The sequence below is a fragment of the Coregonus clupeaformis genome, chromosome 14, assembly GCF_020615455.1.
Source record: "Coregonus clupeaformis isolate EN_2021a chromosome 14, ASM2061545v1, whole genome shotgun sequence".
Classification (NCBI taxonomy): Eukaryota; Metazoa; Chordata; class Actinopteri; order Salmoniformes; family Salmonidae; genus Coregonus; species Coregonus clupeaformis.
In genome coordinates, this window is record NC_059205.1 from 39,289,948 (window position 1) to 39,411,843 (window position 121,896).

General features: G+C 41.9%; 4 protein-coding genes across 7 annotated transcripts; 1 reads left to right on the plus strand and 3 right to left on the minus strand.

The window, feature by feature from the left end:
- Positions 1 to 36,148: 36,148 nt before the first annotated feature.
- Positions 36,149 to 43,062, minus strand: plk3 (polo-like kinase 3 (Drosophila)). Its single transcript, XM_041896108.2, has 15 exons — positions 42,732 to 43,062; positions 41,695 to 41,802; positions 41,460 to 41,576; positions 41,229 to 41,358; positions 40,930 to 41,017; positions 40,727 to 40,822; positions 40,247 to 40,445; positions 39,765 to 39,891; positions 39,553 to 39,662; positions 38,947 to 39,064; positions 38,585 to 38,668; positions 38,308 to 38,470; positions 38,023 to 38,152; positions 37,791 to 37,901; positions 36,149 to 37,621 (listed from the first exon to the last, which is right to left on the minus strand). The coding sequence occupies exons 1-15, from the start codon at positions 42,942 to 42,944 to the stop codon at positions 37,427 to 37,429; spliced, it is 1,989 nt and encodes a 662-aa protein (XP_041752042.1). The 5' UTR covers positions 42,945 to 43,062; the 3' UTR covers positions 36,149 to 37,426.
- Positions 43,063 to 44,449: 1,387 nt separating this feature from the next.
- On the minus strand, positions 44,450 to 47,762 carry LOC121581501 (calcyclin binding protein). The gene is made up of 7 exons (XM_041896999.1): positions 47,673 to 47,762; positions 47,102 to 47,302; positions 46,489 to 46,696; positions 46,265 to 46,361; positions 45,627 to 45,726; positions 45,431 to 45,525; positions 44,450 to 45,258 (listed from the first exon to the last, which is right to left on the minus strand). Exons 2-7 carry the CDS (start codon positions 47,117 to 47,119, stop codon positions 45,078 to 45,080), a joined length of 699 nt encoding a protein of 232 aa, XP_041752933.1. The 5' UTR covers positions 47,120 to 47,302; positions 47,673 to 47,762; the 3' UTR covers positions 44,450 to 45,077.
- Positions 47,763 to 52,445: 4,683 nt separating this feature from the next.
- Positions 52,446 to 56,204, minus strand: mrps14 (mitochondrial ribosomal protein S14). Its single transcript, XM_041896998.1, has 3 exons — positions 56,098 to 56,204; positions 53,773 to 53,937; positions 52,446 to 52,960 (listed from the first exon to the last, which is right to left on the minus strand). Exons 1-3 carry the CDS (start codon positions 56,167 to 56,169, stop codon positions 52,778 to 52,780), a joined length of 420 nt encoding a protein of 139 aa, XP_041752932.1. The 5' UTR covers positions 56,170 to 56,204; the 3' UTR covers positions 52,446 to 52,777.
- Positions 56,205 to 70,307: 14,103 nt separating this feature from the next.
- LOC121580915 (tenascin-N) lies at positions 70,308 to 121,586 on the plus strand. Of its 4 annotated transcripts, XM_041896104.2 has the most exons (21): positions 70,308 to 70,365; positions 73,959 to 74,187; positions 87,114 to 87,539; positions 89,285 to 89,656; positions 96,936 to 97,199; positions 98,027 to 98,209; positions 98,495 to 98,584; positions 104,492 to 104,755; positions 106,305 to 106,568; positions 108,118 to 108,381; positions 109,931 to 110,194; positions 111,743 to 112,006; positions 112,918 to 113,181; positions 115,725 to 115,988; positions 116,356 to 116,486; positions 117,144 to 117,282; positions 117,574 to 117,725; positions 117,992 to 118,088; positions 118,322 to 118,486; positions 118,746 to 118,909; positions 119,992 to 121,586. In XM_041896104.2, the coding sequence occupies exons 3-21, from the start codon at positions 87,116 to 87,118 to the stop codon at positions 120,115 to 120,117; spliced, it is 4,155 nt and encodes a 1,384-aa protein (XP_041752038.2). In that variant the 5' UTR covers positions 70,308 to 70,365; positions 73,959 to 74,187; positions 87,114 to 87,115; the 3' UTR covers positions 120,118 to 121,586. The 4 variants fall into 4 exon arrangements, with proteins under 4 accessions (XP_041752038.2, XP_041752040.2, XP_041752039.2 ...); XM_041896106.2 differs by lacking the exon at positions 115,725 to 115,988; XM_041896105.2 differs by lacking the exon at positions 104,492 to 104,755.
- The last annotated feature ends 310 nt before the right edge of the window (positions 121,587 to 121,896 follow it).

Below are 121,896 nucleotides of genomic sequence, written 5' to 3' on the forward strand. Positions count from 1 at the left end.
TTCTGCTGTGTCACAACACTGCACGGTATGCTGCTGCTGCGGCAGAGAGAGGGATAGAGAGGGAGAGATAGAGAGGGAGAGAGAGGGAGAGATAGAGAGGGAGAGATAGAGAGGGAGAGAGATAGAGAGGGAGAGATATAGAGGGATAGAGAGGGAGGGATAAAGAGGGAGAAAGAGAGAGAGAGAGAGGGATAGATAGAGAGGGAGAGAGACAGAAAGAGACCAAATTGAGTGCATGCAGAATTCTGCAAAAAAATCCTATGTGTACAAACTTAAAACACCAAATAACGCACGCAGAGCAGAATTACGACGAACCCGCTAATTATCAAAATCCAGAAAAGAGTAGTTAAATACAACCACCTAAAAGGAAGCGATTCCCAAACCTTCCATAACAAAGCCATCGCCTACAGAGACAGTAACCTAGAGAAGAGTCCCCTAAGCAAGCGCTGTCCTGGGGCTCTGTTCACAAACACAAACAGACCCCACAGAGCCCCAGGACAGCAACACAATTAGACCCAACCAAATCATGAGAAAACAAAAAGATAATTACTTGACACATTGGAAAGAATTAACCAATAAACAGAGCAAACTGGAATGCTATTTGGCCCTAAACAGAGAGGACACTGTGGCAGAATACCTGACCACTGTGACTCACCAAAAATTAAGGACAGCTTTGACTATGTACAGACTCAGTGAGCATAGTCTTGCTATTGAGAGAGGCCGCCGTAGGCAGACCCGGCTCCCATGAGAAGACAGGCTATGCGTCCACTGCCCACAAAATGAGGTGGAAACTGAGCTGCACTTCCTAACCTCCTGCCAAATGTATGACCATATTAGAGACACATATTTCCCTCAGATTACACAGACCCACAAAGAATTTGAAAACAAATCAAATGTTTATAAACTCCCATATCTATTAGGTGAAATACCACAGTGTGCCATCACAGCAGCAAGATTTGTGACCTGTTGCAACAAGAAAAGGGCAACCAGTGAAGATCAAACACCATTGTAAATACAACCCATATTTAGGTTTATTTATTTTCCCTTTTGTACTTGAACTCTTTGCACATCATTACAACACTGTGTATATCCATAATATGACATTTGAAATGTCTCTATTCCTTTGAAACTTTTGTGAGTGTAATGTTGACTGTTCATTTTTTATTGTTTATTTGACTTTTGTTTATTATCAATTTCACTTGCTTTGGCAATGTAAACATATGTTTCCCATGCCAATAAAGCCCTTTGAATTGAGTTGAGAGAGAGTGAGACCAAAGGAGAAAGACAGAAGGGGAGAGAGAGAAACGGAAGGAGAGAGACTGTTCTGTTCCCTGCAGCCACAGCTCTAGTTTACATTCACCACATGAACTCTCCCTAGGGAAACCGCCTAGTTGGCTGACTGGAGGGAAATAGAACTTGTCACGTGATGTTTCCTTTCCTTTCTCCCTCTCTCTTTCTCTGTATCTTCTCTCTCTCTCTCTCTCTCTCTCTCTCTGCCTCTCCCCTTCTTTCTCTCTGCCTCTCCCCTTCTTTCTCTCTCTCTCTCTCTCTCTCTCTCTCTCTCTCTCTCTCTCTCTCTCTCTCTCTCTGTCTCTCCCCTTCTTTCTCTGTCTCTCTCCTATCTCTCGGTCTCTTTTGCATACTACTCAGAGACAAAGGCTTCTGCCACCATTCATATGGATTTGTTCATCACGATCCCTCCTGCTGCACTGCTTTTACAGTTTTTCTCAATTGCTAAAACACTAAACCCTATTGTCTGAACCAAATGCTCAGTTGCCTGAACCCACTGATTGAATCAATCACTCTTTTGGCAAAACCATAAGCACTTTTCACCTGTTTAGACATAACTTGCCAACACATTTTCATTGTGATGCACCCGTGCTGCATAATGGTGAGCACAGGTGACAAAAGTCAAACACAATTAGAGCACAGGTGTCACCACTTGAACACAACAACTCAAAATTGATCACACTTGTGGCTAATTATGTGAGGGAACATATACAGTAAGCCAGTTCAGAGAGCACTGGTTTGTGAGGCCCTACAATGGATAGAAATCTGAGAGGAAGAGTTCGTGTGAGAGGAGGTCGAGGTGGTCGAGGTGGTCAGCGAAGACAAAGAACAGTAATATCTGATGAAATCAGAGCTACTGTGATTGACCATGTTCTTGTCCATGGTATGAGCATGAGGGAGGCTGGACAAAGGGTACAACCAAACATCAGTAGATTCACTGTGTCCACCATAATCCGAAGATTTAGAGAAGAGAACAGGTAATTACCTTTTTTTGACATTATAGTACAGTATGTAAATGTTGACAGCAATTACTGTATGACATACTATATACTGTACCACAGTATACTGTAAGTAAATATATGTTTCAGTACATCACTGTACCAATGTACTGTAGTATTGTAATGGAGGGTTGGTCTAACTGTTTGTAGGCCTAGTATTCCATGTATATTTTTTGTAACTCCATGTTCTCTTTTTGTAGAATTGAAAGACTGCCACATGGGGGTGGGAGGACAGGTATGTTCTCCCCACACCAAGAGACCCTAATTGTTGATATGGTCCGTGAGAACAATGCCATTAAACTGAGCGAAATTCAGCAGAAGATCATTGAGGACCATTTAAATTTTGAGGGTATCAACAGTGTCAGCCTCTCTACTGTTGATCGTGTCCTCAAGCGCAACAGACTGCGCATGAAACAGCTATACAGAGTGCCCTTTGATCGCAACTCAGACAGAGTCAAAGAGCAAAGATTCCAATATGTACAGGTTGGCATATATCCAGACACATTCAATGTTGATTACTCTAAGTAGTGATTTACTGTAGTGGCCTAAATCACTTTTTCCGTATCACTTACAAAACTATATCTATTTCTACAGAGGGTTTTTCAACTGGATGCAATGGAAAGACCCCATCAATACATCTACATGGATGAAGCTGGGTTTAATCTCACCAAAAGGAGAAGGAGAGGCCGTAATGTGATTGGCCATCGGGCCATTGTTGGTGTTCCTGGGCAGCGTGGTGGCAATGTCACATTATGTGCTGCCATCAGCAATCATGGGGTTGTCCACCATCATGCCAACCTGGGGCCCTACAACACTCACCAGCTCCTCATTTTCCTCAATCACATGCGAGATGCTTTGTTAGGGCAGCAGGATGAGCATCCCATCTATGTTGTTGTTTGGGACAATGTGAGTTTTCACAGAGCCCTCCAGGTTAGAGAGTGGTACAATATGAACCAAGGTTTTATCAATCTTTGCCTTCCACCGTACTCCCCTTTCCTAAACCCCATTGAGGAATTCTTCTCCTCATGGCGGTGGAAGGTATATGAACGCCAACCTTACACCAGGGTAAATCTCCTGCAAGCCATGGGACTTGCCTGTGGTGACATAGGTGTGGAGGCATGCCAAGCCTGGATACGGCATGCCAGGGGTTTTTTCCCCCGTTGCCTGGCCAGACAAAATGTGGCCTGTGATGTGGATGAAGTCCTGTGGCCTGACCCAGTACGGAGACATGATGGGCTTACTGTTTTACATGGGCTTACTGTACACAAGTGGCAAACGCATAAGATTTCTGTTTGTTTTTACAAGTGCTACATGTAAATGCACAAGATTTCTGTTTTGTCTTTTTGTACAAGTGCTAAATGCACAGTTTTTTTTTTTTTTGCAACATGCATTTAGCCTACAGTGAACAATAAACATTTATTTCTCTAGCTTCATGTCCTGAGCATTGTGTTTTCTATTTTTCTACGTAGTGTTTAGTGACTGTTCAGTAGTGTTTTTTATTTTGATTGACTTGGGGCACGATTTGACAACATAGTTCAGTTTTGAGCACAGATTGAACTGTTTTGAGGTGAAAGTTTGGTTTTGCAAGAAGAGTCTGAGGTTTTGTGAATGTAGCTTGAAAATTGGGTTTTGTGTTCACAGTTAAGAGAAAAGGAGAGCAGCTTTCAAGAAATGTGTCTTAGCAATCGAGAAAAACTGTAGTCAGCTCTCTACTATTGAAAACTCTAGTGGCTATCATGTGAAGCCAAATTAGGGAGGTCATTAGTACTCTAGTCTATGGAGGTGTGAGGCTTCTTCTGTGTGCTGTTATTTACAGTTATCCCCAATGTAACATAAGAAGTATTTTAGAAGTTAATATACTATTTTTACCCCCTACCCTGTTCAAGTATATATATAAAAATAATGTTAATAGAAGGTACAGCCCTCTGGGTAAAGGGGGCTATAGGCTCAGTCTAATTGAATTATTTAATTTTAGTGATCAGTAAGAAAAGGGTCTATCAAATCAAATCAAATCAAATTGTATTGGTCACATGCGCCGAATACAACAGGTGCAGACATTACAGTGAAATGCTTACTTACAGCCCTTAACCAACAGTGCATTTATTTTAAACAAAAAAAAAGTAAAATAAAACAACAACAAAAAAAGTGTTGAGAAAAAAAAGAGCAGAAGTAAAATAAAGTGACAGTAGGGAGGCTATATATACAGGGGGGTACCGTTGCAGAGTCAATGTGCGGGGGCACCGGCTAGTTGAGGTAGTTGAGGTAATATGTACATGTGGGTAGAGTTAAAGTGACTATGCATAAATAATTAACAGAGTAGCAGCAGCGTAAAAAGGATGGGTGCAAATAGTTTGCAGTGCAAATAGTCCGGGTAGCCATGATTAGCTGTTCAGGAGTCTTATGGCTTGGGGGTAGAAGCTGTTGAGAAGTCTTTTGGACCTAGACTTGGCACTCCGGTACCGCTTGCCGTGCGGTAGCAGAGAGAACAGTCTATGACTAGGGTGGCTGGAGTCTTTGACAATTTTGAGGGCCTTCCTCTGACACCGCCTGATATAGAGGTCCTGGATGGCAGGAAGCTTTGCCCCAGTGATGTACTGGGCCGTACGCACTACCCTCTGTAGTGCCTTGCGGTCGGAGGCCAAGCAGTTGCCATACCAGGCGGTGATGCAACCAGTCAGGATGCTCTCGATGGTGCAGCTGGATAATTTTTTGAGGATCTGAGGACCCATGCCAAATCTTTGATGTGATGTGCGCTGTAACCTAATTCTAGTCCTGCTAGGGTGGTAGATCCCTAGTGTAAACAGTGATATGATGTGCAGGTCCAGAGGCAGCATTGATCGCCTGTCAGAGACATATTGATTGGATGGTTGCTCTGAGGGCGAAGGTACTTTCCTCCCTCCTCCAGGCTTGGGGCTTTGATTTACAGTACTGTAAGGTACACAGTGGGTCTCCCTCTCTCTCTATTTCTCGTTATCTCTCTATCTCGCTCGATTGCTGGCACATTCTTAACAAATAAGACAGAGGCTGTTTCAAGGCTATCCAATTGTTGTGAACTTTAGTAAGCTATCAGACACATGACAACAAGCCTGTTATGGTCTTAGGTAAACATTCCCCAAATGCCACTTCTATGATATGTACTCTTGAATTCCCAGTAGGGTGTCAGTATTGGGCGATGCACACAATGCAATTGGGAGTTGTAGCATTTGGAATTCGCATGGGATGATATGCCTTCCCGTCTATTTGAAATGTTATGGTTATTTTGCTCACTGGTCCCTGCTATTTGCCTGTGTAAACTGTCTCCCTAAATCATTCAAACCTGATTTAAAAGACTGTTCAAGGGGAAGAGAAACAGACATTTTCAGTGGCTTCAACTGTTATCTACTAAAATGTAGACTATTTACATTAGTCCACCCGGACTAATGTAAATAGTCTGGGTGGCCATTTGATTAATTGTTCAGCAGTCTTATGGCTTGGGGGTAGAAGTTGTTAAGGAGCCTTTTGGACCTAGACTTGGCACTCCGGTACCGCTTGCCTTGCGGTAGCAGAGAGAACAGTCTATGACTTGGGTGACTGGAGTCTTTGACCATTTTCTGGGCCTTCCTCTGACACTGCCTAGTATATAGGTCCTGGATGGCAGGAAGCTTGGCCCCAGTGATGTACTGGGCCGTACGCACTACCCTCTGTAGCGCCTTATGGCCAGATGCCGAAAAGTTGCCATAGCAGGCAGTGATGCAACTTGTCAGGATGCTCTCGACAAGTTGGGGACCCATGCCAAATCTTTTCAGTCTCCTGAGGGGGAAAAGGTGTTGTCGTGCCCTCTTCACAACTGTCTTGGTGTGTTTGGACCATGATAGTTTGTTGGTGATGTGGACACCAACGAACTTGACACTCTCGACCCGCTCCACTACAGCCACGTCGATGTGAATGGGGCCGTGTTCGGCCCTCCTTTTCCTGTAGTCCACGATCATCTCCTTTGTCTTGCTCACGTTGAGGGAGAGGTTGTTGTGCCGGCACCACACTGTCAGGTCTCTGACCTACTCCCTATAGGCTGTCTCATCGTTGTCGGTGATCAGGCCTACCACTGTTGTGTCGTCAGCAAACTTAATGATGGTGTTGGAGTCGTGCTTGGCCACGCAGTCATGGGTGAACAGGGAGTACAGGAGGGGACTAAGCACGCACCCCTGAGGGGCCCCCGTGTTGAGGATCAGCGTGACATATGTGTTGTTGCCTACCCTTACCACATTTTACATTACATTTTAATAATTTAGCAGACGCTCTTATCCAGAGCGACTTACAGTTAGACCTGGGGGCGCCCTGTCAGGAAGTCCAGGATCCAGTTGCAGAGGGAGGTGTTTAGTCCCAGGGTCCTTAGCTTAGTGATGAGCTTTGTGGGCACTATGGTGTTGAACGCTGAGCTGTAGTCAATGAACAGCATTCTCACATAGATGTTCCTTTTGTCCAGGTGGGAAAAGGCAGTGTGGAGTGAGATTGCGATTGCATCATCTGTGGATCTGTTGGGTCTCTTTGGGGCTGTATGCGAATTGGAGTGGGTCTAGGGTTTCCGGGATGATGGTGTTGATGTGAGCCATGACCAGCCTTTCAAAGCACTTCATGGCTACCGACGTGAGTGCTACGGGGCGGTAGTCATTTAGGCAGGTTACCTTTGCTTTCTTGGGCACAGGGACTATGGTGGTCTGCTTGAAACATGTAGGTATTACAGACTCGGTCAGGGAGAGGTTGCTTTATGACTTTGCTGCTTTATGAGTGTTTAGTAAGTCAGTGGTAGCTAGGTTATGGACAAGTCCATTAGTTCTACATTAGTAGTTCTACAGACTAAGACTATGTGCCCCCATACTGACGTCATTACTGCAGTACATTGCTTATACTTACTGGCAGTTGCTTACGTACAGTATGTATATGCGTCACTTGTAGACTCTGTTGCTTATAGATCTGTGTTGCTGTGTATTAGAGGAACATACAGCTGGTGACCAGGCTACTGTTGTCAAGGCAACCACATCCGAATTTCTTCCCTGCAAGTTTTCATTATCAAATTAAGAAAAAAATACCAAATGGGCACTAGGCCCACATGTGTACCTTGTTTCCCAAAAAAGGCCAGTGACTCGTCAATACTCACACCTCTAATTTGATTACTTGCAAAACACCTATCATGGCACATTTTGGATTCATTTGCATAATTTAGTAGACGCTCTTATCCCGAGCGACTTACAAGAGCAATTAGGGTTAAGTGCCTTGCTCAAGGGCACATCAACAGATTGTTTTTATATTTTGTATATTCTTTGTTCATTTTTAAAAAACATTTTTTCCTTCCCAATTGGTAGTTACAGTCTTGTCCCATCGCTGCAACTCCCGTATGGACTCGGGAGAGGCGAAGGTCGAGAGCCATGCGTCCTCAGAAACACAACCCTGCCAAGCTGCACTGCTTCTTGACACACTGCTCGCTTAACCCGGAAGCCAGCCGCACCAATGTATCAGAGAAAACACGTACATCTGCCGACCGTGTCAGCGTGCATGCGCCCGGCCCGCCACGGGAGTCACTAGAGCGCGATGGGACAAGGACATTCCGGCCGGCCAAACACTCCCCTAACCCGGACGACGCTGGAAGGTCTCCCAGTCACAGCCGGCTGCAACACAGCCCGGGATCAAACCCGGATCTGTAGTGATGCCTCAAGCACTGCGATGCAGTGCCTTAGACTGCTGCGCCACTCGGGAGTCCCCGTCAACCGATTTTTTACCTAGTCGGCTCTGGGATTCGAACCAACAACCTTTCGGTTACTGGCCCAACGCTCTTAACCGCTAGGCTACCTGCCTCCCTCTAGAATCCACAAACAGTTTGCAAAAACAGAAAAAGAGAAAAGAAGGAAAGTGAAAGACATATCACCCCTTACCGTGTGATAACTATTGTGTGGGTGTTTGCACTTCAAGGAGTGGAGTCGAGGCAGCTGTGAGTCATCATAACCTTGGTTATTACAGAACATTCCAACCGCCGCACTAAAACTCACTTTACCAGTAACGGTACACTGACAATATGACCAAATAATAATACCTATAATAATACCACAAACAAAGTTATTTTCCCACCTATATCTCATAAATCACAAAGCCTCTGTGCTGCTCCATTGGCCAAGCCCCACCTGCTCGTAGTGGCCTGAGACTGTAGCTGTGAGATCTTCACACCAGGGTGAGAGAGGTCAGCAGCCGTGGGAGAGACTGGGAGCGCCTCAGAATGTCTTATTTCACTTGGGAAGTGGCCCTGAATCTTAAGCACCTCACACTTCCAGCCTGTAAACCCAGTATGGAGTGGCTCAGGGGGGTCTCTGGGGAAAACATTATCTCCCTCCGATGGTAAACACCTAGGTGATTACATTCCCACTATTCTCCTTCTCCTACTCTGGAACAGCATGGGAGACCAGTCTGTTTGTATGTGTTTCTGTACATGTTTCATACTCAGCCTTTTGCTTGTACTTGTAATTCTCCTTTTTTATTGATTTAAAAAATGGCTTTATCATCAACACTTACCGTATAGCTCTGTTATACAACAATAGTATGTATACTGGTGTGTATACTGGCATTTCAACAGGAGAAATCCAGGTTGATTCCAGGAGCCTCGGCCTGGCCCTATTTGTCATCTTCACTAGACATTATCCTTTTACCTCAGGGGGTGGGAATCTGATTGCTCACATACATCACTGTACAAACATCACAAGGAGCCAAGTGAGGGCAGATGACAACTCAGAGAGGAGAGACTTATTTTTTCTATATTTACAACTTGGGTCAGCTATGCAGGCCTATGGAGTCCCTTGGGAAACCCAACCATCCATTTTACATTTTAGTCATTTAGCAGACACTCTTATCCAGAGCAACTTACAGATAGTGAGTGCATACATTTTCATACTGGCCCCCCGTGGGAATCGAACCCACAACCCTGGCGTTGCAAGCGCCATGCTCTACCAACTGAGCTACACGGGGCCACATCCAATGATGGGATTTATAAATAAATCATCTGGGCTCCCGAAAGGACTGATCTCTATAATATATTTTAAAAAACTTTTGGAATGCTCATATTCTGAGCTAGCAATTAAAAAAGTATGGTCCACAGATCAAAGTGAATATGAATAACCCTTTAACTGGAACATTAAATGGAAAAATATCACCTTGGCATCCCGTAAGCCGAAACATCAACTTATATTTTACATTTTAAGTTTGTTCACAGACTGGATTTAACACTAAGGAAAAGTTTTATGATGAAATTGGGCCCAACTCCCAATTGTTCACTGTGTCCCGAAATCACGTAGGCAGATTCCTTCATATTATGTGGGAGTGCCGTGCAGTTAAATGCTTCTGGGACAAAGTTACAAAATTCATTTAGAAGTGCATGAATGTAAATATTCAATGCATTGCATCTACTATGTTACTTAACAATGATAGCTTCTTGAATCTCTCAATCAATCAGAGACAATTACTGCTGGCAGGCAGAACTGCCACAAAGAAGATGTTGGCTCTTAGATGGCAATCACCCCACTCCCTCCCGATTCGCCCGTGGATACAGATACTATTAGAAGTTATAACATCAGAATTATTGACAGCGAGAATGAATGGTGCTAGTCAAGGAACAATTGAGGCCTGGACAAATATACTTGACTCTGTAAAGAATAATCTCAGCTAAAGCCCCACACATACAAATAAACAATCTATAAAGCCCAACACATGCATACAATAATAATAATAATAATAATAATAATAATAATAATATATACACTACCAGTCAAAAGTTTGGACACACCTACTCATTCAAGTATTTGTCTTTATTTTTTACTATTTTTTACATTGTAGAATAATAGTGAAGACATAAAAACTATGAAATAACAGATATGGAGTAACCAAAAAAGTGTTAAACAAATCCAAATATATGTTATATTCTTCAAACAGCCACACTTTGCCTTGATGACAGCTTTGCACACTCTTGGCATTCTCTCAACCAGCTTCATGAGGAATGCTTTTCCAACAGTCTTGAAGGAGTTCCCACATATGCTGAGCACTTGTTGGCTGCTTTTCCTTCACTCTGGAATGCATTTAAATTAACAGGTGTGCCTTCTTAAAAGTTAATTTGTGGAATTTATTTCCTTCTTAACGCGTTTGAGCCAATCAGTTGTGTTGTGACAAGGTAGGGGGGTATACAGAAGATGGCCCTATTTGGTAAAAGACCAAGTCCATATTATGGCAAGAACAGCTGAAATAAGCAAAGAGAAACGACAGCCTATCATTACTTTGACATGAAGGGCAGTCAATCCGGAAAATGTCAAGAACTTTGAAAGTTTCTTGAAGTGCAGTTGCAGAAACCATCAAGTGCTATGATGTGGTTCTCTGTAGCTCAATTGGTAGAGCACAGCACTTGTAACACCAAGGTAGTGGGTTCGATCCCCAGGACCACACATACACAAAAAATATATATAATAATAATAATGTATACACGCATGACTGTAAGTCACTTTGGATAAAAGTGTCTGCTAAATGGCATATTATATTATGAAACTGGCTCTCATGAGGACCGCCACAGGAATGGAAGACCCAGAGTTACCTCTGCTGCTGAGGATAAGTTAATTAGAGTTACTAGCCTCAGAAATTGCAGCCCAAATAAATGCTTTACAGACACATCTCAACATCAACTATTCAGAGGGGACTGTGTGAATCAGGCCTTCATGATCAAATTGCTGCAAAGAAACCATTACTAAAGGACACCAATAAGAAGAAGTGAACTGCTTGGGTCAAGAAACACACGCAATGGACATTAGACTGGTGGAAATATGTTCTTTGGACTGGAGTCCAAAGTGGAGATTTTTGGTTCCAACCGCCGTGTCTGTGAGACGCGGTGTGGGTGAACGGATGATCTCCGCATGTGTAGTTCCCACCGTAAAGCATGGAGGAGGAGGTGTTATGGTGTGGGGGTGCTTTGCTGATGTCTATGATTTATTTAGAATTCAAGGCACACTTAACCAGCATGGCTACCACAGCATTCTGCAGCGATACGCCATCCCATCTGGTTTGTGCTTAGTGTGACTATCATTTGTTTTTCAACAGGACAATGACCCAACACACCTCCAGGCTGTGTAAGGGCTATTTGACCAAGAAGGAGAGTGATGGAGTGCTGCATCAGATGACCTGGCCTCCACAATGAAGGAAAAGCAGCCAACAAGTGCTCAGCATATGTGGGATCTCCTTCAAGACTGTTGGAAAAGCATTCCAGGTGAAGCTGGTTGAGAGAATGCCAAGAGTGCGCAAAGCTGTCATCAAGGCAAAGCGTGGCTATTTGAAGAATCTCAAATATAAAATATATTTTGATTTTTGTAACACTTTTTTGGTTACTACATGATTCCATATGTATCGCAGTGCTAGCTGTGCCACTAGAGATCCTGGTTCGAATCCAGGCTCTGTCGTAGCTGGCCGCGACCGGGAGACACATGGGGCAGCGCACAATTGGCCCAGCGTCGTCCAGGGTAGGGGAGGGAATGTCCGGCAGGGATGTAGCTCAGTTGGTAGAGCATGGCGTTTGCAACGCCAGGGTTGTGGGTTTGATTCCCACGGGGGGGCCAGTATGAAAAAAAAATAATGTATGCACTCACTAACTGTAAGTCGCTCTGGATAAGAGCGTCTGCTAAATAATGTAAATATGTGTTATTTCATAGTTTTGATGTCTTCACTATTATTCTACAATGTACAAAATAGTAAAAATAAAGAAAAACCCTTGAATGAGTAGGTGTGTCCAAACTTTTGACTGGTCCTGTATATATATATATATATATATATATATATATATATATATATATATATATACTGAACAAAAATATAAACGCAACATGTAGTGTTGGTCCCATGTTTCATGAGCTGAAATAAAAGATCCCAGAAATGTTCCATACGCACAAAAAGCTTATTTCTCAAAAGATTTGTGCACACATTTATTTACGTCCCTTTTAGTGAGCATTTCTCCTTTGCCACGATAATCCATCCACCTGACAGGTGTGGCATATCAAGATGCTGATTAAACAGCATTATTATTACACAGGTGCACCTTGTGCTGGGGACAATAAAAGGCCACTAAAGAATTGTAACACAACACAATGCCAAAGATGTCTAAAGTTTGGAGGGAGTGTGCAATTGGCATGCTCACTGCAGGAATGTCCACCAGAGCTGTTGCCAGAGAATTGAATCTTCATTTCTTTACCATAAGACGCCTCCACGTCGTTTTCGAGAATTTGGCAGTACGTCCAACCGGCCTCACAAGCGCAGACCACGTGTAACCACGCTTAGGTGATAAGTGATGGGGAGGGATGGGCAGATAGAGATATGGGGAGGTGGGGATTGATAACCAACCTGTGTTGCTAGGCGGGGTGGGAAGGGGTGGAAAACATGGTTTCCGGGTGGGGGGATGCAGGGGGTTGGACGGAGACATGTCGGGGGAATGGGATGAGGAGTTGGGGGTGTAGGCCCACCTCTTTTTGTTTCTTTTACTTTACATACTGATTTTACTATTACAAAATCCTTTTTGATCATATGTATGGAAAAATGTATGGAGAAAAAAAAGTATGAAAATGTATGCACTCACTACTGTAGTCGCTCTGGATAAGAGCGTCTGCTAAATGACATAAAAAAACAAAATGTTAATGTAAATGATCAATAGGATCATTTCTCTGTATGTATTTCTTACTTTAGTTTTTATTTTCAGTGGCAGCCCATGGGTACATGTTATATAAACTGAATATATCCATTTAAATTGATATTGTACCTGTAACAAAACAAATGGTGGAAAAAAATAATAAAAAATGGAAGAAAATGACAAAAAGAGAGGAGAGATGGATATAAATGGATTTACTGATGCTCAGTGACGTTGACTCACAAGGCCCCGGACCTGATTATAGGGCCTGAATGTTTCCCATAGCAACACATCCTGTTCAATGCAGAGGCTTTATTCAAGTGTGTGGGAGACTGAATAGATTGTCACACTTGTTCCTAATTGCACAATGTGTGCAGCCAGCCCAGCTACGCATGTGAGTAGGTTGTAGTTTATTGTGGTTTATTCAGGAATGGTTCTATCTTCAATTAGGGTCAAGTTTGTCAAGTAAATATCTGGTGAATGTTCCAAGATTTCTCATATGATTCACTTACCCACATGGATATCTCTCCGATTGACATTCAAAATACCTGTAACATCCTCTAAGTTACAGTTTAGGCCAACAAGCATTTCTTCTGACAAGTCTATTGATTGAATGTCATGGCGAAAGGTTTATCTGCAGGCCTACCATCACCATCTAACAAAACCAACATGTGACAGCCTCTCTACATAGTCTTTCCATATAATTCACCTATGACCAACGCATTCCCACTTGATATCTCAGCCCAAAGCCCAAGTGATTGAACGTGTGGTGGAATGATTTCAGCACACAGGTTCACGTTCAACAGCTTGGGCTGAGTAGAGCTGCCTGAGGAGTGTTGGTGGCTCAGGGCTGAGATGTCAGTTGTACAGCTGTGTAGGAGGATAATGTGGCGAGCATGTCTATAGCAGGGTTCTCCAACCCTTTTCCTGGAGAGCTACTGTCCTGTAGGTTTTCACTCCAACGCTAATCAAGTGCACCTGATTCTAATAATTAGCTGGTTGATAAGCTGACTCATGTTAGTTACAACTGGGGTTGGAGCGAAAACCTACACGAGGGTAGCTCTCCAGGAACAGGTTTGGAGAGCCCTGGTCTATAGGGTACATCCGAAATGGCACCCTATTCCCTAAGTAGTGCACTACACAAGAAATAGGGTGCTATTTGGGACATAGACATAGTGTAATGAGGATTTTCCTCCACAGGAATGACTTCCAACAACCTTGGGTGAGAGGGAGCTCTCTGACTAATCACTAGCTTGTGCTGGCACTGTGCAGTACTAGGACGCAGCCTATAGACCAGGGGCGTCAAACTCATTCCATGTAGGGCCTATAGTGTCTGCAGGTTTTTGTTTTTTCCTTTCAATGAATCCCTAGACAACCAGTTGTGGGGAGTTCCTTACTAATTAGTGATCTTAATTCATCAATCAAGTACAAGGGTGGAGCGAATACCCGCAGACACTCGGCCCTCCGTGGAATGAGTTTGAAACATATGCTATAGACGCTCTGTCCATATTATCCCACTATCCCCCCTATGTACAGCTGGCATCTCAGCCATAAGCCACCAACACTCCTCAGCCAACTCTACTCAGCCCAAGCTGTCAAACGTGAACCTGTGTGCTGGAATCATTCCACCCAGAGCTCTTAATTAAAAAAAAAAATTGGTAACACTGGTGCTCCCAACTTGAAAAAGTTAGAAGCACTACATTAAATTTAGGAGCACCAGAATTATATATATTTTGGGGGGGGATTGACACACAGGAGGTTGGTGGCAACTTAATTGAGGAGGCCGGCCTCGTGGTAATGGATGGAGATGAATGAGTGGAATGGTATTAAATACATCAAACACATGGTTTTCATGTGTTTGATGCCATTCCATTTGCGCCATTCCGGCCATTATTATGAGCCGTGCTCCACTCAGCAGCCTCCTGTGATTTACAACCTATATTGAGCCTAAATGAATTCTAGTTACTTTTGAAGTAGATGTTGTGTTCTAGAAACTAATATGTAACACTGTAAAGACATTTGTTTATTATAAAAGCTAAAATGTTGATAAAAAAGCACTATTTTCCGGTTGAGATGCATTACATTGAAAATGGTACACTGTCTCTTTAAAAATGTCAAGATAGGTAAAAGATCTGTCACTCATTCATTGCTATGATCATTGAGCTCCTGAAGAAGCTATCACAGAGTTTCTAAACCCAGAGGCGCAACATCGCGAGACTTCCGGGAACGCTTGCGAAACAGACCATGAAACAAGATTCAACTCTTTGGCCTGAATGCCAAGCGTCACGTCTGGAGGAAACCTGGCACCATCCCTGCAGTGAAGCATGGTGGTGGCAGCATCATGCTGTGGGGGTGTTTTTCAGCGGCAGGGACTGGGAGACTAGTCAGGATCGAGGCAAAGATGAACAGAGCAAAGTACAGAGAGAACCTTGATGAAAACCTGCTCCAGAGCGCTCAGGACCTCAGACTGGTGGCGAACGCTCACCTTCCAACAGGACAACGACCCTAAACACACAGCCAAGACAACGCAGGAGTGGCTTCAGGACAAGTCTCTGAATGTCCTTGAGTGGCCCAGCCAGAGCCCGGACTTGAACCCGATCGAACATCTCCCGATCGAACGCTCCCCATCCAACATGACAGAGCTTGAGAGGATCTGCAGAGAAGAATGAGAGAAAATCCCCAAATACAGATATGCCAAGCTTGTAGCGTCATACCCAAGAAGACTCGAGGCTGTAATTGCTGCCAAAGGTGCTTCAACAAAGTATTGAGTAAAGAGTCTGAATACTTATGTAAATGTATTATTTCCATTTTCTTTTCTTTTTTTTGTATGTGAGAAAATCACGAAAAACCAGTTTTCGCTTTGTCATTATGGGTTATTGTGTGTAGATTGATGAGGAAAAAAAATAAAAATCAATTTTAGAATACGGCTGTAACATAACAAAATGTGGAAAAAGTCAAGGGGTCTGAATACTTTCCGAAGGCACTGCATTCAGAAAGTATTCAGACCCCTTCCCTTTTTCCACATTTTGTTACGTTACAGCCTTATTCTAAAATTTATTAAATAAAATGTTTTCCTCATTTCCACACAATACCCCATAATGACAAAGCAAAAACAGTTTTTTAGAAATATTTACATAAGTCTTCAGACCCTTTGCTATGAGACTCGAAATTGAGCTCAGGTGCATCCTGTTTCCATTGATCATCCTTGAGATGTTTCTACAACTTGACTGGAGTCCACATGTGGTAAATTCAATTGATTGGATATGATTTGGAAAGGCACGCACTTGTCTATACAAGGTCCCATAGTTGACAGTGCATGTCAGAGAAAAAACCAAGCCATGAGGTTGAAGGAATTGAAGGGCTCCGAGACAGGATTGTGTCAAGGCACTGATCATGGGAAGGGTACCAAAACATTTCTGCAGCATTAAATGTCCCCAAGAACACAGTGGCCTCTTAAATGGAAGAAATTTGGAACCACCAAGATCTTCTTAGAGCTGGCTGCCCAGCCAAACTGAGCAATCGGGGGAGAAGGGCCTTGGTCAGGGAGGGAGGTGACCAAGAACCCGATGGTCACTCTGACAGAGCTCCAGAGTTCCTCTGTGGAGATGGGAGAACCTTCTCCATCTCTGCAGCACTCCACCAATCAGGCCTTTATGGTAGAGTGGCCAGACGGAAGCCACTCCTCAGTAAAAGGCACATGACAGCCCGCTTGGAGTTTGCCAAAAGGCACCTAAAGGACTTTCAGACCATGATAAAAAAGATTATCTGGTCTGATGAAACCAAGATTGAACTCTTTGGCCTGAATGCCAAGCATCTCGTCTGGAGGAAACCTGGCACCATCCCTACGGTGAAAAATGGTGGTGGCAGCATCATGCTGTGGGGATGTTTTTCAGCGGCAGGGACTGGAAGACTAGTCAGGATCGAGGGAAAGATGAACGGAGCAAAGTACAGAGAGATGCTTGATGAAAACCTCCTCCAGAGCGCTCAGGACCTCAGACTGGGGCGAAGGTTCACCTTCCAACATTTACATTACATTTACGTCTTACAAATTGGTGCATTCACCTTATAGCCATATTTTTTTGGGGGGGAGGGGGGAGGGGGGGGTAGTAGAAGGATTACTTTATCCTATCCCAGGTATTCCTTAAAGAGGTGGGGTTTCAAGTGTCTCCGGAAGGTGGTGAGTGACTCCGCTGTCCTGGTGTCGTGAGGGAGCTTGTTCCACCATTGGGGTGCCAGAGCAGCGAACAGTTTTGACTGGGCTGAGCGGGAACTGTGCTTCCGCAGAGGTAGGGGGGCCAGCAGGCCAGAGGTGGATGAACGCAATGCCCTCATTTGGGTGTAGGGACTGATCAGAACCTGAAGGTACGGAGATACCGTTTCCCTCACAGTTCCGTATGCAAGCACCATGGTCTTGTAGCAGATGCGAGCTTCAACTGGAAGCCAGTGGAGTGTGCGGAGGAGTGGGTGACGTGAGAGAACTTGGGAAGGTTGAACACCAGACGGGCTGCGACATTCTGGATGAGTTGTAGGGGTTTAATGGCACAGGCAGAGAGCCCAGCCAACAGCGAATTGCAGTAATCTAGACGGGAGATGACAAGTGCCTGAATTAGGACCTGTGCCGCTTCCTGTGTAAGGCAGGGTCGTACTCTCCGAATGTTGTAGATCATGAACCTACAGGATCGGGTCACCGCCTTGATGTTAGCGGAGAACGACCCTGCCTTACACAGGGTGTTGTCCAGGGTCACGCCAAGGCTCTTCGCACTCTGGGAGGAGGACACAACGGAGTTGTCAACCGTGATGGCGAGATCATGGAACGGGCAGTCCTTCCCCGGGAGGAAGAGCAGCTCCGTCTTGCCAAGGTTCAGCTTGAGGTGGTGATCCGTCATCCACACTGATATGTCTGCCAGACATGCAGAGATGCGATTCGCCACCTGGTTATCAGAAGGGGGAAAGGAGAAGATTAGTTGTGTGTCGTCTGCGTAGCAATGATAGGAGAGGCCATGTGAGGATATGACAGAGCCAAGTGACTTGGTGTATAGCGAGAATAGGAGAGGGCCTAGAACTGAGCCCTGGGGGACACCAGTGTTGAGAGCACGTGGTGCGGAGACAGCTTCTCGCCACGCCACTTGGTAGGAGCGACCGGTCAGGTAGGACGCAATCCAAGAGTGAGCCGCGCCGGAGATGCCCAGCTCGGAGAGGGTGGAGAGGAGGATCTGATGGTTCACAGTATCAAAGGCAGCAGACAGGTCTAGAAGGACAAGAGCAGAGGAGAGAGAGTTAGCTTTAGCAGTGCGGAGAGCCTCCGTGACACAGAGAAGAGCAGTCTCAGTTGAATGACCAGCCTTGAAACCTGACTGGTTTGGATCAAGAAGGTCATTCTGAGAGAGATAGCAAGAGAGTTGGCTAAAGACGGCACGCTCAAGAGTTTTGGAGAGAAAAGAAAGAAGGTATACTGGTCTGTAGTTGTTGACATCAGAGGGATCGAGTGTTGGTTTTTTGAGAAGGGGTGCAACTCTCGCTCTCTTGAAGACGGAAGGGACATAGCCAGCGGTCAAGGATGAGTTGATGAGCGAGGTGAGGTAAGGGAGAAGGTCACCGGAGATGGTCTGGAGAAGAGAGGGGGGGATAGGGTCAAGCGGGCAGGTTGTTGGGCGGCCGGCCGTCACAAGTCGCAAGATTTTATCTGGAGAGAGAGGGGAGAAAGAAGTCAAAGCATAGGGTACGGCAGTGTGAGCAGGACCAGCAGTGTCATTTGACTTAACAAACGAGGATCGGATGTCGTCAACCTTCTTTTCAAAATGGTTGACGAAGTCATCCACAGAGAGGGAGTGGGGGGGGAGGATTCAGCAGGGAGGAGAAGGTGGCAAAGAGCGTCCTAGGGTTAGAGGCAGATGCTTGGAATTTAGAGTGGTAGAAAGTGGCTTTAGCAGCAGAAACAGATGAAGAAAATGTAGAGAGGATGGAGTGAAAAGATTCCAGGTCCGCAGGGAGTCTAGTTTTCCTCCATTTCCGCTCGGCTGCCCGGAGCCCTGTTCTTTGAGCTCGCAATGAGTCATCGAGACACGGAGCTGGAGGGGAGGACCGAGCCGGCCGGGAGGATAGGGGACATACAGAGTCAAAGGATGCAGAAAGGGAGGAGAGGAGGGTTGAGGAGGCAGAATCAGGAGATTGGAGGGAGAAGGATTGAGCAGAGGGAAGAGATGATAGGATGGAAGAGGAGAGAGTAGCGGGAGAGAGAGAGCGAAGGTTGCGACGGCGCATTACCATCTGAGTAGGGGCAGAGTGAGTAGTGTTGGAGGAGAGCGAGAGAGAAAAGGATACAAAGTAGTGGTCGGAGACATGGAGGGGAGTTGCAGTGAGATTAGTAGAAGAACAGCATCTAGTAAAGATGAGGTCAAGCGTATTGCCTGCCTTGTGAGTAGGGGGGGGACGGTGAGAGGGTGAGGTCAAAAGAGGAGAGGAGTGGAAAGGAGGCAGAGAAATTAGTCAAAGGTAGACGTAGGGAGGTTGAAGTCCCCCAGAACTGTGAGGGGTGAGCCATCCTCAGGAAAGGAACTTATCAAGGCGTCAAGCTCATTGATGAACTCTCCAAGGGAACCTGGAGGGCGATAAATGACAAGGATGTTAAGCTTAAATGGGCTAGTGACTGTGACAGCATGGAATTCAAATGAGGAGATAGACAGATGGGTCAGGGGAAAAATAGAGAATGTCCACTTGGGAGAGATGAGGATTCCTGTGCCACCACCCCGCTGACCAGATGCTCTCGGGGTATGCGAGAACACATGGTCAGACGAGGAGAGAGCAGTAGGAGTAGCAGTGTTTTCAGTGGTAATCCATGTTTCCGTCAACGCCAAGAAGTCGAGGGACTGGAGGGTAGCATAGGCTGAGATGAACTCTGCCTTGTTGGCAGCAGAACGGCAGTTCCAGAGGCTGCCTGAGACCTGGAACTCCACGTGGGTGGTGCGTGCAGGGACCACCAGGTTAGAGAGGCAGCAGCCATGCGGTGTGAGGCGTTTGTATAGCCTGTGCGGAGAGAACAGGGATAGACAGAGGCATAGTTGACAGGCTACAGAAAATGGCTACAATAATGCAAAGGAGATCGGAATGAAATGAACTAAACATCTGGGAAAGGAGAGAGCGGGGCCTCCCTCACCACAACACCCAAATATAACTCTCCCAACTTCCACCTCAGAAACTATAATTGTTGTAAACTACAGCGGTTCAATGTTTTCTAGGAATAGACTAACTTAGTTTATTCAGCTAGCTGAATAACAGGACAATGATCCTAAGCACACAGCCAAGACAATGCAGGAGTGGCTTCGGGACAAGTCTCTGAATGTCCTTGAGTGGCCCAGCCAGAGCCCGGACTTGAAACCGATCGAACAGCTCTGGAAAGATCTGAAACTGAAAATAGCTGTGCTGCAACACTCCCCATCCAACCTCACAGATCTTGAGAGGATCTGCAGAGAAGAATGGGAGAAACTCCCCAAATACAGGTGTGCCAAGCTTGTAGCGTCATACCCAAGAAGATTCTAGGCTGTAATCGCTGCCAAAGGTTCTTCAACAAGGTACTGAGTAAAGGGTCTGAATACTTATGTAAATGTGATATTTAAGTTTTGTATTTTTTATAAATGTGCAAACATTTCTAAAAACCTGTTTTTGCTTTGTCATTATGAGGTATTGTGTATAGATTGATGAGGGGAAAAAAACAATTTAATCAATTTTAGAATATGGTTGTATTGTAACAAAATTTTGAAAAAGTAAATAGGTTTGAATACTTTCCGAAGGTACTGTATACACACATCGAGTGAGTTTGAAGCTCTGCTGCCTTCTAAATATGCCATCCAATCAAACCAAGAGAAATAGCGGATGGAAATAAACAAATGAACAGCAATCTTACTAATAGAGGTGTTAAATGTCACAGCTATTTTAAAGATAAATAGTCATATGCCACATCAAGTCTTCCTACACACTATCAGCTTTTATCAAAATGCATATCAACATAGAGACACACTAGCATACAGTACATGTGCCAGAGGTGCAATTAAAGATCCAAAGTTTCCAGAAAATGAGACAGTAAATACCAAACTTATCTCCACTCTCATAAAACGTTCTCAACAGGTATCTGTGTTTTATGTTAGTACAGTAGTTGTTTAACCGACAAAGTTATGAAGTTTCTACTGCCCTAAGAAAGTGTGCTTTCTATATCATGGTGACGTTAAGGTCTCTCTTATGGCCCATTGCCTTATGATTCCAAGGAAGACATAATCATTTTACCCCCAACAAATTACAGTAAGTGCATAAACCCACAGATAGTATGTCTGATCTGCCAAGAAAAGGTGGTGGGGAGTTCTGGCTGGGGGAGGGGAGGTCAACCTGGGACAGCCCCAGGTAGGTAGGTGGACTGACACCCCTGTCTATCTCATCACTAGAGAGACTACAGAGGCCCAGTAGGAACACATGAGGAGGAGGACATTGTGGGGAGAGCCACAGGATGAGCAACTGTGTGGGTTTTCTGCTGCGTCAATTATACCTTGCTGTCCTCAACCTCCCACAAGTTCACATTCTCTCTTATGTGTCTGCTGTGTTTGTTAAATCTAGGTTATATGTCATGTTCCTTCTCAAATTTCCCTAATTCATTATGTGACTAAAAACATGCCCGTCACTAGACCGACACTCGCCCCTGTAGTGAATGTCCTATGTCTTCCCCAACCACAGTGTCAAAATGTACCTTGGTTATCAACCATGTGTTTTACAGTTTGTTGTTGTACCCTGCTCAATGCTTGTGGGTCTTCAAGTAGATCAGTGCAATACGGTTGCCTATATTGCTAGATTAGTTAGCACAAAGGCTTGAAACAAGTGCTTATCGTACTGTTGGCATATGCACACATCTTGAAATATGGCACAATAATTCTATACCTGCCCTACATACAACATCTGATCAATAATCTTGTTGATAAGATTGGTATTGGAGATGATGTGATGCCCCTTATTGTACTCTGTCATTGATTAATAGGCCTAGTATAAGTGATTTATTCCTATCCATTAAAGCTCTCAGACCCTCTCACTCGGCTCTCTGCATTATAACAGCATCCATATAGTGACCTTGGTCTTCTTCTTCTTCTTAGTCTGGACCTGTATTCTTACTGGCCTGCCATGCAATAACACACTGTAACTCAAGTTTTAGTTGTGTTTAGTCTATCCATCAGACATCAGTCCTTTATCTTGATTCTTTCTGGAAACTTCCTCTAGACCAAAAAGTCAAAAATCCCAAGACTCACAAGATTCACAAGACATTTTCTCTTTGTGTAAATCCTGACGTAGGGTTTAGGTATAGGGGAAATGCACGACAGGAACTTCCCCTGCTGTACTGTAAATCAAATGACATTCCCTTTGCAGCTTCCAAAAATATAAAGGTCAGACACAAATAAATCTGCCTGTTTCTCCCAAGCCCAAATTAGGGCCAGACACATAGTTGTAATGTGAACTGTTCTGATCTGGGCTGAACTTTGTTCAGCTGGGAAGAAGTGAGGGGGGAGTCTGTCGGAATGATCAACAGTGCAGTGAATGTCGGAATTCCCCCTTATCTAGCGTCTGGAATCTCTCTCCAGCACACAGCACATGGCTGTTTGGGTTTCAGAGAAAGAAAGACAGAAAAAATACATTCATTCTAAACATACATTCGGGAAAGAAACATAGCCTACTTTTGCGTTTAGCATCATGGCATTATTCCGCATTACACCACATTACCCCATTTTGATATAGAACCTACAATATTTTGGTTTGAGACTGGTTTTCAGCTGTTATGTCCTTAGACAGAATTGAATTAGAGCCTAATAAATGTTACAGCGTTCGGGGATTTTCAATAAAATCCACAAGACAAGCAAAAACAAAGGGTGGCATTCAGACGTGAGACCCTCTACTTAACAGCCTCTTTCATAGTCAGTAACAGTGCTTCACCTGAAACAGTCCAAATGGGATCCTCAGTTCTGGTATGCATCCCAAATAGTACCCTAAGCACTTCTTTTGACCAGATCCCTATGGCCCTGGTCAAAAGTAATGCACTATATAGGGAATACGGTTCCATTTGAGATGCAAACCAGACCTCTGGAGACATATAATATCTGATCGTGATGATGATGTCATGGATGCCGGTCACATTTCTACATATGTTACACTCACAGCGATACAATTACTGTCCAGATGGCAAACGACTGTAGCTGCCAGAGATAAGTAAATATTGCAATTAATAATGCAGGCTTTCTGAAAGAGACAATTGAATAATTCAATAAAATATATATATTATAAGATATTATATCAATATATTGTGGGTGTGCAGTTGCTTGTGGAGATCAATTAATGATCAGGTTACAACCTCTTTACCAGGTGCATAGGAAGTCATGTACTGACAGAAGGCTTATGACCAGCACCCACGTAAAACAAAACAACACAACAACAGAGTCTGAGGGATGCATTTGGTCAGTACTTTCCATCACCTGTTGCAGTACTTTCCATCACCTGTTGCAGTACTTTCCATCACCTGTTGCAGTACTTTCCATCACCAGTTGCAGTACTTTCCATCACCTGTTGCAGTGCTTTCCATCATCTGTTGCAGTGCTTTCCATCAGCTCTGCAACACCTCACTTTCATTGGCAGTTGAAGGTGAATGCGGTAGAGACTCATAAATACATAGACAAATGAAAGCCATTTTAGTGTTGATATCATTTCAACCTGATGCATTGTTTTAATGTAGCCTACTGTAGTTGGGAAATGCGCAAGCATCACAGATCATAAATTAAGACATATCTTCAGAAAGATCATAAAGCCATCCTCTAACTCTGTTTGAAAGTGTACTGTGCAGTATGTACAGCACTTTACCTTTTATCAGCATACACTATATCTCTGAGTCTAGACCTATCCCACTGGGCACACCTGTGCAAAGCTGTCATCAAGGCAAAGGGTGGCTATTTGAAGAATCTCAAATATAAAATATATTTTGATTTGTTTAACGCTTTTTTGGTTACTACATGATTCCATATGTGTTATTTCATAGTTTTGATGTCTTCACTATTATTGTACAATGTAGAAAATAGTAAAAATAAAGGAAAACCCTGGAATGAGTAGGTGTGTCCAAACTTTTGACTGGTACTGTAGCTAAGCAGGGCTTAGTTAAAACCCTGGTTGGGAGACCAAAGGGTAGCTGTAGATATATAGATTCTCCAGTAGGAGGTGCTACCCAGCCTATAGTATTTTTTCTGATAGTGGATATAACGTTGAAGATCTGACGTTGTTTTAGAGGTACAAATTCCACATATTTTATACAAGGTTTGTCTATCTTGAAATGTGGTTACCGTAATGACATAGTCCTGTGGTTGAAATTTCACCCTCAAAACAACAGTTAACTCTGGGTCTCGATTATTTTTTTTTCAAATCCAATGTATTTTCCTTGTTGATTCCATATCACAATACAGTGCCTTGCAAAAGTATTCATCCCCCTTGGTGTTTTTCGTATTTTGTTTCATTACAACCTGTACTTTAAATGGATTTTTATTTGGATTTCATGTAATGGACATACACAAAATAGTCAAAATTGGTGAATTGAAATGAAAAAAATTACTTGATTCAAAATATTATACAAATAAATAACGGAAAAGTGGTGCGTGCATATGTATTCATCCCCTTTGCTATGAAGCCCCTAAATAAGATCTGGTGCAACCAATTACCTTCAGAAGTCAAATCAAATCAAATCAAATCAAATCAAATTTTATTGGTCACATGCGCCGAATACAACAGGTGCAGACATTACAGAGAAATGCTTACTTACAGCCCTTAACCAACAGTGCATTTATTTTAAATAAAACAACAACAAAAAAAAGTGTTGAGAAAAAAAAGAGCAGAAGTAAAATAAAGTGACAGTAGGGAGGCTATATATACAGGGGGGTACCGTTGCAGAGACAATGTGCACATAATTAGTTAAATAAAGTCCACCTGTGTGCAATCTAGGTGTCACATGATCTCAGTATATATACACCTGTTTTGAAAGGCCCCAGAGTCTGCAACACCACTAAGCAAGGGGCACCACCAAGCAAGCGGCACCATGTAGACTAAGGAGCTCTCCAAACAGGTCAGGGACAGAGTTGTGGAGAAGTACAGATCAGGGTTGGGTTATAAAAAAATATCAGAAACTTTGAACATCCCGCGGAGCACCATTAAATCCATTATTAAGAAATGGAATGAATATGGCACCACAACAAACCTACCAAGAGAGGGCTGCCCACCCTGAAGGAGCTACAAAGCTCCACAGCGGACATTGGAGTATCTGTCCATAGGACCACTTTAAGCCGTACACTCCACAGAGCTGGGCTTTATGGAAGAGTGGCCAGAAAAAAGCCATTGCTTAAAGAAAAAAATAAGCAAACACGTTTGGTGTTTGCCAAAAGCCATGTGGGAGACTCCCCAAACATATGGAAGAAGGTACTCTGGTCAGATGAGACTAAAATTGAGCTTTTTGGCCATCAAGGAAAACGCTATGTCTGGCGCAAACCCAACACCTCTCATCACCCCAAGAACACCATCCCCACAGTGAAGCATTGTGGTGGCAGCATCATGCTGTGGGGATGTTTTTCATCGGCAGGGACTGGGAAACTGGTCAGAATTGAAGGAATGATGGATGGCGCTAAATACAGGGAAATCCTTGAGGGAAACCTGTTTCAGTCTTCCAGAGATTTGAGCCTGGGACGGAGGTTCACCTTCCAGCAGGACAATGACCCTAAGCATACTGCTAAAGCAACACTTGAGTGGTTTAAGTGGAAACATTTAAATGTCTTGGAATGGCCTAGTCAAAGCCCAGACCTCAATCCAATTGAGAATCTGTGGTATGACTTAAAGATTGCTGTACACCAGCGAAACCCATCCAACTTGAAGGAGCTGGAGCAGTTTTGCTTTGAAGAATGGGCAAAAATCCCAGTGGCTAGATGTGCCAAGCTTATAGAGACATACCCCAAGAGACTTGCAGCTGTAATTGCTGCAAAAGGTGGCTCTACAATGTATTGACTTTGGGGGGGGGGGGGTAAATAGTTATGCACGCTCAAGTTCCGTTTTTTTGTCTTATTTCTTGTTTGTTTCACAAAATGTTTTATTTTGCATCTTCAAAGTGGTAGGCATGTTGTGTAAATCAAATGAATTTTAATTCCAGGTTGTAAGACAGCAAAATAGGAAAAATGCCAGGGGGGTGAATACTTTCGCAAGCCACTGTACGTACAAAATTTAGTTGAAACAGCGTTGATTCAACCAGTTTGTGCCCAGTGGGATATTTGTTTATCAGGAAGAACACTACTTTGAATACTTTTCTCTGTGATGTGAGAGACGATAAGACTTTCTGGAACAGCGTGTCCACACCCTTGAATAATGTGGAGACACCTTGTGTGACATACTGATCTAATCCTCTAATGTCTTTGGCAAATGCTTCTGCTGACAGATCAAAACACAGACAAAAAAATGGAGGGGTAGAGTTTAAACCGTGCCTTGAATGCTCTACACACCATGAAGACAACCACGGATAATGCAGATAGTCAGTCAAAGAAAGGGATTATTAACATGTGACAATAACGTGAATGCGGTCAATTTCACCCCGACCGTCTTGAATGAGGTCTTTGAGAGTAGATAGCTCACCAGACCAGAATTGGAATGGCACCCTATTCCCAAAATAGGCCCTGGTCAAAAGTAGTGCACTATATAGGGAATATGGTGCCATTTGGGACGCACATAGACTAGTTGCTCTGCTGACTCTTATGATAAATGAATGAGGTAATTCATTCCCATTTCCACCCTTACATGATGAACTCCATGCCTCCAGAAAAAATCCACCATGTTGTTAAAAAAACATGGCCTCCATTAGTCTGCTGTGAGGAGAAAATGGCATTCCAAATCTTCCACTCTGACCTTCATCACAATGGCTGCTTATCAGACTGGCCTCTGCCTACCCAACAGCAGCAGCACTTCTGTTCAGAGGAAGCTAGTGTCAGTCAGTCCCCCATCACCCACCCACTCAGTCAGTCAGTTCACTCAGACCACCTCCCAGCCACCCACACAAGCCCTGCCTTCATAAGGAAATCCCCCACCGCCAACACCACAATAGAAGGCCCTGATCTGGCTGCCTCTCCCAGAGCTGCCATGTGGCCGGGAAAACACAAGTTAATCATTAGGAACATTCTCTGACCCACAGACCTGAATGTCTGAATGGCTTTTTCCAGATGTTTTCTCTTCCTGGTGAGGTGGTTTTCATAGTCAGTGGTGGAAAAAGTACCCAAATGTCATTCTTGAGTACAAGTAAAGATACCTTAATAGAAAATTATTCAAATAAAAGTGAAAGTCACCCAGTAAAATGCTATTTGAGTAAAAGTCTAAAAGTATCTGGTTTTAAATATACTTAAGTATCAAAAGTTAAAGTAAATGCTATAAATAATTTAAAATAACACGTTTCTATGTTTAATTTTTTTCCGGATAGCCATGGGCACACGCCAACACTCAGACATCATTTACAAATGAAGCATTTGTGTTTAGTTGAGTCCGCCATATCAGAGGCAGTAGGGATGACCATGTGTTGGACCACTGGACCATTTTCCTCTCCTGCTAAGCATTCAAAATGTAACAAGGACTTTTGGCTGTCAGGGAAATTGTATGGTGGTAAAAGTATATATTTTCTTTAGGAATGTAATAGAGTAAAAGTGAAAGTTGTCCAAAAATAAATAGTAAAGTACAGATACACCCCAACATTTTTATTTAAGTAGTACTTTAAAGTATTTTTACTTAGTTACTTTACACCATTGTTCATAGCCTTCCATTCTGTGTCTGCTGTCGTACTAGGAAGCCATGCTAATCACTAGACAGGGCTGAATAGTGATAGGAACGGAAGTAGAATAGTCCAATCAGAGGAGAAATACAATATTCTAAAGAATCACAGGTACAGGATCAGAGGAGACACTATCATCAGAGAGGAGTAGAGTTGTCGGTAACTCTTAATACTTTACATAAACACAAACCTCACTGTAACTTCTTGTAAGTCACTCTGGATAGTAGCGTCTGCTAAATGACTAAAAAGTAGAAATGTAAATGGCAGAGAGGAAGGGGGAGCTAGGGTTTACTCTGTTTTTCTGATGAGTAACAGAGGGAAGGATCTAAGGAAGGAAAGGCAGAGCACATCATGCTGTGGGCTTCCAAAGTGACGTTACTCTCCCTTTGTGATTCTGTCCTTGTGGGTTGCTAGAGTAGTTATTGGTACATCTATGACATCAGCCAGTCAATCCCAGGCAGACTCTTAGAATAGATTGATTTCAGGCATTTGAGCTGAGCAGGGGTCACATAAGGGGGAACATGGAAGTTACTAGGATGTGAGATAGCGAAGTAAAAACATTTATATTACCATCAAAACCCGCAATTTAATCCCTGCTCAAGAGCATTTAATTATAATGGTCAGTTAGCACTAAATTCAACGCCACTTATAGAAATATAAGGGAGGGCACAAATGTCATCTAAAAAATTGTGTGTATTCACAAATAAATCAGCTGGAATACGGACCAAAATTCAAACCAACATTTCCCAAAATCAAATCAAATGTATAGGCTCAGTCTCTGAAACACAAATAAAAATGCTAAATCATGTCTCTGTTTTAATAAGGAAACAATGTATTTGCCCTCCAATGAAAGTAAATGTTTAATTCAGTTCAGTCCCAAAATCCAGTTAGAAATCCCAAAATATAAGCAAAAATCATAATCCATCCATGAGAAATGAAATAAGGATTAATATTACCAGTTCAGTTGCACAGTTCAGTATTTGAGAACGTCTCACTTGTATGACATGAGAAAAACTAGGCCTTTAAAGTATCAACTGGGGTGTGTTCAGTTCGCTTCAACGCTTGCTACATTATGTGATGATTTGTACTGAACGACACGTTTCCCCTATATGGTTCGCACCGTACTTCAACAGTCTTTGAGGTACGTTTGCTCCCGTTTGGTGGGTGTGGCAAGGTGTGGCTAGATCAATATGGGTGTGACCATCTGAAATCGCATAACTCGTGCAGGACACCATATGGTAACTGGCCTCTAGGCCAATATAATCACACCGTTTTTCAACTGGTCGTTCAGTACAGTACCGGTTCCGTTAGTTCAACGTTGCACACTGTTCTGTCAAACTGAGCGCAACACAGTTTCCAAACATTTCTGACCACACCTGCAATTGAAAATGGGCTTGTTCGACATTGCAGTTGACAGTGCAGGTGACTGCCGACTGACTGACTGACAAAGAAACTTGCATCATAAACTCATTATTATTTGTATATCAGTCAGTCAGTCACAATTTACCCATGATAGAGTGTGGTTTTTATCCTCCCGAACTCTTTTTCCTGACACACCCACTTCCTGAGCCAAACCAGGAAAAGTGACTATGGGTGTGGCTAGGGAGTGACTGGGGCGGATCCCACAGCCTACACATATCAAGGAACCATTGAACCTTGTGGGTTACAAACTTGACCCACAAACAGTTATGGGTTTATTTTGCTTATTCTTCCTGTCTCTAATAATTTTGGTTAACCCAGAACTAAAATCTTGTGTAATTTGGTCAGATACTTGATACCATTTATGTTTACATAGTCTTTCCATGAGAGAATAGTCTCTAATAAACTTTCATGGTCCATATTTCCTTCTATTTAACCTTTATCTGACCAGGTTGGTCAGTTCTGAACTATGTAGTTGTCAGTTGATTACATCTCTTCTACAAAGCTATAAAATACAGGGACACATGCAAATACATCCATTGAACTCACATTTAGAATATTGCATTTAGCATTCAAATGATCCTCCCTGAACATACAATAAGTAGCATGCCATGATTATACAAAAGCACATTGGCACATACTCGTGCTGTATGAAAGGAATGATGAGAAGTTGGAACATCAAGCTTTGAAACAGATGCTGTGTTCTCCTTAGGGGACTCAGGAAATATTTGTGTGTTTCTTCTTTTTTACCAGAAAGAGACTCTACACCAAAACTGAGTGACACTCCAAATAAATCCTTCAGCTTACTGCAGAAAGGTCAAAACCAAGACAAGGATTTACAATCACTGATAACAAAGTGTGCCCCTAGCTCTCTGTTTTGTCTGTCCATGGCTTACTGTGCGTGAATCACCAAAATTAGATGTTTTAAGCACAGAGAGCTTTGGATAAAGGGATGTTTGTCTTTTTAGTTGCAAAATACAGGATGCAGACATCCAATCACTGTGGGTTGTCAACACATTATAATGGTACCTATTGTATACCTCAGAGTTCACATAGAAGCCATGATTAAAGGAGATGAAATATGCATAATCTTGACTCAAGATTAATAATTCAAGGCAACAGAATCCTTAAGTTTGATAATGGATAAAAACAGTAAGTAGGTTTGGCTGATATTACAGTTGTGCTTCATAGGACCAGTTAGGGGTTTTCTTTACATTTACTTTATATCAAAAGCATAAGTTGTGCAACATGGAGAGACGTTTATGTGCAAAGATGCAACACATTATGGAGGAGGAAACCAAAATAGGCCAGCTGTTAGTGTGATCTACAGTACTGTCAGTATATAGAAACCTCATGTTCATCTGCCCCAGTATTTTAATGTAAAATTATGTCAAAATCTTCTTATTAAAATGCAGAATGCAAATCGATTCAAATTACTTAAGTCTCTGGCAACAGCAATGTGCAGCTATGATGAGTAACAGACAACAGGTTATTGATTTGGATTCCCAAATTACCACCATTGTATGAAAGGGTGGAAAGAACATTGTAAAAGCATTGTCCATCAGGACCAGACAAAGGCTAGGTTTCAACCTCAGCTCTGAAGAGTCGTAAGGGTCTAATGATCACCTATTGTTAGTAAAACTGTGGGCTGGCTGGTATTTCTATGCCATGACAGGCTTTAGCATCCTTTGGCCAATAGGCCATAGAAATTATAGAAATTAATAGAAAGTGTTCCTGAAGTGGTTGGAGTCAATACCTCTTCCCTCCCACTCCATCACATACATAAAACAAAAAGAAATCCCTCCTCTTTTTAATCTAGACAAAAGCAAATAAAACCCGACCTTACAAGGTCTTCAAAGTCTGACAGAAAAGTTCCCTTAGCTACAGTATATAAACATATTTCCCCTTGAAAGGAGAAGTGAAGTCATCAACATCTCTCCTCTTTGTTGTTCAACACCAAAGTTATTGATCCCTATCAGCTTCCACAGAACAGACATGAGAGAGAGAGCAGAAACCCTCAGTTTCCATCTGAAGATGATACTGCAAGACCTTGGAAATCCCTGAGTCATTCCTTCAGAAGCCCTCAGAACTATTCTATTCTGAAAATAGGGAGGTACAGTACCTGCGACTGTGAGGAGATAACATTGTTAATTAGGAAAGTTAATTAGATGGTACTCTGCTCATCAGTGCTTCTGCCCTTCCTCTCTTCCATGTTAAATGCCTAGAGACTGAACAGACGGATGTCAGAATTACTCTAATGGATGCTTTGGGGGTATTTTTGGTTAGAGGAAAACAATTCCCTCCTTAAAAACTAAGAGGGATTCTCATTTGTACTATTGCATCATTCTGAATGCCCTGAAATTAAAAGCTAAAGCCACGTTACAATTAAGCATTTGGAATAGCACATTTAGCTTATGTAAGGCAGGGGTAAACCCTCTCTCTCTCCCGATGGGTGGCAGATGCCTTTTGATGACCACCCGCTGGTGCCCCAGTTCCGCTGCTTGGATGTTTTTTAAGACATGCAATCAAGTGAGAGATACTCTGGAGTTAGCTAGATCCCCAGTCCACATCATACACACTCTCTTCCATGGGTCTCTGTGGCTGAGTTTACACAGGCATCCCAATTCTGATATTTTTTCCACTAATTGGTCTTTTGACCAATCACATCAGATCTTTTCAGATCAGCTCTTTTTCAGAGCTAATCTGATTGGTCAAAATACCAATTAGTGAAAAAAAGTGTAAAAGCAGCCTGTTATTTCTGATGTATAACCTGGCCATTCTTGCCAACCCAAATGATTTTAGGCTGCGTTTACACAGGCAGCACAATTCTGATCTTTATTTCACATCAGATCTTTTTCAGAGGAGGTGATGCAGTCCAGAGGCATGGGGGTTCCTGGGAACATGGGGGTACTGGACTCTTGTGAGTGAAGATGTGGGAAAGAAAATTGTATGTTTTAAATTGCATGGTTTGTGAATGTGTTCCTGGGCCAGAGTGATAGGCCATGCTGAAAAGGTGACCTTGTGAAACGATTACTTAATTTATTAAATCTTTGATAATTGCCTTTGTTGTCTGCCTCTACTTCACCCTGGTTGCTTAACTCAGATCCTAAAGAACCTGACACTTTTCCACCTTGTGACACATGCTTACATCTACAAGCACATTTCGGCTGTGTTTACACAGGCAGCCCAATTCTGATATTTTGCCACATTTTTGGCAAAAGAGCTGATCTGATTGGTCAAGACCAATTAGTTGGAAAATATCAAAATTGGGCTGCCTGTGTAAACGCAGACTTTGTTGTGCTTTATAAATACAAAGCCATGGTACTATAGGGAAGGTCATCTGTTAATCATGCATGGATCTCAAAATTAAATAGTCCAATGTAAATGGTGTCTCCAACACCAATGCTATAGAAACTCAGCAATGAAATACCAACGTGGTAGTAAGTCACCCACTGGGCAAAAGAGTTGAATCAACATTTTTTTCCACGTCATAAAAATAAATAAATAAGTGATGACGTTGAATCAACGCAGAAAACTGATTGGATTTGCAGAAGTCATCAAGGTAAGGGAATTTTGTATTTCCTGTTTTGTTGCTTTTACGGGAGAGTTTATCATCATAGTCTCTCAGGTGACTTTAAAAGGTAAGGTCATACTAATATTACTGTCGTTATTGGTTGTAGCAGGCTAGTGACAGTAAGTTTATTCGATGTTTTTAGGGTGGGTGTGGTACAGTTGAAGTCGGAAGTTTACATACACTTAGGTTGGAGTCATTAAAACTCGTTTTTCAACCACTCCATACATTTCTTGTTAACAAACTATAGTTTTGGCAAGTCGGTTAGGACATATACTTTGTGCATGACACAAGCAATTTTCCAACAGTTGTTCACAGACAGATTATTTCACTTATAATTCACTGTATCACAATTGCAGTGGGTCAGAAGTTTACATACACTAAGTTGACTGTGCCTTTAAACAGCTTGGAAAATTCCAGAAAATGATGTCATGGCTTTAGAAACTTCTGATAGGCTAATTGACATCGTTTGAGTCAATTGGAGGTGTACCTGTGGCTGTGGATGTATTTCAAGGCCTACCTTCAAACTCAGTGCCTCTTTGCTTGACATCATGGGAAAATCAAAAGAAATCAGCCAAGACCTCAGAAAAAAATTTGTAGACCTCCACAAGCCTGGTTCATCCTTGGGAGCAATTTCCAAACGTCTGAAGGTACCACGTTCATCTGTACAAACAATAGTACCCAAGTATAAACACCATGGGACCACGCAGCCGTCATACCGCTCAGGAAGGAGAAAGCCACTACTCCAAAAGAAAAGCCACTTCTCCTAGAGACTAACGGGCAAATCAAACCCAGAACAACAACAAAGGACCTTGTGAAGATGCTGGATGAAACGGGTACAAAATTATCTATATCCACAGTAAAACGAGTCCTATATCGACATAACCTGAAACCGCTCAACAAGGAAGAAGCCACTGCTCCAAAACCGCCATAAAAAAGCCAGACTACGGTTTGCAACTGCACATGGGGACAAATATCGTACTTTTTGGAGAAATGTCCTCTGGTCTGATTAAACAAAAATAGAACTGTTTGGCCATAATGACCATCGTTATGTTTGAAGGAAAAAGGGGGACGCTTGTAAGCCGAAGAACACCATCCCAACCGTGAAGCACGAGGGTGGCAGCATCATGCTGTGGGGGTGCTTTGCTGCAGGAGGGACTGGTGCACTTCACAAAATAGATGGCATCATGAGGAAGGAAAATTATGTGGATATATTGATGCAACATCTCAAGACATCAGTCAGGAAGTTAAAGCTTGGTTGCAAATGGGTCTTCCAAATGGACAATGACCCCAAGCAGACTTCCAAAGTTGTGGCAAAATGGCTTAAGGACAACAAAGTCAAGGTATTGGAGTGGCCATCACAAAGCCCTGACCTCAATCCTTTAGAATATTTGTGGGCAGAACTGAAAAAGCGTGTGCGAGCAAGGAGGCCTACAAACCTGACTCAGTTACACCAGCTCTGTCAGGAGGAATGGGCCAAAATTCACCCAACTTATTGTGGGAAGCTTGTCGAAGGCTACCCGAAATGTTTGACCCAAGTTAAACAATTATAAGGTAATGCTACCAAATACTAATTGAGTGTATGTAAACTTCTGACCCACTGGGAATGTGATGAAAGAAATAAAAGCTGAAATAAATCACTCTACAATTATTCTGACATTTCACATTCTTAAAATTAAGTGGTGATCCTAATTGACATAAGACAGGGAATTTTTACAAGGATTAAATGTCAGGAATTGTGAAAAACTGAGTTTAAATGTATTTGGCTAAGGTATATGTAAACTTCTGACTTCAACTGTATATATACTGTATGCTACCAGCTACATGGTTGACTCATTGGAAGAGAAGTGGAGGGTAGTAGGCTACTGTACATAATGTGAATGTATATAGTATGACACACATGCAACAGAACTTGTTTTTCAAGTAAACAATTTCCCTGTGTCGTGTTCTGTTTAAAAAGCAAATTTTCTCACCTGCTATTGCATGCATGTCCTTACATACTATACGTAGCTTTAAAGAGGCTATTTAAAGCTGCTGTTGAGTAAGAGGGAAAATGGTCCTGAATATGACAGCATTTTACATATCATACTGATAGGAATTCATGAGGGTATTAGGAGTGGTATTAGCCAATGGGATGAAACTAGAAAATAGTTAACGTAAACCAAAATTCTGTGTGGATTATGGAAATTCAGAACGAACTCGTGACAACGTGTTCTTTGTGTCTAATTTATATAAAGGCTATTTTCATTCTCCACATGGGAGATTTTACTAATACCATAGACAAGTCTTAGGGCAGCACTGTGAACAAGACAGATTGATTCATCTGGCACAGAATAGTGATGTAAATGAATGTGATGAAATTAATGCACCAGCAAGCAATTGCATCTTTGTACAGAACAGCGCCCTCGACTTTCAGGTCTGTCTCGATATGACGACCCAGCAGCCCCCTCTTCCAGGAGACTCTGGCCCATTAACCAGCAATCCACAGAACCGTAGGGGTCCGGGAGGCATCGCCAGAGCCGCTAAGGCTCCATCGCCACAGCTCCTAGTCCAGGGACCAACAGCAGCACCACTCCCCCTCTACTGCTGAGGGGCTTCCCTGGGGCCTGTACCACTATAGAGTCCTCATCCAGGAGCCCCAACGTCAGCAACCCTTTCATACGCCGGGACTCGGTCGCCCTGACAAACACGCTTTTCCTTTCCTTCGGTTAGCTTCAGGGCGGTCGGGCCAGCTTCTCTTGGTTGCCCCTCCATTAGCTTGTCCAGGAGATCCAGCTAGAGAACACCTTGATGACCGAACCAGAGAAGGGCTGTCTTTTTAAGGTCTGTAAGGTCCAGAAGCTTGTGCAAGCCATGTTGGATAGTTATGTGGACACAGACTCAGGCAGCCATCCTGTCAGACAAGATGAAGAGTAAAAGAGCAGTCTTCCACAGTACAAGCTGGTGCGTCAGAACAGGAACCATGGGTGGCCAGTTGGTGTCTGTGGTACTCACAGCCTGATGACTTTGCAGTGGCCATGTTCCAAAAACCATTATTTTTGCCTTGGTCCATAGGGTTTATGGTGAGTGAGTATACACTGACAACCAGTAGATCCAAGTTTTTGCATAAAAGTGGCTAGTTCACCTGGATGAACACTGGTAAATTCCTAGGGCCAGAATGTCAACTCCAGTGTATGACCAAACACTTGTTTGTGGATCAATTTGTTTTTGCGATTTGTATTTCACCAACACCTTGGTCAAATGTTGTGCTTCCTTGTACAGACATTATGCTCATGGGGCAAAAAAAAGCCCCCATACAGTTGTAGTTTCAGATGAAAATCAACAAATTGTCAAATAATTCAAAATGGTCAATGTGATGTCCATAAACTTTATTTTACTCCCACTCGCCCAAATATAGCACAAAAGTGATCATATTGAACATTTCCCATGTGTCAAGACCATACAATTACACATTAATAAATAAATGTATAAATAAAATAAATACATGACATTGTTGTGCACAAAAATAAAGATTCTGAAAAAGCAGATGCTTTCACAATGTTGGATCTTTGACAAGACCTGGAAGTTGTATAATACTTGCACTCAGGAATCACAGTTTAAGGATACAGCTCTGGGCAGAGACGGCAATGTAAACCAAAGGGGATGGTACAGTATGATAAATACGATACATATTTTTTACATAAAGATATTACCGGGTTATAATACCATTTTATCAAAAGCTTATACCAGGTAGTGAGACTAGTGCTTTTCTGACATTTTAAGTTACCCAATTCCAAGTAAAAAAGTATTTGCCTCCATAGCCCATCTCATGCCGCCACGTCGACATTCAAGAGGGCTGTTATTGCACAATACAGGCAGACATCCCTCAAAAAGGCACTTTATCCCCCTTTGCCAAACAGCAAGCAATGCAATGTAGCTCAGCCTTTTTTACCTGAACACTAAAAATCTATATTACCCAGTTAAGGTTAAAAAATAATGACCTTTTGGTAGCTATAGCTAAAAACTAAAATAAAACTAGTTGTAAAATGACTGCGAATCCAAAGAAATATATTAAGTGAAAGTTGTCGCACCCATTGCCCTCCGTATGCCGTTGTGTACCAATTAGTGAAGTTTAATCATTAAAAAAAGGCAAGTGATATCGAAGCGTAAAAAAAAAGGAAGCTAAGACCCACTTCTCAGTTTCTCGACATTGGGGTGGTCACTTGGCAGCTTGTGATCCCAGCCTGCCATTTTCAGAATCAGGTCCGAGCATTAGCTGAGAGAACAGGGTCGGGTTTTTTTGTGTGCATGAAGTGAGTCAAGCCAGTAGTGTAATACTGTAGTCAGATTATAGGTTTCATTCTAAAAGGAAAATAAGAACAAAAATATATGCACCATAGTCCAAAGAGGCCAGACACTAGCCTAAGATTGGAGAGGTCTCCCTGAATGAACGGAGGCTCCTGGTCATTTACTCCCAGTGGAAGCAGAAAGCAGCAGGTTGGTTGAGACTTGTGGATGGAGCCATGGCCCTGGGGGAGAAGTTTCCCTAGGTACAGATCCAGGATCAGGTTGCCCTCCCCCAATCCTAACCATTAGTGTGGGAAATTCAGCGTCTTGGGGCAACGTCACCTTACTCCGAAGCGGTGGGTCCATTATGACTCTCCGTGATGTTGGAGCAGCTGGACCACGTAGCGCATGCGGTGCCTCAGCTCGGCAGAACAGCCCATCTCTGACAGCATGCTCAGGAGGTATGTGTAGGAGACGCGCTCGCGGCTGATGTAGGTCAGTAGGTAAGAGTCGGAGGACTTGCACAGGATGATCTTGGTGTGGTCTGTGTAGAAATTCACCTGGGGGAGGAGGAAGGTAAATATGTGATAAGTCAAGTGGCATACATCTTACATAATTACAGTGATCGGATATCACAAGAGGGTTTTGGAACTAAAACAGTGCTCCTAAAAGCATATAGCAGACTAATATCTACAGGTTGTGATGGAGAGCGCAGCTGTAAGGCCTTACCTGCAGGGTACCATTGTTGAACAGCATCACCAGAGCATGGTCGGTCTTCACCCACTGCAGAAGGAGCAGTGGCTGGGAGGGAGGCTGGTCTTCACAGTAGAGGTCGCCACCCTGGAAGACACAGGACACTTATGTTACATTACAATCCCATTTAGATCGTAAAACTACATCCTGATCACTCACACCCTGATAAGGTGGTTAATAGCGATAACTTCCTTCTCCAATGCCTTACCTCCATCAGGTTCTGTTCCATGTAGTTGGCCATCAGCTCCACAATCTGCTTCTGGCTGCAGAGCTGCTCTGGTAAAGCACTGGCCTGGAAGGTGAAGTGTTTGTTGTTGGTCAAGCAGTAGTGCACAGTCCTGTGGGGAAGACAATGGAGCTACATTAGATGAGACAAGGGTTTGAGACGTTCAAAAGGCTACAATAAACCAGCACAATTCAGGTTGGCAAAGCAATAAACTAAGGCTAATAACTGCTTGAATGTAATTTTTATCAAGTTGAAAAGGACTCTTACTTGCGTTGATCACACAGAAGCAAGTGTGTCCCCTCGTTGAAGAGCACACCAATGTTTTGATTGGAGAGCTGGTAGCCAAAGCCGTATTTGTTGGAATAATCAACCCACTTTGTGACCCAGATAAAGGATTTGGGCCTGGAAAGACAAGGCGGGTTTCTTGTAGCTGGAGAGGAAGAGAGACTAGTTTAGAAATGGAAGATTTCAGTATATTCAACTTGTTTAAATTCCCATTTGAAGTTTAGTACTAGAATAGCTTGTGGAGAAGTGGAAAGCTCACCTGCAGGCATGGCAGACAAACAGCTGTTGAGGACCTTCATGGCCGACTCTGCTACAGAAGCAGGGGTAAGGCCATCTTCACACGCTGGAGAGAGGAGAGGGTGAAGTTTAGTTGAACTCCTCACCAACAGTGACAGTCTGACTCAACCACTTGTCAGGCCCATAAACTCAGATGTTACGAAACCAGCCATGCACTTATGTCACTTCACTATAATCCATGTAGATGAAAGGCTGTCTCAGTTATACATATGGAAAAAAGATAATGATCTTTTAGGGCTCCATTATTGGCACAACATCACATTTAAAGCATCAATCATGTTCAGTAATTGAGGTTCATCAAACTGAACCAGAGTAGTGGCTTACGTTCTGTGCTGCTGGCCACCGTGCCTTTAAAGGAGCGTGCAGACTTCCTGGACTCCTCCTCAGCTGGAGTATCCAGCAGACCAGAGCTGACTTGCTGGCCTACTGTGGGAGAGGGAGCCTGAAAGAGGGAACAGCTTTCATGAGCGTCGGAAAACAAAGGACCGGTTGTCCTTCCTTACAAAGGCTAAATCTGACCCCAAAAAGCAAAGAACGGCACGAGACAAATGCAGTTTGTTGTATTGAATGAGAGCTACAGACGTCAGTAGGCTGGGAGAACTAAGATTTGTAGTGTGCATATCCTGATGCAATTGCATTTTGTTCCACAGGCCTGAAATCACAGACCTTTTAAAAGATGGGTCAAGCCATTACCCACAATCTCCCTGGCTAAAATGGGATTCTGCTAAGTACAGTACAACACTATTCTGAGACATTCACTACTATGGCTGCTCTCTTACAGTCCCTTGCTGGTCTAGGTCCCTTGCTTCATCTCAGCTAACAAGTAAAACTGCTGCATTGTTTGAAAGTAATTAACCTTATGTCTAGCCTGCGCTATAGAAAAGTTTAGCTTATGCTAAAAAAATATCTATCCTTCAAAATAATACATACCTCATTGGTGCCAACTGTTTTGTAGCTCATCTGGCGACTGATGGAGCATTTGACGATGCCGGACACAAGCTTGGAGATGCTCTCTCGCTCTTCACAATGGTTCTTCTCCACTATAAAACCAAACGCGTTAAATTATACCCCGATTCAAGGCTTAATCCTGGGGTTAAACTGCAGCCTTTTGAAGGTCAGTCGTGACTTGCCACAATGCTTACCTTTGGATTTTTTCTTGCCAAAGAGACTCTTGGCCATCTTGGTGAAGAACCTCTTGGCAGGGCTGGGTGGGTTGAGCTCTGGCACCATCATACAGCTGCTGGGAGGCAGTTTGTCCGGGGTGAAAGCCTGAGAAAAAAAACGTTTTAGGTCAGGGAAACTGCAAGGTTGGCAATTCAAGCAACCACTTAGCGCGATTAACACTGCCATCCTCGCGAGTCTTCACCCTTTAGTCAGTGGGCACGTGCTGTTATGCAGACTGGCTTTTTAGAAAGTACACTTTATATCCAAGGCTCAGCCCTCTAAATTGTACCCAAATTGCATCTAAAGATCAAGAAGCATAACAATGCAATTGGAATGTCATTCAAACTAGAATTACAAATCAAGGCATTGGAGGAGACTCAAATATAATCCAATGAGTAAAAAGGGCTATGGGAATTGGTGCTGTAAAGTCAAGCCTAATTACAGGGCCTGGGCAACATACTTTGGTGAAGAATTGGTGGTTGAGGATTTGGTCCAGTGTGAGGCGGTCACTGGGGTTCTTCTGCAGAATGCCAGAGATGAGCTTCTGAGCTGCAGGAGACAGGGTCGAAGGCAGGTTGTATTTTACTTCCTTGATACACTTGTATGTCTCCTTCAGGTCGAGGGTTTCAAAGGGAGGGTTCCCACACATCAGTGTGTACCTGGTTGAAGAAAATAAAAACATTAAGTCTCTCCACTGCCAATTGATTTAAACTGTTGACACATTCCTCTATTTTTGAGGAATGTTATAAAAGCCTAAACTTGCTCAGCAGTAGTCTACCTCATAACCCTTAAACCATTTTTTTTGCATACGCTCAATTCATTTACATATTCAAGGCCTATGTAGGAGCTGTAGTGCCACCATAGAGCAAAGCGTAACAAGTATGCACTTAGTCAAATTCAACAACTGATTGCACAAGACAAACATTCCAAGTATACTTACATTACACAACCTAGTGACCAGACGTCAGACTCCGTTCCATGGCCCTGCCTGTTCAACACCTCAGGGGCAAGGTAGTTTGGCGTTCCACAGATCGTTCTGAAGAGAAACAGGTGTGCATTAGAGCAGTTGTTCACCTCGGATTGGCTTTGAAGGAAACAATAATATTCTGCCATAGGAAGAGGACATTCCGCCAGATGACTTACTTCTTCCTCTGCTCAACAGTTTCCATCTTCGCTGCAAGCCCAAAGTCTCCCAACCGCAACTCCATGTTCTCATTCACAAAGAAATTGCCTGTAAGAGCAACATTTGTCAGGTCAGTTTTCCCAGGCCTCTCATGAGGAACAGGTACCAGTCTGAAGTGCTTTGATATAAAACTACAACCAAATAATGACAAATTCAAAATATGACATTGAGATTTTCAAAATGGCTGAACTGAATGAGATCAATGGTGTAGTAAAATAATCCAAATGATACATCTTATTCCACAAATCACTCTACATACCTAATTTGAGATCCCTGTGAAGGATGCCTCTGTTGTGAAGGTACTTCAGCCCAGATATGATCTGCCGGAGGTAGTACCGCACTTCTGGGTCTGTCAGTGTGTGTCTTGCTTTCCAAATGTGTGCCAGGGACTGCAAAGACAAGGTGAGAGTTCCGTCAGTACCCAGTGAACACCCTTCAGAATGTCTGCACAAGCTGTACCACTACAGAACAAAGCAGCCGCACAGCTCACCTTTCTACTGCAGAGCTCAAGGAAAATATAGATGTTGTCTTGGTCTTCGAAATGATGGGAGAACTTCACCACATGCTTGTGATGTAGGGTTTTGTGAAGTTCGATTTCATTTGTTATCTGTCAGAAGAATAATAATTAAAAAACAGTTACCCAGAATATCAGCAGGAATAAAGACTAATCCTTTTTGGAAAGGAGTTAAAGTCTGCAGATTATTGACAATGTAATGTGTCCTTACCTTATCCCTCTGATGAGGTTTTGACACCCTGCTCTGTGGTATCACCTTTACAGCATACATTTTGTTGTTGGAAAGGTCTGTCATTTCGTAGCATCGTGCAAAGCCACCCTTTGAAGAAAAGCAATACCCTACGAATTAGTATCAGCCTTAATTTTTTTATCCATAAAATAACAAATGCTGTGTTCACAATTACATTTCTTTATGCATTTATCAACACGATAGGCAACTGCAAAGTAGCCTATGTTGGCATTGCCTATCCAATGACGTATGTTGCTACCACACATCTTGTACAGAAATGTGATGATTTTCTTTCATCAAATACTCAAATTGTAGAATGAGAATGACATTCGCAATTGTGTCAAATACACTACCATTTTGTTTATAATGAAATGCAATTCGATTTAGGATAATGCGGCTGCAGCATTTTAACAAACATTGACATTTTTCCCTCCCCATGCGGCAGCACAGACAGAGGCGAAGATGTTTAGACACCGCGCTGTGTTGATACATTGTATCATGCTGATGCATTTAGAATATGTATATTGTATCAACGAATTATCAGTGACACGTACAGCGTTACATTGCAACTGGCCAAATAATGTTCACTATTCTCATGACGGGTGGCTTATAAAAGGTGGCTGGGAGATAGTCTACCAATGAGCCAAGTTCCACCACCTCAAAATAAAGTCACAATAGATAAAATATTGATAGTTGGGCTTGTAGCCTAGACTAATACTTCACTAGAGAGAATCAATGAAGCTGGTAGAGAGTTCGTCATATCCCGCACGAGGTTATTATTCCACAATGGAACAATCACATTTGAGTGTAATTTAAAGCCTTGGCTTGTAGAACATGTGAACCAACCGGGAATAAATCATGCCAATGAATGAAAGTTGCCACGTTGTAACACTGACGCAGCAATAGCCCATTTCTCTCTTTATACTACCATCAGGCCACATTGTCACCAGAACTGTCTAAATAATTGATTTGTGTGTGATACATAGCAGCCCATAGATCAAATTGATAGAATAATATACCTTTCCCAGAAGCTTTCCTTTGCTGTAAGATTTTCCTGTCTTGGAATCAGTCACCACCTGGGCGAGTTCTGATTTGATTTGTTCCGATTTAGTCCTGTTCGGTTTAGTAGGAGGGGGAATAGCTTGGCCATGTTCTGGACAAGGTTTAAATAGATCCGGATTCATCGTTAGACATGAAATACGCTGAGCGGTGGTAAAACACGCGGTATCCATTCATCCAAAAATAAATATTCTCCAACAATCCTCTGATTCAACAATTGATCCTTTCAATAAAGTTGTATCCTAAAATCCAATTCGTATCCATCTGACATGCTCAGGCAGAAAATTCCTCAGCTATATAAACTGTCCCTGACGTCACGGAAGTGGGCGGGTGAATAGGTTGCGCATTACTGAAATGAACCAACCCTATTTGGTCGAAATACTTCTCAATCAAAGCTGATTGAAACGATAAATGTGATTTTCATGTGTGTGTGAAATTCTGAATGAACTCATGAACAATTTATCCAGTCACGTGACTGTATTGATTCCACTGCTGTTGAACGAGAGGATTTTTTGAGACATGGAGATTTTCAACCCATCTTCTTTTTTAAATAGGCAAGACATTTTTTTCACATTATCAGAGCAACACCACTATTCTATCAGAGCACGTCACACGTATTATTCTATATCAATATGACATGTATATTCTATATCACGATGAAATATATATTTATTTACTTATCTTATTAGTATGATTTTGTCTTAGAAATTGTAATATGTAACCAGTATCTTGGAAATTAAATTACTTGTAATTTTTTTTAAAACGCAATCAACGAACAGCATTTTATCATATTGACATTATCACTAGGCTGAACATATCGAGGCTGTCAACTCATTTCACTTCTGACAGTGCATGGGAAAGTGATCCCAGATGCCACCTGGTGGAGTAAACATTAAATGGTTTCAGCATGAACTATAGCACATTCACATTTGCGCCATTTAGCAGACACTCTTACCTAGAGCAATTTACAGGAGCAAATAGGGTTAAGTGCCTTGCTCAAGGGAAAATTGTACTTATCTAACATGCTGTAGTTTCCTTCATATAATACAAATGTATTTCAGTAGGGAATCATCTCAGCAGTGCATGTTCAACAAATAGCCATTGGCTATTTAAGAAGTATATGGCCAATATACCACATCTAAAGGCTGTTCTTAAGCACGACACAACGCAGAGTGTCTGGATACAGCCATTAGCCGTGGTATATTGGCCATATACCACAAACCCCTAAGGGGCCTTATTGCTATTATAAACTGGTTACCAATGTAAATAGTATTTTTTGTCATACCTGTGGTAGAGTCTGATATACCACAGCTTTCAGGCAATCAGCATTCAGTACTGGCTTATAATTGCAAATAATCAGTGGCTGAGTTACTACAGGATCTGGTCACACCTAGGACAACCCTTTCTCAGCTTTACATGTTGAGAAGCGATGTTCAAAACTGTCAATACTCAGCAATTGGAAAGCTGCTCCCTTGTTTTAGGTATAAAACACATTTTGTATTCATACAATGTTTTTCTTTTTAATAAAGGTTTCTGCTAATAATTGGCCCCGCAGTAACACCCCCCGTAATTCAAACAATGGCAATCCCTTTTCATGTAAATGTCTCTGGGGTCTGCATCTTGATCACTTCACTTGCATTTCAGAACCAGACCATGGAAGGCAACAAGAAACATTTAATTAGAGTGAATAACTTTTACATTTTATTCTGAAATACATGAATGATTACATACATGAATGCAATTTTACCTTCACAAATATACTTTGTGATCTACCTAATAAAGTGGGATTTGAAAAGTTATCACCTTTTGGAATAATTTGAGGATGGAACAGCACAGCAAACTTTCATTTTCAATCAGTCCAAGGACTTTTAAGAGGGCAATGGAATGCAAAATCATCAATGTACAAAAATAAAAATAATGAAGGACTGGAAGGTTGGTAGATTTGGAGCAGGGGTGTCAAACTCATTCCATGGAGGGCCTAGAGCAGGGTTTCCCAAACTCAGTCCTCGGGATCCCAAGGGGGGCATGTTTTGTTTTTTGCTATAGCACTATACACCTGATTGAAATAATCAACTAATCACCAAGCTTAGATAATTTGAGTCAGCTGAGGACAGTTTGGGAAACGCTGGCCTAGAGTCTGCGGGTTTTTACTTTCAGTTAAGACCTAGACAACCAGGTGAAGGGAGCTCTTTACTAATTAGTGATCTTAATTCATGAATCAAGTACAAGGGAGGAGCGAAAACCCACAGACAGTCGGCCCTCCGTGGAATGAGTTTGACACATGATTTAGAGGGTGTGGATCAGGTTCAAAACATGTCCATGTTGCCCATGTCTCCATCTCCTTTGGCTTTCTTGTCCTGAGACTCAGACCAGGCCTTGTTGATGGTGCGCTTCATCTCATCGTCCCCCTCAGAGTACATCTTTTTCAGCATGCTCATTAGTCCATCGCTAGGATCAGCATTCTCGTCTGGGTTTACACTGGGCTTACTGTGCAAAAGAGACAAGGTTATGTATTACTCTAAAAAGTGTTGGCAGTAAACATCTTGAACACAGTCAAAGGTAAGGCTCAATATCTATTACAAGTCTAATCAATTAAGAGTGATTCAATCTTGAACCATGAAATTATTTGGCATACCACACTAAATTGTGTTTGACTTACTCTTTTTCTTTGGTCTGTTTCTGCACCTGTGTTAAGCATTCCCACTTCTTGATAGTCTTCTTCTTACACATTACCAGGACCATATCCGTTTTAATCTATAAAACAAATAAGGATATGACACGGGATATGTAATTTACACTTTGACCAGATAAGGTATTGCAGTCTACAATGATGGAAATCTAAAAGAATCAAACACCTTTTTAGAGCTGTCCTGAACATCAACAGGATAAAGAAGATTCTTGATAGTCATTTGATGGTTCTTCCCATCCAAATCTTTTACAAGTAGAACGAAAGACCTGTATGCAGGAAACAATGGATCAGTTTTCAAATGAAAAAATAAAAACATAGGCTAAGTGTTGACTAACATGCTGACCACACCGCACGCGTGAGGTCTACGCTCCAGTCCAGTTGGTTGTGGTAATGCACCATAAAGTTGGTTGCCAACCGCCATATAAAGTCCAAAGAAGAAGAAGCCTGATGGAATAGAGTTTACTAGAAAACAAACTTTTACCATTTTATCTGTGGATTAATAGTGGGAGTAGAGGACCTTGTGCATTTCAGGTAAAATAACAACCCAATGTTTATATCCCAGGACAAATTAGCTAGCAACAGCAAACTAGCTAGTTAAATTGCCATAAATGTTTAATGCTTTTCGACCTATCCCGAAATTAATATATTTGGTTCAGTTTGTTTAGATATTTCAACCTGCGTGTCCTGATCGCGTCTGGTGTGGGGGGACAAAATCAACTTGCGCGCGGTCTGGGTAGTAGGTAAGAGATAGCAAAAAAGGGATTGAAGCTTTTATCAATGTGCCATGACTAAAGCATAGCCTACCTCTCTGTGAAAGTGACCTCCACATTTTCTGGCGCAATCTTGTGTACGCCATTGAGTGTGATGTAGATTTTGACCAATTTTTCTGATTGGTCCCACCCTGCGTCAAAGAACATACATTCATTGTAAAAGCAGCAGTTGCTGTAACCTACATTTTTTACATTAGTGTTTGCTAGCTGAGCTGCTAGGAAAGTAATTAATACTTTTAGATATTACAAAAGTAGTACCATAATTGTTTATTTTGACTGTGTATGCTTTTGAGGCAGAGGTTGGGTCTGCCTCCCTTTTTGCCTGCTGCTCTTTCCGATGTCGCTTCACTGAAATCTCCTTCTCAATCTTATTCTGTTCCAGTTTGAGGACATCCTGAACACGTGTTCTCTCAGAATTCTCCAGAAGACTGCTGATCTCCTGCAGGTCTGTCTCCAACTGCTTGATCTAAAGAGAATAAACAAACATGTCTGAACATCGTCAAAAGAAGTTACCGTTAGCTAACATTGATTTGCAACATCTAACAAGCCAACTCACTAGTTAACTGGCACACCAAAACGCCAACAAGCTAACTAGCTAGCTACTTGACATGCCATGGGTTGACTTAATATTTAGTTAACTAATGGTCCGTGCAAACTGTGTGCAATTTAGATCCTATTAAATTGGTAATGAATTAAGTATTCTTCCTCATTCCTAATTATATGGCGCAACATCAGCTAACGTTAGCTAGCTTACAAACGATAACATCACAGATAACTATTGGTAGCTAACTGGCAAGTAAACCAGCTGAGAAGACTGACTGGGCTATTTTGATACAATTCTCAGCAGTCCCAAAACAAGCTGGCTAATTACCTGTTCGTTGAGGTCCATTTCGTCGTTAATTCTATAAGGTTTGTTTGGATATCTCGTGCCGTGGATAGATTAACAGCCAAGGTTCCAATGCTCTTTTGTAACAAGGAAAATGATCCGTCTAGAGCGATTGGTGTTTCACTTGAGTTCCGTCAGTATTTTCACCTTTGTCTATCGGTCAAAATGTACAATGTCCAAGGATACCTGAAAATCAATTTGCCTATGAATAATTTGTTGACTTTTCTTTCACATTACTAGAGTTGAAGGAAACAAGTACAACTACTATTTGGCTCAGAACAAAAATCGACAGTTCATTTAGATGAAAGCACTATATTTGATATGAGGCGCAGTAGTAGTACGTTTTATTTGTTTTTCGCAGTCAGACTGAATTGTACACTAATTTACAATCATAACATCAATCATATATAATTATCGAATAGTAAAATCCTAAACTAGCAAAACACTTAAAGGTGTAATATGCAGAATTCGCTCTGCCATTTCCTGGTTGATAAAATTGTAATCGTTTCAGTTTGTGACAAAACAAGCAATTCCTTAGTGTTGAGAATCATCGTACCTTATATACCGCTGCGGAATATATTTTCAATAACCAAAAATATTGTATTTTCAGTTGGTTGAAGCTCGTGTACAAAACTGAAAGTAAAAGACACAAAAACGAAACTTAAGAACAGAAGCATAGAAATAGTGCACATAGAACTGATCTACCGCTTCTTATATACTGAACAAAAATATATAGGCAACAAGTTCAACGATTTTACGGAGTTACAGTTCACATAAGGAAATCAGTCAATTGAAATCAATTAATTAGGCCCTAATCTATGGATTTCACATGACTGCCCAGCCAATCAGAATGAGTTTTACCCCACAAAGGGGCTTTATTACAGACAAAAATACTCCTCAGTTTCATCAGCTGTCAGGATGGCTGTTCTCAGACGATCCCGCAGCTGAAGAAGCCGGATGTGGAGGTCCTGGGCTGGTGTGGTTACACATGGTCTGTGGTTGTGAGGCCGATTGGACGTACTGCCAAATTCTCTAAAACGATGTTGAGGCGGCTTATGGTAGAGAAATTAACATTCCATTTTCTGGCAACAGCTCTGGTGGATATTCCTGCAGTCAGCATGCAAATTGCACACTCCCTCAAAACTTGAGACATCTGCGGCATTGTGTTGTGTGACAAAACTGCACATTTTAGAGTGTCCTTTTATTGTCCCCAGCACAAGGTGCACCTGTGTAACGATCATGCTGTTTAATCAGCTTCTTGATATGTCATGTGGATGGATTATGGATGCAAAGAAATGCTCACTAACAGAGATGGAAACAAACTTGTGCACAAAATGAGAAATAAGCTTTTTGTGCGTATGGAAAATGTATGGGATCTTTTATTTCAGCTCATAAAACATGGGACCAACACTTTACATGTTGCGTTTATATTTTTGTTCAGTACTTTCTTTCAATGAGAATGACAGATCTATACCTCACACTTCTATGTGAATTTGGTCAAGCCACCCAAAAAGCAGCTTTAATACAATGTTAAAATATGCAATACCATATTGTACAAACATTAGGAACACCTTCCTAATATTGAGTTGCACCCTATTTTCCCCTTAGAACGGCCTCAATTCGTCAGGGCATGGACTACAAGGTGTCGAAAGCATTACACAGGGATGCTGGCCCATGTTGACTCTACAGTTGTCAAGTTGGGTGGTGGACCATTCTTGATACACACGGGAAACAGTTGAGCGTGAAAAACCCAGCAGCGTTACAGTTCTTGACACACTTAAATCAGTGCGTCTGGCATCTACTACCATAGCCATTTCAAAGGCACTTAAATAATTTGTCTTGCCCATTCACCCTCTGAATGGCACACATACACAAGCCATGTCTCAAGGCTTAAACATCCTTCTTTAACCTGTCGCTCCTCCCCTTTAGCTACACTGATTGAAATAGATTTAAAAGGTGACATCAATAAGGGATCATAGCTTTCACCTGGTCAGTCTGTCATGAAAATACCAGATGTTCCTAATGTTTTGTACACTCAGTGCATACAAAACAACAATACTACGACGACAAGGTTAGGTTTGGCAGCTTTAGAAAATACATCTTTAGAGTTCTTTGGAAGGCATTTTTAAGGCCCTGGGCTATTTGGTGTGAAGTATGGAATGGAGAGTTCTGATAGTGGTCTGTGCGTGTCATGGTAGTGTTCAGTTTGTGGCTGTTTGCTGGTTTCCCGTCCAGTAATGTGCCGTCTGGTTGGGGCGAGCCAGTCTGCAGGGATTTAGCAAATATGAGTCTACGGCAATGACCACGTTTACATGCGCACAGTATTCTGGATAGTAGCTCATAACCCGCTTAAGGTCTTATTCGGGATAAACTGTTTACATACACCTTTGATATACCGCTCATGAGTATCCCTGTAACCATGAATAAACATAATATTCCTAATTTAAATATATGGGTTAAATGGAATAGTAACTGAAATATGGACACTGACTGTAGGCCTATAACCGCTCACATGTAGCGTTATATAATATGAAGTCCTGCAGAATTATGCATTTCTTGCAGTGAAATTATACAACAAATGCTAATTTTGTCTCGGGAACAGGAGTGGAGAAATATTTCTTTAAGCATCTCTTGAGAAAATGCAAATGTCCGTGTCATGTGTTATCTTTGACACTGTTATGCGAGCAGTCAGTATTTCAACCACAAAATATGCACCCAAAACCAACTGAAGTATTATGAGAAACGTGTTTTGACGTTTTCTCAGCTTTTCATTTCCTTAACTGGTCAAACTGATGACATTTGTACATTTTGCACAGGACCAATCTTTCCACCTGTTTTGGAGTTATTGCGTTTTCTCCCTGGTCTCTAAACGAATCAGACAACTTTACCAGTGTTAACTAGATTACTAATGCATTCATTCTATCGATGTAAGACATTATTCTGGTGAGCACTACTTTATTTAGTCTTCTGGGGCAACAACTTATGTATTAAACTATAGTTGACAAACAAATGGCTTACCAAATGTCAGAAATTATAAGCAGAAACTTGTCTAAATTAGGGGTGAAAGTAGTCAGTAGTAAATTATTGTAGGCTAAATTATGGAATTATGGTGGATCAAACTGCGCAGGTACAGTGCCTTGCAAAAGTATTCATCCCCCTGGCGTTTTTCCTAATTTGTTGCATTACAACCTGTAATTTAAAATGGATTTATATTTGAATTTCATGTAATGGACACACTGAAAATAGTCCAAATTGGTGAAGTGAAATAAAAAAAATAACTTGTTTCAAGAAATTCAAAAAAATAAATTACGGAAAAGTGGTGTGTGCATATGTATTCACCCCCTTTGCTATGAAGCCCCTAAATAAGACCTGGTGCAACCAATTACCTTCGGAAGTCACATAATTAGTTAGATTGCACACAGGTGGACTTTATTTAAGTGTCACAATCTGTCACATGATCTCAGTATATATAAACCTGTTCTGAAAGGCCCCAGAGTCTGCAACACCACAAAGCAAGGGGCACCACCAAGCAAGCAGCACCATGAAGACCAAGGAGCTCTCCAAACAGGTCAGGGACAAAGTTGTGGACTAAAAAAAAAAAAAAAAATGTGGAGAAGTACAGATCAGGGTTGGGTTATAAAAAAATATCCCAAACTTTGAACATCCCACGGAGCACCATTAAATCCATTATTAAAAAATTTAAAGAATATGGCACCACAACAAACCTGCCAAGAGAGGGCCACCCACCAAAACTCATGGACCAGGCAAGAAGGGCATTAATCAGAGAGGCAACAAAGAGACCAAAGATAACCCTGAAGGAGCTGCAAAGCTCCACAGCGGAGATTGGAGTATCTGTCCATAGGACCACTTTAAGCCATACACTCCACAGAGCTGGGCTTTACGGAAGAGTGGCCAGAAAAAAGCCATTGCTTCAAGAAAAAAATAAGCAAACACGTTTGGTGTTCGCCAAAAGGCGTGTGGGAGACTCCCCAAACATATGGAAGAAGGTACTCTGGTCAGATGAGACTAAAATTGAGCTTTTTGGCCATCAAGGAAAACGCTATGTCTGGCGCAAACCCAACACCTCTCATCACCCCGAGAACACCATCCCCACAGTGAAGCATGGTGGTGGCAGCATCATGCTGTGGGGATGTTTTTCGTCGGCAGGGACTGGGAAACTGGTCAGAATTGAAGGAATGATGGATGGCGCTAAATACAGGGAAATTCTTGAGGGAAACCTGTTTGTCTTCCAGAGGTTTGAGACTGGGACGGAGGTTCACCTCCCAGCAGGACAATGACCCTACGCATACTGCTAGAGCAACACTCAAGTGGTTTAAGGGGAAACATTTATATGTCTTGGAATGGCCTAGTCAAAGCCCAGACCTCAAGCCAATTGAGAATCTGTGGTATGACTTAAAGATTGCTGTACACCAGCGGTAGCCATCCAACTTGAAGGAGCTGGAGCAGTTATTATTTTTTTGGGGGGGGGGGGGTGAATAGTTATGCACGCTCAGGTTTTCAGTACCTTTTTGTTTGTTTCACAATTTTTTTTATTTTGCATCTTCAAAGTGTAAACCAAATAATACAAACCCCCAAAAAATCAATTTAAATTCCAGGTTGTAAGGCAACAAAATAGGAAAAATGCCAAGGGGGTGAATACTTTCGCAAGCCACTGTAGCCTACTTTTTTAAGTGATTTGTTTGACAATCAGTTGAAAACATCACAACACCCATAATATGCGAAATTGAGCCTGCACAGACCGCAAAAACAACAGTAAACGGGATAAGATGTTTACATGCCACAGTATCCTGTTTTAGATCAGCATATCCCAGGCATCTTATCCAGGTTTCTCATAACCGGGATACAAGCCTTTTCGGGTTATTGTAAATGGGATGATGTTTATATGCGTCAACTCAAAAACAGAATACTTGAGTATCCCGAATAATAACGGACATTGGTGTGCATGTAAATGTAGTCAATGTCTCAGGGATAAATGCGAGCCACACTGGCTGTGAAAACACCTGATGTGATTGGTCAAAAGACCAGTTAGTGAAAATTAAATTAAAATAATTGGGCTCCCTGTGTAAACACAGCAATTTAATATTGCTACATTCAATAATGGAAAAGACACTTTGCTAGTGAAAGCACTTTGTCAGAATGATAACAAGTGAATGTACACAACCTCATATTTGAGCACTGTGAGCTCTCAGCAATACCAAATGCTTAATTGAACATATAAAATAAGTTATCTCTGGAGCATCCTTGACATAAGGCTTTTTACAACACCAATAGCAAAGCACCAATTCTCATTAAAAGAATCAGGACGGGATTCAAACATACATCCTTTTATTTGTTTTAATACAGTTAACACCTTTATAAGCTGTCAGTTGCAACCTTCAATTAACATAATTCAAAGTGGGGTGGAAAAGAAAAACAGAGTTCACACAGCATAGTGTACTGTGTTGGTCTGGTTGTCCAACTATGAGTACCCTAATCACCAGTAGTGTAGTAGAGGGTAAATGCATTTAAATGCTTTTTATTTTATTTTGCACGAGTGTTTACCCATCTTTTGCAGGTTTAGGGAGCGTTACTTTACTCACAGCAAACAATGACCACCTATTTTCTATTTTTTTTTACCACTACATCATTGCGAGAAATCAATCACCACATGGCCCGCTGTATTCCAGACATCTGGTTGTGGTCCGCCAGGTGACGGAAGACTATGCGACTGAGACGCCACCTGCGCTTGACTCCGCGCGGCCGTGAGGTCATCACACATCTATTCCGGATTCGTACTGGGCAGCTGTCACGTGGTAGTGCGGCAATTTCTCTATCAGCAACCTCCTGCAAGGACAGTTATTGGTCATGTAAAAGAGTGTAGGCTTAATATTCAACAAACATAAGCTACTCAAACAAGTTGTTGTTACCTTTAATTAAATTACCATTGATGTTACCACAGGACATCCTGCCCCAGTAGTTTCAATGTCATGTGCACAAGTACATTGAAATGCCTTTCTTGCGAGCTCTAAACCCAACAATGCAGTAATCAATATCAATGTGGCACTAAAAACAACATAAGGGGAGAAAAAAGGAGGAGGGGGGGGAAGGAATAAGAACACTATCTGTGCGTTAAAGATGTTGACGATGAGTATGAGGTGCCTTTTCTCGAATGCCTGGGAAGCTCCTATTCAAACTCCCATTAGACAGCTCTGCTAGCGTTAATGTCAAAATACGTTTGTTACTCACCAAATATGGAGTTTCACTGAGCAACCATCTTAATTTACTCCCTTTACGGCAGGTATGTATTTCCGAAAAGGTCTAAATAAAAATTTACAAGCAGGCAAAAAAATTCCATTTTGGCACCTCCAATGTATTGAGCTGTTGTAGACTTACGACCTGTGCGTGGCAGTAATGAGTGATTGGAGGTGCCGAATAGTATTTTTTTCAGTTGCTTGTAATTATTATTTTTATTTTCTTTGCTGTCTAATGGGAGTTCGAATGAAAACTTCCTGGGCGCTAGAGAAGACACGTCATACTCATCGTCGGCATCTCTAATGCACAGATACTGGGGCAAGGACATCCCAACAAACTATAAAAAAAACACAATGCTGAACATTAAAGATGGTTGAAGCACAATATGCTTAATTGTGGGCTACCTGAAGCTCCTTGGGGAGAACAGTGTTCTTCCTTAGCGCATTGATCCGTAGTCTTTCATCTGCATAGTCAAAGGCCATCTGCCTTCTTTTCACGTCACGTAGCATTCTCCAGTCAACATAGTACCCTCTGACCTGCTCCACCACACTCCAGCAGCTTCTCAGAGCCTGGAACACAGACATGAACAAGTTCAGATGCATTACACAGATGATAGCATACAGGTGATCTACCTCTGGTCCACACGCATGTGCCAGATGCGCATGCAGCTCGTAATGTCGATCCAACGCATGCACGTGTATCAGAGGCAGAGCCACACAAAGTGCTGCTCAAAAGTTGTCCTTTGTAGTTAGAAGACTTAGCCCAAAGGCCGGCACATGACGATAGTCGTTTCACCTTACCATCCAAAGGTAATGCATGCAGCCGGCTTATACACTCGGCTCTCTTGTGGACCGGTTCTTACATAAAACATGATCAATTCAGGCTGCAAAGGCGTCGATTTCCTCCTTAACTCGATTGAATGGCGAGAAGGAGTAAAGAAAACGGGGGAAATATGCATACTTTCTTTATGAAACACAATTTTCCACCACCATGCTAGAGTGGCTAATGCTACTTACTGATGTTGCGCCCGTCATTCAGCCCACTGGTAAACAACAGACTGCTGCAACCTGATTGGCCGAGCGTGATATGCAACATCCGGTTCTAGCATTCCTAGGCATTAGCCACTCTAGCATGGTGGTGGAAAACGGTGTTTCATAAAGAAAGTACACATTCTCCCTGTTTTTTCCCACCTTTTTGCCATTAAATGGAGGTAAGGAGGAAATTGACACCTTTGCAGCCTGAATGGAGAATGTTTTAAGTATGAACCGGCCCACAGGGGATTTGAGTGTATAGCCGGCTGCATGCAGTCCCTTTGGACGGTAAGATGAAACAACTCAATATCGCCATCAGCTGGCCTTTGGGCTACAGAAGAATGACTACACATGCAGAGAAAAGTTAACCAACACTCTAGCAACATCTTTACTTTGGTGAGTTACGAAAGAAGATTGAAGCCAGTCAGTCACTTAACAAAGTTGGGGAAACAAACATTTTCTATTAAAAGTATCAATGGAAAGCAGCAGAGCGTAGAGGCCATAGTGTTCCTGTTAAATTACTAGAGGGGCTATGTCAAACCTTCAGAATGGGGTGAAATGGCAGCCATATTGGTCAGGGAGAAATCCAAACCAGTCTAATTGGAATGAATGGCAGTCGAGGCATAACCCTGATTTTCCTTATGCAGGAAAATAAAATGTGATATTAGAAATGTTGTAATAGAATTAGTCAACCTAAAATATTGTGGTCCTCTGTAGCTCAACTGGTAGAGCACGGCACTTGTAACGCCAAGGTAGTGGGTTCGATCCCCGGGACCACCCATTCACAAAAATGTATGCACGCATGACTAAGTCGCTTTGGATAAAAGCGTCTGCTAAATGGCATATTATTTATATTATTATTATTATTGTCAAGTAATTAAATAGTTTATGGGTTTTATACCAATTTTCTGTATAAATAGCCTTATATGTTAACAGACCATAAATGTTTGATATTTTTGTTTTCTTGGAAAGCTGTGAGTGCTAATATGATACAATATCAGTACTTGTATCAATTTGTCTGAGTCCTATCATCAACTGATTTTAGCCAGTGTATGACTGTGGATTGGCTGCATGGTTTGAATGTAATGTTGGCATATTATGGGCAGTTCTTTTGACAAATGTATGGAATCATTCCTCAAACTGGCTGGCTGCGCAGTGCAGTGCAGATAAATTCTAAAAATGCATTATTTTACACTATTACAGCACTGCCAAACCATGGTTGACCAACTCCCTGACCTTTATTCCCGCATAAGAAGGTTCATGTCCATTCTATTATTCTAATTCCTAATTCTATTGGGCAACTGCTCCCGAGTGGCGCAGTGGTCTAAGGCACTGCATCTCAGTGCTTGAGGCGTCACTACAGACCTCCTGGTTCGATTCCAGGCTGTATCACAACCGGCCGTGATTGGGAGTCCCAAAGGGCGGCGCAAAATTGGCCCAGCGTCGTCCGGGTTTGGCCGATGTAGGCTGTCATTGTAAATAAGAATTTGTTCTTAACTGACTTGCCTAGTTATTTAAAAAATAAAATAAAAAAGTTGTCGCGCGATGGACCAGAGCTAACCTTTCGTTAGCATGCTAGCTAGCAACTCCTGTCTCTTGCTCCACTTTCAGACTATAAAGTGCACAACTGAAAGTCACATTAACCCAGACATTTTACCTTTGATGAAATCAATAACAATAATTCAAACGACGTCATACCTGTTTAGGTGTACAAAAGGAGGAATGAAAAACGTTTAACCCTGCAAGTGCAGTCCTACAGGCCGCCGCCATCTTGAAAATTACGTCTTCTTCTGTAATTCTCGAAATTTTGATTTGCACAATACTACCACCTTGAGACAAGGCGGGAGTTGGCTTGACTGTAGTTTTCACTGGGTTGTCACTATCACAGCCACAAAGTCAAAATTGTCTGTATCGTAATAATTCATGAAAACAAAAAATTGCTTTTTGGTCTTAATTTAAGGTTAGGATTAGGCATAAGGTTAGCAGTGTGGTTAAGGGCAGGGTTAAGGTTAGTGTTAGATTTAAACTCAGATTTTAAGAGAAATTGTAGAAATAGGCGGGGCTTAGCCATAATTATGACACTGTGGCTGTGGTAACTAGTGACGTCCTTTTCACTGTGCGAACTCATTCAGGTCAGGTGCAATGCAAATGCCATAAATATAAAATATCTTGAATAATAATAATAAATACAATTCAAGTAGGCTTTAATGACTGTAGAAGTATCTCAATGTCTAGATCGAGAACGAGAAGGGAAAGAGAGAGAGAGAGATTCCCTGCAGAACCCCATTTTCACCTAAGGATGGCAGTATTTGTTCACGGTTATGAAGTGATGTTGATGTCTGTCTGAATAATGTTCGGATTTAATCAATTTCACATCACATCGGTTAAGAGGGCAGTTCTTAAGCGTTTATAAAACAATACAAGTGAATTATTTCACAATTTTCCACCAGACCATCATTGTAAGTAGCCGCTTGAAGATGCGTTCCTGGATAAATACTAACACATAACAAATTGCTAATGTGTTCACAATAAAGAGAGCTAAGTTGGAATTTTGAATACAGGTCAACTCATCAAATGCACATCATACACTATGTGTATAATGTGAGATGCCGGCTCTAGGCATAAGTGGTCGCTTAGGGACCCCGTCCGATAGGGGGCCCCCAACAACAACAAAATGAAAATTATATATATATACAGCACCAGTCAAAAGTTTGGACACACCTACTCATTCCAGGTTTTTTAGATTGATTAATTAATTATTTTCTACATGGTAGAATAATAGTGAAGACATCAAAACGATGAAATAACAAATATGGAATCATGTAGTAACCCAAAAAAGTGTTAAAGAAATCAAAATATATTTTATATTTGAGATTCTTCAAAATAAAGAAAAAAACCTTGAATGAGTAGGTGTGTCCAAACTTTTGACTGGTAGTGTATACTGTATTTATATTTATAGAAAAATCTATATGAGGGTTTGGAAATGATGCAGACAATTACATTGATAGAAGCTACAAAAATGTGCCCTTCAGCAATTCACTTAACCCTAATTTGCTCCAGTGGCGCCGTACTAATATGGCTGACCCTGTAAAACAAAACATTTCACGCCACCTATCCGGTGTATGTGACAATAAAACATTATTTTTTTGGACAGTGTACAGTCGTGGTCAAAAGTTTTGAGAATGACACAAATATTAATTTTCACAAAGTCTGCTGCCTCAGTTTTTATGATGGCAATTTGCATATACTCCAGAATGTTATGAAGAGTGATCAGATTAATTGCAATTAATTGCAAAGTCCCTCTTTGCCATGAAAATGAACTTAATCCCCAAAAAACATTTCCACTGCATTTCAGCCCTGCCACAAAAGGACCAGCTGACATCATGTCAGTGATTCTCTCGTTAACACAGGTGAGAGTGTTGACGAGGACAAGGCTGGAGATCACTCTGTCATGCTGATTGAGTTAGAATAACAGACTGGAAGCTTTAAAAGGAGGGTGGTGCTTGAAATCATTGTTCTTCCTCTGTTAACCATGGTTACCTGCAAGGAAACACGTGCAGCCATCATTGCTTTGCACAAAAAAGGGCTTCACAGGCAAGGATATTGCTGCTAGTAAGATTACACCTAAATCAACCATTTATCGGATCATCAAGAACTTCAAGGAGAGAGGTTCAATTGTTGTGAAGAAGGCTTCAGGGCGCCCAAGAAAGTCCAGCAAGCGCCAGGACCATCTCCTAAAGTTGATTCAGCTGCGGGTTCGGGGCACCACCAGTGCAGAGCTTGCTCAGGAATGGCAGCAGGCAGGTGTGAGTGCATCTGCACGCACAGTGCGGCGAAGACTTTTGGAGGATGGCCTGGTGTCAAGAAGGGCAGCAAAGAAGCCACTTCTCTACAGGGATTGGACTGCTGAGGACTGGGGTAAAGTCATTTTCTCGGATGAATCCCCTTTCCGATTGTTTGGGGCATCCGGAAAAAAGCTTGTCCGGAGAAGACAAGGTGAGCGCTACCATCAGTCCTGTGTCATGCCAACAGTAAAGCATCCTGAGACCATTCATGTGTGGGGTTGCTTCTCAGCCAAGGGAGTGGGCTCACTCACAATTTTGCCTAAGAACACAGCCATGAATAAAGAATGGTACCAACACATCCTCCGAGAGCAACTTCTCCCAACCATCCAAGAACAGTTTGGTGACGACCAATGCCTTTTCCAGCATGATGGAGCACCTTGCCATAAGGAAAAAGTGATAACTAAGTGGCTCGGGGAACAAAACATCGACATTTTGGGTCCATGGCCAGGAAACTCCCCAGACCTTAATCCCATTGAGAACTTGTGGTCGATCCTCAAGAGGCGGATGGACAAACAAAACCCCACAAATTCTGACAAACTCCAAGCATTGATTATGCAAGAATGGGCTGCCATCAGTCAGGATGTGGCCCAGAAGTTAATTGACAGCATGCCAGGGCGGATTGCAGAGGTCTTGAAAAAGAAGGGTCAACACTGCAAATATTGACTCTTTGCATAAATGTAATGTAATTGTCAATAAAAGCCTTTGACACTTATGGAATGCTTGTAATTATACTTCAGTATACCATAGTAACATCTGACAAAAATATCTAAAAACACTGAAGCAGCAAACTTTGTGAAGACCAAAACTTGTGTCACTCTCAAATCTTTTGACCAAGACTGTAGAACAATGGCAAAGTGACTCAGGATTTTGTCTTCCTTCCTCTGTGCCCCCCTTGTAGGTCAGTAGTCTACTACATTTTAGCACAGGTAAACAAAAGGATGTTTCCTTTCCCACAGAGTAATTCAGAAGTGTTGATTGCTAGACTGACCCTGCCAGTCGAGAGAGAGGGAGAGTGGACCCCTGTGGTAAGTCGGAAATCAACACAAAAAAAATGGAACAATTGGTCGAATGGATACCTAAAAAGCTGAAAATAGAAAGATTTAAAGGACCAAAGGCTATTAATGACAATTAAGATTCTGGAAACACCACATGAATAATGTTGAACACAACAAAATTGTTAAAATCTCAGATCTACTCCTGGGCTATTTAACTGAAATCTCCCAGTAATGCCAGTATAGATGATCAGAACACCTTATCCTTGCATTGTACACAGTTGAATGTACTCTGGAGCAATAACAAGGTGTGTGTTAGTCGTACAGTGTTCTGGTTCTGTGCAGTATGATCATAAACTTTGTCATGGGAAGATGAAGGGAGATAAGATAAGAGGTCTAAATGCCTTGTAAGACTCTGAGAATCATTCAATGCTTTTCTTCTTTGGCAGTTCATGCAGGTTGTTTACTGTTAAAGCTTTCACAGTATTGTCAGTGCAAAAACAAAGGCACTTCAAATTAAATAGCACAATGTCAACAGGACAAACCATTGGGGAAATGCTATAGTAGGCCTATTTGGTATGGTTGTCAATCATCTGTAGGCCTACGAGTTGGATAATTTGATAGTTTGGATAGAACAAAGAAGCATTGGAATTTTAAAAACATTTGGTGAAATTTGATTGACTTGTCAAACTTTCAAAGTTATTATTTGAGCTGTTCTTGCCATAATATGGACTTGCTCTTCTACCAAATAGGGCTATCTTCTGTATACCACCTCTACTTTGTCACAACACAACTGATTGGCTCAAACGCATTAAGAAGGAAATCAATTCCACAAATTAACTTTTAAGAAGGCACACCTGTTAATTGAAATTCATTCCAGGTGACTACCTCATGAAGCTGGTTGAGAGAATGCCAAGAGTGTGCAAAGCTGTCATCAAGGCAAAGGGTGGCTTTTGAAGAATATCAAATATAAAATATATTTTGATTTGTTTAACAATTTTTTGGTTACTACATGATTCCATATGTGTTATTTCATAGTTTTGATGTCTTCACTATTATTCTACAATGTAGAAAATAGTAAAAATAAAGAAAAACCCTTGAATGAGTAGGTGTGTCCAAACTTTTGACTGATACTGTGTATATATACAGTTGAAGTTGGAAGTTTACATACACTTAGGTTGGAGTCATTAAAACTCGTTTTTCAACCACTCACACACACACATTTCTTGTTAACAAACTATAGTTTTGGCAAGTCGGTTAGGATGTCTACTTTGTGCATGACACAAGTAATTTTTCCAACAATTGTTTACAGTGTCACGCCCTGGCTCTGGGGACTCTTGTAGGTTGAGCCAGGGTGTTAGTTTCTTTGTGTAGTGTCTATGTTTCGTTTCCTATGTTCTGTTCTAGGTGATGTGTTTCTATGTTGGCCGGGGTGGTTCTCAATCAGAGGCAACGAGAATCAGCTGTTGCTTGTTGTCTCTGATTGGGAACCATACTTAGGCAGCCTTTTGTGCACTTGTGATTCGTGGGATCTTGATCTGTATATGTTTGTGTTGGTGAACCTGTAGACTTCACGTATCGTTTTGTTAGTTGTGTAAAGTACTCATTAAAAGATGTACGCATATCACGCTGCGCCTTGGTCTTCATCTTATAACGACCGTGACAGATCAAGATCCCACGAATTGACTATTGTCAAACAATGTACAATAGTACGCAAGTATAAACACCATGGGACCACGCAGCCGTCATACCGCTCAGGAAGGAGACGCGTTCAGTCTCCTAGAGATGAACGTACTTTAGTACAAATCAATCCCAGAACAACAGCAAAGGACCTTGTGAAGATGCTGGAGGAAACGGGTACAAAAGTATCTATATCCACAGTAAAACGAGTCCTATATCGACATAACCTGAAAGGTCGCTCAGCAAGGAAGAAGCCACTGCTCCAAAACCGCCATAAAAAAGCCAGACTATGGTTTGCAACTGCACATGGGGACAAAGATTGTACTTTTTGGAGAAATGTCCTCTGGTCTGATGAAACAAAAATAGAACTGTTTGGCCATGTTTGGAGGAAAAAGGGGAAAGCTTGCAAGCCGAAGACCACCAAGAACACCATCCCAACCGTGAAGCACGGGGGTGGCAGCATCATGCTGTGGGGGTGCTTTGCTGCAGGAGGGACTGGTGCACTTCACAAAATGGATGGCATCATGAGGAAGGAAAATTCTGTGGATATATTGAAGCAACATCTCAAGACATAAGTCAGGAAGTTAAAGCTTGGTCGCAAATGGGTCTTCCAAATGGACAATGACCGCAAGCATACTTCCAAAGTTGTGGCAAAATGGCTTAAGGACAACAAAGTCAAGGTATTGGAGTGGCCATCACAAAGCCCTGACGTCAATCCTATAGAAAATGTGTGGGCAGAACTGAAAAAGCGTGTGCAAGCAAGGAGGCCTACAAACCTGACTGAGTTACACCAGCTCTGTCAGGAGGAATGGGCCAAAATTCACCCAACTTATTGTTGGAAGCTTGTGGAAGGCTACCTGAAACGTTTGACCCAAGTTAAACAATTTACAGTGCCTTGCAAAAGTTTTCGTCCCCCTTGGCGTTTTTCCTATTTTGTTCCATTACAGCCTGTAATTTAAATGGATTTTTATTTGGATTTCATATAATGGACATACACAAAATAGTCCAAATTGGTGAAGTGAAATGAAAAAAATAACTTATTTCAAAAAAATAAATAATGGAAAAGTGGTGCGTGCATTTGTATTCACCCCCTTTGCTATAAAGCCCCTAAATAAGATCTGGTGCAACCAATTACCTTCAGAAGTCACATAATTAGTGAAATAAAGTCCACCTGTGTGCAATCTGAGTCACATGATCTCAGTATATATACACCTGTTCTGAAACACCCCAGAGTCGGCAACACCACTAAGCAACGGGCACCACCAAGCAAGCGGCACCATGAAGACCAAGGAGCTCTCCAAACAGGTCAGGGACAAAGTTGTGGAGAAGTACAGATCAGGGTTGGGTTATAAAAAAAATATATCAGAAACTTTGAACATCCCACGGAGCACCATTAAATCCATTATTAAAAAATGGAAAGAATATGGTACCACAACAGACCTTCCAAGAGAGGGCTGCCCACCAAAACTCACAGACCAGGCAAGGAGGGCATTAATCAGAGAGGCAACAAAGAGACCAAAGATAACCCTGAAGGAGTTGCAAAGCTCCAGCGGAGATTGGAGTATCTGTCCATAGGACAACTTTAAGCCGTACACTCCACAGAGCTGGGCTTTACAGAAGAGTGCCAGAAAAAAGATTTGCTTAAAGAAAAATATAAGCAAACACATTTGGTGTTCACCAAAAGGCATGTGGGAGACTCCCCAAATATATGGAAGAAGGTACTCTGGTCAGATGAGACTAAAATTGAGCTTTTTGGCCATCAAGGAAAACGCTATGTCTGGTGCAAACCCAACACCTCTCATCACCCCGAGAACACCATCCCCACAGTGAAGCATGGTGGTGGCAGCATCATGCTGTGGGGATGTTTTTCATTGGCAGGGACTGGGAAACTGGTCGGAATTGAAGGAATGATGGATGGCGCTAAATACAGGGAAATTCTTGAGGGAAACCTGTTTGTCTTCCAGAGGTTTGAGAATGGGACGGAGGTTCACCTCCCAGCAGGACAAGGACCCTAAGCATACTGCTAGAGCAACACTCAAGTGGTTTAAGGGGAAACATTTACATGTCTTGGAATGGCCTAGTCAAAGCCCAGACCTCAATAGTCAAAAATCACAGTGGCTAGATGTGCCAAGCTTATAGAGACATACCCCAAGAGACTTGCAGCTGTAATTGCTGCAAAAGATGGCTCTACAAAGTATTGACTTTGGGGGGGGTGAATAGTTATGCACGCTCAAGTTTTGTTTTTTTGTTTTATTTCTTGTTTGTTTCACAAGAAAACAACATTTTGCATCTTCAAAGTGGTAGGCATGTTATGTAAATCAAATGATACAAACCTAACCAAAATCCATTTTAATTCCAGGTTGTAAGGCAACAAAATAGGAAAAATGCCAAAGGGGGTGAATGCTTTCACAAGCCACTGTAAAGGCAATGCTACAAAATACTAATTGAGTGTATTTTCTAATAATTGCGCCAACAGTTGTTGCCTTCTCACCAAGCTGCTTGCCTATTGTCCTGTAGCCCATCCCAGCCTTGTGCAGGTCTACAATTTTAACCCTGATGTCCTTACACAGCTCTCTGGTCTTGGCCATTGTGGAGAGGTTGGAGTCTGTTTGATTGAGTGTGTGGACAGGTGTCTTTTATACAGGTAACGAGTTCAAACAGGTGCAGTTAATACAGGTAATGAGTGGAGAACAGGAGGGCTTCTTAAAGAAAAACTAACAGGTCTGTGAGAGCTGGAATTCTTACTGGTTGGTAGGTGATCAAATACTTATGTCATACAATAAAATACAAATTAATTACTTAAAAATCATACAATGTGATTTTCTGGATTATTATTTTTTGATTCCGTCTCTCACAGTTGAAGTGTACCTATGATAAAAATTACAGACCTCTACATGCTTTTTAAGTAGGAAAACCTGCAAAATCGGCAGTGTATCAAATACTTGTTCTCCCCACTGTGTATATATATATACACACAACAGTGGAGGTCGGTGCTGTTTTAAGATGAGGGAGGATTCTTTTTTTTATTAGCATGGCCTTATTTGTATTACAGCATATTGGATGACTGTCATTCATATTCCATTCACCCAGCTCAATGTAACATTGATAGGTGTACTCAAATTTTCCACACTCTTGCCTGCATTTAGCTGATCTAGGGTGTAATCATTAGTCCAACAGTTGCAAACGAGAGTTTCTATTGGACAAATTCAGGTATGTTTATCCCTGTTTAGTTTGGTTTGCTTCCATTTAAGAAAAGTTTTTCAACAGAATCGGCGGAATGAATACACCCCTGATCACACGCAAACACAGATCAATTTCATAGCAGCCACATACAAACAGCATGATCACTTTGCATCTACGTGCTCTCCTCCTCTCACCTTTTCCCTTTGCTTGTGGACTTCAGTCCACAACACATCAGTGTCTCTGACCAGGCGAAAAAACCTTTCCAAGCCAAACCTTCATATCATAACCGCTAAACTCTACACACAGCCTACATCGTTGTCACCATATTAGCTAACGTCATAGTCAACATAGCTAATAGAACTAACGTGTTAGTAAACCCGCTACAATCATGCAGTACAGTGTACAGTCAGCAAGCAGTTTAGCACTTACATCGACGGGGCCCGGTGGCAATAAATGTATACATTTACCTTGACTTGGAAGAGTTCCAGTGTTGGATAAATAGCCATAGCCAGCTAGCTAACATATCATCCCTCTCTGTTTGAGCCAGGTGTTAGAGTAGGCTAAACTAGCTAGCTGCATTCGCTAGCTAATAACTGTAAGTGAAAGTAAAAAAAAAAATACAAGACATTTTGCTAGCTCTCTTGCTGCTCATTCATTTTTGAAGAAATGAATTTGTTCAAAAACTGTTCAACTATTGTCTTTCTCTCTCTTTGAGTCAACTACTCACCACATTTTATGCACTGCAGTGCTAGCTAGCTGTAGCTTATACTTTCAGTACTATATTCATTCTCTGATCCTTTGATTGGGTGGACAACATGCCAGTTCATGCTGCAAGAGCTCTGATAGGTTGGAGGATGTCCTCCGGAAGTTGTCATAATTACTGTGTAAGTCTATGGAAGGGGGTGAGAACCATGAGCCTCCTAGGTTTTGTACTGAAGTCAAGGTACCCAGAGGAGGAGGGAACTAGCTGTCCTCCGGCTACACCATGGTCCTACCCTACAGAGTGCTGTTGAGGCTACTGTAGACCTTTATTGCAAAACAGTATGTTTTAATCAATTATTTGGTGACGTGACTATATTTAGTATAATTTCATTATCTAAAAAGGATAACTTTTTCAATGTTTCACTATTTTTATTTTTATGAAATTCACTGAGGAGGAGGGTCCTCAGTGAGTGTACAAAACATTAGTAACACCTGCTTTTTCCATGACATAGACCAGGTGAATCCATGACATAGACCAGGTGAATCCAGGTGAAAGCTATGATCCCTTATTGATGTCACCTGTTAAATCCACTTCAATCAGTGTAGATGAAGGGGAGGAGACAGGTTAAAGAAGGATTTTTAAGCATTGAGACAAATGAAACCTGAATTGTGTATGTGTGCCATTCAGAGAGTGAATGGGCTAGACAAAAGATTTAAGTGCCTTTGAACGGGGTATGGTAGTAGGTGCCAGGTGCACCGGTTTGAGTGTGTCAAGAACTGCTTCGCTGCTGGGTTTTTCACGCTCAACAGTTTCCTGTGTGTATCAGGAATGGTCCACGATCCAAAGGACTTCCAGCCAACTTGACACAACTGTGGGAAGCATTGGCGTCAACATGGGCCAGCATCCCTGTGGAACGCTTTCGAACACCTAGAGTCCATGCCCCGACGAATTGAGGCTGTTCTGAGGGCAAAAGGGGTGCAACTCAATATTAGGAAGGTGTTTTTAATGTTTTGTACACTCTGTGTATATTTCTAGAACTCAGTCAGGGTCTTAACTTACTGTTGAGAGTTAGAGTAGTAGAATACACAAGGTGCAATATCGACGTTTGGTTGTGCATCAGCAGTTTTTCTCTTATGTCAGTCACTGATAGTCACTCAATTAGCCCATGTCAGCACATATTTTTAAGATTGGTAAGTTATCCTAGCTAGCTATCTAAACTTATAGTAATCATGGTCGAATTATCCACCGGGCACGAAGGGCCTGTAGCCAGGGCCCTGACCTCCAGGGGGCCTGTCATGCCAAATAGTGTCCCCCCTGCGTCACAATGGGATTTGAGAAGCTACTAGCAAAGATGTTCTCATTGTTCTATCTGTGCTACTAGCGTCCGTTGCTAGGGCCGTTGCAAGAACATGCCAAATTCTGCCTGGCTACGTAATAAAAAAATAATAAAAAAAACGATAGCTTTCGTTGATATGCTGGTTGTTATGTTCTGATTGTCCTGAGGCGTGCATAGAGAGAAGCGCATGCAGTCAAAAGACAGGGGAAAATGCCACAGGGTGTTCATTTAATTAATTGTTGTAAATCCCTTTTGGTATTCGTGAGTTCAACATTATTCAACTGTCGGTTGTGTCCTGCATTATATTCAACTACAAGTGTACTGCTGTATTACTGAGCTATGCCTATGCCATGTGGTGGAGGAAGGGAGGTAAGGAAAATAATCATAATAGGACTAAGAGCATACTTTAGTAAGACAAGGGAAGGGAAGCTCAAAATAAAAGTATGCCAGTCACTCAGGAGGGAAAGCATGCTTATGTACCTCGACCTCCAGCTCTTGGAATTTGGGGTTGTGGATAAGCAAAGTACAGGCTCGTTGGTCTTATACCTTGTCTGGTTAGGGAAGGAGTATCATGTTAGAGACAGTATAACAACTAGAAATATTATATTCACATTGCACTGGAAATACCTCTGTATTTTATGTGGTTAATGTAACCAGTGGTGGAAAAAGTACTCAATTGTCATACTTGAGTAAAAGTAAAGATACCTTAAAGTCACCCAGTAAATTACTACTTGAGTAAAAGTCTAAAAGTATTTGGTTTTAAATATACTTAAGTATCAAAAGTAAATGGAATTGCTAAAATATACTTAAGTATCAAAAGTAAAAGTATAAATCATTTCAAATTCCTTATATTAAGCAAACCAGATGGAACAATTTTTTAAAATTAGTTTTTTAACATTAACAGATAGCCAGGGGCACATGCCAACACTCATACATAATTTACAAACAAAACATTTGTGTTTAGTGAGTCCGCCAGATCAGAGGCAGTAGGGATGACCAGGGATTTTCTCTTGATAAGTGCTTGAATTGGTCAATTTTCCTGTCAAAATGTAACGAGTACGTTTTGGGTGTCAGGAAAAATGTATGGAGTAAAAAGTATATTATTTTCTTCAGGAATGTAGTGAAGTAAATGTTGCAAAAATATACAGTGCCAGTCAAAAGTTTGGACACACCTACTCATTCAAGGGTTTTTCTTTATTTTTTACTATTTTTTACATTGTAGAATAATAGTGAAGTCATCAAAACTATGAAATAACACATATGGAATCATGTAGTAACAAAAAAAGTGTTAAACAAATCAAAATATATTTTATATTTGAGATTCTTCAAAAGCCACCCTTTGCCTTGATGACAGCTTTGCACACTCTTGGCATTCTCTCAACCAGCTTCACCTGGAATGCTTTTCCAACAGTCTTGAAGGAGTTCCCACATATGCTGAGCACTTGTTGGCTGCTTTTCCTTCACTCTGCCGTCCGACTTATCCCAAACCATCTCAATTGGGTTGAGGTCGGGGGATTGTGGAGGCCAGGTCATCTGATGCAGCATTCCATCACTCTCCTTGGTAAAATAGCCCTTACACAACCTGGAGGTGTGTTGGGATGGCGTATTGCTGCAGAATGCTGTGATGGCCATGCTAGTTAAGTGTGCCTTGAATTCTAAATAAATCACAGACCGTGTCACCAGCAAAGCACCCCCACACCATAACACCTCCTCCTCCATGCTTTACAGTGGGAACTACACATGCGGAGATCGTCCGTTCACCCACACCGCGTCTCACAAAGACATGGCGGTTTGAACCAAAAATCTCCAATTTGGACTCCAGACTAAAGGACACATTTCCGCCGGTCTAATGTCCATTGCTCGTGCTTCTTGGCCCAAGCAGGTCTCTTCTTCTTATTGGTGTCCTTTAGTAGTGGTTTCTTTGCAGCAATTCGACCATGAAGGCATGATTCACACAGTCTCCTCTGAACAGTTGATGTTGAGATATGTCTGTGACTTGAACTCTGAAGCATTTATTTGGGCTGCAATTTCTGAGGCTGGTAACTCTAATGAACTTATCCTCTGCAGCAGAGGTAAATCTGGATCTTCCATTCCTGTGGTGGTCCTCATGAGAGCCCGTTTCATCATAGTGCTTGATGGTTTTTGCGACTGCATTTGAAGAAACTTTCAAAGTTCTTGAAATGTTCCATATTGACTGACCTTCATGTCTTAAAGTAATGATGGACTGTCATTTCTCTTTGCTTATTTGAGCTGTTCTTGCCTTAATATGGACTTGGTCTTTTACCAAATAGGGCCATCTTCTTTAAAAAAACCCTTGAATGAGTAGGTGTTCTAAAACCTTTGACCGGAAGTGTACATCCACGGACAGACCAACATGACAAATTCAAACCAACCATTTAATGGCAGAGCCAATGTAGGTGTTTCAAATGAGGGTGTTCAATGGCCATTTTATACCGCATGTGCAATTAGCCTAAGGTCATGCACTGTCTGCCTTGGGGGCAGTTGCCTTCAGAACCTTTTGGAATGTGCAGCATTGCCCTGGAGAGGCTGTGTCAATCAGGAGTCCTGAGACTATATCTCCCCCCTGTCATTACTCAGGGGTTCCAAAGAGGAGTCTCTCCCCTCTCCATTTCCTCAACTTAATAGTCATTATGGACCATATGCTATATCTCTTATAGATAACTATCTGATCAAACAAAATATAGTGCAATTGTTGTCAATCATGATCAATAGGGGACATCATGATATTTGATCTGGAACTTTTGTTGGGCAAAGTAAAAGGGTGTAGTTCTGTTCAGATTAACCTGCATTTCTAAGAGGGGTTACATTATAGTCATGCTTTATGGTGGCTAATGGTAATAAGCTTTTTTTTGTTAAATTGACACATTTTCAATTTGTTTGTCCACGTTGAGTCATTTGTTTGACACTTCATGTACAGCCATTAGTCAAGGATGTTTTGTCCTCCTCATACCATGACTGTTTTTAGCATTAACAAGGATATAAAGACATTAGTGAGCTGCAAACTCACAGCCAAGCATCATAATAAAACCCAGGCTACTCCGTTTTCCGACTGTAACTGTTAATCCCATCAAAACACAGAGAACAAAGACACTTTCATTTGATTTTATCCAAAAAGCCAAACAAAATGATAAGGGGAACATGACCTTTCAGAATAGTTTCAGAGCAGTGTCTGTTAACTTACTTAGGGTGGGACCACCAGGACCAATAGGAAGTGAGATCCCTAAAACTCAAGCAAGAAACTTTTGACCCAAAAATCTGGTGTAGTAGGGTCGTTTATTTAGGCGGCTTCCCACTGGGCAAAAACTGGTTGAATCAACGTTGTTTTCACGTCACTTCAACCCCAAAATTCAATGTGTTGACGTTGAATCAACGTGGAAAACTGATTTAGATTTCCCAAAAGTCATCAACATAAGGGAATTTCATATTTTTTCACTCATCTTTTAACCTAAATCCTATGACAGGGTGACATTCTTGGTTGATTTCACGTTGAATTCAGGTTAGTTGACTTCTCAACCAAATGTAAATCAAAACTAGACGTTGAACTGACGTCTGTGCCCAGTGGGTTGTGTTTTTTAAAATAACTCTCTTTTGTGACATCAAAACAAATTAAAGTCTTGAAATTGGGTGAGACCACTATACCACCACTGCTGTGTGACTACCACTGTATCTATTACCCTAAGCATGTCACTGATCTAAAACGGTCTTTCAAATGCCACCAAAGTCAAGTACCAAGAAGACAGCTAGGGTCAGGTTCTCACAGACACTCCCATGACCAGCTTGGACAAACCAGATGAGTGCTTTCCTCATCAATTTCCTCATCAATTATCGCTGTCAACACCTCATTAGCTAAACATTTGGTTTGTCTAACTAACTTTTGCAGCACATTACATTTGGTCCATACGTTTATATGATATGATTTCACCTTTCAAGGGTTGAGGGGGAAAAAAATAGTAATATTTGTAAATATAGGCCTAGGGCCTACAGATCAAAACAACTGTTGCTGATAAATCTCTATCAACATTTTTAAAGGAAGTTGTGGTTTGGCCAAGTAAAAATATCTACTTTTAATAATGTACATTCTGTCATAAATCCAGTCTTGTATGTTGCTTGTGTATTCCAGTGTTGGATGGGGAGGATGAAGAAGATGTAGAGGCAGATGGGAACATGGAGACATTCATTATCTTTGGTGTCCTCCACAGTATAGAGGTAAGGAGATGCTGCATGGTATTCTTATCAACTTAAGGGACTCATGCATATCCTCATGGTAATGCCAAGTGTCCTATGGATTCAGCCTAGCTGAATGACCAACAAAAGGCTTCTCTCAGTAAAGCAACCCAACTCAAGCTGTCAATTTGATAATTGGCCAAAGATCTTTCATTTATATTTAACTTAAGTATGTCACGCATGGACAGTTATGCATTTGCTATGTGTTTACAACAGGATGGAAGTATTGGTTTATGACACACACCTCTTCTATAATGGTTGGTAGCATAGAAGTAGAATCATTATATTTCTATGGTTGGTAGGGTTTCCTTTTTTCAAATGTAGCTATAATATTGTACAGATTTTATACCCTTCTGGTGATGCTTTATGTTAAATGTTTATAGGACTGTTAGGATCATTCTGTCAGCTCACATTTTGCATGCATCTCCTCAGACCACCAATAAATGACTGCAAATGGCACGATTTTCCCAATATAGTGCACTACTTTTGATCAGGGCAAAGTAGTGCACTATGAAGGGAACAGGGTGCCATTTGGGAAGCACCCCTTCTGACTGACTCGATCATTGTTTTCATTCAAACATCTCCCCTCCGTGAGGAAACATGCAATCAATGTTGTTTACATTTCTCTGATCGCAGTTGACCCACAGCCCGAAATGTATGGCATGTAGTTCAAAGGAACAGCTAATGTGTTCTAGAGTCCTAAGTACAAGAAGTAATGGGTCTTCAGGTTTACATTGTGATATAGAATGATTACTTGCATATGTATAGTGATGCAGAGGAAGCTAAACAGAATATACATGATTTTAATGACAAGATAATCCATCTAAGGAGGACCAGTCTTATCTAAAAGTATATAAGGGTGATGGATTTCCCCATCTAATGTCAGTCAATGTTACATCCTTTTGGAATTACACTGCCTGGATTTCTTGTTAAACTTCCCAGAATATGCTTGAAACTTCAAGAGATGATCATATATCAATATTGAATGTGCAATTTGTATCATTGAAAGTCTACTAGAGGCACAAAACTGTAATTTATGACATTTATGAGGTTTACAAGGGAGTACATCCATGTTGTTACTGGATAATTTGCATGACAAATTGCAAAGACTGACATTATGTTTTTTGTATTTTTCTGAGTGATCTTTGCCGCTTTTCACATATGGTTGTCCTAACAAGAAATATATTGCCTTCAAGAGATTTGCTATTTATGTTTCTGGGGAGAAAAAAACATGATGAAGTACAAGTGCTGGGGCGAGCATACAAAGGTGTTCCATAAATTATGCCCAGTATTTACACAGCAGCCAACCCTATCTGCTGATTCCAACCACCTGAACAGCAGCTAGCGGAAGGGTGACAGCAATAACAACGATAAAATGAATTTCACATGGCTTAAATCAAATACAGTACATGTAAGAGGAGAATGTGTCAATTGAGGTAAAAAAGCGTAGAGGAAATGAAGCGATATTCTGCCATTGATATGAACATTCCTTTCACAAAGGCTGTGAATAACAAAAAGGGAACTTGGGAATATCCTCATGAAATTCAAATCATGACTGACTGGGATTCATCAATGTAGAAAACTGGTCAACAAAATGAAAACACAGCAGCCTTTTGTAGTGTACTCTACTTCTTCCATGAGTACATTGAAACCATATTTACATATTAACAGTTAACGTTCCTCTCTGTGGAATACATGCCTTTCCGCCATGTTACTCTTCAGGGTTATGAAGGCTATGCTTAGTGGGCCTGTTCTCGGCTCTTGTCACCCACTAAAGGAATTTAATAATGTCAGAACTGTGTTACTGCCAGTAGGGGAATGCATGGGGGGAATCATGTCATCTGTGACTCATTCACACTGTTCAAATGAGCTGCTATAAAGTAGTATCTAGATCCAAGACATTACTTTAAACATCCGAAAGGTGGGCTGACATCTTTAAGTATGTAGTTGATCTTACAGGAGAGTTAAACAGTTAAACTCAAACAACAAAGCTAGCTGCAGCTCTGGCTATTACGTTACCTGAATTAATACATCTACCTGCGCTTATCAGCTCATGATTAGGGCCAGACATTTAATGCGATACAATTCTCATAATGCGAAAGGCTTTTTCAAAACAATTCTAAGAACGTAGTATTTAAAAAGGTAGTATCTAATTTTATCCGATGATATCCCCAACACAAATGCACCAACACAAATCATTCAGCGTTGTTTTACAGAGGAGGTGATCCAGTGCTAGACCATGCTATATAATACCAAGGGCCATGAAAACTTGATGAGACTGAACCATGAACGGAATGTTCCGAGGTTATTTCTCAACTCAGAGGAAGAGTTAATTGTCTCTAATGGCTTTCATCATGTGCCATCCGGTTGTTCTAGAATCGTCACACAGTATTGTTCCAAAAGGGACGTTTTCAACTATTGTCTGATTTGAGTCATTTCTGCAGACCAGGGGCTCTCTAGCCCAGTGAGCTCCAGGGTGAAGTGTTCCTTAGGTACAGATCTAGGATCAGCGTCTAGAGGCAATTTCACCCTTCACCACCCTATGATTTCAGTCAGTAGTATTTGTCCTTTAAAGACCATCACACCTGGCCTCAGCTCCAGTTTCACTTCAACTATTTCACCGACAGCCCCTATGTCACAGTAATGTGATACCATATTATATATTTAGAGACAAACAGATGCCGGTGAAAAATATGACCAACCTTGACACCTAGAGCCTTTGGTGAGGCTGGGGGGGTCGATGTGTGGGCATGAATTCATATGTTGTTGCATTAGTTTCTATTATATTTGTGTAAATGTTCTTATGTAATTAATCTAAATACTTAGGGAATCAATTCATAATAATCCAAACGCTTTGGTACGTACAATAGATTTGACTTTATCCCTTGTTTGTTATTGTCTCTTGAAGTGTTGCACAATATGGTCTGAAGGCTATTTCTGATGGTGGTGTTTGTGGTTTCATACTATCTTAGGAGAAGTGTTAGCCTGCTGTTTTCTCACAATAATATCTGTGTTTCCTTCTTCTTCAAACAGTATTAACATTTCACAATGGTGCTGTATGCACAAGCCAAACCATGTGTGTATAAAGGATTAAATCTGGTTTCTTTTGTTTTTATCAATCCTTCTAAGGATGACCACATGTAGTGTTTTAGTAGTTAATGTAATGATGCATACAAAATCATACTGTAACTAAAGTTTATAATCTCTTAATCCAAATTCACACTTCAAATAGACTAAAAGGGTTGGCTAATCTGATGGGAAACTTTAATTCACTTCACAGATATAACTAGATCCGTTTTTTAAAAATGAATTCCAGATTTTTCTTGGCGTGAGCTCAACACTAAATCAAAGCTTTCTCAGGTTGCCTTGCAGCACGTATTACTCCTGCTCAAGTGATTAATTTCCTTCCACTGCTGCTACTGTAACAAAAAACATTTACAAAAGTTTATAAAACTCAAAAGTTGGTAGTGAAGGGGTTGGAGGCAACATGATTGAGGGTCATGTTGATGTAGGTGATAAGCCCCAGACTAAAGAAGAGGGAATGACTCATTATCTCTCTCCATTCCATTATTGAGGAGCAAGAGAAGAGACACTCCCAAACTACTTCCCATTGGCCATAGGCATTTCGGAGATGGAATTTAACGACTTGAAGGAAAGGCTGTTGCTGCAGGAGCCACAGAGGCATTGGTTATAAGGGCCCCTTCAAACTCCTGCCCTGAGCTTGTCTACAGGTGTCAGAGAGAGAAACAATAGAGTGACAGATTCTCAGGCTTTCAGAGGAGGGAGTCACAGTGAATTGCAAAGGTAAGTTAAACACTGCTTTCTGTTGTCATTGTTTTATTATTGAATGTTCAATTTCAGGGGCTTTGTAATATGTTCATACAAATCTGTTATGATTGACACTTTTGTTGATTTAGTGATTGCATCTGATTCGACAAATTTTTGTTCATAGTATGACCTGTTTAATATTTCACATACTGTATTTAAAAAGTATGATTATATTGTTTCATTTTCTTTTAACAAATGCAGGTATAAACAAGATTCATACTTACTGCTGAAATAAGTAATTACAACGAAAAAGTAATACTTACAACGGAATAAGTAATTTGCAATGTTGCTCCTGTTTCAAGAGTCATCATATGATACAGCATATGATCGGGAAGCATATGGTTTTCATCAGAGCAAATTAAATGTTAACATGCAGTAGTCCTTTAAACAAAGATATGAAATGATTACAACAACTTCCAAAGCTAAGCTCTTTCAGTAGAAGTTATACAGTAAAATAAATGAATGAAAGAAAGAAACAAAAAGCAATCTGTTGATAGATTTATTTTGTATCAACCCCCCAAAAACGACATGAGCCGTAACTAAGGCATCAAACCCAATACGGTTAAAGGTCAATTTCCTTGTTTATTTTACAAAGTTCTTGAATAGCTTCTGTGTTTAAGGAAAATAGCCTGCGTTTATTATACATTTTCCTATTCAGGACCTTCTATAAACCTGCCTTCTCTCACTCCTCACATTTTCATCACAGACTAAACTCCAGCCGTCTGGTACCAGACTGAACTGCAGGGCAGTCAAGCATGAGACTAAGCATTAACATGTTATACCTCAGCTAGCCAGACATATCCAGTAGGGACATACAGTGGCTTGCGAAAGTATTCACCCTCCTTGGCAATTTTCCTATTTTGTTACAACGTGGAATTTAAATGGATTTTTTGGGGGTTTGCATCATTTGATTTACACAACATGCCTACCACTTTGAAGATGCAAAATATTTGTTATTGTGAAACAAACAAGAAGTAAGACAAAAAAACAGAACTTGAGCGTGCATAACTATTCACCCCCCCAAAGTCAATACTTTGTAGAGCCACCTTTTGCAGCAATTACAGCTGCATGTCTCTATAATAACTCCTGAGTGGCGCAGTGGTCTAAGGCACTGCATCGCAGTGCTAACTGTGCCACTAGAGATCCTGGTTCGAATCCATGCTCTGTCGCAGCCGGCCGCGACCGGGAGACTCATGGGCGGCGCACAATTGGCCCAGCGTCGTCCAGGGTAGGGGAGGGAATGGCCGGCAGGGATGTAGCTCAGTTGATAGAGCATGGCGTTTGCAATGCCAGGGTTGTGGGTTCGATTCCCACAGGGGGCCAGTATAAAAAAAATATGTATTCACTAACTGTAAGTCGCTCTGGATAAGAGCGTCTGCTAAATGACTAAAATGTAAATGTAAATAAGCTTGGCACATCTAGCTACTGAGATTTTTGCCCATTCTTCAAGGCAAAACTGCTACAGCTCCTTCAAGTTGGATGGGTTCCACTGGTGTACAGCAATCTTTAAGTCATACCACAGATTCTCAATTGGATTGAGGTCTGGGCTTTGACTAGGCCATTCCAAGACATGTAAATGTTTCCCCTTAAACCACTCAAGTGTTGTTTTAGCAGTATGCTTAGGGTCATTGTCCTGCTGGAAGGTGAACCTCCGTCCCATTCTCAAATCTCTGGAAGACTAAAACAGGTTTCCCTCAAGAATTTCCCTGTATTTAGCGCCACCCATCATTCCTTCAATTTTGACCAGTTTCCCAGTCCCTGCCGATGAAAAACATCCCCACAGCATGATGCTGCCACCACCATGCTTCACTGTGGGGATGGTGTTCTCGGGGTGATGAGAGGTGTTGGATTTGCGCCAGACATAGCGTTTTCCTTGATGGCCAAAAAGCTTCATTTTATCTCATCTGACCAGAGTACCTTCTTCCATGTGTTTGGGGAGTCTCCTACATGCCTTTTGGCGAACACCAAACGTGTTTGCTTATTTTTTTCTTGAAGCAATGGCTTTTTTTCTGGCCACTCTTCCGTAAAGCCCAGCTCTGTGGAGTGTACGGCTTAAAGTGGTCCTACGGACAGATACTCCAATCTCTGCTGTGGAGCTTTGCAGCTCCTTCAGGGTTATCTTTGGTCTCTTTGTTGCCTCTCTGATTAATGCCATCCTTGCCTGGTCTGTGAGTTTTGGTGGGCGGCCCTCTCTTGGCAGGTTAGTTGTGATGCCATATTCTTTTCATTTTTTAATAATGGATTTAATGGTGCTCCGTGGGATGTTCAAAGTTTCTGATATTTTTTTATAACCCAACCCTGATCTGTACTTCCCCACAACTTTGTCCCTGACCTGTTTGGAGAGCTCCTTGGTCTTCATGGTGCCGCTTGCTTGGTGGTGCCCCTTGCTTAGTGGTGTTGCAGACTCTGGGGCCTTTCAGAACAGGCGTATATATACTTAGATCATGTGACAGATCATGTGACACTTAGATCGCACACAGGTGGACTTTATTTAACTAATTATGTGACTTCTGAAGGTCATTGGTTGCACCAGATCTTATTTAGGGGCTTCATAGCAAAGGGGGTGAATAAATATGCACGCAGCACTTTTCCGTTATTTTTTGTTTAATTATTTTTTTCATTCCACTTCACCAATTTGGACTATTTTATGTATGTCTATTACATGAAATCCAAATAAAAATCCATTTAAATTACAGGTTGTAATGCAACAAAATAGGAAAAACGCCAAGGGGGATTAATACTTTTGCAAGGCACTGTAGCTGAAGTTTTAGAATGCTATTAATGTCCTTACTATGGGGTTAACACAGGTTTTTATTTGAATGTAAAACTTTTCATTGAAGGTGCTATTTTCTTTTCCAGAAAATAAATAGTTGCAGGCTTCATATACATTATGTACGGTCCTTGCAGGTGGCTCAACTTGATGAAATTCTACTGTACCGGCTTAAAGTTTACTTGGAAGCAGTGATAAAACAAACAACAGATGTAGAGCATTGCCTGCATCTAGCCATGAATGGGGTGGTTTCTAATATGTAGAGTGACTACTGGGCACTTTACATTTTTAGTAATTTAGCAGACGCTCTTATCCAGAGCGACTTACAGTTAGTGAGTGCATACATTATTTCATACTGGCCCCCCGTGGGAATCGAACCCACAACCCTGGCGTCGCCATGCTCTATCAACTGAGCTACACGGGACTTGTAACCTTATCAAGGTTTTTGTGGTTTGGATAGCAGGACCGGCAGACCGAGCAGGGGGATATGAGTTTTAGCTCAGACTTAGTCTAATTGCTTTCAGGTTTTTCTGCCTACAAGCAAAGGGAAATTCAACAAACGCTGCAAGTTTGCAACCACATAAAGACCATGAGCTCTGAGCTCATCCCAGGCTTGTTGGTCCAATTCAATTCCACTTGAAACGGAAAAGAGCAGACTGCCTTTTGTCTGTCTGTTGGTTAATGTGTCTCGGGAGAGGATGGGGCATTGCACACTGTCTGGCCTTGCTTGCTTCCCTTCCTTTCTCTCTTCCCTGCACAAAGATTTTGGAGGGAAATTAGGTCACTGTGAGGACCTGAGATTGAATGCATTCACAGTCTGAAGCATTTCTGGTTAGTGAGTGTACAAAACATTAAGGACACCTTCCTAAACCCAGTAGCATTGCAGTTCTTGATACAAACCGGTGCGCTTGGCACCTACTACCATACCCCGCTCAAAGGCACTTAAATATTTTGTCTTGCCCATTCACCCTCTGAATGGCACACATACACAATCCACGTCTCCATTGTCTCAAGGCTTAAAAATCCTTCTTTAACCTGTCACCTCCCCTTCATCTACACTGATTTGAAGTGGATTTAACAAGTGAGATCAAGAAGGGATCATAGCTTTCACCTGGATTCACCTGGTCAGGCTATGTCATGGATAGAGCAGGTGTCTTTTTAATGTTTTCTACACTCAGTGTAGATGCTCAACAGTGTTCCATTGGTTGGTAAAATTCAGCTTCCTCAACTCTTTGTTGAACCTTAACCATTAGAGAAGTGAGTCTATTTGAGTAGCTGTTTTGAAGTTTACTATGAGCACTACTTGCTAGTCTGCAATGCATGCTGGAATTGTTCAGGTACTTTCCTGCCAATCCCGGTTGGAAGTCTATCAAACTTCACAGCTAGTCGACAAGTCTGCAAAGAAAATGAAGGCTGAAAAGAGGACAGACGTTGTGTCTGACTATTTGAATCCCTTGTTATGTGAGGGTAATTCCCCTGTGTGTCCATGGCAACTTTGAGTGCGGAACTGCGGATACTGTTTTCTTGAAACCTGTCTGCTACGGCTCTGCCATGTCTGCACATCTGACACGCATCACATGGATTGCAACCCAAATGGCACTCTATTTCCTATAGGGTGGAATAGGGTGCCATTTGGGACACAACCATGGATTGACATTGAGGAGAATCCTCAGGCTTACTAATGTATAATTCCTGCCATTCCTGCCCTGCAGAGATTTAGGAGTCCGTTGCAGCCATTTTGCTGAGCTGGAAGATGGCCACCTTGGAATCTTCTCCAAGACAAATAAAAGTCTGAAAATGGCCAGCATCAAATAAAACCTTGACAGTGAGCTATAAAGGAGCTTGTTAAGGATCTGTGTGCGCCAGTGCCTGGTGCCATTCCACAGGGCTGTATAATGCTCCTGTGATGTGGGTTATTGTAAGGCTGTCATTGACTCGCTGGTCTTTCCCCCTGGTCTGATCTACTGTATTTCCTGGTTGCTGATACAGTGCCATCTACTGTAATTACTGCCATCAAGTCAATGGGGCTGAATGGCCATAGCTGTGATGTCATGGTCTGTCTGAATCTCTACGGTCTGGCTACCCTGACCTCAAGGTTTTCACCCACTGAGTTTAATAGCAGACACAGGACTTCCAGCAAACATAGTGGAAATATGGTGTGGCACTAATAGAGTTCGCCAGCTTGTAGTCCTAAAACCCAGAAATAAGTTACCTCTGGTTTGTTCAGCCATCCCTATGGGGAAAGAATAGGGTTTTGTAATAAACACAGAAAATAAGGTCCGAGGTTAACACAGGCTTAGGTGATCTTACACGTTTTGTTCTATGAGGTAATAGCAGTCAGGTAACATGACCTTTTTGAATTATGAAGCCTTTAAGCGATTTATGTGTTTTTTATTATTACATAAATTCTTCAAAATTCACGACAAGTGACCTTAGCTGTTGAAGATTATCTCATAGCACAAAACGTATAAGCTCTCCTACAATTTTTTCCAACACATAGCCTACTGATACTCAATTTTCACAACTCTTGAGCCACTGTGAACTATGTTGGATGGAAGCTTAATGCCAATGGTTATTTGACAAAGAGGTAATTATTAAACAAGAATATGTTACAGAGTGCAGTACACTAAGTTTTGTAGAATTGCCCCCTTGCCAAAGTTTCAAAAAATTGCGTTGTTTAGGAGTGCTCTTCAGAGAGTAGGCATTCCCTAATGGAAATATGCAAAAACGTCTTGCCAGCTTGTGCTTGGTTCTGCCCACCTCCTTGCTTCTTCTGCCCACTGTGCTTTATTGGCTCCCATTGTAAATTACACAGCTGTCCTATCTTGGTTTAGTTATCATAATCTTTGGGCTAATGTTATTCATTTTCATTTAGGCTAATGTTAGCCATTTTCTTTTAGGCTAATGCTGACCATTTTCATTTATGCTAATGATAGCTATTTAAAGGAACATTAGCCATTTACTTACAGTAGCAGGCTGGCTACTCAAGAGGTTCCACTTCCTGTAGGTCTGATAATGGAATAATTTTTGAGCACACTTGTTGACATTTTGATGTTCCAGCCAATTCCAGTGGGAGGCTAAGTCTGTTTCTTTCAACATTTTTAAGATTCTACATCCATTTTTCTCTTCTTTAATGTTTAGTGAGCCATGTTTAGATTTTTTGTTTCAAACTGGTTAATTCCTCCTGTAATGTTCAAAGCAGTGTCTAAGGAAATATTTTCAAATTGTACACTGCCAAATATTTCAGTTGCAATGTTCCGTTTGTATTTGTATTTATTAAGGATCCCCATTAGCTGCTGCCTCAATGTTCCTGGGGTCCAGCAACATTGAGGCAGCCTGTAGTATAAAAAACATAAACTCTCCACCCTGTGTCCGATAGCCAGCAGCATCTAAGCCATTATGTCAAACTCTGAACATCTTGACAAAGTCAATGATGTTGTAGGCTGCTTATGATGCCATAACATATATGCCTTTGCGCTTATCACTTTTAGGTTAGGCTCAGAAGAGGCTGGTGGGAGGAGCTATAGGCAGACAGGCTCATTGTAATGGCTGGAATGGAGTAAATGGAACGGAGTCAAGCATGTGGTTTCCACATGTTTGATGTGTATGAAACTGTTCCATTGATTCCATTCCAGCCATTACAACATTCCAGCCATTACAACGAGCCTGTCCTCCTATAGTTCCTCTGGTTAGGCTACTTACTTTCAAGATCCTTCAAGTAACTCCATGGGCAAGCCTCAGATTGCACCACGTGTCACAGCAGACACCAATGTAATTCATTCAGCCTGTAGATGAATGTTAGGTTGTTAGTGTTGTATGATTGATATATTCATTGATGGAGATTTCTTTATACTGGTATACAATGTTACAGGAATCATCTATTTGCACCGATGATTTGCACCATTTGTTGTTCCCTCATACACTTCCCTATGCTACGTACTGTATTTATTTGGACAATGAAGCTAAAACTTTTAATTTGGCTCTATATGCCATCATTTTGGATTGAGATCAAATGTTTCATATGATGCTACAGTACAGAATAGGGATGAATATTTTCACGAAAATCTACCAAGTTTCAATGCCGGGAATAATTCATATTATCCTGAGAGTCCCAGGAAATACCGTACAAATTAGTAGTTTAAAAGGGTTTAAAACCAAGATATTGTCACTATGCCAGGGTTTTCCCCAAATAAGAGGCGCGCTGTGCCACCTTTTCAGCTTGGTTATGCCACTATGGAAAGATTTCAGAGCAAATGAAACTGATATTTAGTAATGATAGAGTAACTATCTTTGGACATTATTGTGAATTGCAAAACAGGCTATTAATAAATGCTGAGCGTTATCATGTTCCTCAATTAATTCAGCGCATTTCAGCAGTAAGGCTCTCTCGACACAGAGCGCACTCAGGACGCACAGAGCGCACCTTGAGTATAGCGTTGTTGAATCATGCAAACTTTGTTTAACGGCAGTCAAACAAAAGTCAAAAGACCAAAGTTGCTAAGCTTGCTAGATAACCTCCTTCAACAAATGACAGAATATCTCCTATATTTGGCAAAACCGAATTGATGATTATACAGATAGAAGATCAGCTCATGAATAACGGGGAGATGTAGAGTGGAAATAGTTTAAATATCAAGGTACCTTAATGGGGACCAAATCTGTTAAAAAAATATCCATATACAGTGGGGAGAACAAGTATTTGATACACTGCCGATTTTGCAGGTTTTACTACTTACAAAGCATGTAGAGGTCTGTAATTTTTTATCATCGGTACACTTCAACTTTGAGAGACGGAATCTAAAACAAAAATCCAGAAAATCACATTGTATGATTTTTTAGTAATTAATTTGCATTTTATTGCATGACATAAGTATTTGATACATCAGAAAAGCAGAACTTAATATTTGGTACAGAAACCTTTGTTTGCAATTACAGAGATCATACGGTTCCTGTAGGTCTTGACCAGGTTTGCACACACTGCAGCAGGGATTTTGGCCCACTCCTCCATACAGACCTTCTCCAGATCCTTCAGGTTTTCGGGGGCTGTCGCTGGGCAATACGGACTTTCAGCTCCCTCCAAAGATTTTCTATTGGGTTCAGGTCTGGAGACTGGCTAGGCCACTCCAGGACCTTGAGATGCTTCTTACGGAGCCACTCCTTAGTTGCCCTGGCTGTGTGTTTTGGGTCGTTGTCATGCTGGAAGACCCAGCCACGACCCATCTTCAATGCTCTTACTGAGGGAAGGAGGTTGTTGGCCAAGATCTCGTGATACATGGCCCCATCCATCCTCCCCTCAATACGGTGCAGTCGTCCTGTCCCCTTTGCAGAAAAGCATCCCCAAAGAATGATGTTTCCACCTCCATGCTTCACGGTTGGGATGGTGTTCTTGGGGTTGTACTCATCCTTCTTCTTCCTCCAAACACAGCGAGTGGAGTTTAGACCAAAAAGCTATATTTTTGTCTCATCAGACCACATGACCTTCTCCCATTCCTCCTCTGGATCATCCAGATGGTCATTGGCAAACTTCAGACGGGCCTGGACATGCGCTGGCTTGAGCAGGGGGACCTTGCGTGCGCTGCAGGATTTTAATCCATGACGGCATAGTGTGTTACTAATGGTTTTCTTTTGAGACTGTGGTCCCAGCTCTCTTCATGTCATTGACCAGGTCCTGCCGTGTAGTTCTGGGCTGATCCCTCACCTACCTCATGATCAATGATGCCCCACGAGGTGAGATCTTGCATGGAGCCCCAGACCGAGTGTGATTGACCGTCATCTTGAACTTCTTCCATTTTCTAATAATTGCGCCAACAGTTGTTGCCTTCTCACCAAGCTGCTTGCCTATTGTCCTGTAGCCCATCCCAGCCTTGTGCATGTCTACAAATTTATCCCTGATGTCCTTACACAGCTCTCTGGTCTTGGCCATTGTGGAGAGGTTGGAGTCTGTTTGATTGAGTGTGTGGACAGGTGTCTTTTATACAGGTAACGAGTTCAAACAGGTGCAGTTAATACAGGTAATGAGTGGAGAACAGGAGGGCTTCTTAAAGAAAAACTAACAGGTCTGTGAGAGCTGGAATTCTTACTGGTTGGTAGGTGATCAAATACTTATGTCATGCAATAAAATGCAAATTAATTACTTAAAAATCATACAATGTGATTTTCTGGATTTTTGTTTTAGATTCCGTCTCCCACAGTTGAAGTGTACCTATGATTAAAATTAAAGACCTCTACATGCTTTGTAAGTAGGAAAACCTGCAAAATCGGCAGTGTATCAAATACTTGTTCTCCCCACTGTATACTCTCATACCGTTTGTTGATCACACATTCTCTCCCAAACCTCTCATATGGGCAGCAAGTAAGGGAGACCGGGGAATGGTATTAACAGTTTTTGCATTTTTGTCAATTTTATTTAGATTGTTTGAGCTACTATATTCAAAAATGTGATAGCAACAACTTCCATCTGTCTGCTACAAATTGGTATAGAAATTCTCTCTCTAAATCAAACAGACAAGGTGTGACTTTGTCTCAAATACAAGGAGTAAAATGTTGCAATTTAACCCACCTCCCGGGTCAGTTGTAACAGGGCTTGGGGTGAAATGTAACAGTTTGAAAGAATGCATGTGTGTGTGAGTGAGTTTGAGAGAGAGAGAGAGAGAGACAGTGGTGTGTGTGTGTGTGTGTGAGTGAATGTTGGACATGTTTTTACAACTAACCCTGACCGTTGCAGCCATTAGCTCGCTTCAATTTTAGCTACATGTTAGAACTTTACAATTGCTAACTTACATGAAATATAGATACACACACACACACACACACACACACACACACACACTCATTATAAACCTGATACACTGTATTTTTGGTGAATCTAACCACAAAGCAGGTGATGCCATCACAAAAACTAATTTGGTAAAAAAAAAAAAAAGACCATCTTACCTCAAAATCTGCAGACACTATCACAGGGTGCTGCTTCTTCACATGAGGGTTGAGAACTTAAACAAATGTGGTTTCTACTGACAATTGAGATGTACAAACTATGGCATAAAGGGACGACAAGCGGATAAGAGGCAATCCGTAATTTCGATTAAGACATTAATGAGCGCGCTAGGATGGACGTAGTCAATATAACTATTTGTTCAGCACTTTTTGAAATGTACAGCGACAGAATTCAGAACATGGGCCGTTCTTACAGTGCTCTCCCTGTACACCAAGTCAGAACCGTAGGATAAATAAAGGGGCCATATAAGCAGATAATGAAAGCTCTTACAATATTAGATGATTACATTTCTCTAAAACAGGTTATAGGCTACATGTGCACCACCAAGTCAGAATAGTTAGGCGAAATTTAAGATGGGAAAATAGACCAATTTATTAGGGTGAGGCACATGGGCTACTAACAGCTTACTACACAACATACACTTAGTAAAACTTTCTTAGCTACAGTATACATATCTCCCTGGCATATTACATCATTTATGCAGCAGCATACAATACATTTTTGGACCGATTTTGTCATCAAACTTTGTCATCAAAGTCTGGCATTCTCTGGATTTATGGTGCTTGGAACTGGGAAATCTGACTTCAGTGAGTTCAAGACAACTGGGAACTCGGAAAAAAACAAAGTCAATTCATGATGACGTCAATGATCTTCAGGTCGTAGCTCTAGAAAGAGGCCTGAGTTCCCGACTTACAATTCTGAGTTGGATGACCGTTCAAAACGTATTTTCCCAGTCGGAGCTAGTTTTTTTCCAGAGTTCCCAGTTGTCTTGAACTCACTGAAGTCAGATTTCCCAGTTCCAAGTTAACAGTTGTTTTGAGCGAGGCAGAAATCATGCTGGATTGACAGCATGGCCAATGTTGAATGTTTATAATTTTAAGCTTGGAAAAGAGATCCTTAAACCCAGAATTGGGACCACACACCCACTCCACTGAATAGCAGGCTAATGATTGCTTTGCAATGCTTGCAGTTAGCCACTGATTCCTTCTAAACCACTCATTTTTGAATTTGTGATTTCTAACTTGTTGTGTAATGTTTATGGCCGATGAGCACCGATACGTTTTATCTATAATTTCTCTTCATTATTTCCCTTCATATGACAAGGATTAAAAAGAATTTGCCAGTAGATTGTAGACTTGATTCATGATGATGACTGCTAACTAAGATTTTGAAAGTATGATGTTGACATGATCAGTCCAATCAAAGCTACTGTAGATATAACGTGATTTGACATCATTTTATCTGTGGCCAATGACCTTGAGCCTTCTTGGATGGGCACTTATAATGTAACTCTATGGCAGCACCCAAGGGGCTTGAATTTTCTAGATCTAACCTTAGATTTGGCAGTGACCTAGTGTCTCCATGAGTGATAGAACACTGAGCCAATCACGGCGCAACTAGAGAACATTACCAACCCCTACGCTCAGTATTTTCCGCCGGCTGCCCCACCACCACAGAAATCACTGAGCTAGGCTGAAACACCTGCATTTTGGAGCTGCCTTACTCAAGAAAGCAAAATAGAGACCATGTTTGTATGGAGGCTTTAGTAACTCAAATATGTTTTTATTATTTTTTATTATTGTTTGCAAACTGATATGTGACAAGTATTAATGCCAAAATAACATGCAAAACAGCTAATGACGGGTCGCCACTGTGTAGCATCCACAGTTACAACTGATAGGGGGCATTAAAAGACCAATACATGGACACATTTCATCCAAATAATTCGCAATGCAAACTCCATAAGTTTTCACAATGGATTTACAATTCTTCTAATGTGCAGCGCGTGCAAACACACACAGACACGCATAATAATATTATTTTGTGAAATATTATTACACACATAAGGTTCTAACAAAATGTCCACATCAACAATCAAAGTTACTGAAAAATACAGTTCAAAACGTCAGAAAAGTGTCTCATCAAAATGAAATTCTGAAACACAACCAAAACAAACTGCAAATGCATCCATCAAGTTTGTACAGTCACAAGCTTGATGTAGTCATTAAGTGCTAGGAATATGGGACCAAATACTAATATTTTGACTACTTTAATACAAAGTGAATTTGTTCAAATACTTATGACACCTTCAAATGGGGGGACTAGATACATAAAGTGCTTTCATTTCTAAACAGTAAAACAGATACCCTCAAATAAAAGATGACATTCTGTCCTGTCTCCTCATTTGAAACAGTTGGTCTCAAATCCAAAATGCTGAATTATAGAGGCAAATTACAAGTTTTAGCTTTACTGGTCAAATAAATACGTAGGGGAGTGCATGTACTATATACAGTATCTTTGCTCAGGTTAAATTAGCCTAGTACTTGTGCATGGTTGTGTCATTTCACAGTTTTACATTGTGTGCTCCCAATGAACTATCCCTTTAGTGTTTTTTGCACTACATGCATATTCCATTGACCAATCATCATTCCTTTAAAAGTAACCCAAGCTATTTATTAAGCATGTATGCTATTACTGTGTGGATTTTCCAGTTGTCAAGCACCATGGCCTCTCTTTTAGTGGAGTGCAGAGCAGACAGTCACTTAATTTTGATTTTCAGTTTCCACAGACCACACAAGTTCAGACCTCGACTATAAATTGCTACATTTTCAAATGACTGTGTGCCAAAGAGGCAATGGTTAAATTTAACACGCTTGGAAAGAGGTCACTTTTTATTCACCTTAAAGGTTTGAACCAAGTCGTTTCAAAAATACATTTGGCCCATTATTTTGATAGCATAGCCTATAATTTCTCTTTCCGAGAAAGTTGAAAAGCTGGATGACATCACTGTCAACATGACATCATTTGGAAGACAGGGTTCCATGCCCCTTGAAGCCCTTATGGCTGGCTGAGCACAATTAATGGTTAGGAACGTGGGATAAAAACGTGCTTAGTTGGAGTGATGACTCCTGGCTTTCTGCTGGAAATTACGACATGCGTCATGTCCCTTTTGTAAAACATAGTCTGCCTACACTATAATAACTGTGACTTCTTTAACATCAGCCTTTATCAACCTTGTACAATAAAGTGATGTTCTCTCTGGGGAAAAAAACAACATAATAGACCAAAAAGGTGCCAAGGGCTCTGTGTCAAAAGTGTAATATCAATTTCACCAATTATTCTTATTTTTCCATCTAGCCATGACTACTAGACTTCACTGGCTCACAAGAGCCCTCTGCTTGATAGGCATACTGTGCACTGTCAATACCACATATGTGACAGAAGATTCTCCAGCCCCCGCTGAGAAAGGAGTCACCTTCAGCCACATCTATAAGATTGACCTGGCCAAGAGCCCTGACTGTAAACTGGCCATGCAGACCCTCCCATCCCAGCAGGACCAGGGATCAGGTCTGCAAGAGCTGGAGGGGGGCCCTACTCTGGAGGAGGACAAAAACATAGTCTTCAGGCACCAAATCAACCTCAAGACCCCAAAGTGTGACTGTGATGAGTCGGAGCGCTTCAAGTCTCTGCTGTACAGAGTCAACGGGTTGGAGGAGGAGGTGGAACACCTGAAGAGTCAGTGCTCCCAGGGCTGCTGTGGTGGCAAAGGTGGTGGAGCAGGAGGTACAGTACAGTTCATCACCATAAGATCTGACAGCACATCTATATTTAATAGCTACACTATATCTGAAACTATTTAGGAACATAACCTACAGTGGGGGAAAAAAGTATTTAGTCAGCCACCAATTGTGCAGGTTCTCCCACTTAAAAAGATGAGAGAGGCCTGTGATTTTCATCATAGGTACACGTCAACTATGACAGACAAAATGAGATTTTTTTTCTCCAGAAAATCACATTGTAGGATTTTTAATGAATTTATTTGCAAATTATGGTGGAAAATAAGTATTTGGTCACCTACAAACAAGCAAGATATCTGGCTCTCACAGACCTGTAACTTCTTCTTTAAGAGGCTCCTCTGTCCTCCACTCGTTACCTGCATTAATGGCACCTGTTTGAACTTGTTATCAGTATAAAAGACACCAGTCCACAACCTCAAACAGTCACACTCCAAACTCCACTATGGCCAAGACCAAAGAGCTGTCAAAGGACACCAGAAACAAAATTGTAGACCTGCACCAGGCTGGGAAGACTGAATCTGCAATAGGTAAGCAGCTTGGTTTGAAGAAATCAACTGTGGGAGCAATTATTAGGAAATGGAAGACACTGATAATCTCCCTCGATCTGGGGCTCCACGCAAGATCTCACCCCGTGGGGTCAAAATGATCACAAGAACGGTGAGCAAAAATCCCAGAACCACACGGGGGGACCTAGTGAATGACCTGCAGAGAGCTGGGACCAAAGTCTACCATCAGTAACACACTACGCCGCCAGGGACTCAAATCCTGCAGTGCCAGACGTGTCCCCCTGCTTAAGCCAGTACATGTCCAGGCCCGTCTGAAGTTTGCTAGAGTGCATTTGGATGATCCAGAAGAGGATTGGGGAGAATGTCATATGGTCAGATGAAACCAAAATAGAACTTTTTGGTAAAAACTCAACTCGTCGTGTTTGGAGGACAAAGAATGCTGAGTTGCATCCAAAGAACACCATACCTACTGTGAAGCATGGGGGTGGAAACATCATGCTTTGGGGCTGTTTTTCTGCAAAGGGACCAGGACGACTGATCCGTGTAAAGAAAGAATGAATGGGGCCATGTATCGTGAGATTTTGAGTCTGGGTCTTTCAGCATGACAATGATCCCAAACACACCGCCCGGGCAACGAAGGAGTGGCTTCGTAAGAAGCATTTCAAGGTCCTAGAGTGGCCTAGCCAGTCTCCAGATCTCAACCCCATAGAAAATCTTTGGAGGGAGTTGAAAGTCCGTGTTGCCCAGCGACAGCCCCAAAACATCACTGCTCTAGAGGAGATCTGCATGGAGGAATGGGCCAAAATACCAGCAACAGTGTGTGAAAACCTTGTGAAGACTTACAGAAAACGTTTGACCTGTGTCATTGCCAACAATGGGTATATAACAAAGTATTGAGAAACTTTTGTTATTGACCAAATACTTATTTTCCACCATAATTTGCAAATAAATTCATTAAAAATCCTACAATGTGATTTTCTGGATTTTTTTTTCTTCATTTTGTCTGTCATAGTTGACGTGTACCTATGATGAAAATTACAGGCCTCTCTCATCATTTTAAGTGGGAGAACTTGCACAATTGGTGGCTGACTAAATACTTTTTTCCCCCACGGTAAGTTATCATTCAAAACTGGGAAAATGTTTGAAAAATGATTGGTCCACAGACACTTACAGTAAAGACTCTTCAGATATCACATAATGTCTTTTTTCTTCTACATTTCCACAGGTGTGGACACTAGCTGTAGTGGCCACGGGATCTACCAGCATGACACCTGCAGCTGCCAATGTAACCCTGGCTGGGAAGGCCCAGACTGCTCCATCTCCACCTGTCCTGATGAGTGCAACGACAACGGGCGCTGTGTGGATGGCAAGTGTGTGTGCCTTGCTGGCTACACGGGGAGCGATTGCAGCCAGCCGATGTGCCCAGGCGACTGCAACGATAAGGGACACTGTGTGGACGGGAAGTGTGTGTGCTTCAGCCACTTCACCGGCGAAGACTGCAGCGAACAGAAATGCAGTCCTGACTGCGTCCACGGCACCTGCGTAAACGGAATGTGTATCTGTGACGAGGGCTTCTTTGGGGATGACTGCTCTACAGGTAAGGGCCCGTATTCACAAAGTGTCTCAGAGTAGAAGTGCTGATCTAGGAAAAGGTCATAATCAGGTCATAATGTCTTATTCATTATAATCTAAAAGGGAAACTGATCCAAGATCAGCACTCCTACTCTGAAATGGCCTAGGTCTACATTACAAACTCTACCTGTTGTTGATTCTGAGAACTGGAATGCAGAAAATATACAGAGAATGCATAACATCTAAAGAGAATGTAGAACATCTACAGCTGTAGGGGCCTAAGGGTTCTGAGTTGTCAAACACTTTCAACTTGACGTTAGGAATTTGAGTTATTTTACTATTAGTTATTAAAAAGCAGTTATTAAACTGAGGTGCAGAGAAGCAGAACATTTGCTGTCAAAACATTCTGATAGATGAATTCACTGCTTCCACACTTCTGAAAGTGGAAGTAATTGCTGCAGCCTCAGACCATGTTTGCCAATCAACTGTCTCATGATTTAACTTTGCTCAAACCAAGTTTGCCTTGTGCACAGACCTATAGTAGCAGGTCAACAATTGCAATCACTGAGATTATTTAGAGTTGCATGTAGGAACTGTTGATTTAATTCCAACAACAATGGGGACGTGTCAAGGGGAAAGAGGGAGGCTATGTGAGTTTATGAGTTGGGTTTGGAGGACAAATGTTATGAGTATAGGACAAAAGCTACACTATACTGAGACATTTTCTGTGGGAAGAGTTTTTTAAATTATTTGTTTTAATGCAATTTAGCAGACGCTTTTATCCAAAGCAACTTAGTCGTGTGCATACATTTTTACGTATGGGTGGTCCCGGGGATCGAACCCACTACCCTGGCGTTACAAGCGCCATGCTCTACCAATTGAGCTACAGAGGACCACATTTGAAGCTACGGTATATGGTGAGTAGGGATCTTTTCCACAAACATTGGCTTTTTAGAGTACAGAAAATGATCAGACCTTGAGGTGCACTATCATGAAAGCTGTTTTCCTTTAGCAACAACTTAAAGCAATGCTAACCTCCATAATTCACTACTATGATCAAGTCTGGGATCTAAATGTAGGCCTTTGGATATTTGGGGTGTTTTTACAATGATAAAGAACTCAGACACACATTTCAAATAAATAATCAAGAGAAAACCTAAAGGGTTTTATTGAGGGTATCTTTTATTCTCCCCACAAAATAACTTGGTGGATTTCTGTGGATTTCTAAAAGCCAGATCATAGCCCTACAGATGCTGCATGTGGATTTGGTCTGCTTTCCATGTACACCTCCTGAGTTGGCCCATAATGCTCTTTCCACCATGGCAGACTCAGTAAAAACAGGACCTTATGTGAATCACTGAAAAGTGGGATCTCTCACACAGACAAATGGCAGTTACAAGCAGACTTGTACATTCACATTTCTGCTTCACATTTGAGAATCACATTACATTCTCAAATGGGTGGTCTTGAATATTATTTGCATTGTAATTACAGTGCATTTGGAAAGCATTCAGACCCCTTGACCTTTTCCACATTTTGTTACATTACAGCCTTGTTCTAAAATATATATTTTTATTTTTTTATACAAACAATACCCCATAATGACAAAGCGAAAACAAGTTTTCAGAAATGTATGTAAATGTATCAAAAACAAAAAACAGAAATACCTTATTTACATAAGTATTCAGACCCTATGCTTATGAAACTCGAAATTGAGCTCAGGTGCATTCTGTTTCCATTGATCATCCTTGAGATGTTTCTACAACTTGATTGGAGTCCACCTGTGGTAAATTCAATTGATTGGACATGATTTGGAAAGGCACAAACCTGTATATATAAGGTCCCACAGTTAACAGTGCATGTCAGAGCAAAAAACAAGACATGAGGTTGAAGGAATTGTCCGTAGAGCTCCGAGACAGAATTGTGTCGAGGCACAGAACTGGGGAAGGGTACCAAAAAATGTCTGCAGCATTGAAGGTCCCCAAGAACACAGTGGCCGCCATCATTCTTAAATGGAAGAAGTTTGGAACCACCAAGACTCTTCCTTGAGCTGGCCGCCTGGCCAAAATGAGCAATCAGGGGAGAAGAGCCTTGGTCAGGGAGGTGACCAAGAACCCGATGGTCACTCTGAGAGAGCTCCAGAGTTCCTCTGCGGAGATGGCCGAACCTTCCAGAAGGACAACCATCTCTGCAGCACTCCACCAATCAGGCCTTTATGGTAGAGTGGCCAGACAGAAGCCACTTCTCAGTAAAAGGCACATGACAGCCCACTTGGTGTTTGCCAAAAGGCACCAAAAGGACTCTGACCATGAGAAACAAGATTCTATGGTCGGATGAAACCAAGATTGAACTCTTTGGCCTGAATGCCAAGTGTCACGTCTGGATGAAACCTGGCACCATCCCTACGGTGAAGCATGGTGGTGGCAGCATCATGCTGTGGGGAGGTTTTTCAGCGGCAGGGACTGGAAGACTAGTCAGGATCGAGGGAAAGATGAACGGAGCAAAGTACAGAGAGATGCTTGATGAAAACCTCCTCCAGAGCGCTCAGGAACTCAGACTAGGGCGAAGGTTCACCTTCCAACATTTACATTACATTTACGTCATTTAGCAGATGCTCTTATCCAGAGCGACTTACAAATTGGTGCATTCACCTTATAGCCATATTTTGTCATAGGAGAGACCATGTGAGGATATGACAGAGCCAAGTGGTGTATAGAGAGAATCTGGGGGACACCAGTGGTGAGAGCACGTGGTGCGGAGACAGATTCTTGCCACGCCACCTGGTAGGAGTGACCTGTCAGGTAGGATGCAATCCAAGAGTGAGCAGCGCCCGGAGATGCCCAACTTGGAGAGGGTGGAGAGGAGGATCTGATGGTTCACAGTATCAAAGGCAGCGGATAGGTCTAGAAGGATAAGAGCAGAGGAGAGAGAGTTAGCTTTAGCAGTGCGGAGAGCCTCCGTGACACAGAGAAGAGCAGTCTCAGTTGAATGACCAGTCTTGAAACCTGACTGGTTTGGATCAAGAAGGTCATTCTGAGAGAGATAGCAGGAGAGTTGGCTAGAGACGGCACGAGAGAAAAGAAAGAAGGGATACTGGTCTGTAGTTGACATTGGAGGGATCGAGTGTAGGTTTTTTGAGGAGGGGCGCAACTCTCGCTGTCTTGAAGATGGAAGGGACATGGCCAGCGGTCAAGGATGAGTTGATGAGCGAGGTGAGGTAAGGGAGAAGGTCTCCGGAAATGGTCTGGAGAAGAGAGGAGGGGATAGGGTCAAGCGGGCAGGTTGTTGGGTGGCCGGCCGTCACAAGTCGCAAGATTTAATCTGGAGAGAGAGGGGAGAAAGAAGTCAAAGCATAGGGTAGGGCAGTGTGAGCAGGACCAGCGGTGTCATTTGACTTAATAAATGAGGATCGGATGTCATCAACCTTCATTTCAAAATGGTTGACGAAGTCATCCACAGAGAGGGAGGAGGGAGGGGGAGGGGGAGGAGGAGGAGGAATCAGCAGGGAGGAGAAGGTGGCAAAGAGCTTCCTAGGGTTAGAGGCAGAGGCTTGAAATTTAGAGTGGTAGAAAGTGGCTTTAGCAGCGGAAACCGAGGAAGAGAATGTAGAGAGGACGGAGTGAAAAAATGACAGGTCCGCAGGGAGTCTAGTTTTCCTCCATTTCCGCTCGGCTGCCCGGAGCCCTCTTCTGTGAGCTCGCAATGAGTCGTCAAGCCACAGAGCAGGAGGGGAGGACCGGGCCGGCCGGGAGGATAAGGGACATAGAGAGTCAAAGGATGCAGAAAGGGAGGAGAGGAGGGTTGAGGAGGCAGAATCAGGAGATCGGAGGGAGAATGATTGAGCAGAGGGAAGAGATGATAGGATGGAAGAGGAGAGCGTAGCGGGAGAGAGAGAGCGAAGGTTACGACGGCACATTACCATCTGAGTAGGGGCAGAGTGAGTAGTGTTGGAGGAGAGCGAGAGAGAAAAGGATACAAAGTAGTGGTCGGAGACTTGGAGGGGAGTTGCAGTGAGATTAGTAGAAGACCAGCATCTAGTAAAGATGAGGTCAAGCGTATTGCCTGCCTTGTGAGTAGGGGGGGGGACGGTGAGAGGGTGAGGTCAAAATAGTAAAGGAGTGGAAAGAAGGAGGCAGAGAGAAATGAGTCAAAGGCAGACGTAGGGAGGTTAAAGTCACCAAGAACTGTGAGGGGTGAGCCATCCTCAGGAAAGGAACTTATCAAGGCGTAAAGCTCATTGATGAACTCTCCAAGGGAACCTGAAGGGCTATAAATGACAAGGATGTTAAGCTTGAATGGGCTAGTGACTGTGACAGCATGGAATTCAAATGAGGAGATAGACAGATGGGTCAGGGGGAAAAAGAGAGAATGTCCACTTGGGAGGGATGAGGATTCCTGTGCCACCGCTGCGCTGACCAGATGCTCTCGGGTTATGCGAAAACACATGGTCAGACGAGGAAAGAGCAGTAGGAGTAGCAGTGTTTTCTGTGGTAATCCATGTTTCTGTCAGCGCCAAGACGTCGAGGGACTGGAGGGTAGCATAGTCTGAGATGAACTCTGCCTTGTTGGCCGCAGAACGGCAGTTCCAGAGGCTGCCGTAGACATGGAACTCCACGTGGGTCGTGCACGCAAGGACCACCAGATTTGAGTGGCAGCAGCCACGCGGTGTGAAGCGTTTGTATGGCCTTTGCAGAGAGGAGAGAACAGGGATAGACAGACACATAGTTGACAGGCTACAGAAAAAGGCTACAATAATGCAAAGGAGATCGGAATGAAATGAACTAAACATCTGGGAAAGCGAGAGAGCGGGGCCTCCCTCACTTACGTTTCACTGAAACACTCGAATATAACTCTCCCAACTTCCACTTTAGAAATTAGAATTGTTGTAAACTACAGCGGTTCAATGTTTTCTAGGAATAGACTCTAACTTAGTTTATTCAGCTAGCTAACTTGGTACAGTATTCTTCTGTGAAAACCGTCCAGGGCACCGAATCCTATGACGCCATAACCAACTAGCATGCCAGCCTCCAATAACACGGTTTAGCACCAATACTCGGTTACAACAATCCCCCAGTGTGTTAACACGCCAAACAGATCATTCTTGTCCGTGTCTAACGTTGTGTAAAGTTTTGGGTTAGTTTTGACAGTTTGTGTGAGTACGTCGTCAACTTATTCAGCCAGTTAGTTAGCTAGAATAGTTAGCATACTAGCTAGCCATTGCTCTCTGCCAACGAACCAACCCCTCCTCCCACGGCACGAAACACACAGAGAGAACCAAGCTAACGTTAACTAGTCACCCATGTCCCGAATTCCCTTGAACGACTCTGGTTACCAGTATGTAAAAACAAAACAAAAATAAATGTAGGTTAAAACGTATCCTTAGTATCAATCATTTCTTTTTATTTATTACCTTCTTACATCCTTATCTAGTGTTACACCTAATATTAAGACGGCATCAAAGCAACCTAACCACTATGAGGTGCCAGTCCTCTCGCTGTAGTGCTACTGTTAGCCAGTTAAGTGCAAAGCTAGCCACTGAATCGATTCAGCCAGTTCGCGTCTGTCCCAACAGAGAGAAAGCGTCTTCAAATATTACAGCTAGGTCGTTCCAGCTATTGTTTAGTTAGCTATCCAGGTAGCAACAAGCTAGCTACATTTCGAGTACAGTAGCTACTAACTACCTAACGTTAACGCTTCCGATAATGAGGTTAGAAAAACAGCTGAATGGTAGGTAGCTAGCTGGCATAATTACAGGTACTCTTAAGCGTGAAATAACATTGGAAACAACTATCCACAGTTGCTAATAGTTACCAGTAGCTACCCGCTACTGTGTGCCAAGCTTGTAGCGTCATACCCAAGAAGACTCAAGGCTGTAATCGCTGCCAAAGGTGCTAAAACAAAGTACTGAGTAAAGGGTCTGAACACTAATGTAAATGTGATATTTTTTATTTTTTATAAATTAGCAAAACATTTCTAAAAAGATTGATGAGGAAAAAAAACATTTACTCCATTTTAGAATAAGGCTGTAATGTAACAAAATGTGGAAAAAGTCAAGGGGTCTGAATACTTTCTGAATGCACTGTATGTATGGTCACAGTACAACATGGAAACAGCTTCCACACTTGTTTTTCGTATGAATTATGACACAGAGAACACTGGGCAGGACACGTTCAGCCCACTTGATGGAAAGCCTATTTACAGTTTTCTCCAAATGTTTTTAACACCAAACAGATTTTTCCTTGGTTCAGAACCTGCCACTGTAGATTTATGCTTCCCTTCTTTATGAAGTTCAAACATCATTTTTGTTATGATAGTAATTTTCTTATTCTAAATACAGTATGCTTCCTTCGTTAACAATCAGTCAGGACACAAATGTCCCTTTCTTTCTTTTTTTCCAAATCTTTAGATGTTAATTTATTCGTCCCTTTGGCCATTCTGAAATACTATTTAAGTGCAAAATTGTTACTGGCAATGGCTTGAGAAAACGGCAGGAACAGGCGTATTAACTGCCACTGTATGGAAAGGCTCCTGCTGAAGAAAAAGAAAACATTGAATTTCCTGCCTTCATCATGTGGAACAATGTCCAAACCTGCTGTGCATTCTTTCTTGGTAAATGTGGTCTCCTTAGCAATTCATCCTCGAATTCACCACCTACAGTCGCCAATGTATTTCCCTGTACACGCAGGAATATCTTGGCGTGGAAAGTTTGCTCCGTACACTGCTGACTGGCCGTCTCCTGGGCTCACGTTCATGTTATTGAAAAGTCCCCCTATAGTCTCTGATTTGCCCGACCATATTTTCCACCATCTTAGTTGAAGGATCCTGGCTAGATATAACACTGTAACCACAGAAAAGCAATATCTTTTCACCAATTTCCATCTCAAGTTTTTGAAAAACCACTAAAGTTAAAAATGTTATTTTCCTTAAATCATATATGTTATTTCTGTCAGAGTAACAGCGAGTGAAGTGTGAAAAGAGTGAAAAGGAGAGAAAGCAATAACATAGTGACCTTAATACAATAGCTTCTGACCTCTTCAAAAGGTTTGATCTCTTGGCCTAACAGCTGAAGTGTTGGACTGACAGGCCCCCAGGTTTACCCTGGTTGGGGTAACCCCTTGAATTCATCAAAATAACATAGTGAATAACAGAGTTTTGAACTGTCCCTTAAAATCAAATCAAATCAAATTGTATTTGTCACATACACAGGTTTTGCAGATGTTATTGGGGGTGTAGCGAAATGCTTGCGCTTCTAGTTCTGACAGTGCAGTAATATCTAACCAACCATACCTCTTTTCCCCCCTTAGTGATGGGCCCTAACGGCCTGCGTCTGGTCAGGGTGACTGATGTCTCGCTGCTGGTGGAGTGGGAGGCGGTGAGAGCAGCAGAATACTACATCCTGACTTGGCACCCTGAGGGCAACGAGGCAGAGCTGGAGCGGGTCACCGTGCCCAACACAGAGACCTCCTACCTGATCACCGGTCTCAGGCCGGGGGTCACCTACATAGTGCAGGTGTACGCTGTCATAAAGGAGATCCAGAGCAAGGGGGACAGGATAGAGGCGACCACAGGTAAAGATGTGAAGTGAACCACAGAGCAAAGTTCAGTATGTTTATCACTGCATTAATTTGTACTGTGTCCTTTTCTCTCACAAATGCAGCTGCTTTCGTTTGTAGTAAGTGGTTCTGAATGCCAATTTAAATGTTCTGTCATCACATAGAACTCACTGTGTACTGTATGTACAGTTGACCCAAATAACCCTGAAGTCTGTTTGTACTAAACAATTCACTTAGTGATAGTTTGTTTACCATTAGGTTAAAGGTAATTACACTAGGCAGCCTAATTACAAGGAAATTAAGCCGTAGACACATTTTATGGAAATAAGGCTAGTTCACAGATGTGGCGAAGAGAGGCACTGAGCACAGAGTCTTGGGCTGTGGGAAACATCTCAGTGCATGACATTCCTCTCTGGGCATGAGAAAAGGCCTGATCATCTGGCTATGACGAAGAGTCTAGCCACACAAGACGCTTTAACTTCAAAACATTATCCGAGCCAAATGGTTTAAATCTTTTTTTCCCCCTGAGAAAGAACAGTTAAAAAACATTAGTCAGCCCCTTGCTGGTCTTTAATTAGTTTTTCCTGTCCTTTAATGGGCTCATATGCAAGATCACGTAAAGTAAGAGCCTCATAGGAAACATGCTGTGGTGCTGTACTACAGTTATGACACTCTTTGGTACCCTACTGGGCCTGTCTTATAACTTGTCCCCAACCTCACCATATAACTAATAGATCATTATTGTGACATATAATGATTGTCAGCTTTGGTGAAGTATAAATACAATGGTTAAATGTCACTATTTTGACATATTCTAATGAGACCATGTTGACCCTACACAGTGGTGTCTGGTATTGATGGTATCCGGGTATTGGGCCAGACTGAGGACTCTATCCAGGTGGACTGGCAGAACCCTGAAGCACCTCTGGACCACTTCAGACTGACCCATGCTAACCCTGACGGGCAGGAAGAGGAGCAGAACGTACCCATGAGTGCAGAGGCCAGGACTACCCACACCCTCATAGGTACGTCATTTAAACAAGGACAACACTGGAATAGATTTAAATAGAATAGTACATCATATTTTAAAACCGTTTCCTGTGTAACTGTCTGTTCTAATGGTCTCCACCTCTCTTCACTTGAGCAGAACACTCATAGCCCTTTGAGCATTCACAGATCATCGATTTTGTTTGCTATGTACCTAAATGGCTATAATCATCCAATAGTGTTAAAATGTATTTTGGTAGATTAAGAACCTTGAACCACTATGAGGTTTTGCAGCTTACTTCCCCTGTGTGTGTGTTAAACAGGACTGCAACCTGGCACTGAGTACCTCATCACAGTGCAAGGCATCAAAGGGACCATCGAGGGGAAAGCCTCCTTCGTCACCGGAGTCACAGGTGAATGCTGCTGATTCTAGACAACACAGGATATCTGGGGGTTTCAGGGGTGAGGAGACACTATGTCTGCGTCCCAAATGGCACCCTGTTCAATGGAGGTCCCATAGGGCTATAGAATAGCCCTATGGGACCTGGTCAGAAATAAGTGCACATCATAGGGAATAGGGTGCCATTTGCGACACGGATTCCATATCCAACATCAGCCAGCTGTAACCACCCTCTAGCCCATTGGACAATAGTCTAACTCTAAACCATTCCCAACACTACACAGAATGGGTTATAAAGCATAGAATGATGACATACAGTACTGTACCCTGATATTAGGTCTTACTATACAGCCAATGATAATAGAATAAAGAACGTGGTCAGGAAGACTAATAATTATGGCTAGTGATTATGGGTCAGAAATTACAGCCTAATAATCTGGACAGGTTCTAATGATTGAGGTAAGAGTGGTTAGCGTAAAAATGGAGGGGAAGTGGAAGGGGGAAAAAGTAAGGAACTTGTCTGTTGGCCTTGCATTTAAGACCAACATTGGTTAAAGAAAATGGTGATAAATAAAAAAGTATACCAGTTTAATTTAAGGACCAACAGCTATGCCAAATAGATTGAAAAATAGTTGGGAAGAGATTTTCGATGTACCGATTCCGTGGCACATGGTTTATGAACTGATACGCAAAACAACGCCGGATTCAAAACGTATACATTTTCAATTTAAATTATTATACACAATTCTTGCAACCAATATAATTTTATATAAATGGGGGATACAACCATCCCAGCTCTGCAGATTTTGCTGCAAAGAGACCGAATCAATAGATCATTTGTTTTGGTACTGTCCATATGTAGCTTGTTTTTGGTCGCAAGTCCAGGAATGGTTGAAGAAGTGTAACATTTACCTGGCGCTAACTCTGCAGATAGCACTACTGGGTGACTTGAAAAGTCATAGTCAATTGATCGATAATATAATAATACCTTTAGCAAAAATGTTTATCTTTAATTTACAATCTGTAGAAACAGAGAATAGAAAGGTTCAGAACTTTTGTGAAACATCACAGCACAGTTGACACATTTTTGGCAAATATAAATAACAAATGGATGGTGTTAAGAGATAGATGGGAGGGGTTGAGTGGAGCTGAAGGGTGGGATTAAAAACAACAAGATAACTAATGTAAAATATACTGTCTGTAAAATGTATATAGGTTCAGAACTTTTGTGAAACAGAACATTTTAAAAAGATATGGCAAAATATAAATCAAACTGGATGGTCTTCAGAGATACAGTGTCTTGCGAAAGTATTCACCACCCTCGGCATATTTCCTATTTTGTTGCCTTACAACCTGGAATTAAAATAGATTTTTGGGGGGTTTGTATCATTTGATTTACACAACATGCCTACCACTTTGAAGATACAAAATATTTGTTATTGTGAAACAAACAAAAAAACTGAACTTGAGTGTGCATAACTATTCACCGAGTGTTGCTTTAGCAGTTCGAGTGTTGCTTTAGCAGTATGCTTAGGGTCATTGTCCTGCTGGTAGGTGAACCTCCGTCCCAGTCTCAAATCTCTGGAAGACTGAAACAGGTTTCCCTCAAGAATTTCCCTGTATTTAGCGCCATCCATCATTCGTTCAATTCTGACTAGTTTCCCAGTCCCTGCCGATGAAAAACATCCCCACAGCATGATGCTGCCACCACCATGCTTCACTGTGGGGATGGTGTTCTCGGGGTGATGAGAGGTGTTGGGTTTGCGCCAGACATAGCGTTTTCCTTGATGGCCAAAAAGCTCATTTTTAGTCTCATCTGACCAGAGTACCTTCTTCCATATGTTTGGGGAGTCTCCCACATGCCTTTTGGCAAACAACAAACGTGTTAGCTTATTTTTTTCTTTAAGCAATGGCTTTTTTCTGGCCACTCTTCTGTAAAGCCCAGCTCTGTGGAGTGTTCAGCTTAAAGTGGTCCTATGGACAGATACTCCAATCTCCACTGTTGAGCTTTGCAGCTCCTTCAGGGTTATCTTTGGTCTCTTTGTTACCTCTCTGATTAATGCCCTCCTTGCCTGGTCTGTGAGTTTTGGTGGGCGGCCTTCTCTTGGCAGGTTTGTTATGGTGCCATATTCTTTCCATTTTTTAATAATGGATTTAATGGTGCTCCGTGGGATGTTCAAAGTTTCTGATATTTTTTATAACCCAACCCTGATCTGTACTTCTCCACAACTTTGTCCCTGACCTGTTTGGAGAGCTCCTTGGTCTTCATGGTGCCACTTGCTTGGTGGTGCCCCTTGCTTAGTGGTGTTGCAGACTCTGCCTTTCAGAACAGGTGTATATATACTGAGATCATGTGACAGATGATGTGACACTTAGATTGCACACAGGTGGACTTTATTTAACTAATTATGTGACTTCTGAAGGTAATTGGTTGCATCAGATCTTATTTAGGGGCTTCATAGCAAAGGGGGTGAATACATATGCCCGCACCACTTTTCCGTTATTTGTTGTTTTGAATATTTTGAAACAAGTTTTTAATTTATTTTTCACTTCACCAATTTGGACTATTTTGTGTATGTCCATTGCATGAAATCCCCCCCAAAATCAATTTAAATTACAGGTTGTAATGCAACAAAATTGGAAAAATTCCAATGTCTCATGTGGCTCAGTTGGTAGAGCATGGCGCTTGCAACGCCAGGGTTGTGGGTTCGATACCCACTTGGGAAAGTACGAAAATGTATGCATTCAATACAGTAAGTCACTCTGGGTAAGTGCGCCTGCTAAATTACTACAATGTAACTGGAACACATTGTGTAACAGCTTGAGATTCTCACCATAGATCCCAGCCCTAAGGCGAGTATAGTCCATGATTTACAAAGCCATCTGGTCCTTTGAGAAATATTAACATAGGAATCCCTTATTTGGGCTTCACAAGGATTCTGTTGAGTTATTTGAGGATGAATTCATAAAGGATATTCACTTCTACAGCTGGTCCTATCCAACCTGTTACTTGCCTCCTAGTTGACTGACTGAGTTGATGGTCTACAATGGCAGCTTATCCAACTTGGCCTGCTCCTTTTGATAGGGTGATGTAGTAGTTCAAAAGGAGAGCTCCCTGTCTCATTACACTGATGATGCTTGTTTTCTCAGCCCTCAGGCGACATTTAATGGTTTTAATTTGGGAGTTAACGGTTGTAGCGCTCCCATTTGATGGTTGTCAGGTGGCTTCCATGATCTCACACATACTTCCCCTACAGAGCTAATCTTCATATGATTCACAGTGGCTTGTCTTAAACCTTCACTTGAGGAGTTGCACGAAAGGCTTATAGTGATTTTTGTAATTTGGAACTCCTGAGTTCCCTTAGATAGGCATAGAATTGGTTCAAGATTAGTGCGTGGGCCGGGTGCTTTTAAAAGGTAATCTACTACTGCTACTGCACAGTTTGTTCTCCTCAGAGCGATAAAGTCACACACGTAAAATAAATTATATGAAAATACGAACATAATAGCAATCACATAGAGACAGTCTATTATGTCTGTGAATATATGAGCCTCCTACTAACTGTACAGAGTATGAAACTGTATCCTGCGGGGCCGCCCCTGACAGCTCACATTATGGAAGCCTCAATTAGAGGGGCATTTTCCCCTCCTCTCAGCAAATTATACATTACAGAATGTTCTCTCACACAAGTGGCTGGTCCTCCACTTACAACAAGAAAGGGAAAGTGCTTTTCAATACCTCTCTCTTTCAGGACAGACCCAGTATTTATTTAGCACATGCTTTTATCCAAAGTGACTTACAGTCATGCGTGCATGCATTTTAGGTATGCATTGTCTTCTTTTATTCAATGGCATGATAGTATTTTGTTAAACAAATGGCTCTCTCTTCTACTGTGTGGTCATCATAAATCCTTATTTCATAGACAATGAAACAGTGGAGTACGGTGCTAGACCTTGACACGTGTGCCAGGAGACATTAATTATAGCGCGCTATTACAGCATTCGGACCAGCCAAAATCGATTGAATCGCTACTTGTCATAGTGACCTGCCAGAGGATTTTAAGGCTCATAAACACAACATAGTAGTCTGCTGGTGCTACCTAATCAGTTTGAATAAAGTTTACACAGGAGCGGCCGTATAACCAGAAGCAGCTGCATAGCTAGGTGAAAGCCAGGGAATGTGTTTAGCCTTCATGTTATATGGTGTCTGGACTCAAAGGTCCTGTGAAGCTGTGGAGTACAGCCGGGCGGCAGTCGGTACATGGGCGGAGGCGGACTCTGGTGCCCTTAGTCCTTATCCTTCACAGTTATTCTGAGGTGCTGAAGTTACTAATCACTTCTTCCCCTAATAAACCTCTTCAGAAATAGTTATGAGCTGCTAACTGCAGTGTGGGTGGACTTTAGATCTATACATACATAACCACGTACACAGCTATTTAGAAAAATGGCGACCTTCTGATAGGGCCAGGACGATACCAGTTTCGCGATACTCGTTAGTATCGTGGCAAGGAAACAAAACACGAAGCGGATTTAACTTCTTTAGGAAAACAGCCCTAATATTGGAAACAAATGTCATTATGTTGTCATCCAGAGTCACATTTATTTATTTTCCATGCTATAGCACACAGAATTTGACATACCAAAAAGTTTGGTCTGCTTTGTGTTTTCATTTTTGCCGTGGAAAAATACTGGTATCGTCCCGGCCATACTTTCTGACACAGCACTCCCTCGGGCTCCTCGAGCACTCAACTTTCTGCTGTCACTGTCCGTTTAAGTAAGGCTAGCGTGTAAATGCAGCTCGCTCCCCAGGCGGTAAGGCCTGTAAGGAGGCCTATGATGGAATAGCTGTTTTCCACATGGTAAACCACAACCAGTGTTTTGTAGTCTCCCACTCAGCTACTGTGGCGGCAGAACCTTGAGCTAACCCAATCCGTCATACGCCATGCCACGGCCTCGCCACACTGTCTTCAGCCTCTCCCACGGAAATAAAACACCTACCAAAGTGCTGATCTGTTCAAGCATGAGCAACCATGCATTGGAGAGGATGATAAAGCTGTGGCATGTGTGTCTGTCTGAATTTTTGTTTGATAAGTAAGAAAGCGAGATGTTTCTGACAAGCGCTCACTTTGCAGGGAAATGAAGGTCTCCGCTTGGGACCACAGAGACAAGGCTTAACTCATACACTGTAGACATGCTTTTCTCAAAGGCTACTGATACTTTGTTATCTTGTTGTCATTTTCTTGCGACTGACCTCTTTGAGCTTGACAAGCAATGTACCCACATACAGTGGCAAAAAGACAACAGCTAAACCCGTGGCTCCCATTCCCAGAACTTTCTCTTTGGATGCATCATTAATCAGTTTTCATGATGCGGATATTACTGTGACATAGAGCTGACCTTGGCGGAGTCACGGAAGAATAGCCCAATGATGATTGCTTTGACATTCTCTCTCTCTCTCTCTCTCTCTCTCTCTCTCTCTCTCTCTCTCTCTCTCTCTCTCTCTCTCTCTCTCATGCCACTGACACTTGCCTTACTCCAGCGACACCCATATAACTGCAACCCCATTCCCCTCACTCACCCTGCTCTGCTCCGTGCTCCGGTCTGGATCACCCCTGTCAGTCCGCTCACATCCGCCATATTTCTTCTCTGTCCTCTGATACCTTAAGCCCTTTGACCTCCTCCTGTTTCCTCACAGAGAGAGAGAGCCTGTCTGTGTTCCTCTTCCAGCCTACTACTAGGACCTCTGTCTGCTCCTCACAGGAGTGAAGGGCCCATCAGAAAAAAAAATTCTGCATTTAATTGACCGACTTGGATAAAGTTAATGCTTCAATGGTCTTTTATAAACCACCTGAGTGTCCTTATAGAAAATAATTACGCTTCACACAACATATCTTCTGCCTACATCCTCATGTATCAACAGATCTTGACGCTCCTACTAACCTCTTGACCAAAGAAGTGACAGAGGACGATGCTACCGTGGAATGGCAGAAGGTACAAGCAGAGATCGATGGCTACGTGATCAGTTACAGCTCTGCTGAGGGCTCCAGTGGGGAGATCCCTGTGGGGGCAGACAGCAGCTCCTACAGGCTGACTGGGCTGAGGCCTGGAGTCATCTACACAGTCTACATCTGGGCTGTCAAGGGCTCCCGGGTCAGCAGGAAGAGCTCCACAGAAGCTGAGACAGGTAAACTGTTAACCTCATGTCTGACTCTGATGGCATAATAGTGATCACATTGTTTTTGTTTCCGTTCTTGAAATAGTCTTAAGTGACGTCTGTCTTTATGTTTTGATCCTGATGGCTTATGGATGAATGGGAGAGATCTTCTCATCCTATGCTTTCTGTAGGTCCTTTGATAATCATTTTATTTTATTTTGGATAGTTCTTAGGGCTGTGTTTTCACTTTTTAAAGGATGTACTTTCTACAATGGCAACATGGTAAAAACAAAAAAACAGCCTGGCTGACTTTCACCCTTCAAACTTTTGTGCATATTTCTCTCCCTCAAATCTTTGCCAAGAGGGACACTCTCACTCAGACCTGTACTGGGGAAGCTATTTAAAGTAATTAGGGTAGATACTTCTTTTAACATGAGTTTAGCATAGCCTAGCGCTGTGTAACATGTTTGTGAGAATGTTTTGGCGACAACAAATGAGATTTAACTCAAAGGGAGATTGTGTTTTTTCCCCTCATTTAATTCTACTAATTTCAAAGAAACACCAAACATATGCTTATCTTGTGTACCAATTTAACATTATAAAAGAGGAGGCAGTAATGGTTTGGTGGGGCTATTTAAATAACCCCTTGTTTCACCTAACTGTTTGTTCAACATTCACCTACTGGCAATCCAGTCAGCAAAATGCTAAGAGACATTTGAGAGCAACTGTACACACAAAGAAGAGGGAGAGAAAGAGAGAAAAAAGAGTGCGTCTTAACATTGCTGTTTATGGCATTAAAACAGATGGCTCAAGTGTAATACCAGCTGACACCCGCCATCAGGAAATACAGACTATAGAAAAGCACTGTGTAGTAAATCTCTTGATTCTCATATCACATAAATATCATCACCCAGTGCTACTGTATTTTCCAAATCAATGTACGTTTCCTCTTCCACAATCCCGTTGATACCCAAAGTGAACAATATGCTAAATTAGGTTGTAGGTGAGGTGGGGTCGTCTGGCCTTCAGGGACTGTTGGTGTGGGACATTGTGTTATTGGAAACCTACAGCTGCCCTGTCATGGACTTCTGCTTCAGTGAGAAAATGACTGAAACAGACATAGTACACTAACCTGTCCCATAAGTCAAACAACGGGATTCCATATGGATACAAACATCCGAGAGGGGTGAAATACAAGCACTGCCCCTGTTTCCTCTGCTGACTGGTTAGGGGTAGGTTGGGGCAGGGTAGGATTTCTGGATCAGTGAACGTAGATTAACTGTGACACAGGACTGTTGGAAGGTGGTACATGGAACTTTCTGCTCTCAAACGAGCTAACAAACAGGGTGATGATACATTGTGAGCTTGGGTAGTAATTGAGGCTAAAGTGGACACTGATATTTAATTGAAAAATGTCTTAAATGTATTGGCGAAGGCCAAAAGCCGAGACGCATTGGTTTTCCTTTGAAAAAGAAACAAACAAACATAATCCCTAACACATATAGCTTTTATTGCCTGATACTTACATAGTATGTACTGAAACTAATGTACCTACTTACTTACACTGATACCTCTCCAGATCTAGATGCTCCTGCTAACCTGTTGACCAGAGAAGTGACAGAGGACACAGCGACAGTAACATGGGATAAAGTCCAGGCTGAAATCGACAGCTACGTGATCAGCTACAGCTCTGCTGAGGGCTCCAGTGGGGAGATCCCTGTGGGGGCAGACAGCAACTCCTACAGGCTGACTGGGCTGAGGCCTGGAGTCATCTATACAGTCTACATCTGGGCTGTCAAGGGCTCCCGGGTCAGCAGGAAGAGCTCCACAGAAGCTGAGACAGGTAAACTGTTAACCTCATGTCTGACTCTGATGGCATAATAGTGATCACATTGTTTTTGTTTCCATTCTTGAAATAGTCTTAAGTGACGTCTGTCTTTATGTTTTGATCCTGATGGCTTATGGATGAATGGGAGAGATCTTCTCATCCTATGCTTTCTGTAGGTCCTTTGATAATCATTTTATTTTATTTTGGATAGTTCTTAGGGCTGTGTTTTCACTTTTTAAAGGATGTACTTTCTACAATGGCAACATGGTAAAAACAAAAAAACAGCCTGGCTGACTTTCACCCTTCAAACTTTTGTGCATATTTCTCTCCCTCAAATCTTTGCCAAGAGGGACACTCTCACTCAGACCTGTACTGGGGAAGCTATTTAAAGTAATTAGGGTAGATACTTCTTTTAACATGAGTTTAGCATAGCCTAGCGCTGTGTAACATGTTTGTGAGAATGTTTTGGCGACAACAAATGAGATTTAACTCAAAGGGAGATTGTGTTTTTTCCCCTCATTTAATTCTACTAATTTCAAAGAAACACCAAACATATGCTTATCTTGTGTACCAATTTAACATTATAAAAGAGGAGGCAGTAATGGTTTGGTGGGGCTATTTAAATAACCCCTTGTTTCACCTAACTGTTTGTTCAACATTTACCTACTGGCAATCCAGTCAGCAAAATGCTAAGAGACATTTGAGAGCAACTGTACACACAAAGAAGAGGGAGAGAAAGAGAGAAAAAAGAGTGCGTCTTAACATTGCTGTTTATGGCATTAAAACAGATGGCTCAAGTGTAATACCAGCTGACACCCGCCATCAGGAAATACAGACTATAGAAAAGCACTGTGTAGTAAATCTCTTGATTCTCATATCACATAAATATCATCACCCAGTGCTACTGTATTTTCCAAATCAATGTACGTTTCCTCTTCCACAATCCCGTTGATACCCAAAGTGAACAATATGCTAAATTAGGTTGTAGGTGAGGTGGGGTCGTCTGGCCTTCAGGGACTGTTGGTGTGGGACATTGTGTTATTGGAAACCTACAGCTGCCCTGTCATGGACGTCTGCTTCAGTGAGAAAATGACTGAAACAGACATAGTACACTAACCTGTCCCATAAGTCAAACAACGGGATTCCATATGGATACAAACATCCGAGAGGGGTGAAATACAAGCACTGCCCCTGTTTCCTCTGCTGACTGGTTAGGGGTAGGTTGGGGCAGGGTAGGATTTCTGGATCAGTGAACGTAGATTAACTGTGACACAGGACTGTTGGAAGGTGGTACATGGAACTTTCTGCTCTCAAACGAGCTAACAAACAGGGTGATGATACATTGTGAGCTTGGGTAGTAATTGAGGCTAAAGTGGACACTGATATTTAATTGAAAAATGTCTTAAATGTATTGGCGAAGGCCAAAAGCCGAGACGCATTGGTTTTCCTTTGAAAAAGAAACAAACAAACATAATCCCTAACACATATAGCTTTTATTGCCTGATACTTACATAGTATGTACTGAAACTAATGTACCTACTTACTTACACTGATACCTCTCCAGATCTAGATGCTCCTGCTAACCTGTTGACCAGAGAAGTGACAGAGGACACAGCGACAGTAACATGGGATAAAGTCCAGGCTGAAATCGACAGCTACGTGATCAGCTACAGCTCTGCTGAGGGCTCCAGTGGGGAGATCCCTGTGGGGGCAGACAGCAACTCCTACAGGCTGACTGGGCTGAGGCCTGGAGTCATCTATACAGTCTACATCTGGGCTGTCAAGGGCTCCCGGGTCAGCAGGAAGAGCTCCACAGAAGCTGAGACAGGTAAACTGTTAACCTCATGTCTGACTCTGATGGCATAATAGTGATCACATTGTTTTTGTTTCCGTTCTTGAAATAGTCTTAAGTGACGTCTGTCTTTATGTTTTGATCCTGATGGCTTATGGATGAATGGGAGAGATCTTCTCATCCTATGCTTTCTGTAGGTCCTTTGATAATCATTTTATTTTATTTTGGATAGTTCTTAGGGCTGTGTTTTCACTTTTTAAAGGATGTACTTTCTACAATGGCAACATGGTAAAAACAAAAAAACAGCCTGGCTGACTTTCACCCTTCAAACTTTTGTGCATATTTCTCTCCCTCAAATCTTTGCCAAGAGGGACACTCTCACTCAGACCTGTACTGGGGAAGCTATTTAAAGTAATTAGGGTAGATACTTCTTTTAACATGAGTTTAGCATAGCCTAGCGCTGTGTAACATGTTTGTGAGAATGTTTTGGCGACAACAAATGAGATTTAACTCAAAGGGAGATTGTGTTTTTTCCCCTCATTTAATTCTACTAATTTCAAAGAAACACCAAACATATGCTTATCTTGTGTACCAATTTAACATTATAAAAGAGGAGGCAGTAATGGTTTGGTGGGGCTATTTAAATAACCCCTTGTTTCACCTAACTGTTTGTTCAACATTCACCTACTGGCAATCCAGTCAGCAAAATGCTAAGAGACATTTGAGAGCAACTGTACACACAAAGAAGAGGGAGAGAAAGAGAGAAAAAAGAGTGCGTCTTAACATTGCTGTTTATGGCATTAAAACAGATGGCTCAAGTGTAATACCAGCTGACACCCGCCATCAGGAAATACAGACTATAGAAAAGCACTGTGTAGTAAATCTCTTGATTCTCATATCACATAAATATCATCACCCAGTGCTACTGTATTTTCCAAATCAATGTACGTTTCCTCTCCCACAATCCCGTTGATACCCAAAGTGAACAATATGCTAAATTAGGTTGTAGGTGAGGTGGGGTCGTCTGGCCTTCAGGGACTGTTGGTGTGGGACATTGTGTTATTGGAAACCTACAGCTGCCCTGTCATGGACGTCTGCTTCAGTGAGAAAATGACTGAAACAGACATAGTACACTAACCTGTCCCATAAGTCAAACAACTGGATTCCATATGGATACAAACATCCGAGAGGGGTGAAATACAAGCACTGCCCCTGTTTCCTCTGCTGACTGGTTAGGGGTAGGTTGGGGCAGGGTAGGATTTCTGGATCAGTGAACGTAGATTAACTGTGACACAGGACTGTTGGAAGGTGGTACATGGAACTTTCTGCTCTCAAACGAGCTAACAAACAGGGTGATGATACATTGTGAGCTTGGGTAGTAATTGAGGCTAAAGTGGACACTGATATTTAATTGAAAAATGTCTTAAATGTATTGGCGAAGGCCAAAAGCCGAGACGCATTGGTTTTCCTTTGAAAAAGAAACAAACAAACATAATCCCTAACACATATAGCTTTTATTGCCTGATACTTACATAGTATGTACTGAAACTAATGTACCTACTTACTTACACTGATACCTCTCCAGATCTAGATGCTCCTGCTAACCTGTTGACCAGAGAAGTGACAGAGGACACAGCGACAGTAACATGGGATAAAGTCCAGGCTGAAATCGACAGCTACGTGATCAGCTACAGCTCTGCTGAGGGCTCCAGTGGGGAGATCCCTGTGGGGGCAGACAGCAACTCCTACAGGCTGACTGGGCTGAGGCCTGGAGTCATCTATACAGTCTACATCTGGGCTGTCAAGGGCTCCCGGGTCAGCAGGAAGAGCTCCACAGAAGCTGAGACAGGTAAACTGTTAACCTCATGTCTGACTCTGATGGCATAATAGTGATCACATTGTTTTTGTTTCCATTCTTGAAATAGTCTTAAGTGACGTCTGTCTTTATGTTTTGATCCTGATGGCTTATGGATGAATGGGAGAGATCTTCTCATCCTATGCTTTCTGTAGGTCCTTTGATAATCATTTTATTTTCTTTTGGATAGTTCTTAGGGCTGTGTTTTCACTTTTTAAAGGATGTACTTTCTACAATGGCAACATGGTAAAAACAAAAAAACAGCCTGGCTGACTTTCACCCTTCAAACTTTTGTGCATATTTCTCTCCCTCAAATCTTTGCCAAGAGGGACACTCTCACTCAGACCTGTACTGGGGAAGCTATTTAAAGTAATTAGGGTAGATACTTCTTTTAACATGAGTTTAGCATAGCCTAGCGCTGTGTAACATGTTTGTGAGAATGTTTTGGCGACAACAAATGAGATTTAACTCAAAGGGAGATTGTGTTTTTCCCTAATTTAATTCTCACTAATTTCAAAGAAACACCAAACATATGCTTATCTTGTGTACCAATTTAACATTATAAAAGAGGAGGCAGTAATGGTTTGGTGGGGCTATTTAAATAACCCCTTGTTTCACCTAACTGTTTGTTCAACATTTACCTACTGGCAATCCAGTCAGCAAAATGCTAAGAGACATTTGAGAGCAACTGTACACACAAAGAAGAGGGAGAGAAAGAGAGAAAAAAGAGTGCGTCTTAACATTGCTGTTTATGGCATTAAAACAGATGGCTCAAGTGTAATACCAGCTGACACCCGCCATCAGGAAATACAGACTATAGAAAAGCACTGTGTAGTAAATCTCTTGATTCTCATATCACATAAATATCATCACCCAGTGCTACTGTATTTTCCAAATCAATGTACGTTTCCTCTTCCACAATCCCGTTGATACCCAAAGTGAACAATATGCTAAATTAGGTTGTAGGTGAGGTGGGGTCGTCTGGTCTTCAGGGACTGTTTGTGTGGGACGTTGTGTTATTGGAAACCTACAGCTGCCCTGTCATGGACGCCTGCTTCAGTGAGAAAATGACTGAAACAGACATAGTACACTAACCTGTCCCATAAGTCAAACAACTGGATTCCATATGGATACAAACATCCGAGAGGGGTGAAATACAAGCACTGCCCCTGTTTCCTCTGCTGACTGGTTAGGGGTAGGTTGGGGCAGGGTAGGATTTCTGGATCAGTGAACGTAGATTAACTGTGACACAGGACTGTTGGAAGGTGGTACATGGAACTTTCTGCTCTCAAACGAGCTAACAAACAGGGTGGTGATACATTGTGAGCTTGGGTAGTAATTGAGGCTAAAGTGGACACTGATATTTAATTGAAAAATGTCTTAAATGTATTGGCGAAGGCCAAAAGCCGAGACGCATTGGTTTTCCTTTGAAAAAGAAACAAACAAACATAATCCCTAACACATATAGCTTTTAGTGCCTGATACTTACATAGTATGTACTGAAACTAATGTACCTACTTACTTACACTGATACCTCTCCAGATCTAGATGCTCCTGCTAACCTTTTGACCAGAGAAGTGACAGAGGACACAGCGACAGTAACATGGGATAAAGTCCAGGCTGAAATCGACAGCTACGTGATCAGCTACAGCTCTGCTGAGGGCTCCAGTGGGGAGATCCCTGTGGGGGCAGACAGCAACTCCTACAGGCTGACTGGGCTGAGGCCTGGAGTCATCTACACAGTCTACATCTGGGCTGTCAAGGGCTCCCGGGTCAGCAGGAAGAGCTCCACTGTAGCTGAGACAGGTCACTAACTTGTCTCGTAATTTAAAGGGTCGAAAAACCATGTGGATATCACAGGGGGCTGCTGAGGGGAGGACGGCTCATAATAATGTCTGGAATGGAGTGAATGGAATGGCATCAAACACATGGAAACCATGTGTTTGATGTATTTGATACTATTGCAGAGATTCCGCTCCAGCCATTACCACAAGCCCGTCCTCCCCAATTAAGGTGCCACCAACCTCCTGTGGTGGATATGGCTGTTACTTAGAATAGGACACCTTTGTGTTAGATCTGGGACTATAAAAAAGAGTGTGTAACACAAAAAATTATCAATCAAACTTGTTTCACATCTCCTTAGTCATACCTCAACTGACCATCACAGATAATTAGATGTTCAAACAATATGTTTTACATAAAGGGACATTCCACTCCAAAATGTAAGTTTGTCAGATGTTTTCAGACATAAAAAGAATGTCAAGATGAGTCCACATCCCACGCCATTGGTTGCGTAGATCCAGCTAGCTATATTCTTAAACCCCAAATTAATGGAAAAGATAAGCACCGCAAAGCTTGAAATTACGTGGTGCTTATCTTTCCTAGTCATTTAGAATTTTGGCATATAGCTAGAGCTACAAAACTGATGGCCTGGGATGGGAACTTATCTCAACAGAAGACCACTTTTGAGGTCTGAAAACATAATACAAAATGTGATTTTGGAGTATAATTCCTCAATAAAAGACTGTGAATTGTATGCAAAATACTTGAGATACTTTTTAACAGATCCTGACCAGATAAATATTTTGCCTGTCACAAAAGTAGTTTTTTGCTCTTGTGAAAATGTGCAACATAACTTTATTCATCCTAGAGGGGAAAAATATAACAGCATGATAGACTGGAATATAATATTAACCCATTTACTAATGGCTCTCCAGATCTGGATGCTCCTACTAACCTCTTGACCAGAGAAGTGACCGAGGATACAGCCGATGTGTCGTGGGACAGACCTCTAGCGGACATCGACGGCTACATGATCAGCTACAGCTCTGCTGACGGCTCCAGTGGGGAGATCCCTGTGGGGGCAGACATCAACTCCTACAGGTTGACTGGGCTGAGACCTGGAGTCATCTACAAAGTCTACATCTGGGCTGTCAAGGGCTCCCGGGTCAGCAGGAAGAGCTCCATTGTAGCTGAGACAGGTCACTAACTAGTCTCATACTTTTTGAGTGTGAGGGGTGAGATCCCACACACTGTACAGTCGTGGTCAAAAGTTTTGAGAATGACACATACTAATTTTCACAAAGTCTGCTGCCTCAGTTTTGATGATGGCAATTTGCATATACTCCAGAATGTCATGAAGAGTGATCAGATGAATTGCAATTAATTGCAAAGTCCCTCTTTGCCATGAAAATTAACTTAATCCCCCAAAAAAGATTTCCACTGCATTTCAGCCCTGCCACAAAAGGACCAGTTGCCATCATGTCAGTGATTCTCTCGTTAACACAGGTGAGAGTGTTGACGAGGACAAGGCTGGAGATCACTCTGTCATGCTGATTGAGTTAGAATAACAGACTTGGAAGCTTTAAAAGGAGGGTGGTGCTTGAAATCATTGTTCTTCCTCTGTTAACCATGGTTACCTGCAAGGAAACACTTGCCGTCATCATTGCTTTGCACAAAAAGGGCTTCACAGGCAAGGATATTGCCGCTAGTAAGATTGCACCTAAATCAACCATTTATTGGATCATCAAAAACTTCAAGGAGAGAGGTTCAATTGTTGTGAAGTAGGCATCAGGGCGCCCAAGAAAGTCCAGCAAGCGCCAGGACCGTCTCCTAAAGTTGATTCAGCTGCGGGATCGGGGCATCATCAGTGCAGAGCTTGCTCAGGAATGGCAGCAGGCAGGTGTTAGTGCATCTACACGCACAGTGAGGCGAATACTTTTGGAGGATGGCCTGGTGTCAAGAAGGGCAGCAAAGAAGCCACTTCTCTACAGGAAAAACATCAGGGACAGACTGATATTCTGCAAAAGGTACAGGGATTGGACTGCTGAGGACTGGGGTAAAGTCATTTTCTCTGATGAATCCCCTTTCCGATTGTTTGGGGCATCCGGAAAGAAGCTTGTCCGGAGAAGACAAGGTGAGCGGAACCATCAGTCCTGTGTCATGTCAACAGTAAAGCATCCTGAGACCATTCATGTGTGGGGTTGCTTCTCAGCCAAGGGAGTGGGCTCACTCACAATTTTGCCTAAGAACACAGCCATGAATAAAGAATGGTACCAACACATCCTCCGAGAGCAACTTCTCTCAACCATCCAATAACAGTTTGGTGACGACCAATGCCTTTTCCAGCATGATGGAGCACCTTGCCATAACGCAAAAGTGATAACTAAGTGGCTCGGGGAACAAAACATCGACATTTTGGGTCCATGGCCAGGAAACTCCCCAGACCTTAATCCCATTGAGAACTTGTGGTCGATCCTCAAGAGGCGGGTGGACAAACAAAACCCCACAAATTCTGACAAACTCCAAGCATTGATTATGCAAGAATGGGCTGCCATCTGTCAGGATGTGGCCCAGAAGTTAATTGACAGCATGCCAGGGCGGATTGCAGAGGTCTTGAAAAAGAAGGGTCAACACTGCAAATATTGACTCTTTGCATAAACTTAATGTAATTGTCAATAAAAGCCTTTGACACTTATGGAATGCTTGTAATTATACTTCAGTATACCATAGTAACATCTGACAAAAATATCTCATAACACTGAAGCAGCGAACTTTGTGAAGACCAATACCTGTGTCATTCTCAAAACTCTTGACCACGACTGTAGAGATGTTAGTTCATGAGTCGTCTTTGTTCAAGCTTTCCATAACCTGTAGGTAGATAGGACTGAGGTCTGAACAGACAGTTCAGAGCTTCTGCTCCTTTTTATAACCTGTAAGGAACACAATATAATGTCTATACTTGGCATGTAGGTTTGTCACTTATGGGTGGCACAAATTGGGATATGGGGGAATGGAATGGGCAGGGTATACACAAATGAAATACTGTAGTACAATATTTAAGTGATAATGCACGAGAAGCTGGTGTTTGGAGGATATATTGGCATGGTTGTTGTTAGGCCTGAGTCGAAGTCGAGTAATACTATAGTAATTGCTGTAGTGTTTTTGGGGACTGTAGTGTTTTATGACATTACTGTAGTATTTACTGTAGTATTGCAGTCTGTAGTATACTGTAGTATTTATTATATTATTCTACAAAATTATATAGTAAGTAATACACATGACCGAGGGATACTACATTGTGTAGTATAGTATACTACAGTATACTATATAATTATATAGTAAGTACTGTAGTATTCTATAGGAAACTGTAGTATTTGTTCATGTCCAACTACATGCCTAAATCCCCAATTAATGGAAAATAAAATAACTGTCTAAATCCATAATTTAAGATAGTGCCTATATTTTGCCTTATTTTGGGATGAGGGCACATGGCTAGGTCTACACAAGAGATGGCAAGGCACATAGACTTATATCGATATTAGACCATTTATGAGGCCTGAAAACCTCTGACAAACGATGATTTTGGTGTGTGAACTGTCCCTTTAAAGTATCTCTTATACAATTAGAGTGATTTACAAGTCTCTCAGGTACAGCATGTGTTGATACAGTAAATCAATTAAATGTCACAAACATCATGACATAACACAGAAGAGCATTAATCCTTATATCAATGGTTCTCCAGATCTGGATGCTCCTACTAACCTCTTGACCAGAGAAGTGACCGAGGATACAGCCGATGTGTCGTGGGACAGACCTCTAGCGGACATTGACGGCTACGTGATCAGCTACAGCTCTGCTGACGGCTCCAGTGGGGAGATCCCTGTGGGGGCAGACATCAGCTCCTACAGGTTGACTGGGCTGAGGCCTGGAGTCATCTACACAGTCTACATCTGGGCTGTCAAGGGCTCCCGTGTCAGCAGGAAGAGTTCCACACCAGCTGAGACAGGTTATCTATTTGCCCTGGGGCTCCAGTCGACAGCCAAGTCTTTTCATGATAATTCCACGCATTCATTGTCCAATGAGACAGATAGTCATTACTGAACAGGAGCTTATCTTGTGGAGGCATAATCGTTGAGGAGCTGCAGGTTCCTCCGCTCTTACTGGAATTCTGGTAAACTCTGACTAACAGTTCAAGGATCTGCTCAATATGTGAGACAAACAGTGACCTTTATTGGAGAATAGAGATGGAGGAATGAAAGGCATGATAAATACTACATAATCTTATTCAACCGTCCAATGACTGCAACTGAACAGTTTCATTCATTCTATCTATTTGACTGAATTGCTTACGTTTTGGGACCTTCTTTCCATAGAAATTGATGCGCCTAAGAACCTAAAAGCGTCAGATGTTAAGCTGGATGCTGCGACCCTGACCTGGACTGCTCCCTTAGCCAGAATAGATGGCTACATCCTCACGTTCAGAGCTGAGGATGGCACATTGAAGGTACTTTGATTCTCACTAATTCACCCTCTAGTAGTTGTAAACAGTGATGTATCCAATGTTATGATATCTGTACATAGCTATAGAAATCTATTATTATTGCCAGTTATATTTTTGTTGCTTTTAGTATTGTAGGTCACAATGACCTTTCATCCTTTTGGTATTTGGTATTTTATTAGGATCCCCATTAGCTGTTGCAAAAGCAGCAGCTACTCTTCCTGGGGTCCACACAAAACATGAAACATGACATAATGCAGAATATTAATAGACAAGAACAGCTCAAGGACAGAACTAATACATTTAACTATGGCACACATACACCATGAATGCTGCACGGCCAATGCAGACGTCGGATTGACCATGCAGCGCTTTTTATGAGATAGAGGGGCGCTGTTTCGCTCGCTCAGAAGTTTTATCTGAGATTGATGTGTCTTTCTGTCGGCACGTGTCTCAGGCAAATAAATGATCAATATTTAAAGGGAAGGAGGTACGGTAGGGCGAGCCAGGCCCCCTAAGGCCCACCCACAACGCCGGGCCTGATCCTATATAAGGTGTGCATCTTGTGCAAAAAAAAAAGAAAACTGTGTTATACCCCTGACCTCTAGTGGTAAAATATTGTAAAATCAACCAAGGATTATAATTATTATGTGTTCTGAATAGACTTTGGAGAAGAAGCTGAGGACAGGAGAGAGCAGGTTTGCCATGTCGGGCCTGGAGATGGGAAATAACTATATCGCTACCCTCCTCGCTTACAGAGGAGCAAAGAGGAGCAGAGTGATAGAGATCACATTCAAAACAGGTACGATGTGCCCTCTATGAACGTCCTCCCTAGACCAAACTAGTCTGATTTATTCACATATCAGTGTGGTGATGTTTGCATTTCACTAAGCTATTGTGCTATTAATGTAGTGTAATTAGTAATGTTTCATTCCTTTCTCATCTTTTAATTGGTCACTTGTGAAATATCACTGACAGCCAACTTTCCGGTCAATTTGTTTATTGCTATATAATGTAAATGAGTTAACACAATTACTTTTTCCCCCCTGAAAATGAAAGCTTACTGACATCATTTTACTTGTACCTTTAACAGTGGGTTTGTTGTACCCGTTCCCCATGGACTGTACTCAGATTAAGATGAATGGCAACATGGCAAGTGGAATCTACACCATTTATATCAACAGTGATCGCACCAAGCCCATGGAAGTGTACTGTGACATGGACACTGATGGCGGTGGATGGGTGGTACGTTCAAGCTAAAGTACATTATATGATTTATGGTATTGATGGCTGAAAGAAAGTGGGTTAGATGTCTGCTACATGGACCATTACTCTCATCAATATAAACTGTCAATCAACGTTCAACTTAAAGTACATTATATGATTTGATAGTATTGATGGCTGAAAGAAAAACCTTTCTGGATAGATTGACCATTACTCTCATTAATATAAACTGTCAATCAACTTTGTGTATGAGCAAAGACTGAGATATACAGTATATCACTCCCCAGGTGTTACAAAGACGCAACAATGGACAGATGGACTTCATGAAGCGCTGGAGACCGTACATGGCCGGCTTTGGGAACATGACCGATGAGTTCTGGCTCGGTTAGTACTGGATAGGCATCCTTTAAATCTCTTGTATCTAAATAGGACTGTTATGTCCCTAGGAGTTCCTCTCATGGAATTGAAATTGATGATGCTGATGTTGTTGATGATGATGATGATGATGATGATGACAACCACGACGATGATGATGATGATGATGACAACCATGATGATGATGATGATGATGATGTAAATGTAATAAGCCCTCACAATTCTGTTACTCTAACCCATAGGTCTGGACAATATATATGAGCTGACCAATACTCCCACCCAGTATGAGCTGCGAGTGGACCTGGGTGTGGGTTCAGAGAAGGCCTATGCTGTCTATGACAACTTCAAGATAGCCCCGGCAAAGCAGAAGTTCAAGCTGACCATTGGCAAATACAGAGGAACAGCAGGTGGACCAACTCTTTGCATCTTTCAAACAATTTGTTAAAGAATACATGCAGAAATGCTCTATACATTCACACTCCAACCCACACACATACCTATTATCACACAATACCTTGAATACCATTTTTACAATGGTTTGCTAAAAAGACAAAAAAGCAGCCAGTTTGAAGTCTACCTGCCGTTTAGGGGCCTTTTACCACTGGCCTTCTCTGACTTGGATTGCATACAATAATTCTGTGAATCTGGTATATGATTGTTTTCCAGGTGATGCCATGAACTACCATCAAGGTCGCCCTTTCTCTACTGTTGACAATGACAATGACATTGCTCTTGGTAACTGCGCCCTTACTCATCGTGGTGCTTGGTGGTACAAGAACTGTCACCTTGCCAACCTGAACGGCAAATTCGGAGACAACCGACACAGCATGGTAAGAAGTGTTCTTCTTATTTCTTATTTTTATTTATTGTCTGTTATTGTTTTGTAGTACTACATTGATATTGATTACTGCATTGTTGGGTTTAGAGCTAGCAAGAAAGGCATTTCACTGTACATTAAAACTTGAAACTTGAAGTGTGCTCTTTAGTTTTCTGGGTGTAGTGGGAGATTGTACCAGCAGATGGCGGTAATAGAATAATACAGAATCTATGGGAGTTGCACATGAGCGTCCTGTAGGGGCTTTCCAATCTTAGTTTGAAATGGCTATGTCCTAGATCTATCAACTCCTTTTTTCTCAAAAAGCCTTATAAATAGCAGGGGCTAATAGATAACTTTCATTCATAGAAAGTCTAACTAGAACTGTTGTTGTCTCACAAGAACTGTTTGTGTGTCTCTGCAAAGAAGAATGTTGGGAGAAAATTGGAGGGTATAGTTTTGTCCTGTCACATTATACCATGTTTCTCTTAATAACATGTTTAATAATTTTACGTCCGTCTTGGTGTAGGCAAAACCAACAGAGTTAATAGAAGTTTCCAAAGTAGATAAATCCACCCGTTTACCTAATGTTGATAGAGTTGAGATATTTGCTGAAATGCTCATCAGCATGTGTCATTCAGTATCATGAAACAACTGCCTGACTGGCTAATCTAATGTGTGGCTGTGCCTCTCTTTACCGGGGGGTGGATTTATACTATCCCTAGAACATTTTCAATAAGTTTGTGCCTGTCTTGGCGTACACTCTTAGAAAAAAGGGTTCCAAAACGGTTCTTCGGCTGTCCCCATAGGAGAACCCTTTTTGGTTCCAGGTAGAACCCTTTTTGGTTCCAGGTAGAACTATTTTGGGTTCCATATAGAACCCAAGGGTTCTACATGGAACTCAAAAGGGTTCTACCTGGAACCAAAAAGGGTTCTTCAAAGGGTTCTCCTATTGAAACAGCCGAAGAACCCTTTTAGGTTCTAGATAACACCTTTTTTCTCCTAAGAGTGTAGGCTTATCAAAGACTGAAGCGGAATGAAAAACTGCCTGACTGTGTAATCCAATGTGTTGTCCTGTCTCTCTCTAACCTCTACCAGGGTGTGAACTGGGAGCCATGGAAGGGCCACCTGATGTCTCTTGATTTCACTGAGATGAAGATCCGGCCAGTGGGCGCCGCCAGGAAGAGGAGGTCACTTAGCAGCAGAACAGCTCCCAGAAAATAGTCCCTCTGATTTAACTAAAATATTCAATGGGAACCTCGTTACAAACCAGGCAGACTAGCTAGAGCCTCAAATCAGGAACTTCACTCTATCTCAAGATTACTGTACAACTTACCTTCTGTAACGTATCACATGGCTGTCTTTATTTTGAATAGGGGTCCCTTTTGTGATAGCAAATTCATCAGGGACCCCCTAATAATTAGAACACAACTCGAGTGAGATAAAAATAGTATACAAGGAGTTTTACTATGACTTCGCAGTGCATGGCCAGACGAACTAAGTCTCAGGCCCTGGGAAGGAACGTTAAACATAAACAATTTTTTAAAATTACTTTGACAATCCCTGAACTAGATGACCCAATGACACCATGTCTTTAGGATAGTTATACCGCTCTTGTTCACATTCATAACATAGCATAGACCCTGACCCTCTCTTCTAAGGTTTTGTCCCCAGCCTACTCTGAGTTAGCTAGATATCACATGTATAGGAAATAGAATGGATGATATGCTCCTCTGCTTGTAAGATTGTATTTTCAAATGTGTATTGTAGTTGTATTATATTCATGCCACACATTCTCAGAGAAATAAAGTCCCTTAAAAAAAGAGATGCTTTTTAGCACTAGCATCTACAGTATGCCTGCAGTGAGTGAGAGTGTTTTTTGAATGGGACATGGCTTTGCACAGTGTTTATCAAATAGTTAATCAACAAATTCTAATTCATACTTGAATGTTACATGCTCACTCAAATACTAAGAAGAGGAATAAAGTGGAATATATTTTATTTCATAAGCATATTTTCATATGCAGTTCTCTTTCCCAGAAAAAAGGTTAGACTTGCAGAAATGGTTAGTTTTGCAGTTTCCTTTAGTTTTTTACCATTCATGTCACATTGTGACATGACTGCAGGGTTAACCCGATCTTCATACAGGATATTTTAAAATGGTCCCTATTTATGTAAATTTTGAATTGACGACTATGGTTTTCTCTTTGTCAGACGGTCTAGGGTAGCCTACACTTGAGTTGTGTATCATCTACCACAAATTAAGCGCAGCAGGGTCAGACAGGGAACCCAAGTATTGGCTCCAGTGATGCATCAGCTGAAATCGCACCAATCATATTCTACAAACACTTTCTACCTTAATATGGAGACCTATTTAAGGTGATCAGTTTACTCATTCATTCTCTGCTGCCTCTACTGCTGTTGGTCGTTCGATACCATGCGGTTGCATTTCCTTGTATACGCTGGTGTTCTTGGTGACATGCTAATGCTGTAACATGCATACTCGCCATACATGTCTGTGTTCTGCTAGCTAGATAATTATTTGCTTATGTTCTGTAGCCAGTGGCCAGTCGTCATTTAGAGCCCCACCTTTTTTGAGCCCCACCTGTAATTCTGGCATTAATTTGTGTCAGATATCCATTTAGCAAACAATGTGAAAAAAATATCCTTGATTTAATAAAGCAGCATACAAACTTGGTCTCTTTATTTGAGTAAGGCAGCTCCCAAATGCAGCTGTTTCAGCCTAGCTCAGTGCTTTCTGTGGTGGAGTGGCAGCCAGCAAAAGCACAGAGCGTAGGCATTGTTAATCTTCTCTGGTTGCGCCATGATTGGCTCAGGGTTCTGTCACCCATGGGAACACTACATCACAGCAGAATCTATGGGAGAGCTAGGCAGTTCATGCCCCGTTCACTTCTACTGCCATAGATTTACAGTAGAAGTGCCCGTCCAAGAAGGCTCAAGGTCATTGGCACAGATAAAATGTCAAATCACGTAGCTTTGATT

Coding starts and splice junctions, on each gene's coding strand:
- plk3 (XM_041896108.2), bottom strand. CDS start 42,944: ATGGATACCGCGTGTTTTACCACCGCTCAGCGTATTTCATGTCTAACG. Junction 39,892..40,246: donor ACCACCAATTCTTCACCAAA/GTATGTTGCCCA, acceptor TTTTTTTCTCAG/GCTTTCACCCCGGACAAACT. Junction 39,065..39,552: donor AAACAGTTGGCACCAATGAG/GTATGTATTATT, acceptor TCCCTCTTTCAG/GCTCCCTCTCCCACAGTAGG.
- LOC121581501 (XM_041896999.1), bottom strand. Junction 45,526..45,626: donor TTCAGGACAGCTCTAAAAAG/GTGTTTGATTCT, acceptor TTTGTTTTATAG/ATTAAAACGGATATGGTCCT. Junction 45,259..45,430: donor AAACAGACCAAAGAAAAAGA/GTAAGTCAAACA, acceptor TCTTTTGCACAG/TAAGCCCAGTGTAAACCCAG.
- mrps14 (XM_041896998.1), bottom strand. CDS start 56,169: ATGGCGGCGGCCTGTAGGACTGCACTTGCAGGGTTAAACGTTTTTCAT. Junction 53,938..56,097: donor CCTTTTGTACACCTAAACAG/GTATGACGTCGT, acceptor TCTGTGTTCCAG/GCTCTGAGAAGCTGCTGGAG. Junction 52,961..53,772: donor TTCTCCCCAAGGAGCTTCAG/GTAGCCCACAAT, acceptor CTGTCCTTGCAG/GAGGTTGCTGATAGAGAAAT.
- LOC121580915 (XM_041896104.2), top strand. CDS start 87,116: ATGACTACTAGACTTCACTGGCTCACAAGAGCCCTCTGCTTGATAGGC. Junction 98,210..98,494: donor GACTACCCACACCCTCATAG/GTACGTCATTTA, acceptor TGTGTTAAACAG/GACTGCAACCTGGCACTGAG. Junction 106,569..108,117: donor CTCCACAGAAGCTGAGACAG/GTAAACTGTTAA, acceptor ATACCTCTCCAG/ATCTAGATGCTCCTGCTAAC.